Here is a 144179-nt window from a genome sequence, read left to right as displayed (position 1 = left end):
TTCAAGGCCAGCCTGAACTACATAGTGAGAACCTGTCTCAAAAGAAAAAAATAAACAAACTTACACTGCTTTATATTTGATGGACTACTATTGTTTTACAAACTTTTGGAATGTATTACTGGTGTGTAGGGGTTGGAAGTTCCTTAATATTCTAAATAAGAAATGAATTTGTTGAATTAAATAATGGTAGTGTGCAGAATTGATAGGGCTGTGAAAAAATAAACTCCACTGTTGAGGATATAAATTGGTACTAAAGTTCTCCAGTACTCCACTGTTGAGGATATAAATTGGTACTAAAGTTCTGGAGGGTAACTTGGTAGTAAGCATCAAGGTTTTAAAAATTTATGTAAGTTTTGACCTAATAGTTTCAATTTTAGAAATATATCATAGAAAAATAATTAAACTAATGGGTAAAATTTATGCTTATGATATCACTATTTCGGTGTTAAACTACATTGTGATGAGTCTAAATTTCATTAATTTTAGTTTGACATATACTCATAAGAGTACACTCTGTCGCTGTAGACTGATATTCATACCACAGAAAGATGTCCAAAATATACTATTAGAAAACCAAGCTGTCAAAAGTATTTATCAGGTAGTATATATAGACTAATCCCATTAAAATTATATACAGGTTATACTTTTCAATATTATCAATGAATATGGTATCAATGAATACATTATCAATGAATATCAATTTTTCAGTGAATATGGTGTCTATTTATAATCATAAAAATCAATAAAGCTATTTCCACTTTCAGAAAAAGATGCATTTGTTTGCAATGAGTGGCACTCTCCTCTGGTTTATCTGTGTTCATTGCTAGACAGGGTTCATGTTCCAAAACCTCTTAGGCTTCTCCACCATACCACACTGCATGGAAGGCAGTGATTTAAGAGATGCCAGAGTCAGGACCAAGGTCACCAGACAGAAGGGCACTTATGGCCAGTTCTGGTGTCTTTTGCCAGCTCCCCATTTGGGTTTTTAAGTAGAGAGTTTCTTTGTTGCTGTACAATTAAGCTTGTCTGACATCCCTTCTAGGAACTTTTAGGAGCTAAGTGAAGATCATTCCACTGAACTCATCAAACCGTCTTTCTCCCTAAGCCTTGTGGACGCTCCACATCCCTTGACATCACTTCTTGCTAAGCCAGTCCAGCCTCTCCCTGGGCTCTGGGAGAATTCTGCATATGCTTCCTTCACAGGGCCTTTAATAAGTGTCAGCCTGTCTCTACTGGGATAGGAGGAGCAACATGCTGACATCAGTTAGTCTTTCTTACCAACTCTGTTTCCCTCACAGTAAGTATCAGGCATACCAAAAGCATATACTTAAGGTGTTGGATTGCCTGGATAAAAGTTCATTTTACTTGACTACTCTAGGGCATTGTTACGATTTTGCTCTGAAAACTAAAGAGGATATAAATAAAAGGTAGCAGTACAGTTTGACATAAGCTGTATTACTGACAACCTTCTTTCCTCTTGGGGTGGTGGTGGTGGTAGAGAGTAGATCAAACTGAAATGCCACTGTTCCTAAACACCTTGGTACCTCCACATAATTTGGTTCAGTAAATGTCTGTTAAGCGTATATGAAGTTAACATTACACAAGGACTTAATGTGTGCACTGTATGTATTAGTTATACACCATAGTTGGATTGTGATATGCTGAAGGTCTGCAAGAAGGACTCTATTATAACAGGTTAAATCAAATTGATAAGAAGGCAGATAAAATTTCTATTTATTAAGATAAATTACATTCTACAGAAAACACTGCAGTTCCTAATTCTGTAGTTGAAAGCAGAATTTATAAGAGAAAAACTTTTAGTGATCAGAAGAAAAGAAAAATGTAGAAAAATTTCTTGTCTCATAATAACCAGGCCTGGGCATACTTCGTAAAGCTTCCACCAAAACGGCTACAAGGCTGAAAATTAATGCAACTGAGCCCTAGATTATGAAAATGAGGGAAAACCCAGTTTCCGCAGTGACCTATTATAAATAGTGCCTCTTGGTGGGATTCTCCACGTGTTCTGGGGCAGTTTGAAATTGGTACTGTCTCTTGGGCACTTCTAGTTTAACAACCCGGATGCCCAGTACCTTCCCAGAACTGCCTTCATGCGACCCACCCTTCATTCTTTTCTTGACGTCCCTCCTGGGTAACCTGGAAATCTCGGGATAGTGGAAAGCAAAGGGTTCCTTCTCATGCAGGGTTTAAGTGCATCTTATCCACAGCCAACTCCTAAGGAAATGAATTTCTTATGTGAGGAATCTCAGACACTTGAACAAGTTGCTCTGAGATATTTTGGTCAGGAATAACTTTAGGTGACCTTAAAATACCGCTGTGAGTACTGAGCCTGTGAGACAGGCTCCTTAGAGATTGGTCTTCCTTCCAGGCACTGCAGGGAAGCCAAGCACACGTTACCCCACCAGGCCCACCAAAGTGTGTGTACAGTCTTTCCCACCCCAACCTCACTCTGCACTGATGTAACTTGCTTGGCTTTGCCACACTGAGAAAATTTTTTATGTTTTCTCAAAATCCTTAGAAACTATGCTTGCCTTTCTGTTGGGGGAATGGGGAAAGAATGCTGATCTTAGGGAAGTGTTAACTGCTGTTCACAGAGATAGCTCAGTGGACCACTGTTTCTGGTAATGTAAGGCTGTCACTTTTTGTTTTGGAACACTGGCTCCCTCTTGTGGTTCATAGGAGATATGACATATAAAACAGAAAAAAAAATTTTCTTAAATTCTTTTATTGGTACATTTTAGGTATACAACACATTTACATTTCTCATTGGGAACTTGTACCTTTACATGATGCATCTTGGTTCTTATTTTTTCCTCATTCCTAGCCCACACTTCCCTATTTGCAAAGACTTTATTTCCATTTTTTCCATTTTTCAACATTTTTCCTTTCCCTTCTTTCCTTTCCCCTGCCCCTCCCACTACCCCTACCCCTTTGGACCTTTTCTTCCTATTTTGCATTATTGATTATTCATTCTAGTCATTGGTACATTTCAGGTATACAATATAATGACATTCATCATTGGAAATTTGCACCTTTACATAGTCTCTCTTGGTTCTTATTTTTCACCCTTGCCCAGCCCTCCCTTCAACCCCTCCATTCCTCCCTATTTACAAAGATTTTGTTCCTATTTTTCCATTTTCTCATATTAATTCCATTCCCTTCTTTCCTTTCCCCTACCCCTCCCACTTCCTTCCCCTTTGACCCTTTTCTTCCTATTTCACATTACCTATAGAGACACTCAGCCATCTCATCTTTGATAAAGGAGCCAAACACCCTCACTGGAGGAAAGATAGCCTCTTTAATAAATGGTGCTGGAAAAATTTGGTTTCTTGCCAAAGATTAAAACTAGACCTATATCTCTCTCCATGCACTAAACTAAAATCAAAATGGATTACAGATCTAAATATTAAAATAGAAACACTGAACCAGGTGGAACAGAGGTTAGGTAGAACTCTTGAAGACATCGGTGTAGGAAAAGATTTTATGAACAAAACCTCAGTTGCCCGTGAACTAGCACAATCAACAAGTGGGATCTCTTCTTATTAAAAAGCTTCTGCACAGCAAGAGAAACCACCAGTAGCGTGAAGAGACAACCCACAATGTGGGAAAAAATCTTCACCTGCTTTTCCTCAGACAAAGATCTACTATCTCGAATCTATAAAGAACTTAAAAACATCAGACCTCCCAAATTTAAAGACCCACTCCAAAAATGGGCATCTGAAATGAACAGACCTTTCTCAGACAAAGAAATAGAAATAGCAAATAAATACATGAAAAAATGTTCAACATTACTGGTCATTCGAGAGATGCAAATGAAAACAACACTGAGATTCCACCTCACTCCAGAAAGAATGGCTGCTATCATGAAATCAACCAATAACAAATGCTGGTGGGGCTATGGGGAAAGAGGAACCCTGCTTCACTGCTGGTGGGAGTGTAGACTGGTGCAACCACTGTGGAAATCAGTATGGAGATACCTCAAAGAACTAGGACTGGAAGTCCCATTTGACCCCACTATTCCACTGCTGGGGATCTTCCCCAAAGAATTAAAAGAATCATACCACAGTGATATATGTGCACCCATGTTCATAGCAGCACAGTTTGTAATAGCTAAAACTTGGAAACAGCCCAAATGCCCATCAACTGGAGACTGGATAAAGAAAATGTGATTTTTAAAAAATAAAATGGAGTACCACTCAGCCATAAAAAAGAGAAATTAGAGACATTTATAGCTAAATGGATGCACATTGAGGTGATACTCTTAAGTGAAATAAATAGGACACACGTGTGTAAATACTGAATAGTTTCTCTGGTGTGAGAAAATGAAAGTGTAAATAAGGACTAAAACAGAAAATTTTAACTGCATTTTTTGTTTTGTTTTGTTTTGGGTTTTTTTCCGGTACCGCGGATCGTACTCAGGACCTTGCGTTTGCGCGGCAGGCGCCGGAACCATTGAGCTAAATTCCCGGCCCCACTGCATTTTTGATTACTTAGTCATTGGTAGTAAAATGATTGTAGCTAAATGGATTGATAACTTTTTTTTTGTACCGGGAATCGAACTTGGGGCCTTGCGCTTGCGCAGCAGCGCGGCGAAACCACTGGGCTAAATCCCCGGCCCTGGATTGATAACTTTTAATAAAACACTTATAAAACCTAAGCTAACTTATCTAATCAAGAATTACACATGATGTAAGAGCAATGTGTAAGAAATTATAACACCTGAATTAAAAAAATACAGCTTATTTAGCATAATAACTCACATTGATTGAGTGCTTAATGTTTCAGGTAATGCTATGAACATTTTATATGAAGAATTATGTAATTTCTTGCAATTGAAAATTTAAATCTTAAGAACCTAAGAAAGCATAGAAGAGCCTCTGTATATATATCACTTGCTTTCAACCGTTATCAACATTTTAACACTGCCGTATTTGTTTTCTCTTTCTCCAATTTGTTTTATCTTTCCTCCTTGTCCCATCTTTTTATGGAGTATTTAAAGCCATGTCAGACATCCTATGATTCATCCATAAGTACCTTAAATATATCCTAAGAATTTAAAATACATTAGCTATTTTAATCCAGTAGGTAACTTTTAATCCCCGTTTCATATATGTATAAATTGAGGCAAATCGTGTTAGGTGACCCTCAGGGCTCAGGATTCAAATCCTGGAGTCTGACTGCAGAGCCTGTCTGGCAGCCGGCCTCCAAGATAGTCCCGTATCCCTGCCTTCTGGTGTGCCAAGGTTGGACTGTGAGGTCAACAGCACATGGAAGTATTGGTATGTCACCCCCCACCTTACCTGTACAGAGGATCGAATCCAGGGCCTTTTGCACACAGCTTGTGATCCTCCTGCCTCAGTCTCCCAGTGTGCTGTGATTACAGGCACATGTCACCACACTCAGCTATTTTGGCAATTCATTCTCCTCTCCTCCAACTCCTCCAACTCCTCCTCCTCCTCTTCTTCCTCTCTCTCTCTCTGTCTGTCTGTCTCTCTCTCTGTCTGTCTCTCTCTCTCTCTCTCTCTTTCTCTCTCTCTCTCCCCCCAGTGCAAGGAATCAAACCTAGGGCCTTTGCAATGACCTACATCTCCAGTCCTTCATTGCTTTTTATTTCAGACATGTTCTTGCTAAGTTGCAAAGCTGTCAAGGCTGGGCTCAACCCTTCTGCCTCAGGCTTCCAGAGTGCTGGGATTTCAAGCCTTCTCCATGAAACCTGGCTTCCTTTGGCAATTCTTTGGCAATTTTTTAATAAAAGGACTAATTAATTAAACCAACTACCTCAGTTTATATCACTTCCATATGATGGACTAATTTATCTTGTACTTTAAAAAATGACTTCAGAGCATTTTGTATTAGTCATCAAATCAGTACCCTATTAAATAGTAATTTCAGGTTATTCTTATGTTTATTATTATAAAGGATGCTTCACTGAACATGTTTATACATCCTATGTTAGTGAACTTTTGCAGTTATAGCTTTATGGAATATTTCTAGCAAGGAACTTGACAGACCAAGGGTATGTGTATTTTATACTGATAGTCACAGGCAAATTATTCACACGAATGCCTCATCCATTTGAATTATCATCGACCCTCTCCCTCTCCGTTGTGTGTCCCTGTCTTCCCACACTTTTGTTAACAGTCTATAGAATTAAACTTGTAAATTTTGCTAATTTAAAAGGTGAAAGCTATTTTCTATTGTTTGGATTTGCATCTCTTCATGTGGATGAAGTGAAGCTTCTCTTCAAACATTTTTTATTAGTACACATTTGCCATACATAGTGCTCACATTCATCCTAGGGAATTTGAACCTGCACATAATATATCTTTTTTTTTTTTTTGTACCGGGGATCAAACTCAGGACCTTGCGCTTGCAAGGCAGGCAGCGGAACCACTGAGCTAAATCCCTGGCCACATAATATATCTTAATTCTTATTTTTTTTCTATTTCTATCCCCTCCCCTTTAACCCTTCATCCCCTCCCCACTTACAGAGCTTTGTTTCCATTTTCCCCCTTCTATTCTTTGTTTTTTAAATCCCTTTCCCTTCTTTCCCTTCCCCTTCTCTCCTCCTTTATTCCTCTTCCCATTTGACCATGCTCTTCCTGTTTCCCAATATCTATCAACCATTTTGTTCCTTGTTTACCCTTAGGGTTTCTCACACAAGAGAAACAATGTGATATTTAAACGTGTGTCTTAATTATTTCACTTAAAATTATGATCTCAAGGTGCATCCATTTACCTTCTTGTCCATCTTTATGGCAGAGTAGTACCCCATTGTATATAAATACCAATTTTCTTTATCCATTCATCTTTTGATGGGCATAAGGGCTGTTTCCAAGATTTAGCTATCATAAATTGTGCTGCTATAAACATGGGTATGCATATATCACTATGGTATGATGCTTCTAACTCTTTTGGGAAGGTACCAAGAGGAGAATAGCTGGGTCAAATGGAACCTCTAGTATTAGTTTACTGAAGACTCTCCACAGATTTCCACAGTGGTTGCACCAGTCTGCACTCCCACCAACAATGGAGAAGGATTCCTCTTTCCCTTCACCCTCCAGCATTTGTTATTGTTTGATTTCTTGATGATAGCCATTCTTTCTGGAGTGAGGTGGAATCTCAGGGTTCTTTTAATTTGCATTTCTTGAATGACCAATGATGTTGAGTGTTTTTGAAACTTGCTGTTTGTACTTCTTTATCTGAGAAGTGTCTATTCATTTCAGATGCCCATTTTTGCACTGCGTCTTTGAATGTGGGGAAGTCTGATTTTTTTTTTAGTTCTTCATATATTCTAGATATTAGTTCTATGTCTGAGGAGTAGCTGGTAAAATTTTTTTCCCATTTTGTAGGTTGTCTCTTCACTCTGCTGGTGGTTTCTTTTGCTCTGCAAATACTTTTTATTTTGTTTTTATTTGGTACAGGGGATTGAACTCGGGTCCTTGTGCTTGCGCAGCAGGTGGTGAAACCACTGAGCTAAATCCCCGGCCCTGTGTAAATACTTTTTTTTTTCCCCATTAACTTTATTGGTACATTTTAGGTATAAAATACAGTTACATTCATCATTGGGATCTTGTACCATTACATGAGTCTCTTGGTTCTTATTTTTTTCCCCTTCCCTTGCCCTCCCTTCACCCCCTCCACCCTTCCCTATTTGCAAAGACCTTGTTTCTATTTTTTTCCTCTTCTCATATGTTTTCCTTTCCCTTTTTTCCCTTCCTCTACCCCTCCCAATTCCCCTGCTCTTTTAGACCTTTTCTTCCTGTTACACAGTATCAGTTATACATTTTTAAAATTACAATATTAAGATCTAGGAGACATTACCATAGATTTTACAGAATTTAAAAGGATATAGAAAGCATATTACAAAAATCTTTTTTGAAATAAATTTGACAATTTCTAAGAAGTAACTTGGAAGACAAATTAATGAAACTAACTCTGGAGGAAATATAAAATTTGAATAGCACCTATTAAAGAAAGTATATTCCTAGCTTGAAAACCTACCTATATGACAACAGCAGGCTCATAAACATTTTAACTGATAAATTATATCAAACAATTAAAGTAGAAAAAAGAAGGAACTCTTCTCCCCTCATTTTAGGAACTCAACATTGTGCTAATCCTAAAACTGGATAAAGATAAGAGAAGAAAAAAGTATGAACATAGATAGAAATTTCAAACAGTATTGTTTTCAATCTGCAAATCTAATTTTTGGCTTGACACAAGGTAGTTGTTTCCTCTTTTACTTGAATCTGCTTCTGCATCCTGTGTGGTGTAATATGTTGCCTTGGCTGAGATGCATAAAGAAAATCTGGCCTCACAGAGATAGTGCTTGGAGGCACAGAGGAGTCATTCGAAAGGAACAAATTCCAAGATGTGTGTGAAGGTGTGAGATTTGGCTTTGGGATGGCAGTCGCGGTAAGCTGATTCATTTTGGGTAGAATAGTGGCCATGAACTAAGTCATTTGAGGGACGGGATGTTGAAAGAATAGAATTGACTGGATATGGTGGTGCTCGCCTCTAAGCTCAGTTCTGGGAGGCTGAGGCAGGAAGATTTAAAGTTTAAACCCATTCATGGCTACTCCAAAGGATTTTTCAAAAGAGGTGGTTTCACCTGTTAGGACACTCAGCCCAGAGAATTTAGACCAACCACTCTGAATCATCCCCACGGCCTTCTTCGGATGATTTACCCACTTAATCCTGAAGCAGATGAGTATGCAGAGGCTGTGTCAGGTGTGTGCCACTGAGGCAGGAACCCATGGTATACCAGGTGCCAGTGGAGTGCAGTCCAGAGTCCCACTGGGGACAAGGAGATCACACCACACCAGGACTCCACAGATCAAATTTCCTTCCTGATTTGACCACTTTCTCCTGGTCCACGTTTGTCCTTTCTGGTTTCCATGTCTTCACCTGAAAGGAACATGTATGGGGTCCTGTGCTGGCCCCAGGCCATAGCAATGAGCAGAATCAGATGGGGCCTCTGTGTGCAAACAGTTCAATCCTTAGCTTTAAAGGATCAGGTTCCAGCTCAGCAGTCCACTGTTTTGCCCGATTGATGCATGAATGGTGAACCTGTGTCAAGATTCCATCAACCTAGAGAGCCAAGGGTGTCGTGAGGATAACCGTGTAGGGTCCCTTCCAGGCTAGAGTCAGTCCTTCACTCTAAAAGGCCTTGATGAAGACAGTATCCCTGGACTGGAATGGGTGGCATGGTGTAGAGCTGGGCAGCAGCTGAGTAGCTCATACTTGGGAGTGAACAGTTTTCTGTACCACCATGTTGCTTCCATTCAACAGTGGTGAATTGGGATGTCTGCATCATCATCTGACATCAGTGTAGCTGGATTGAGAACCTGTCCTCATGGATGAATAGATGAAAAGGCTTAGAGTAACATCAGGTAGTGCCAGAGCTGGAGTTGATACCAAAGCTCTTTTCATTGGAAAGCTTCTTCTTCATCTATTCCCCAGTCTAGGGACTGATTTCCTCCTGTTTCTTGGTAGTTGGTGTGGGTATCTGGAGGGTGGCCCTTTTCCTGGCCTGGGACAAAGCTCTTCTTCCGAGATTTCATGTCCCAGGTACAATACTTTAGGAGGACACAGTTGTACCTTCTTGGGTGATATGCAGTAGCCCAACTCCTCTAGTAGCTGAAGAAGCTCTCGTGTCCCCTGCAGGCATTCAAGTCTTTCTGGAAACCTCACTGAAAAGGGTGAGTGCATTTTTGAATCCTTGAGATAGCTGGGTCTAGGTGAGCTGGCAGGAGTCACTGGAAACTGGATCAGTCCACTCAAAAGCAAAGATAGATGGGTGGTTGAGGCAAGGGGCCTGTGTAAATACTTTTTAATTTGATGTGATTCCAGTTGTTGATTCTTTGTAGTATTTCCCGTGCAATTGAAGTTTTGTTCATAAAACCTTTGCCTACATGGGTGTCTTCACGAGTTTTACCTATTCTATCTTCCAGCAGATTTAATGTTTCTGTTTTAATATTTAGATCTTTTTTTTTTTTTTTTTTGGCACCTGGGATGGAACTGCCTTCCACTTTCAAGGCAGGCGGCGGAACCACTGAACTAAATCCCTGGCCCTAATATTTAGATCTTTGATGCATTTAGATTTTCATTTAGTGTGTGATGAGAGATGAGTCTAGGTTGAGTCTTCTGCACGTGGAAAGCCAGTTTTCCCAGCAGCATTTATTAAAGAGGCTATCCCCAGTGAGGGTGTTTGGCCTTTTTCTCAAAGATGAGGTAGCTGAGTATGTCTGGCATTGTTTCTGCATCTTGTAATCTGTTCCATTGATCCTTGGGTCTGTTCTTTTGCCAGTACCATGCCGGTTTTATTACAGTAGCTTTGTAGTATAACTTCAAATTGGGGATTGTGATGCTCCCTACCTTGCCCTTGTTGCCAAGAGTTGTTTTTGCTTTTCTGGGTCTCTTCTGGTTGTGTATGAATTTTAGGATTGTCTTTCTAGTTCTGTGAGGTATGCTATTGATATTTTGATTGGGATTGCGTTAAATCTGTGTGACAGTTTTGGAAGTGTGCTTGTTTTCACTATATTGGTTTTGCCTATTGAAGAACAGGGGATATTTTTCCATTTTCTGATATTCTCTTGGTCTCCTTTTTCAGAGTAGTAGTTTTCAATGTAAAGGTCTTTCACTTCTGTTGTTAGATTGATCCCTAAGTATTTGATTTTTCTTGGTGCTATTATGAAAGCTATTGTTTCCCTAATTTCTCTCTCAGTGAGTTTGTTATTCATGTACAAGAATGCTACTGATTTTTTGAATGTTGACTTTATATCCTGTTACAGTTCCAAATTTAGTTATTAATTTTAGTTGTCTTTTAGTGGCATTTTTGAGGTCTTCTATGTAGAGTATCATGTCATTAGCAAATAATGATACTTTAAGTTCTCCCTTTCCTATCCTTAATCGTTTAATTTCCTTCTCATGTCTAATTGCTCTGACTATGTTTCCAGAACTGTATTGAACAAGAGTGGTGATAGTGGGCATCCTTGCCTTGTTCCTGATTTTAGAGTGAAAGCTTTTAGTTTTTGACCACTTAGTATGATATTGGCTGTTGGTTTATCATAGATGGCTTTTATCAGATTGAGATAAAGAACTCCTATTTCAATTTTCTGTAGGGTTTTTTTTTTTAAATCATGAATGGATGCTGGATTTTGTCAAATACTTTTTCTGCATCTATTAGGTGATCATGTAGTTTTTGTCCTTGGTTCTGTTGATGTGTTGTATGACATTTATTGTTTTGCATATGTTGAACCATCCCTGCATCTCTGGGGTGAATCCTACTTGGTCATGGTGTATAATCTTCTTGATGCTTTGCTGCACTCTGTTTGCTAGTATTTTATTGAGCCCTTTTGCATCTATGCTTATTAGGGAAATTGGTGTGTAGCTCTCCTTTTTGGTTGCATCTTCTCTGGTTTTTGTTATCAGGGTAACGTTTGCTTCTAGAAATGAGTTTGTGAATATTGCTTCCCTTTCAATTTCATTAAAAATTTCAGGAGTAGTGACATTAAATCTTCTCTAAATTTCTTGTAGAATTCACCAGTGAATCTGTCAGTACCTAGGCTTTTCTGTGTTGGTAGATTTTTAATTATATCTTCAATTTCATTGACTGATATTGGGTTATTTAGATTCGTTTTAATATCTTCTTGGTTCAGCTGTGGTAATTCTTATGTGTCTAGGAATTTGTTCATTTCTTCTGAATTTTCTATCTTATTAGAGTGCAGGTTCTCAAAGTGGCTACTAATGATCTTCTGCTTTCTGCAGGGTCCATTGTGATTTCACCCTTTTCATTCCTAATTGCATGGATTTGGGTCTTTTTGTTCCTCCTTTTGATAAAATAGGGTAAGGGTTTGTCTATTTTGTTTAATCTTTCAAAGAACCAATTTTTTCAAATAACTTTATTATCAAACACACACATACAAAAAATTAAAACCATTCAAAGAAGAACAATGTAAGGGGGAAAAAACCTACAATAATATTCAAATACAGTAGAACTCAACCAAAACAAAACTGAAAAGTGCTTAAAAATTTTTCCACATAACTTAAAAAAGCATCTCAAGCACCAATAAGACACCAGAGGATGTAATTTGTTTCAGAAAGATCCCCAAAACCAACACTGAACAAATAATGATCTGGAAAAAAACTCCAGTTAGCAGACTCCACATAAGCCAAACCTTTCCCTAATTTAAATTTCAATACAGTCATATGACACTCGATGGAAACACAATCCGAGAAATATGTGATTAGGCCATTTCATCCGTGTGTATCCTTAATTACACTTTCAGTTTCTCACACTAGAGAAACTATTAGGTATTTACACATGTGTGTCCTATTTATTTCACTTAAGAGGATGGCCTCAGTATGCATCCATTTAGCTATAAATGTCTCTAGTTCTTTATGGCTGAGTAGTACTCCATTTTATAAAAAAACCCCACATCTTCTTTATCCAGTTTCCAGTTGATGGGCACTTGGGCTGTTTCCAAGCTTTTGGTATTATGAACTGTGCCGCTATAAACATGGGTGCACATATATCGCTGTGGTAAGATTCTTTTAATTCTTTTGAGAAGATCCCCAGCAGGGGGATAGCTGGGTCAAATGGGACTTCCAATCCTAGTTCTTTGAGGTATCTCCGTACTGACTTCCACAGTGGTTGCATCAGTCTGCACTCCCACCAGCAATGGAGAAGGGTTCCTTTCTCCCCACACCCCCGTCAGCATTTGTTACTAGATGATTTCTTAATAGCAGCGAAAGAACCAATTTTTTGATTCATTGATTCTTTGTATTGTTTTCTAATCTCAATTGCATTACTTTCTGCTCTGATCTTTAAAATTTCCTTTCCTATAGGAGTTTTGAATTTAACTTGCTCTTCTTTTTCTAGAAGCGTGAGGTTCAACATTAGGTTATTTGAGGTTGCTCTGTTTTTCTGATGTGAGAATTCACTGTTATAAGTTTCCCTCATCGGACTGTTTTTACTGCATCCCATAAGTTCTGGTACGTCATATTGGCATTATCATTTAATTGTAGAAACTGTCTAATTCTTAAACATTTGTTATTTACTTAAATAAATTTAGATATAGTTATTGTTTAGGGATATTTGACTGAGTTTTATTTTTAGTTTTTGATTTAGTTTTAAATTAATGATCCACTGACTTTGGTGCAAAAAAGTTGCTCTTGCTTTAAAGTAGTATTGATTCTGTGGTGCAATTAATGCTTTATAGCTCCCCATGGAATTAGGCTGAGGGTAGACTTTAGCTGAGACCACATCTCAGGTTAGCTCCCCTCAATCTCTCACTCCTCTCTCCCAAGAGCATTTATTCACTAAATCTCATGCTCCTGGAACCCTGTCTTCTAGGAAGCCAAATCCAAAACAATGCATAATTCTATGGACAAAACAAATATTTAGCAAACATTATGAACATGTGTAATGTGCACAGCACTTTCTATCATTGGTCATCTGGATAGACCATGGTCCCTGTCTTGTGGAGCTCACATTTTAGTGGGACATATAGACAGTAAATGAGTAAACAAAGAAATAATACATATGTGGATAGTGATAAGTAATTGGAAGAGAAACAAGAAAGCAGTATGTGATGGAGGAGGGGGCACTATTTTTGATAGAGGAAAGGAAAGTATATCTGTTCCTTTACTTTTGATACAAATAACAAGAAACCCAACTTAATACAGCTTAAGCAATAAAGGAAATTCATATCATATAAGAAAAAGTCCAGAGAGCTATGAAGTTTCATACTAAATATATCATTAAGAATAAGAGATGTTTTGCTTTGGTTTGTCAGTTTTAATCTCTAGAAGAAAAAGATTCTGGAGCAGAATAAGTGTTAAACTGCAAATAATAATTTGAAGACACATTTAGTGTAAAATCTGGAGGATTTGCTTGGTTATAGGTATATAAGAGGGAGCACAGGCTTCTGAAGGTTGTGTTTCCAACAAAAGGTAAGGGTGCTGCCAGGCGTGGTGATGTATGTTGGTAATCCCAGCACCTGGGAGGCTGAGGCAGGAGGATCGCTGCAAGTTCAAGGCCAGCCTGGGCTACAAAGTAAGTTCAAATGCAGCCGAACAGCCAGAGACTTAGCTCAGTGGCTCCATGCCTGCCTTGCAAGCACAAGGTCCTGAGTTCCATCCCTGGTACCAGGAAAAAAAAAAAAGGATAAATCCAGCCAAACTATATAGCAAGACTGTATCTCAAAAAATGGAAAACAAACAAACAAACAAAAACAAAAGTAAGGGTGGGTTCTATACAGGCAGAAATCACAAATTTTCTCAAAGAAAATCATTGTATAGTTTAAGCAACTTCTTGGATGGTCAGTTCAAAGTTGGCTGATTATAAAAGGACTTGACAGAGCAGATTGCTCTGTTCCACATGAATCTGTGTAGTGCAGACAACACAGTCACAAGTTCACCAGCAGGCAGCTTTCTTACGAATTCTGAGCAGTGCTGTGAAAAGCTGCTGCTCTGGTTCCATTTCTTGGGATTCTGGTTCCTTGCTACATAACAGGTTCAGGGGCATGCAGAGAGGAAGTCTGCATGGATATGAACTTAAAGTTCAGCAAAAATTTCCTTTATCCATCTCCTTATGGACACAAGATGGCTGTAGCAGTTCCAGATGTCAGATCTACACATACAATATTTACAGGCCATCTTGTGTTATGCTGTAGTACATCTCCAAAACTCCCTTTCAGTGATAAGCCTGGCTATCTAAAGTATAATGTGCAAGTTTCAAAATGTAATAGTTTTTCCATGGTAAAGAAGCATTGAAATTAGCCAGAAGGTGAGTCATGGTGACTCAGTTTTTAAAAGATCACATTCATCACACAGGGACAGAAGATTCTACGTAAGTTGCCCAAAGAAATAAAGAAATGCCCAATTTAGTTTGTATCAGATTATCTTATCTATAGTGAATAATTCCTTAACTCAAGAGTTGTTTACTAATTACTGAACATCTTAAAGAAATATACTTCCCTATACTGCTTCCCCTCCTGGATCAATGTCAAGTTATAACCACACTACTTGAGGAGGAAGCCAGGCTTTCAACAGGCATTGGTGGGAGTTAAAAAAAAAAAGTAAAAAATAATGGCCAACAATAATGACTTTCTTTTAGGGGAAAACCAGAGTTTGTTTAAACTTAGCTGTGGTACACTCTTTGTCTATAATCTAGAAGTATTGCCTTGAGGGTACCATGATACAAGAATTAGGGGCACCTTTGCTGATAACTTACCATCATTTTATTTTCTTGGTAATCTGGAAAAAGATGCGGCAGAGTTCCTAACAATCTGTTTGCATTTTGGCATGCACCACCACTCTCATGTTCTGTTTGAATTTTACAAGGTGATTGCTAACATAAAAAAAGAGTTGATGGACAGAGGAGGTGAGCTCCTCCCAGCGCATAAGAAGAGGCTTCTGGGCCACTGTACCGACCCCCGCCCCATGAGCACAGAGGAGGTGAGCCGCACGGGCGCCAGCAGCACCCCTCGCCCCCTGTTGAAATGAGAAGACACGTAAACAAGTTTCAAAACCGGACTTCCAGATCACCTATAGCAACCCCAAAGGGAAACAAGACGGAACAATTTCATACTAACCACCTGGACTCCCTGAACTGGCAACAAAAGAGGATCTGGAAAACATGAAATCAGAAATAATTTCTCAGGTGACAACAGAGATTGTGCCCATAGTGCAAGACATGATTAATAAATCTAGAGAGGGCACAGATAAAAAAAATAGAGGATCTGAGGAACATGATGGAATGGAATCCATAAAACAGATACAAACAGATTTCCAGGAGATTAAAAACTCCACTGAACGTCTACGCAGCAGAATGAGCCAATGTGAGGACAGAATTTCAGATATAGAAGATAAGATTGCAATTAGCGAGGAGGAAAAGAAAAATTGCTTTAAAATTGTAAGGGACCTCGAGAAATCAATCCAGCAGCTGCTAGATGATGCAAAGAAGAATAACATAAGACTGATTGGAGTCAGTGAAGAAACAGGAGAGAGTACAGATGATATAAAAAAACTGTTCACAGAAGTGATGACAGAAAACTTCCCAAGGAGGGGAAAAGAACTTGACATACAGATAAGTGAGGCATATAGGACTTCAAATAGCCTTGGTCAGAAAAAAAATCTACACATAGGCATATAATTGTTAAGATTCCAGAAACCCAACAGAAGAACAAAATTCTACAAGCAGTGAGAGAAAAGAAACAAATCACATACAAAGGAAAGCCCATCAGAATCACAGCAGACTTCTCAGTGCAAACCCTCAAGGCAAGAAGAGTTTGGAGTGATGTATTTCAAGGCCTAAAACAGCCTTCAACCCAGATTGATGTACCCTGCAAAATTATCTTTCAAAACTGATGGAGAAATAAGATACTTTCATGACAAAGAGAACCTTAGGAACTTCATGAATACCAAACCAGCACTCCAAAAATTTTTAGACAATATCCCAGGAAAAGACAATGAGGATCACAACCCCAGGAAGCCCAGCAGAATGAATCCATTGAGTGCGACAAGAAATTAAAAGCAAAGGGGGAGAATCCAACAAATAGAAAACGTCATGACAATGATAAATAAATATGTATGAGTTATAACTATCAATTTTAATGGTCTCAACTCACCAATGAAAAGAAATAGACTGGAAGAATGAGTCAAGAAGCAAGATCCAACAATATGCTGCATACAAGAAATACATTTAATTCAAAAAGAAATTCATAGTCTGAAAGTTAAAGGGTGGAAAACAATACTCCATGTGACTGGAACCCGCCCTCCCCCTCAAAAAGCAGGAGTAGCTATCCTCTTTGCAGATCAAGTAGATTTCAAACGAAAATCTGAAACACTCTGGGCCTAGGAATTTCAGATAAAGGATAGCCAACTTGTATGTACAAATCTATTGTGAACATGTGTTTTCATTCCTCTCAAGTAAAAACTTAAGACCAGGACTGTTGATTCTTAACAGTAATACAAGAAATTTCTTTATTGTTTTCCAGAATGGTTTTGTCATTTTACACTCACATTAGCAGTATTAGAAAGTTCTAACTGGTTCACACCTAAGCTGACATTTGTTCTTTTAAAACTTTTAACTTCATCTCCCTAATGAGTCTATAATTCAGTCTTATTATTGTACTGATTAGTATTTTTCTGATTCTAGTGTTGCACACCTTTCCTTGCGCTGTACTGGCTATTTATCATCTTCTTGGGTCTACTTTTTAATTGGGTTATCTATTAATGAGCTGTAAGAGTTCTTTATATATTCTGGCTATAGGTTATATGCACTATGAATATGGTCTGTTTAAGGACTACTTTTCATTTTAACAATGTCATTTAAAGTTCTAAATTTTGTTAGAATCTCATTTATCAATTTTTTTCTTTTATACATCATGTTTTTTATATCCTAGGAAATTCTTGCCTACCCTAAATTCATAAACGTTTTCCCTTATAATTTCTTCTTAAAGTTTTATACTTTTAGGCTTTCATATTTAGGTTCATAGATCCTTTCAAGTTATTTTTATGTATGGAAATAAAGGGTTGAGGTTAATTTTTTATATATGGATACCAGGTGTTCTAGTGCCATTTACTGAAAACACTATCTTTTCCTCTGCTCTTGAATTGAGTTTGTGTTCTATAAAATGTTACTGTTAAATAATCTTTCAAAACTCAGTGGACCATATATGTGTGGTTCTATTTCTAGATTCTCTGTTTTATTCCAATGATCTATATGTCTTTCCTTAACAGCAACACTGTCTTGATTACTGTAGCATTAGAAGAAGTCTTAAAATTAGGTACTAAATGTCTTCGAACACTGTTTTCTTTTTCTTTTTTACTTTTCTAGGTCCTTTGTACTCCTACATAACTTTTAAATTTCAACATCCAATTCTTCATTTATAGCAAGTATACATAGACCTGAATTTTTACATGTACCTTGGGTTTTCTAATCCTGCTAAATTCAAATACAGGTCCTAGGGACTCCTAGAGATTTCTTAGTATTTTTTCTGTAGATGATCATTTCATCTACATATAAAGATTTTACTTCTACCTTGCCAATCCTATCCTAATTGTGTCATTTTATTGCCAGACTATTTTGGTTTGGGCCTATGTTTCAAAGTCTAATGGGCAGATGAAGAGTAGGAATATTTGCCCTGGCTGGGGATTTAGCTCAGTGGTTCTGCTGTCTGCTTCGCAAGCACAAGGACCTGAGTTCAATCCCCGGTACCAAAAAAATAAATAAATAAAAGGTGAGGAATATCCGCCCTGGTTCCCCATCTTAGGGAGAAAGCATTGTATCTTCTCCATTCATATAAGGCATTTTTGTTGGAAGTATGGAGTACATGTCTTTGATCTGTTGAGAAGGTTCTGTTCTACTTCTAGTCTCCTGATAGCTTTTACCATAAATAGCTGTAGAATTTAGTCCAATACTTTTTCTGCAACTACTCACATGATCATATGGCTTTTTCCTTTCCTCTGTTAAAATGATGACTTTTGGGGGTGGATCTTCCAATGCTGACCCAACACTGCCATCCCTATAACAAAACCACTTTGTACATACTACCAGATCTGACTTCTAATAGTTTGTTTTCTTAAACAAATTTCTATCTATGTTCATACTTTTTTCTTCTATTATCTTTATCCAGTTTTAGGATTAGCACAATGTTGAGTTCCTAAAATGAGGGGAGAAGTGTTCCTTTTTTCTGTTTTAAATGTTTGATATAATTTATCAGTTAAAATGTATACAAGCCTGCTGTGCCATATAGGTAGGTTTTCAAGCTAGGAATATACTTTCTTTAATAGGTGCTATTCAAATTTTATATTTCCTCCAGAGTTAGTTTCATTAATTTGTCTTCCAAGTTACTTCTTAGAAGTTGCCAAATTTATTTCAAAAAAGATTTTTGTAATATGCTTTCTGTATCCTTTAAACTTCTGTAAAATCTGTGGTAATGTCTTCTAGATCATGATATTGTAATTTTAAAAATGTATAATTGATATTGTGTAATAGGAAGAAAAGGTCTAAAGGAGCAGGGGAAGTGGGAGGGGTAGGGGAAAGGAAAGAAGGGAAAAGAAAAAATATGAGAAAAGAAAAAAATGGAAACAAAATCTTTGCAAACAGGGAAGGGTGGAGGGGGTGAAGGGAGGGCAGGGGAAGGGAAAAAAAATAAGAACCAAGAGACTCATGTAAAGGTACAAGATCCCAATGATGAATGTAACTGTATCTTATACCTAAAATGTACCAATAAACTTAATGGAAAAAAAAGAAAAACAGTTGATGGAATGAGGAAGGTCTAGGGTTCCCACAGACAAATTAGTTTCACAATTTTACCTGGGGCTAGGTTGAAATGGTTCCCTTCAACCTATAAAGGCCAATCCACACCTTCTCTGCCCTAACCCAGCAATATCTGTCTATAAACTTCATTTTTTGTTCTCAAACTGGCTTGCAATAATTTAACTCTAATCCAATTCTTCTTCAACGCATCTGGCAGTGTGCCCTCTTGAAACAAACTGAATAATGCCGTAAATCTGTTTCATATCCAATATATCTTCCTGGTTTGGTTCATGGTTTTGAGGATCTTTTTAACATAGCAACAATATATTGTATCCCTTTAAAGAGATTTAGAAGCTTTCCTGTCCAGTTTGAATTCTGGTTTACTGTTTATGGAGCTGATATTGGCAGAGAAAGTATGAGGACTGGCATAACCTTCACTCATTCAAGAAATGTTTGGGTGTCAGATGTGTGCCAACAGGGGAGGGACAAGTAATCTAGCCCTCCTTTTAAGGTGTTTAGCAATTATTCTTTATTGGTACTGGAGCTGATAGGTGCTGCCTGACTCAGTAGAGTTTATTTTATGAGTATGTGGATATAAATCATGTATCTGGCCTATAACATAATAGGTCATTCCCACCAATATACAAATATTCTCATTTGAAACACATTTCATTTTAAATACAGAGGCTCATACTTACAAAGACAAAACCCTCTCTAGACACAAGAATACCCATCCACCTTCCCTAACCAGAGAGTTGTATTCTTGCTACTTCTGCTTTTCAGCTTCACATACTCTCTTCGACCTGTTTAGATCGGGCTTTCATTGCTCTTAATGGTCAGTCTTCATGCATATTAACATTTGGCATGGTTGATCATTCTTTTTTTTTTTTTTTGGTACTGGAGATCGAACTCAGGACCTTGTGCTTTCGAGGCAGGCGCTGGAACCACTGAGCTAAATCCTCGGCCCCATTCTTTCCTCTTTGAAATACTTTCTTCACTTCGTCTGCAGGAGACCACTCTCTGTGGTTTTCCTCCTGTGATTCTGGCTGGTGTGTCTGTCCCCTTCGCTGCTTCCTCTTCATTCACTTCATCTCTAAACATTGGAGGAACCCTGGGCTCAGATACTGATTCTTCTTTTTCTCTGTTTACCTCATGATCTCATCCAGCCCTATGGCTTTATCTTTTTTAGATTATATTTTTATCAAAGTAATACATATGCATTTTTTTTTTGGTACCAGGGATTGAACTTGGGTTCTTGCACTTGAGAGACAGGCAGCAGCACCACTGAGCAAAATCCCCAGCCCTACATATGCATTTTTAAAAGCCTAACAGTTGTGAAAAGGTTACAATAAAATACAGCATTTCTATTTCTTAGTTTCTCCTTACTTCATTCCTTCTCCCTGGAGGCAACTATTTTATTAATCTTTTAGTTATCTCTTCTGGTATTTACATTGCTAGCTATTTATAAATAATGTACAAACATTATTTTCAGAAATTATCTGTCAACTTCCTATTATGACAGACAAGAATCTATCTCTTTTACGCTGCCATTCTCTTTCCTACCATACTTAATGTTCTCAATATAGTTATTATATTACAACAGCTGGTCAAATCAATATTCAGTGTTTACATTATTATAAATATACAAATATAATTCCCAAAAGTGTTATAATGTTTTATGTTGTTTCAAAATATCTTTCAGTTTGTTATCTCCTAGGAAACCCATTCACTGATCTTAAATTTGGTTTATAGTATTGTTCTGTTGTCACATCCTAAGTGGTTCTTTTTAAAATAAGCTATGTTACTTTTTATAATTTCCAGTTTCTCGTGGAAATTTTTTGTCTTCTTTAACATAGTAAATGTAGTTTGTTTAGCTATTTGTATTTAATAATTTCAATATCTTGATCTCTTTGGGGTTGTATTGGAGATCAGTTATTTCTGTTGGTTCTTATTCATATTATCTTGATGCTTTATGTGACTAGCTATACTTGATTGTGTGCTATACAATGTATCACAAAAATTAGTTGTATAAATAATTAAGATTTAGGATGATGTTATCCTCTCTAGAGAAAAGCTGTACTTACTTCTGCCAGGCTCTTGGACCAGTGGCAATATAGGATTACTTTAATCTAAGTTCAAAACTTGAGATTTTGAGCCTACCAAATAACCAAAAGCTGGTGGCAATCTGTGTGAAGGTTGATTTACTATCAATTTACTTTTAATTCTAGGCTACAACTCTTTGTGATCCCTCTAAAGCAGGAGACTGCTTAGCAAGGTACTCCGTCCTCTGGCTCAGAATTCCAACTTTTAGCTTTTCACTTCTGGGAATCTTTCAAAAGTTCATCTTCTCTGTCACTCTTTCAGAGCAACAAATGCCTAGGAAAAAAGTGACCTGAATACTGAGCTTACCTTTTTAGATTCCCATCCTCTCCTGCATTCTTGTCTATCTTATTAACTCTCAGTTTTATTTCAATATCTTGTTTGTTTTTGGTGGTCTGGTTGCTCTGGCTTATCCAGTTCCATTATTACCAGAAGCTGAAATCCTTATTTAATTTCCTTTCTTAGCTTTTTGTTTTTCTTTAACAGGTTGCTTTTGAATCAATTAGTTTCATTCTTTGGGAAAATATTTCCTTGGTATGTTTTATTTTTCTATCTCTGGTGGTTACTCTCTGGACTTGGACAACCATATCCTAGGATTGTGTTTTGATATTAGTTTTATAATTCCCTTTTTACTCCACTGTGGGTTAGATTCCCTAGATCTTTAATTTGCCTTTTTTTCAGATTTATTCCTCCCTTTGTTGAATCATATTCTCTAGTAGTTTTATTAAATTAAAAACATGCTACAATGGCAGAAACATGGTGAGTAAAACAGTTGACACGACTGTTTCTCATGTGCTTTGCCCTGATCAAGACTGCTATTCAATTGTCATTTGGACCTAAGACTGCACCACCAGCATGGAGAGTCCCTTCTTTTTACTCTGTGTTGAATCTCCTGTTTTCTATATTCAATTTTTTCTTTTTCAGACTATTCCCTTATTTTAGTGGAGATGTTTGATTAGGTGGTATGGAAGATAGAATAATGACCCTTCAACTATGTTCACATTCTGATCTCTCAGACTTGTGAATATGTTTCCTTAAATGGTACAAAATTTGAAGAGGTGATTAAATTAAGGCTCTTGAAATGAGGAAGTTATGCTAGATTATCCAGGTGGGCCCCATGTAATTATAAAGTTTCTTATAAGAGTATGATGGAAGGTGTGTGCTTGTTTCTGTGTATGTGTGTGTGTGTGTGTGTGTGTGTGTGAGAGAGAGAGAGAGAGAGAGGAGGAAGATGAAGAGGAAGGAGTGGTGATGCTGGTTCTAAATACAGAGAAAAGGGACCATAAGCCAAGGAATTCAGGAAGCCTCTAGAAGCTACAAAAGACAAAAAACTGATTCTCTCTATAGCCTCTGAAAGGAATGTAGCCCGTCAAACACTGACTTGGGAATTTTGATCTCCAGAAGTGTAAGAGAATAAATTTGTTGTTTTAATGCACTTTGTAGTAATTTGTTATAGCAGAAAAAAAAAATCAATAAACATGAAAATGTTTTCCAGATCTTTAAAGCCTTACAGTACCTATATTCAATCTTTTCAGTGATTGGTAGCCTGATTATTGGATTCTAGGTTTGGAAGGCATTTTCTTTCAGCACATTTGAAGCTATCATTCCATTTTCTTCCTGCAAGTGTTGAAGAGAGTCAACAGACCAGTGTTAGTTTTATTATGATCCTCTTTTGTTCCTCTCTCTGGACACTCAGAGCATTGTCTGTTTGTCTCTAGTGTTCTAATATTTCACAATGTGTGTCTATAAGAGTAGGGAATTCTCTATGTTGGAAACCTGAAATTGAAAAGCAAACAACAAATTGGGAAAATACATGCAAGCAACATGAGGAATAAAGGGTTATTATCCTTAGAAAGGACTCTTAGAAATCAATGTGAAAAAATGAATTCTCCAAAAGGAAATTTAAAAATACCAATTTACAAGAGTAGAAAAAGGACTAAAAAAACACATGTGAAAGTTCATAGCCTTGCTCAAAATTTTAAAAATGCAAATTAAAACCATGAGAAACTACTTTTTATATTTTTAATTGATAAAAATAACTCTCCCCCCAAATAAAATAACTCACGTTGGTTAAGGTTTCAGCACTTTCATACGTTGATTGAAATGCAGTCATACCTCTTCTAGAGGAAGCACAATTTTGTAAGCCAGATCAAGAACTTTAAAAAATACTCATGTCCTTTGATTTAGCAAGTTCATTTCTTAGAATCTATTCCAATAAAATAATAATGAATGTGAATAAAGACAACTACTATGTTGTTTATAAGATTAAGAAAGTAGAAACAATTAAATACTAAATAATAGAAAATTAGTTAAAATTATTCTTCTGTCAATGAGATGTTTTGGCAGTGTTAAAGAAAATAAGAAGGAAACTATTAGGTTGACGTTGCCTCTGCACACCAGCTCTTACATAAGCAAGTTGAAACTTGGAGGCAATTCATGTAACTGACAAATAATTTGGATGCAAACCAACCAACCACCTCAGCTAATTATGAACAGCCTATTAGCTGATTGGTTATATAATTAGGCCCTCCCACCAGACTATTCCTGCATAAAGCAAACACTTAGGTACCGCCAATCAGGTACTGTAATTGCTTTGCTTCTGTGTTCAACCTATGAAAAGTCACTGCTCACACCATCAGATTTGAGCCTATAATCTCTTTTTGGCTTCGGTGCTTCCCAATTCATAAATCATTGTTTTGCTCAAATAAATTAACTTCATTTAAAGTTACTCAGTTTATAGCAGAATATAGTATTAAAGTCATGGTATAAAAAGTGGTCATAAATGGTAAAAGGCTGACTTATGGTAAACTGAAATGACATTTGGTGAGAAATAATTTTTCTTTTAATTCTCTGAACGCTATAATTTGTTAATAATAACAGTGCTTTCTTTCTAGGGATAAATGATTTTTACTTCCAGACACTGAGGAGAAATAAAAAGGCACTTCTAATAATGATAGATTAATAATAATAATAATAATAGTGATAGCAGCAGTAGCTGCTAACATTGAGCACTCACAGCAACCCTTTGGGGTAGGTAGTATTACTGTAAGTCCCCGATTTAAGAACATTCGAATTGTGGAACTTTCACAGATATGAATGGACTTCGCATTCGGGTTTTCAATGTTTTTCACTGTATATTTGTGTCAAAGGTAAAAGGTATGTAAAACTCACTTTGTTTGACTTAGAAATGAATCCAATTTACAAATGTTCTCCCAGAATGGAACTTGTTTGCAAGTTGGGGATTTACTGTACTTACTATCTTCAGATGTGAAGACTTGGAGGTACTGAATAAATAGTTCAGAGTTTAGAATTCAAACTCTGAATAAGAAAAAAACAATTCAAACTCTGACAGACCCACTGAACTGAACTACCTTAAATAAGTAAAGAAAGCAGGTTTTAAGATAACATGTGTGGTGGGCTGGGGATTTAGCTCAGTGATGCTGCACCTGTCTCACAAGTGCAAGGTCTTGAGTTCGATCCCCAGTACCAAAAGAAATTAAAGAAAAAAAAGATAACATGTGTGGTAATATCCCATTTTTGTATATAATAAGCTATTCAACAAGGTAGGATTTTACATTTTTATTAGTAGAGAAGTTACTACTGACAACTGTCTGCTGCATCCCTTTTAGAGAAGAATCCCTAATTGCCCTTTGTTCTGGAAGAAACACTGAGGGGTTATTTTTAATTAGGTAGATGTAAGACCAGCAGGGGAAAGGGCTTAACTGGACATTCGGGAGGAGGACAATACAGCTTTTTAAACATGTCTTTTGTTACAAGGAGTCTGAAGGTTGCTCAAAGAAAAATTTCTCAAAATCTAAAGAACTTTTTGGAAAGGAAGTTGAAATGCAACCACTTTGTTTAGGAAGGTCAGTGTTACCACAGCATCTCAGAGGGACTGAGGTGGCCAGAAGAAATTCACCTTGAAGGAGGGGGAGCCTACACTGCTTACTTGGGCCCAACATTAGTGGTTGGAAGAACAGGTTTCTAGTTCAGCTCCTACAAACTTTACTCTAGTATTATAATGGTGTCCCAGGAAAAAAGAGCCCTTTCTGTTAGTAAACTTTGGAACTACGGTCAGAGCACTTATGTTTGAATAGCTCCATCTCATGAAAGGTTGGCGGATTTTCTGTGCTTCAACAGTGACATCTTGTGGGGCAAAGGTAGTAGAGACTGCAGTCTGAGTAGTCTGCAGTTTTCCATCTTCTTTTAAAGCCAGTTATAAACAGGACTGATCCTTTGGACTCTCTGTCCATGCACGTACTATGGAGTGATACAAACATAGAGTATATGTGATATTCTATGTACACCTATTTAATTTGAATGTTAAAAACCAGTAAGTGCACCAAAAAACTCAAAATAGTAATATAAAACATAACTTAATTTTTTTTTCTTTTTTTTTTGGTACTGGGGATCAAACTCAGGACCTTGTGTTTGTGAGGCAGGTGGTGGAACCACTGAGCTAAATCCCCGGCCCTAATTTTCTTAATAAACAAGGAGCATTTAGAAATAAGAAAAAAAGATAATCCAACAAAATAAATGGCCAACGGGTAAAAATGGTTAAGAGAAAAGGAAATATAAATAACACTAAAAGTTTTGATTTCATTCATAATTCTTTTATTAGATATAAAAAGCTTACAAGCATAATGAGATATCACTTTTCAACTGATTCCGGCCAATCACAATATGTAAGTATTTAAAAGTAGAATAAAATTCAGCAATAGTGAGGGCATGAGGACACTATTAGAAATTGTTAGTGGAAATAAAAAATAGCACAACATTTTGGAAGGTGATTTAATGTAACATGTATCCAAATTCAAAAGTCACATATTCTATAATTCAATAATTCCACTGTTAGAAAATTAGCAGCATTTTCCACTGTTTGTTTATATATTGGTTAAGATGTATTCATTTGTAAATAGCAAAAAATCCAGTTAAAACAGGCTCAAACAATGACCATGGACCTAAATCCCCAAAACAGGATGGGCTTCAGGTATGCTTTAGTTCAGCATCTCTGAGTTATCATTGTTCACTCAGTTTCTTTCCAACTCTCTTGAGTTCTGGCAGTCAGTTTCATCATGTCTAATTCCCTATCAAGATTACAAGATAGTTGCCAACAACTCCCAAGATGTAGTGGCCATATGCATTCTTTATGGCCACAAGGCATCTTTGAAAACTTTTCCTGTATGGAGTTCTCCATCTTATGAGTCTTTACTTCCCCAATGTAAAATTCAGAAATTCCTTCCTAGCCTTCCTTGCAGCTTTGTGGAATCTAGTGACATGAAGATGCAAGAGCCATGTATAAGTCCTGGCAAGGTTGGCAATACTATTCCCAGAAGCAGCAGATGCAGAGGTTCAGGTGGAAGTCTTTAGTGTTCAGCTGCCTCTACTAGTGGGGCAGCAGTCTACAAAAGGATATTTTCTGGTGTGTAGGCTGAAGCCTGGTTTCTGAATTTTTCAGATTCTGTGAACTCTCTGATATCATTTAATAATATTTTCCCTGCTCAAACTATCCACAATTCATTTCTGTCACGCACAAGTAAGAACCTTGACATATAGAAATAGGTTTCCTCATTTACATCTAGGGAAAGAGGTCACTTTCAGAAATTCTCTCAAAATAGCGAAGAAGCTTCCTCCAATACTTTTGGCAATCTCTTTATATATCTCCAGAGCCAAAATTGGGTGGTGCTCTGCCTCCTCCTTCCTCTTCTTGTTCTTCCTCCTTGTCCCCCTTGCCCTTATCCTTGTTTTCTTTCCCAACACTCTTCTTCTTCTTCTTCCTTCTCCAGGTAAGTTTCACTAATGATTTAAGGCTGGAGGCACATCTTTGTCCCTAAGGTTTAAAACAAATAACAGAAAGGGAGAGGTGAAGACACCCAAGTGAAGATCAGGATACCTACTCAGAGAAGGGAGAGTAGGTGAAAGTTTATGGGAGGTAGGAGGATTTCAACATCTAGGCACAGCACCTCAGGTAAAACTCCTTAGTTGTACATCCATACTTGTTCTTTACCTGTGCATTTCTCTTTGGTGGCCTCATCTTTACATAAACCACCTATGCTGCTGCTGGTCACCACCTGAAACCTCGGCACAGAGTTGTTTCCAGGATAGTATGTAGCTCTGCAGAGATGTATGGGGACAGTCACATTCTTTGCTGTCTTGTTTCTGTATTGTTTTTTTTTGGTACCGGGGATCAAACTCGGGTCCTTGTGCTTGCGCAGCAGGCGGCAAAACCACTGAGCTAAATCCCTGGCCTTGTTTCTGTATTCTTTTAATGAAGACTGGGACAATGAAAATGATAATAACTTCCCCTTTAATATTCAAGAAATTCAACACTATTGCGTATTCCACTTCCTAATTTTTTTCCCTTATTCTTAGGCACTAATATCTTTGCAACAAAGCTTCCTTTTCACTGTTCAAAGCAAGGTTTTATTCATTCTTTGGGACAACTCACCCCTCAGAAAGGGATCCAGCTGTACTCTAGAAGTACATTTCTCAAAATCTGGAGCCTGTTTTGGGCAGTACACCTCTCAAGTAAATCTTCCCCTTGGAACCTGACATTTTGGGCTGGACAATTATCCCTTGTGGGAGTCTGTCCTATTCATTACAGGATGTTTAGTAGCACCCTAGACTCTACCCACTGGAGGCCAGTAGCATCCTTTCCCTGGTAAAGTTGTGACAAATAAAAATGTTTCTAGGTAGTGCTAAATGTCCCTTGGAGTGCAAAATACCTATTTGAGAACTACTAGGCTAGACTAACGCAGTGGGGGAGGGTGCACCAAATAAGGAGAGTGGAGTTCTTGCATACTAAAAGTTAGGAGTATCCAGGTTCTACCAAAAATTACAGGGTGGCTGAAGGAACTCATTTCTGTCAGTTGTAGATAAGCCTGGTGCTGCAGGTGACTGTTGAATCACTACCTCCCAATGTCAGGGAAAGGGCTAAAAATGACAGTTGGAGAAATGTAGGTGTTCACTGAAATGACCTTGGCTGCTGCCTTTCTGCAGAGAGGCTGATTACCTCCCGGAAAAGGAATGGAGATTCAGCTAATACCCCCGCCCCCCCAAATGACTGTTCTCAGGCTCTAGCCAAGGCTAGGAACGATCCCTTCCAGCCACACAGGGCTGCTGGCACCAAGTCACTTTTGTCTGAACACAGTACTTAAAAAATGAACCAACTGGATACAGTGCAATGTTTTCTTTCTCACCTGCAGAAGGCTCTGTTTCATGCGAGATCCTTTCCCAGAGAATTCTCTTTCATCTTTGGTGCTGTCCCCCACCTCGATGTGTGGTAATATATTTGACTATGCTCATATCTGTTGTATTTTTTTTTTTTTTGGTACCGGGGATTGAACTGGGGACCTTGCGCATGTGAGGCAAGTGACAGAACCACTAAGCTAAATCCCCGGCCCTCTGCTGTACTTTTATAATAAACTTACTTTCATCTTTTTAAAATCATTATGTGGCTCTTCTCTGTGTGGATCCAAACCTCAAACTTCTGTGGCCATATATATGTGTCTCCTTGCTGCCACACCAAAGGACAGGTATTTTCATAGAAAGTGCAGTTTAACCACAAAGTGGAAGATACACATTTTCTCATCACCCTTTTAGGCCACATCTCTAATGAAGTTAGTATTAACATTATTATTCAAAGCGTATTATTATTAATCTGCCTATCTTGCTTCCAAATGTATCTTTTGAATTATCCCTGAGGAATATAATTTTTAAAAAATTCCTTTAGCTATTCAGAGTTGTCCAAAGAGGTGAAGTAATTACTTAGAAACTTAATCCTGTAACTTCTAATGATGATGTTGCTGTATTATTTGGCACATAAATGTTTTAGATTATTTGATACACAGATATTCCAAACTTGAATCTTTTTTTTTTTTTTTTTTTGAGGCAAGGTCTTGCTTTGTAGTGTAGGCTGGTCTTGAACTCACTATGTAGCCCAGGCTGGCCTCAAACTTATGTTGATCTTCCTGCCTCAGGCTCCCAAGTGCTGCAATTATAGCTATGCGTCACCATGCCTGGTTCCAAACTCAAATCTTTTTTTTTTTTTTTTTTTTTGGTACCCGGGATTGAACTCAGGACCTTGTGCTTGCGAGGCAGGCGCCAGAACCACTGAGTTAAATCCCTGGCCCCCAAACTCAAATCTTTACTGTAGTTTTTAGCTACATTTTTCCTGGATAATTTTAGCCTTTAACATTATGAAATGCCATAAATCACATTTAAGTCTTTTCATCTCTAATTGTCTGATACAAAAAAACTACTCTTGCATTTTAATTGCAACCATTTACTTGATTTCTCAGTTCAGGGTGCTATAGAAAATTACCATAGATTGGGTGATTTACATAGAAAACATTTATTCTCAGTTTGGAGGCTGGGAAGTCTGAGATTAGGGGTCCAGAGAAATTGAAAATAATTTTCTTTCTTCAATAAAATGCTGGGTGTGGTGGTGCATGCGTGTAATCTGAGACAGGAGGATCGCCATGAGTTCGAGACCGGCCTGGGCTACATAGTGAGTTCAAGACCACCCTGAACTACACAGCGAGACCCTGTCTCAAAAAACAAACAGCAGCAACAAATAAATAAATAAAAATAAAAAACAAATTACCTTAGCTTACTATAATTTTTACTCAATGTACTTACATTTAAACATTTAAAATTTTTTTTCAGTTCTAGAGATTGAACCTAAAGCCTTCACACTAAGCTACAGCCCTAGCCCTTTATTTTTCATTTTGAGACAGTGTTGCCTAGATTGGGTTTGAACTTGCAATGCTTCTGCCTCAGCCTTCTACAGTGCTGGTATTACAGTTATGTACCACCATGCCTACTCGTTTTTTGACTCTTGTAGTAACTCTTACCTGAAAACACAAACATATTGCACAGCTGTATAAAACTTTTCTTTATATCCTTGTTCTATAAGCTCTATTTTAAGCATTTTTTATTTTCATTTTTTACTTTTTAAACTTTTTGATTAAAAACTAAGACACAAACACATATTAATGTAGGCATACACAGGGTCAGGATCATTAATATCACCATCTCCACCCTCAGGTCATATACTGAAGGTACCACTGGAAGGTTCTTTAGGAGCAACGCCACACATACAGGTGACATTTCCTATGAGAACATTCCCTTCTGGAATTCCTCCTAAAGGTCCTGCCTGAGGCTGTTTTACAGTTAACTTCCTTTTTTAAAAAAGGACTAGGATCTGAGATAATGATACATAATATAGGACATACATAAGCCAGTGTCATAATTATTATGTAGTGAGCATAACTGTATGACCATACTTTTTACATGACTGCAGTACAGAAGGTTTACACAAGCATCACCACAAGTGTGTGAACAATGTATTGTATTATGACAGTTGCTGGCCTAGGCCATAGAAGTTTTTCTGCTCCATTATAATCTTATGGGAACACCATGGTCCATCACTGACTGAAAAATCACTATACAACTTGTGCCTGTACAGTAAGTCCCCAACTTATGAACATGAGTTGCGAACTTTCACAGATACAAATGGATCTCGAATTACAAATGTTTGTAGATACAAACAAATTGCAGAAGCAGCTCACCTGGACCCTAACCTTATACCACTATTTTAAGGTAAGTGTAAAGAAAAATAGCTTATTTACAGTATTTTTGTGTTTGGTTTTTTTATGCTTTGCATTGCATATTTGTGTCAAAAGATATTTAAGACTCACTTTGTTAGACTTATTATACATGGATCTGATTTATAAACATTTTCTGGAACAGAACTTGTTTTTAAGTCAGAGATTTACTGTAATTAGCTTATGCATCAGTTTGGCATTTCTGGTCTAGCCTGACTCTGCTACTCTCTGATGGACTTGCTTAAGTGTCTAAGGTCAACTGTTGGGGGGCGCTATTGGTGGTGGTATAACTTAAAATAGCTTTATTCACATGTTTGACAACTAGCAGATTATTGGCTTGGGCTGGGAAAGTGAGTGGACCACATATCTTTTATAATCCTGCAGGTTATTCTACATATATGTATGTCACACGGTTTGAAGTTCAACAAGAGATGAAAGTGATGAATAAGTGGCTTCTTGCACCACAACTATTAATACCTCGCCAACCAATGTAGCTCACATCAACTTTCCAGATTTAAAAGGAAATAGATCCTCCCCCATTTTTCTGTTTTTTGAGACAAGGTCTCACGATATAGCCCAGGCAGGCTCAAGCTCTTGGCAATCCTCCTGCCTCAGCTTCTTAAGCACTGGGATCACAGGCATTTGCCACCACACTTGGCCTAGATTCCATTTCTTGATGGAAGAATCTGCAATGAATGTCACATTGTAAAGTCATGCTTGAAGGGAAGGGAATAATTTAGGGCCAGTTTGGGTTTTCCTTTGCAAGCTAATTCAAGTGTTTTTCTTTCAGTGGTTGATTTGAACCTAAGTACATTTATTATATTACTGCTATTGTTACCATATGTATGGAGCTCCTGGTCTCACAATATAGAGGAATGAAGTCTCGAACCAAAAGAGGTTAGGAGAGTTTTATTGGAAGTAATAATAAGAATAGCTCTTGGATTTCCAGGAGGGGTCTGGAGTGGATAGGCATCAAGGCTCTTTGTCATTTTATACAGCAAATCACAACTTGGGTAACTATGGGTCAAATTACAATCAATTTATAGGATTACAAGTATTGTTGCTTAGCTAATATTGATCCAGTAGGGAAGTGAGGGAGGTAGAATGGGTATATGTGGGGGCTGGGGATTTAGCTCAGTGGTTCTGCCCCCTGCCTCAAAAGCACAAGGTTGGAAGTTTGATCCCGGTACCAAAAACAAAAAAAAAAAAAAAAGAAAGAAAGAAAGAAAGGGTATTTGCAGAGCATCACTAAGTTTATCTATGACTTTTAAGTAGAAAGAACAAAGGCATTCCTGGAAAGGTCAGGGTGTTTTGGTTACCCACCTGTGTGCACTATCTAGGCTCAGTGGGCCATGTGTGCGAACTACAGTGTAATCTCAAGCTGCTGTTTGTCTCTAGGGAGGCCTGCATACCAAGCACTCTTTAAATTTGCCTGCAGCTACAATTTGGATGTCTTATCTTTTGCACTGATTTTCTTGAGGGCCTGATCCCTCTCTGATTGCCTATTAATTTCTGTCTAACTTAGCTATCTATAATACAATGTTTGTGTACTTTGTACCATGAAGCTTACAGGATTTGATTTTCATTAATACATAAATATTAAATAAGTGAACATAAATGAAATTACATAAATTACATATGTTGTGCATATGCATTATTTTCTTTTTCTTTTTTTCTTTTTTTGGTATCAGCGATCAAACTCGGGACCTTTTTTGCAAGGCAGGCGGTGGCACCACTGAGCTAAATCCCTGGTCCTGCATTATTTTCTTAATAAACTCGAGTGTTTTATATGATGAGACACTGATAAGCATTTACATACTGATCCTTGCTACTTACTAAACTAGAAACAGAGCTACTGTATGCCTGAGAGAAGTGACTAAAGGAACATTCTTATCTAGCTCCAAAAGTAAATTAATAACAAAAGTGAGGGTAAAAAGGTGAGAGTACTCCTTTTTCAACTTTAAATGCTGAAAACAAATATTGGATTTTAGTGAAAATAGGAGTTTGTAATGTATCCTTAATATCAAGATACTCAGGATAACTTTCAACTCTCCAGAATTTTTTCACTCTAGAATGCTATTCTTTTAAAAAATACTTAACATTTCTTCTTAGAAATTATCTTATTCAAGCAAAATGATTCTCATCCAGGAGACACTGGTGGCTCAGGGTAGTAGTTATTTAAATAGTTGTGAATGGTATTAGAGAACAGGCAAATGATGTAAATTTAGTCAGCAGTGTACAGGATGAGAATGTGTTTACATAGGGAGTAATTCTGAATAGGGTGTGTAGTTGCCTATTTTTTCTTTAAAAATTTTGCTGTATAGTGGGCAAAATTTACATATCCATATTTTTAAAATGTGTAGTTTTTTCATGACTTTTGAAAAAGTTAAATATGTAAATAAATCAAGGAGACTAAAATTTTTTGATTACATGTTCCAAAAAACCCAGTGTCCTTTCCTTACATCATTGCCTTGTTTCTCATCCCACACAGAATGAATGTGTCCTTCTCAGGTGATATATGAAGTTACCGTGTATTATTTCATTAGGTCTATTTGAGTGATCCTGCTCCATGTCTCCTTCCCTCCAGGCTCCCCTCCTGTAATCTAGATTTATCCTGAGAGAGAGGAGTAAGGAAACAAAGATCCAACTTTTACTTTCTGCCCTTTACTTTCTCATCTTAGAATCCCTCAGTACCAATCTCCCTCTTTACATTACAGGAATGTCCACCAAATCCTTATCCCACTTTTTTGTTTTTTTGAGACAGGGTCTCCCTATATCATTCAGGGTGGCCTTAACTCACTCTGTAGCCCAGGCAATCCTCCTGCCTCAACTTCCTGAGTGCTAGAATTATAGGCATACACCACCACACCTGGCTTTTTGAGTCTGACTTTTTGAAACCTCTTTTCTTGTCAACAAAGTTTTCTCTAAAAATCACAAGTAATTAAGGGTATTGTCTTAAGAAGGACTCCAAAAATTATTCTGAAATTGTTTTCAGCAGGATTCTGTCCTTCCAAAGAGGCAATTATTTCTAGTGGTTCAGTCAGTAGGGGTAATGGTGGGCCCACCAGAACTACGTATTATCAGGAAGGAAAATCTATTAATATCCCCCCAAGTATTACACTGAGAACGCACTCGAAGAGCATTTTATGGAATCTGGTTACAGAGAGAGAAAACTAAGCCATCATAAGCAAGTGGAAAACTCATCATAAGCAAGTTTTGAAGCAGTGAAATTCATTACTGGGAGCATTATTAATGGTCCTTAATATTTGGTTCCGTAGTCCTTTCAGGGCACACTGAAGGCCATCTTTCCCATTGCAGTTTGGTGGAGCCATGTGAAAAGTTCTAGCTAGTGAAATGTGAGAAGTTAGAGAGGGAAGCAGTAAAAACCTGCAGAGTAATGCTATATAGTTTCACTCTCCCCTTACAAAAGTGGTATCTCACGTTAAGAAGGCTGAGCTACAATACCAAAGCAGTGTGGATTGCTGACAATTGTTGGACAACAGTGCCAAGCCTATTCCATATTGAGACTTTGTGTGACCAAGGAACAAATGTTTACTATGTTAAGGTACTGAGATTTTGAAATTGTTTATTATCAGAACATGAACTAGCCTATTACCTAGTTAAGTGGGGGGTTTTTGTTGGACAAAGTGTTTTGAGAATAGAAGTTGATGTTTTAAAAAACAAGCAGTGAGGGGCTGGGGATTTGGCTTAGTGGGGCTGCTGCCTGCCTCGTAAGCGTAAGGTCCCAAATTCGATCCCCACAAGTACTGAAATTCACTTACTCTTTCAAAAATTTTTACTGCCTACTATATGCCAAGTGATGGGAATATACAATTGTTTCCTGATTTATAATGGTTTGTCTTACAATTTTTTTTTTTTTTTGGTACTGGGGATTGAACTCTGGACCTTGCGCTTGCGAGGCAGGCATCAGAACCACTGAGCTAAATCCCCGGCCCTGTCTTACAAATTTTTTGACCTCACCATGGTGCAAAGTCATACACATTCAACAGAAGCCACACTTAGAATTCTGATCTTTTCCTGGTCTAGTGCTATGGTCTGATATCTCTAGCAATGCAGGGCAGCAGCAGCCAGTCAGTTAGCTATGCAATTAATGAGGGTAAACAAATGATGGACAGTGTACTGTATTGCTAAACTGTGATGTTTGGTGTATGAAATGTATTTTGAGACAGGGTCTCGTGGTGGGTCTCTTAAAAGAGCACAGGATGGAGAAATAACATGTCATGCTACAAAGGGTAATATTTTACTGTGCTTAGGGACTTATTTTGTCTTCCCAGCCTCCTGTGACGCTAATGGTGGTCCCTAACTGTCTCACTTAGCTCCTTTTACTATTTGCTTCTATTTGGAATTTTTGTTCCCAGTGAATTAGTCTTGTCAACCGAAGTACAAGATACTCTAGTTAATCTTTTATCTTAAAAAAACACCTAATCAGGTATTATATTGCTTGATGGCTTCTGAACTATTTTGATGTATTCCTTCACAGTCCTGGGGGCTTAAAAATAATTTGTATGCTGGCTACCAAACAAGATCTCTTTGTGGAGCTCTAATCTCAGTGGAATGATATTCTTGTATATAGAATTATCAATTTAATGACTCTAATACTTAGATGTAAAAGCAAATAACCCTCATCAGTGGGTTATCCACTGGTCTTCCTTACATCAGTACATAATCTCACCAACCACCCAGATGTTTAGGTTCCCAAACCAGTTGCTACCACCTGTGATCACTCTTCTTTCTTTATTTTTCTATCCATTTAATTGGAAAATTTATCTGTTTTTAACTAAAAAATGTGCTTCCTTGCTTCCACTGTTGCCTTCCACTAACATTCTCTACACACCAGGCAGAGTGGTTACTTTGTTTACTTTAATAAAGAATAGTTTAAAGAAATTTTATAAATTGTGGTAAAATAAGCTTTTATTATAATGTAAGAAGTATATGCTATATGCTGCAAAAAATACACAAAGAGAAGCATAAGGAAAATACTGCGATGTTAACACCTTAAGAGTGCAACTTTTTCGTAGTACATAAATACACATACCTATTTTTTAAAAAAAGAAATGATATTGTAACATAATGCCATTTTGTGACTTACTTTTTCTCAGCTAATAATCTCTGCCTTTCTATGGCAATGGTTTCATTTTATCTAATAGTCTTTCTATACTCAAATTTCTTCAACTGAAAAATGCATGAAATAGGTAGTATGTATAGACCAGGATCAAGTTCAATTTAAGGTAATACCCCTTATATTTCTCTGCATAAAGCGGTTGCTTTTTTGACAGTAAAGTGTTGAAGAGATATGCCAGTTATCTTCAGAACTGTTTCACTTTCTAAGTTTTCCTAGTTATTTTTTCTGGTACTACTTGTTTGTTCATCTGTCTGCTGTATTTATTGTGTTAGATGCAAAAACTTGATAGATTTAAATTAAGTATTTTCACCTAGAATATAACATAGATACTGTATAGTTCATATTACATTCCATCAAGAGACAAAATATCAGATTGATCTATGCAGTGACCTTTTAAAAACTGTAAAATGTAAATTGCTTAAATGCTATTTATAGTTTTTTTTCTTATTGACAAAACAAATTCTTTAACTTGGCTCAGAAAGCTCTGAACTATTAAATGCCTGTTTACTCTTTCAACTATTTCATTCTCTTCTCTAGTTTTAAAAAAATTCTTTTGGTACTAGGGATTGTGCCAATGGCCTCAGGATGCTAGGCAAGCATTTTTTCATTTTTTTTTTGTTTTTTTCGGCATACACTATTTTGTTCTGAGACACGGTCTCACTACGTTCCCCAGGCTGGCCTTGAACTTTTCTCTCAGCTTCCCCATTAGCTGGAATTACAGGCATGTAATTAGCTTTTACTTGCATTTTAAACTACAAAATTTGTTTCTACTCCCTGGACATGGGAAGACTTTTGGGTCTGGGAGGCTCTCCCTTGCCTCTCAATCTCTCTCCATTCTCCTTGTAATGTCAAGCATTTTTTCTTAATTACCAGTGTCATTTTAAGTTCGCCTCAGAGAAAGCCTTATTTAATTAAGTTGTTTAAAATCTGGTTCTTTCAAGCGCTCCAAAAACTTAAATCCCAAGCACTGTTATTTCCTCCTCCTCATGGCACTTTTTTTTTTTTTTTAGTCTTACTGGGTTCTTTCCCAACTCTACACTGCACAGAGACGGCGCCAACTAGGCTCAGTGTACACAGACCCTGCACACTTTAGACCGTAGATAGTAGCTGACTGAATTATAAATCACAGTAACACTGGGACTGCAAGGTTGTGGGCAGGTGGAAGGACAGGAGTACTTCACAGGGAAGTTGTTTAAATGGAGGAATAGTTACTCTTACGTTAAAGTGCTCATTTCGCCCAAGCCGACAGTAAGGAAGAAAGTAGCAGTTGCAGAAGCAGAGAAAGTCAGAGGACTCTGAGGTGCGCGCAGGTGAGCGGCGCCGTCACGGCATCACGTGACCACATGCGGCACGCGCGCCCTTCTAAGTGCGCCTGCGCCGGCGCTCCCGGAAGTGGCCAGATCCGAAGCGCAGGCCAAGCGCACGTCCGTCAGCCCGTCGGTCCGCTGGTCCGCCTCCCGGTACCCCGAGCGCCTCGGCCGTCTTCGCTGTTCTGCCGTCTTTCTGGCCCAAACGGTGGCCGGGGTGCTGATCATGGCTACATTCATCTCGGTGCAGCTGAAAAAGACCTCGGAGGTGGACCTGGCTAAGCCACTGGTGAAGTTCATCCAGCAGACCTACCCGAGCGGCGGGGAGGAGCAGGCCCAGTACTGCCGCGCGGCCGAGGAGCTCAGCAAGCTGCGCCGCACCGCCCTGGGCCGCCCGCTGGACAAGCATGAGGGCGCCCTCGAGACGCTCCTGAGGTGGGCGCGGGCCCGGAGGGGGGAGGTCGTTCAGCTTGGCTCTCTAGCCGCCTCCTTTCCTGCTTCCCTTCCTCTAGCCGGTGCTCAGGCCGAGCCGCCCCGCCCCGCCCCGCCCCAGCGCGGCTAGGAGCGTAGGTGTGGTCTGGATTCTTTTCGAGTGAGCGGGGCTGACTCTGCTGGCTGGAAGTAATTCTGCCCTCTTGTCCTGCCAGCTGGTCCGCTCCTGCCGTGGGTGGCCAAGGCTCTGTAAATGGGAGGTGCAGTCAGCTTCGTACAGATCGCTCTTACTACCTAGTTTTCACTTTTGTTTTTTTTTTTGAGACTCTAAACTGAAGGCTTTTTTCTCCTCCCTTTTTTCTGTCACTGTCTTAGGACTTTCTGGGGCCAAACCCAAATTTCATAATAGTAGTTGCTTGGGGGGAAGTGGGAGAATTGGGACACTGGACCAGATATCTCTTTTATTACTTATTACATTGTAAACTTGAAATGGATCATCTTAAGTTCAAAATAATTAGACGACAGATGGAGAATTCTAAAAGGAGCTACATTTATTTGAAATAAAGCTTGAGTGACGTAACAACGTTCAATATAGGCTGATTAAAATTAGTTTACAACCAAGTTGTACGTAATGGAATAAATATTTTAGCAAATGCTTATCGACCTCATTCTGTATCTAATGAGGGTTATTTTAGTGGTGGTTAACAGTTAACGTTGACAACATTTTTGTAACGTTTTATGATCTCACTTCCTATGTGTAACACATTCTCCTTGTTCCATAGAGGGAAACACAATTGTATTAAAGTGCGGATATTAGGATTTTTAGTATATGTGCTGCCTAAGCTAACACAAGGTGCAAATGTTAGAGACCCAGGTTAAACTAGCTGAGGCTAAGATTTTTGTACCTGAAAAGTCTGAGGAGATTTCTTCTTCAGTGTTAGGCACCACTGGTGATCTTGCCTCCACGATGTTTTCTTAGGTTAGCTTTGTTCATATATTGAGATGTGGGCACTAGCAGCCCTTAGAGTAATTAAGGTCCACAACACTGTATACTTTCTCCCTAGCTCTGTTGAAAGTCCACTGAAGCCTCTAATTTGGTTGGTTTGCAAGCCATTTATAAGGTGGGGAATAAAATGTAATGATCTTTGCTTGGGTCATCCCTCTGGCTTAACTTCTCCATCTCCCATGGATCAAAGCAAGATTAATTTGGACAGGAGAAGGATTGGGTTCCCAAAGGAAGAGACATTGAATAGGTTGCTCAGAGATTATGACCTCACAGGGTTAGTTTTAGCGCTAAAATTAACCGTTGGGCTTTAAGGGCTATTAGTGTGATGCTTAACGTAAGCACTTTTTGAGTTAATCTAGGTATTCTTGACTTGTTTTTGGTTTTGGTTTCTTGGGACAAGGTTCCGTTGTATCCCAGGGTGACCTTGAACTTGCCATGTAACTCATGTTGGCCTTAAACTTGAGATCCTCCTGCCTCACTCAGCCTCCTGAGTGCTGGGATTGTAGACATGCACCTTTATACCCAGTCCACTTGTCCATTCCTTAGCATTAACATGTTAAAAAAATCTTCAAAGCGAGTTTTATGTAGACTGAGTAGCATTCAGTGAGGATTTTCATTTAGAAATTTTAAGAACACAGCCAAGCACTGTGGTGCATGCCTGTAATCCCAGCTACTTGGGAGGCTGAGGCAGGAAGATCACAGGTTTGAGGCCAACATGGACAATTGTAAGATCCTGTCTCAACAAATAAAAAGCTGGGGAGGTAGCTCAGTTGCAGAACATCCCAGGGTTCAATCCCCGAGTATATATTTAAAAAAAGCATATTTGGTGTAATGAACCTTATAATAAATATCTTGTTTGGTTCCAGTGCTGAAGGAGCTTAGGGAGTTGCCTCATGATTTTAAAATAATGACAAAGAAAGAATGATATTGAATAATTGAATAATTCAGAAAGCATTCTGCTGGGAGCTTTAGAAGGTCATACATTTGTTCATTCTTTTTTTTTTTTTTTACTATACATGAATGTGGAAATTTAGGTGGTAGAGCTGTTGTAGAGATAGTCTTGCAATTATATTTCTGTAGGCACTTGTACATATATAATCCTCTCCTAGCACAATCATTCAGCAAATATTAAGGTTTTTTTTTCTTACTGCTCTTTTAGTGGGGTTAGTGTAAGTGAATAAACTTACAGACTACTAAATTTTATGATGAAATTCTGTGCATTAATTCCTTGGGTATCCCTCTGTATACTCTCAAATCAGGTATTTCTTGGTTATACTTAAGATAGTTGTCACATAGTTGTGAGATACTCAAATCAAGCAGAGTTTTTTTTTTTTTGGTACCAGGGATCGAACTTGGGTCCTTGCACTTGTGAGGCAGGCGGCAGAACCACTGAGCTAAATCCTTGGCCCAAGCAGACTATTTTTGATAATTATATTTGATAAATATGTAAAATGAACATTAATTTATATTTTTTAGCCTAATGAACTTTTAAAGTAATGAACTTTGAAAAAAGACTTAAGCTGATTCCTAAAAAAAAAATAAACACTACTATGGTATGTCTTGGTATACTCTGCATACAGCTCTGATGATAGATTTACCTTTTTATTTGTAACTTTCAACTCTATTAAATTTCCTAAAATACACATTTATGTGTATGATACTAATGGGAATGGTTACTTAAAAACTCATTCATATAACACTTCATCTTTGTAAAATGGCTGTACTAAAAACTGGTTAGAAGAGCCTTGGTGATCAGGTGGGAATACTATTGGCTTTTTATTTTTGTTTTTGTAAGTTCCACTAACAGTCTCTCTTTTTTTTTTTTTTTAATTTCCCACTAAGTTTATTGGTACATTTTAGTTACACAATACAGTTACATTCATCATTGGGATCTTGTACCTTTACATGATGTATCTTGGTTCCTGTTTTTGCCTCATTCCCCTGCCCTCCCTTCACCCACCTCCTCCCTTCCCTATTTACAAAGTCTTTGTTTCCATTTTTTTCCTTTTCTCATATTTTTTCGTTTCCCTTCTTTCCTTTCTCCTGCCCCTCCCACTTTCCCTACTCCTTTAGACCTTTTCTTCCTGTTTCACAGTATCAGTTATACATTTTGATCCTAATTCCACTAACAGATTTCTGAGAGTGAAGCTCTTGTCAGGTAGAGGATCTGGGAACCTGAAGGTTATTTTCCGCGATTTTTGACCACACCTTGACATTTCAATCATAGCCTGAAAATCCTGCCCTTTATGGTACCTCATGCTTAATTCAGATTCTTGTTTGGCTTCTTTGATATGATCTGACTTGTTTGTTGGCTTCCTTCCTTCTTAGGCAGTTTAGATTTAAGCTTATGGTGTCATTCACTTTTTCCCTTTTTGAAGATTTTGTTGGAATCTCTTATGTGCTTGTGGCCTTTCGAATTCTCTTTATATTTGTACATTGTACTTTTTTGGGGAGGGTGCTGGGCCTTGCAGATACTAAGCTATCTATACCCCCTTTTATTTTTGTTTTTGTTTTTTTTGAGACCTGATCTCACAGCATGTAGTTCAGGTTGGCTTGGAACTCAGATCCTTCTGCTTCAGCCTCCCCAGTGCTGGGATTGCAGACATATTGTACCACCACATGCAGCTCCTTTTACATTTAAAATTTTTTTAAAGTGTGGTTTTGAGAGGGAGCAGAGAATAATCTTTACTTAGATCTCTTTTTAATAGGAAGAGGAGGCTATCAGCTCTCCAACAGTGGTTGTATCAATTTATGTTCCTATATTAGGTATATATGCTTTTTTTTTTAATTCCACCTCCTACTTCTTGCTACTCATTATTAATAAGTTAAATTGCTACCAGGTGTGGTGGCTCCTACTTGTAATCCCAGCTGCTCAGAGGTGGAGGCAGGAAGATTGCAAACTAGGAGCCAGCTTGGGCAATTTAGTCAGATCCTGTCTCAAAATAAAAATAGAGCTGAGATATAATTTAAGGGTAGAATGCTTACCTAGCCCTGGGTTCAATCCTGGTAGTAGGGTGGGAGAGGGGGAGAAACGGAATTCAAATTCAGGGTTGTCAGAAGTGAAAGCTTGAGTTCTGCCCACTGTAATTTTGTACCTTTTAAGTATTTTACATTTTAAATAAATGAATAGAAAGAAATTCACTTATTTCTACATTTTTCTCCAACTATCAGCTTAGTATACTTGCTTTCCATTTTTCTACCTGTGGAAAACTTGCAGCCTAGTACTACTTCATAAGAGATATATTCCAGGGCACAGTATGCTGATACAGTAAAGCCTAGTTGCATGATAAAAATAGGGGTGTGGTAGATTGTCTTATATTTGTGAGTTCTCTTTCTAGAGAACTTTGATACCTGAGATGACAGATGATGATAGGTCGTGGAGTTATATTGAAGGAATATTTGGTTCTCTGGGAACAGTATTTGCCTGTGGTAACTGCAGTTAGCAATGGTTGCTTTGTTTTGTAAAGTGTTGGGTGATCTCTTTTGTTGGAGTTTATTTCTTACTGCTTAGCCATTGTTGCTTTCCAATGACTGCCCTTCCCTTGTACTTCTATTTCATCTTCCATAAGCTGTCCTAAGACAGTGATTCTACTTTGAGGATTCTACCTCATAGCTTCTAATCTTTTTTTGTTTTTGGTACCCAGGACCAAACTCGGGTCCTTGTACTTGTGAGGCAGGCAGTGGAACCACTGAGCTAAATTCCCGGCCCTAATCTTTTATATATGTAATATAAATACACTGTCTTCTCATACAACTCGAGTTTTCTAAGTTGACCTCAAAGCTTTGGACTGAAGACAATAGGTATAAAATTTTTAGAACATTTGACTGTTCTTTTCTTGAACCATTTGCAGAGCAAGTAACTTTCTTTCTACTTCCCTCCTTGCTTACTTTCAGATAACAGAGGTCAGCAAATAAGATCTTCCCAGCTGCTTTTTTTGTTTTGCTTTTTGCAGTACTGGATATTGAAACCAGGGTCTTCACATTGAACTATATCCCTAGTCCTTTTAACATTTTTAATTTTGAGAGAGAATCTTGATAAGTTACCCAGGCTGTGCTTGAACCTGGGATTACTCCTGTCTCCCCTTCCCAGAGTTCTGGAATTATCTATTTTTGTATGGCCTGTGGATACCACTCCAATGGTTTAGCACTGCGAGCCTTGGAGATACAGTTGCAGTGTTTGCTGTGCATCATCCTACCTGTTGCTTCAGTGCTTTCCTCCCCAGCCAGTGGCCATATTTAACTGCTACCCGGGCTTCCTCTGGTGCCATCTTCACATTGGATACTCTGTTCAGCCATAACTTGACATCAAATAGTGTAATGCCACTCTGGGAATTGACAGCTGAACACATTACTTTGCCTCCAGTCAGCTGTTCCACATGACTAAATTGAAGTGTCTGGGCTTTGTTGGAAGAGAGATTCCTTGCAGGAATTTGGATGTTGTGACAGTGAGTGAAACTGAACATTTTGGCCACTCCTCCCCTCATTCAGAGAATGTCTCCGGCTGATGGTAGTTGGACATCTATGTACCCAGTGTGCTTATTGCTAGGACAGCCCCCAGCCAAAAGGGTACAGAGCAGGACAGGAGGTTCTCTGTTATATAAGTACTTATGTACTGTCTTTGATTTTGCCTTTAACCCAGACGAGCCTAGAATAACACTTTCTGGCAACAGCTTGCCAATCCTTGTTCTATAGCCATATTGGCCTCTTTGTTGCACCCACATACCTTCAGGCATTCTTGATGCTTTAGGCCTTTGGTACTTGTTTCTTCCTTGTGGAGTCCTTGGGAAGTTCCTGTTCATTATCAAAACAGAATCTTAGGCTTTACTTGTCAGAGACAGGAAAAAAGATTGCTTTTTGAAAGCTGCGTTTTCTGTGTCCATCTTTGCAAGCCAGCAACAAACCTAAGCAAACAGACCCAGTATCTGTTCTCTTAGAGCTTAGAATGAGACAAGAGACATTAATAATGACCCCACAAATAATACATTATGATCAGGGATAAATTCTGTGAAAGAAATTTCAGGGGCTTAAGAAATTACAAATGGAGGTGGAACTAATTTTAAAAAGGGATTATATTGACTGACATATCACTTTTGCTGCCACCATGGACCATGTTGGTCTGTGTTCATTTCTTGACTGCAAGTAGCTTCCTGATATCTCTACTTTTGCCCTTGCATACCTGTAGTTGCTTGTATAGCAGCCATGGTGACTGAAAATAAATTAGATCATGTTACTCTTTTGTTCAACTCATTTGCCCATATAATAAAACCCCAAAGTTTTATAGTTGTACTCAAGGTATTACTTTCCCTCCCTCCCTCCCTCCCTCCCTCCCTCCCTCCCTCCCTCCCTTCCTTCCTTCCCTTTTTTGTTTCTCTTTCTTTTTCCCTCCCTCCCTCCCTTCTGGGAACTGAAGATTGAACCCAGGGACTTCACTTTGAGTTACATCCCCATTCCTTTATTTTTCAAGAGAATCTTGTTAAGTCCCCTAGGCTGAGCTCAAACTTTCAATCTTGTCTGCTTCAGCCTTCCAGAGTGCTGGGATTATATAGGAAGGCACCGCCATGCCTGACTATTATTATTTCTTTGATTTTGTCTCCTGTTTTTTTTCCATACTCACTTAATGGCAGTATTGGCTTCCTTGCCATTCCAGATACATTCCCAATCAGATACATTCCCAGGCACACTTTCATTCAAGGATCGTGGAACTGGTTTTTCCTTAGACTTTTCTCTCAGCAGTTTGGCTCACTCCATCATTTCCTTCAGGATTTCTCCATTCATGATGTTTTAAAATTAAAAACAAAGTGGGGCTGGGGATTTAGCTCAGCGGTTTCGCTGCCTCCTGCACAAGCGCAAGGACCTGAGTTTGATCCCCGGTACCAAAAAAAAAATAAAAAATAAAAACAAAGTGTAGTTAAATGACCATCTTACTCAAAACGGCAACCTCTTCACCTCAGTGTATATATACTTTATTCTTACCTGTTTTTCTCTATAGCACCTAGCACTGTACTGTATTTTTTCCTTCCCTCTAAAAACTTCACAAAGATACACGTTTTAAAATGTTTACTGCTGAATTCCTATGTCCTAGAATTGTGTTTGATTCATCGTAACCACAGTCGATCTCAGGGCCTTTGCACTGGGAATTATCTCCAGGTTCCCCCTCTTGCTCCCTTTTAAAAAACATTTTTTATTTGAGGGCTGGGGATTTAGCTCAGTGGTTCCAGCGCCTGCCTTGCAAGCTCAAGGTCCCAAGTTTAATCCCTGGTACCAAAAAAAAGCTCTTTTATTTGAGACAAGGTTTCACTAAGTTGCCCACGCTGGTCTCTAACTTGTGATTTTCCTGTCTCAGCCTGCTGGAATGCTAGATTATAGATAGGGGTGTCCTGCCATTCCCGGCAGAAAGTCTTCTTTGAAGGCATGCCAGCTTAGAAAAAAGTGGGAAATAGGGGGAAAGGATTCAAATACAGAAGAAAAAAAATTGATGAAGGCCCTGAAATAGAAGACCATATAATTTAGTGAGTTGAATACACAGTGAATATCCTGAGATAAAGCCAGAGAGTTAGATGATGGCTGGGTAATTCAAGACCTTATCAAGATCAAGCATAATGGGAATTCTTCAAAGGGTTTCAATACTTAATACTTTGAAGTTTATTTCCTAAATACAAGTGTACCTCTTACATAACTCTTATGGTGGTACTGGGGATTGAACCTTTGCTCTGAGATACATCTGTAGGCCCAGCCCCCCCCCCCCCCCCCCCCCCCCCCCACCTTTTGAGGCAGGTTCTCATTAAGTTGCTAAATTGCCTAGGCTGGGCCTGAACTTGGGATCATCCTGCCTCTGTGCTGGGATTATAGGTGTGTACCCAGCTATAACATAATCCTCCTATAACTTTTATAATAAGGGAATTGGCATTGATTCTGTATTACAGTTTAATCCATAAATTCATTCAAATTTTATTGATATTCTGAATAATGTTTATAGGTCCAAGGGATCTTGCATTGCATTTAATATTTGTCTCTTTAGTCTCTTTCAATCTGGAATAGTTCTTAGTTTTCTTTCCTAACCCTTGACATTTTTGAAGAGCATAAGCTACTTTGTAAAATGTTCCTCAGTAAGGTTTTGTTTCATATTTCCTTTTGATTTATGCATTATTTGCATTGGTGTACTAGTGAATTGTTGCTGAATTCTTTTTAGTGCATACTAGGAAAAACATGATGTTGATGTGTCCTATTAGTGGTCATATTAATTTTTGTCATTTGGTTAAGATAGTGTGTTCACCAGGTTTCTTGACTTTATAGTTGATGAGTATGGTTTATTTATTATTTTGTACCTAGTTGATGAGTCTGTGTGACATCTTATTTCTCATCAAACTTTCATTATTTTTAGTATCCATTGATGAATCTTATAAGAATCAGATATTACACTACTTTAAATGGTGCCAAATAATGATTTTTCTACCGATCATTTCTTCCAGGTTTATTCGTTGGCCTGGTCTTGTACAATGGTATAGCACTTCCTCTGTTTATTTCTGTTTACTTCAGTGTAGTGTTTGTATTTTTTTCAACAAATTAAATTTGTTAATGTTACTTATTTTATTTATTCTATTATGAGGTTCATAAAGCTAGTTTTAGGTTTTTTTAAAAAACGTGTCCTTATCTGTTTTTTTGACTACTTCACTTTTTTTTTTTTTGAGACAAGGTCCTGCTATGTAATTCAAGATGGCCTTGATCTTGCTATGTAGCCCAGGCTGGCCTTCAATTCATGGTGTTCTTTCTGTCTCAGCCTTCTGAATGCTAGGATTACAGGTGTAATCCTGGCCTGACTTCATCAGTTTTTGGCATAGCAAGATATTTTAGGTTTGAGTCTTGAATCTTGTCAGTCTCAGCCATGGAGTTAACCTTTTCTGTAAGGTTATTTTTTATTTTTTATTTTTTTGGTACCGGGGATTGAACTCTGGTCCTTGCGCTTGCAAGACCAGAGGCAGAACCACTGAGCTAAATCCCTGGCCCTCTGTAAGGTTATTTACAAGAGCTCCTTTTAATGCAGGACAAAATTTACCTGGGCACTAGATATGCTTATTGGTACTGTGAAGTATAACCACCTCTAGTCTCTCTCTGCATATACATTTAGGAATTACATACATATTTATATCTGTTTTTATTTCTCTCCACTGCAATAACAGATGAATTCACATTGATACTTTCAGCCTAGTCCCAAATCAGTTTATTCTAGTCTTGTGCCTTCCCATATTTACAGTTCTTTTCTCTGACAGTGAGAAACTTATTTCCCATTATCTTTTATATACTTTGTTGCTCAGTTCTTCCTGTTTGTAACCCAACTCATGGCCATGCCAGCCAAAAGCTTGGTCTCAGATATTGCTTGCTTACTCCCACTCAACCCTGCAAACTTTCCCCTAGAAATACCCATTGAAAAGATAGGCTTGAGGAAGGTCAGGGAAGGTAGAATGGAATTAGGGAAGATTAGGAAAGGGTAGAAAGAGAGGAAAGATTAGAGGCCATTTACAAAGCTAGGCCCTGACCCTCTTCCTCTTCCTTTCTTATCAGACTTGCTGGCTAAATGCTCCCTTTGATGAGTGAGGAAACTGCTTCATGTTTAGTGATCATTCTGACGTGTGGAGAGTATATTGGAAAGGAGAAAGGAGACAGGAAGATTGGCTAGGAAACCTGGATTAGTCTACCTGAAAGAGTTGAGTTATGTGAGCTTTTGAATTTTTTTTTTTTTTGAAACAGGGTCTTGCTGTGTAGTTCAGACTGGCCTTGAACTCACTATGTAGCCTAGGCTGGCCTCGAACTCACAGCAGTCCTTCTGCCTCAGCCTCCCGAATATTAGGATTACAGGTGTGTACCACCAGGCCCAGCTTGAGCAATGTGAGCTTTGATGAGCTGTGTGGCAGTGGTGGACAAACCTAAAGAAGTGGACCTACTCCAGGCACATTTTTGAAGTTGATTAATTTATTTTAATCAGCAATTTACTAGAGATATTGAGTTTTTTTTTTTTTTTTTGTACCAGGGATCGAACTCGGGTCCTTGCACTTGCGAGGCAAGCGACGGAATCACTGAGCTAAATCCCCGGCCCATAAAAATATTACCTTAATAAGAAAGTATTTTAAGAAATACATGGTTTCTGGATCACATGTTAGTTTACTTTTAGCCAGTAAGAGTTGATACGTATTTTTCTGTGATGGTGGGTATGAGTTATTTATTCAGTTTTTTTAGTGTATCCATTTTAGCTCTTGTCTTAACACCTTAAAAGACTCTTCATTTACCTTAAAATAACTTCTTAAATTGGTTTTATGGGCCCACTCCATTAAGCCACTCTAATAATAAACTAGTTGTATTTACATGAACATGTGTTATACTTAGTTCAGCTAATTATTGATTTTGCTTTACTTTTTAGATATTATGATCAGATTTGTGCCATTGAACCCAAATTCCCATTTTCTGAAAATCAGGTAAGTTATTAATTTTGTTTTAAAGTCATATGATAATGGGGTAAGGATTTAGCTCAGTGGAACTGTGCCTGCCTCATAAGTGTAAGGTCCTGAGTTCGATCCCTGGTACCACACAAAAAAAAGTCATATAATTACAAATCACCCATTTCTTTCTATCCATGGTATCATTTTATTGAGATCAGTGATTCTTCTTTTACTACCTTTAAGCTTTCATAAGATGGTTTTATAGAAATTAGAAGTTTTTAGGTCTGCCTGAGAGGAATCTTTTTATGGAGAATCTCCTGGAATTCTATGCATGTAATTCTTACTAGTCTCTTCTGGGGCTCACATAGAGCATAGGACTATTTTATATCTGTAGAGGATCTAGAGATTAATATGACCTGCTATGTCCTTCCTCTTGACTTTCACAGAATTAAGAAGGAAACTATATAGTTTAGGAATTACTGCAAATTACATATGCATATAAAAGTTGCAAATGCTGTTACGATTGATGTTATGTTACAATAATGTCAACTTTGTGTCCTTCTAAAGTCTAGTTATTGAAAATGCAGATTATTTCTTACAGATTAATTTGATATTTGGAAGACTTGATAAAACTTGGTAAAAGGTACATTAAGACTTTCCCACTGAGCTATATCTCCAGCCCCACCTTTTAAAAAAAAAATTATTTATTTTGATGGGCCCGGGATTTAGCTCAGTGGTTTGACCGCCTGCTGCACAAGTGCAAGGACCCGAGTTCAATCCCCAGTACCAAAAAAAAAAATTATTTATTTTGAGACAGGATCTCACCAAGTCTGGGATCAAACTTGTGATCTTCTTCCCTCAGTCTCCCAGAATGCTGGGTTTATAGGCCTATGCCACTGTGCTTTGTTCTGATAAGTTTTTATAGTATGTGGTACTTCTAAATTTCAAAACAGTCTAAGAAAAGTACTTTAAACATTTTTATACTAAAATTTTTGTAGGTGAATTAGTTTTGTATTGAGATTTGCTTTAAAATGCACCAGGAAGAAAGGTGTATGTGGATGGGTGATGGAGTGGAGGGGAGCTGGGGAGTACAGGAATCAAGAGGAGCAAAAGACTAAAGCTACTGATAGTATGTAGGAGTTTATTGTGTTAATGTTTGTATTTTTGTGTATGTTTAAAATTTTTCCTATTCTAGAGTTAGAATATCTTTTTGTGTTTGGATATAATAATTTAAATGAGGTGAAGTTATTTTATGTAAGTATGTATGTATTTTTGTGGAACTGACTGGGTATAGAATTCAGAGCCTTGAGCATGCTAAGCAAGTACTCTATCACTGAGCTACATCCCTGAGTTGTGAAATTCTTTTAACTTTAATATATAATATACTTATTTTAGGACCAGAGAGAGAGGTAGTTTTTTAATTAAAATTTTATTCATTTATAATATACTACCATTCAGAAAAGAGAACAAATAGTGTATAGTTTGAATCTTCACAAAGTGAATATACTTGTATAAATGCCACTCAGATCAAGAAATAAAATATCCCATTTCCTCAAAGAAACCATTCTCTATTTTTGTAATGGCTATTTTTATCTCCTAGTGAATCTATAGTACTTTATTTATTTTTGATACCAGGGATCAAACTTGGGTCCTTGCACTTGCGAGTCAGGTGGTGCAACCACTGAGCTAAATCCCCGGCCCTGTAGTACTTTATTTTATTTATTTATTTATTTTTGGTACTGGGGATCGAACTTAGGACCTTGAGCTTGTGAGGGAGGTGCTGGAACCACTGAGCTAAGTCCCCAGCCCCTATGATTGCTTTTCTGCTTAGAACTACCTGTAGTACTTTATTGGCTTTATTTTTTTCTCTTACTTGGCAAGTATTAAGAGCTTGTTCTGTTGAAGCCATGGTACATTTGTAAAGGTGAATAAGATAGTATTTATGATTACTGAACAGTGACCATTTGAAGTATCCTAGTGTCAGTATTTTACTTTAAAAAATTTGTGATGCAGAAGAAGGAAAAAGTTGATTGGCCAGAGAAGGTGTTTTAGACTGGTTGAACTTTTGTCCTTTTCTCCTTGTGGATTTTCCTCTAGAAGAGACTTAGCATTTAATGAGCTTCAAGATGATAAAATAATTTTGTTTTCTCCCATTCTTTTCAGATATGCTTGACATTTACCTGGAAGGATGCTTTTGATAAAGGTTCACTTTTTGGAGGATCTGTAAAATTGGGTATGTATTTTTAATAGAAATGATAGGAAACATGGTCAAAGTACTTTGTATTGCTTTAGGTTTTTAAAATTGTTCTTTTAGTGATTCTGAGTACTAAAATTTTTTACATTTCATTTTCTTCAACTTTTAATGCAATTTCAAAATATTTTATAGAGAGCCTATGCCTTGCCAGGCACTGTCCTAGTTGTAAAAATGAGTAACACTGTTGTGTTCAGTGTGTTCAGGAAGATAGTTGATCATTGTAAAGTCCAGTATGTACTGTGTAATTTTGATATCTGCTGTATGCTTTGTTCTGTGACACACTGTGTATATGATGGTGGTCCCTGTAGATTATACTGTCTAGTCATCTTATTTTGTGTGTGATATGATGTTCACATGTATTCTGGCTTTGTTTTATTTTGAGCTAAGTCTCACTGTGTAGTTTAGGCTAGTCTTGGCCTCATCATATAGCCCAGGCTGGCCTTAAACTTGTGATCCTTCTGCCTCAGCTTCCCAACTGCTGGAATTATAGGCATGTGCTTCTATGCCCAGCTCACGTGTATTCTATGATATTTGCAAAATGATGCTATCACCTATTGATTTGATTCTCAGAATGTGTTCTGTCATTAAGTGAGGCATGACTTTGTATCGGTCTTTGAACAAACTTTTGGAAGCTTGAATGAGGATGAAATGAATTCTTCCTGTTGAAAGCAAGTAGTGTTTGGATCAGGTCTTGAAAGATGAATTTCATTTTTCCAGGCAGGAAATAATATCACAGGTATAACATAACCAAAGGTCAGAATGGTGAAGGGCTTTTGGTCTATCAGCTCAGGCAAGGCATTTCCTATGTGCCTTAATTTCCTTTTGTGGGACTCTTGTATGGATTAAAAGATTGAAAACCTGTAAAGTCCTTTAGAATAGTGCTAGGTATTAGTACAGTGAATGGTAATCAATAATAGTATTTTGTAAAATTTATTTATATACAAATACTTGGTATACATGCATGAGTGTCCAACTGTCTGGCTTGCTTGGGCTGTATTGCATGAAGAGGAATTGTCTTGGGCCACGTATAAAATATATAATGTAGTTAATGTATATAAATAACAAAACTTTTAAAATATTTTAACTTACTAAATTATTTTATGAAGTAATACAAGCCCAAGTTTAAAAAAAATGTGCCTAATTACTGTGTCTTTACAGGCACGCTTGGCTCTGTGTAGGTAGGCTGAAACACTGTTACTGGTAATGCTGTGTTTTACTCTCAAGTCACACAAGTGCGTGTGATGTTGGATACATGCAGGTCTCCATTCGACTATGGGGTTAGCCACAGGAGGAAAAGTTAGCATCATACTGCACCCTCCCCTACACAGTGTTGTGTTATTTCATACACAGACTGCTCAAACACCGTGTAATTGAGTCTTAAAAAATACTGCTAAAAATCACATGATAATGTTAAAAGTTTACAATCTTGTGATGCCACATTACTAGGGCAGCATGTGGCGTGGGTAAAGTGTATATACTTTACGTCTCACAAAATTTATGTATACCTTATATAGTATATATACATTGTATAAGTAATAGTATGTACTAGATACCTTGTGAAATATAAATAATATGCACATGTCATATATGTACATATATACTTTATGTATCTACATTAGGTACAAGGTGTATATAAGGCATATACTTATATTTAGGTGAGGAAATGGAAATGTGCAGTTATATAGTGTACATTATGTATAACACATTAATGTAGAATAATTATTGTTATACCCTGAAACTATGGGTTGATTTGGGGATTATAGAGCTTGATGATATTGGAAAGTAGAAGGGTTGCAAATAGTTTATTCTTGAATTTGTATTTTCCACTGATATATTAATGGCTAGTGTTTATTGAACACATCCTCTACCCAGGCACTGTGGAAGGGACGTTATATATATTTTACTGAATCCTCAAGTAATCCAGTGAGGAAAGGCAGTGTTTTTGCCAATTGAGCAAACTAACTTAAAGATTAAGTAACTTGCTAAGGTAATGTTACTAGAAGTTCATGAAGGAGCTATGAATCCAGAAAGCCTAACTCCAGGGACTGGCAAAAAACAAACCAGTCTCTGGTGAGACATGATGAGGTCATACCAGGTAGGAGATAGATATGGTTTAGAGTAGAAGATACAGGCCTAGGAGGCATTTCAGAGGTGAGATTGATTGGATTTGCTGACAGAGGGAAGAGGAGGAGAAGCTAAGTGTTGACCCAGAGATTTGGTCAAACTTGGCTTGTCTATTTTGATTTTTATTCCTTTTAGTAGGTTGGATTTGACTTTTCTGTTTTATGTTGGGGTGGAAAAATTTTCCTAGTGTTAGGAAATAATGGATTTAAAGCTTAGAAGAGGTAGAGATGTAGATTTGGGAACCATTATCATTGGATGATAATATCCCCTCTATCAGTTAATAGAGATGTATGAAAGTCCGAGTTAATATAATCAGAGGAAGTAGAGGAAGAGATTCTAGAAATGAGGGTGAGAAAAAGCTTTCAGATTTTAAAGGAACCAGGAAATTAGAGACGTGGCAGTGAATGCCAGAAGTTTCAGTGGTGATAAAGTCCAGTAGTTCCCAAGCCTGACTGCATGTAGAATTACCTGGTGAAAATATTAAATATACAAAGTGTTCCTACAAGATGTGATGGGAAATTTTGGTTGGGGCACTGGAATTAGTATCTGAGAATATCTCCAAGTGGCTCTACTGATCGTACAGGTTGAGACATTGATAGAGTCATTGTGGCAAAGGTCATTGTCTTAGTTACTTTCCTTGTTGCTGGGACAAAACTACACATATAACTTAAAGGAGGAGAGGCTTACTTGGCTCATGGCTACAGATTATGATCAGCTGGATCCAAGGCAGAACAGCATGGCACAGGACCATAGGGAGGAAGAGCTGCTCACATCAGGAAATAGAGAAGCAAGGAGCAAGGGAGGGAGATACACTCTTCCAGGTCACACCCCCACTGACCTGCAAATCAGGTATAGTGCAAATCAGTGTAATTCAGTCGCCATTTTTGAGCCCTGCCTCAACGCATGAGGCTCTTGCGGAGACATTTAGATGTAAACCGTAAGAGCAAATGAGGTTGAAAAGTCCTTGGATTTGGTAGAGAGTTTACTAGGAGCATGCTGAAGAAGTCAAGTTGCATCAAGTTAGGAGTAGACATGAGGTTAGGATATGTAAATGGCAAGTGTGAGTTGCTCATTTTAGAACATTTGCAGTAAAGATTAAGGGACAAAGGAAGCATTATACTGAGAGGGAAGCAGAGTAAAGTATTTTTAGTGCTGTTGTGATGTGAGCAAATTAGTGGGTTGAGAATAAGGAATAGATGACAGGAAACTAGGAAATACTAGAGTGGGAGAGATAAGTGATGAGCCAAGTTCCTAGAAGAGGGAAGCAAAAAGTTAAGAGCATAAATAGAACAGGAAGTGGTTCATGAAGGCTTTGTTAGCAGTACAAATTAGAAATTAAATATCCTTCAGTAATATCTTATTACCCACTTATAATACTGTTCACTTTTAGGAGACTAAGTGATAATGCAAATATGTATTTGTTGACATGTAGAGCTATGTCCATAGAATATTGAATAAAAACCCTTTTATAGGTCAGAGTTTGCTGTATTATATACCTTGGGGTTCCTTGAGTTGGTCCCCTTGGGACACTCTTCATTAAAACCCAGTGTGATTTCTCCTCCCTGGAGTTATGCATTCCAGGCAACCTGAGTATGGTGTAGTATCCATTTTGTCAAAAGTTATGTATGAGCACATGGGAGTTTTTTTGTGAAAATACCAAAAAATTAACAGTGGTTAACTCTAGGAGGTGGAATATTGATTGATGTTAAATTTATTTTCTTTTGTGTTCTTTTTAAAATAATTATTTGAATTTTAGAAAATGATTTTTACTTTTAAATATGTGATTTACTTCGAAAAACTTAATGAAAAAGAAGAAATCATGCCAGGTGTGGTGGCGTACAGCTGTAATCCCAGCACTCAGGAGGCTGAGGTAGGATCACCACTAGTTTGAGGGCTGCTTGGGCTACAAAGTGAGTTCAAGGCCAGCCTGAACTATAGAGCGAGACTCTGCCTCACAAAAACAACAAAAAAGAAGAAATCCCGAAAAACAAGAATAGAGTTGAATAATAAGAAAACGCTCTTTAAAGAAGGAAGTTGAACATAAAAAAACCCCTTGGTTTTAGATGTGCTAGAAGAAATCTTAAAAAAAAGAAAAAACCTGTAAGATTTGATTACAAGAACAGAAAACTTTCTCATAAAATCTCTCAGACATGAGAAATTATTGAAACAGAACGCTGTGCTATAGCTTTTTTCCTGGATTGTCATTGTTTCCTCTATCTTAAAACCATTATTTTCTGGATAGTGTATCTTCTCTTTGCTGGAATATCTTTAGTAACTTTCTAAATGAAGGTCAACTTTCTGAAACTTTTCTTTTCAAAAATGTCTGTACATATGAATTTGATGTGAAATTATGGCAACTAGATGATTAGGTAATAATGAGTCATCCTTGACTCTGTTTCATTTCATTATCTACATCCAGTTAATTCATCAGCAAACTCAGATTTTCCTTTAAAGTATGCTCAAAATCCAGTTACTTCTGAAATGGAATCCATAGGAGAAAATGGAAAAATGGAAACAAAGTCTTTGTAAATAGGGAGGGATGGAGGGGTTGAAGGGAGGGCAGGGGAATGGAGAACAAATAAAAACCAAGAGAGATTATGTTAAAGGTGCACATTTCCAATATAAAAATATACAGTGATAAAAAAAAATCCAGAGTACCATCACCTCTCAGCATTTTACTGTAGCAGCTACCTGTTGTGTTGCACCAGTCTCCTGCTTTCCTATGGTTTGTTTTCTATAGTTGGGCTGATTAATACACTGTTGAAAAACTGTGTATTTCTCACCTCACTCAGAATAAGAGTCTATAGCATAAGTTGGCTCTCATCTATTTAATTATGTTTTTTCTTATTATTTTGTCCCTTTTCCTGGCCCCCATATATGTCTGTAATTAAAAGTTGTATTTATTTAGAATTTGAAGACATTGTTCCCTTGCCTTTTAGTATCTAGTGTTACTGATGAAAGGTCTCTTCTTTTGTAGTTGACCTGTTCCTTTTTTCTTGGGAGGGGTTTTACAATCTTCTTTTTGTTTTCTATGTTTGGCAATTTGAAAAGATCTAGGATCTCATTTTATTCTTTGTGTCTCGTAATTATTGTTGGCCGTTAGTGGGAGCACTTACACCTCTCTTCAGCCCTGGGGAATTCTTATTTTTCTTTGATAATTTCCCCTTCCCTTTCTCTCTCCCTTCTTCCCCTCTCCCTTTTCTCTTTGGAATACTTGTCCTCTATTAGTAGGGTGGTGATTATTCTGAATTTTTTCTCATAATTTTTACATTTTAAAATTCTTTGGCTTTATATTCATTTGAGAGGCTGCTTATATATTACTTTCTATTTTTAATTTCGAGGTTATTTTTCTTACTGATTTGTAAAAATAACTTGTTCTTACTTTATGGATGTACCAACTTTGGATCTCTTAAGGATGCTAATTATGACTTTGAAATGTTATCTTCTGTTCCTGGAGTTGTCTTTGTTTGCTCTGAGTCAGTTTTTGAATTACTTCTATTTTCCTGAAAGCTGTCCTCACATCTGGTTTGTGCTAGATTTTTCATGTATTTAAGAAAATAGGTTAGAGTAACTGGTGGGTATGTCTGCTAAATTTTAGAATTAGGAGGCTAGAATTGGTTTGCAAGCAAGTTGAAAACCAGTCATTATTAAAAAAGAAGCTACCAAGGTGCTGTAACAAGAAGGGCTTTACTTTGTGCGTAAACACACACAATTGTGTTGTTCTGGTTCTGCTAGATGGTTTGTCCAGTGTTTTTTATAAGATGCTTTCAGGTTATTTTGCCTGGTGGTCCATGCTTGGTACATTATATGAGACCTTGAAATACACTGTAATTGCATTTTACAAATACTGTAATAGGGAGCCATTATAGATTCTGTTTTTTTGGGGGGTTGGGGTGGGTTGGGTGGGTGGTCCTGGGGATTGAATCCAGGATCTTGTGCATGCTAGGCACTCTACCACTGAGCTACATCCTCAGTCTAGTTTTTTTTCTAAAAAATTATTTTTAGTTGTGATAAAATACACATAATATACCACTTTAACCGTTTATAAATGTGTCACTCAGTAGTATTTAGTACATTCTTATTATTGTTCAGCCGTCACTACCATCTATTTCTAGGACTCTTTTTATCTTATAAAACTGAAATCCTATACCCATTAAACAGTAACTTTCCATTCTTCCTTCTCCACCAGTCCCTGGCAGCTACCATTATACTTTCTGTCTCTGAATTTGACTACTCTAGATAACTCATGTAAGTAGGATCATACCATGTTTGTCTTAAAAAAAAAATTGTGAGAAACATATAACATGATAAGGAAATAAAACGTATGACTTGAAATTTAGCATCTTAACTATTTTTAAGGGTTCAGTTCAGTAGTTAGGTATATTCACATTGTTGTGAAACAGACCTCCAGAAGGTTTGAATCTTGGACATCTGAAATGCTGTACGTACTCAAATGCCACCACCCTTTTTTCCCTGGTATGTTTTTATGAAGTTGGGAACTGAGTACTTCATGTAAGTGGATTCATACAGTGTTTGTCTTTTTGTGATTATTTCACTTAGTATAATATCCTTAAGATTATATTGTAGCAGGTGATTTTCTTCCTTTTAAAAGTTGAATAGTATTTTAGTGTATGTATATATCACTTTGTTTATCCATGTATCAGTGATGGACTGAGTTGCTTTTCACCTTTTAGCTGTTGTGAATAATGTTACTGTGAACACGGGTATACACATATGTCTTTGAGACCTTGCTTTCAGGTTTTTTGGGTATATACCCAGAAGTGAAATATTTGGATCATATTGTAATTCAATTTTTAATTTTTTGAGAACCCACCATATTGTTTTCCACAGAAGCTGTAGCATTTTATATTTCCATCAACAGTGTACAAAAGGTTTCAATTTCTCTACAAATTTCTCTTCACACTTGTTATTTCTTTTTGTTTTTTTTAATAGTAGCTATGCTAGTGGATATAAGGTTATAAATTCTTATGCACAGTTACATTTTAGCTAAACTAATCTGCTAGCCCTCTGAGAGATAGATGTATTGGCATGAGGGAATGAGGTATGGAAGGGCAGCTGGGAGCTGCTTGCCTTCACTCAGGTTTGTAGTGATGAAAGACTGACTTATGGGAAGATATAATTTTGAGACATGATGGGAAAGTAGAAAGAACTTGTTTGAATGTAAGAAATTAAGTGAGAAATGACATGAGATTGATTTTTACATTTTTGAATTCAACTCTAAGTTTGTAGAAATAAAAGGAAGAAGACAAAAGAAATTATTAATCTTTTGAGGGTTTTTTCCCCCGGTGGTGCTGGGGATTGAACCTAGGGCCTCAGGCATGTTAGACAAGCACTGTACAACTTGAGCCATACCCCCAGCCTCTGATCTTCTTTGAGTTTTTGATGATGGGAATATTGTTGTGGAAGTAAATGGCTGGACAGCTCTAAGTAGGTGAGAAAACAGCTCTGGAAACTTTTTTTGAGAAGTAGTGGGATAGAGATCATATAGCATTTCTCTTTGAAACATTTATTTTCCTTAGAAAAAATAATCTGATAAACTTTTCCTTCTTAATTTTTTACAGCTCTTGCAAGCTTAGGATATGAAAAGAGCTGTGTGTTGTTCAATTGTGCAGCCTTAGCTAGCCAGATTGCAGCAGAACAGAACCTGGATAATGATGAAGGATTGAAAATCGCTGCTAAACATTACCAGGTATGCAGAAAAGCAGTTACTACATAATGATCAACATAAGTTGCATTAAAATGAAAATAATTTACCTTTAGGTTTATAGATGCTTCTTTGTACAACAGATGTGTTCTTGAAAAGTAAGTCACTTTTTAAATGAATTGATTCTTATTGCTAAACCCTTTAGATTAACTACTTATAGACCAAGTCTGTTTTTCCTCCCCATTGTACACCGAGCACCTAGCACAGTGCCTGGCTCATAAGAGAGGCTCAGTGAATGTTGATTGAATAAATGTATGAGACAAAATTATAAACATTTATGGTAAATCCCATTTAAGTAAATGACCTAATTTAAAGCATTTATATATTATTTTTTTATGTTTCATAGAGTGAGACACCAGAAATTTCACTGGTGTCACAAAAATTAAGAACTTTGGCAAGAAAATAAAAGTTGGATTCTGAGACTTATGGAGAGGTCATATTTAAATTTGGTCAGGCATACAATGATCCTAAGATGGCTAACTCTATTTTAGTTATTAATCATTCGCTAATTTAAGTTGTTATTTTGTGGTAGTTGTTTATCATTTAACTTTTTGTTCCAGTTTAATATAATTGTTTCCGTATTTTATATAAGTTTACAATTTATTTTGTTTGGGATTTTTTTTTTTTTTTTGCTACTGGGGATTGAACTCAGGACCTTGTGCTTGCGAGGCAAGTGGCAAGGCCACTGAGCTAAATCCCGGGCCCTAGTTTACAATTTATGATACATGTTACATTATGGCATTCCCATTTCACAGATGAGACTAAGCTCAGAAATGAGTTTCATTTTCGTTTTAGGCATTCTTATTTCAAATATCACAGAATTCCAGGTATTCCTTCCTGTGTGTCCCTGTGGAATTTGCTTGTCTCAGAGGTGCTCTGAGTTTGATTTTTACCATTGTTTAAGTTCGGGGGAGAGGAGAGGAATGTTGTTTGTGAAAGTGAAAGGAAATTATAATTTAAGCAAACAATATACACCAAAGTTATGACTTGCTGTACAATTTCAATGGGCATAAATGGCAAGTATAACACACATACTATTTCTTTTTGAGGCTGTAAATGGCAAATATTTTAAAATATGAAAATGAGATGCAATTTTATTTAGCTTTTTGTTAACCGTAACAATTAATTGGCATGAGAGATCCAAGAAGTCATTTTGAATTATTTAGGAAATATTCTGTTCTGTCAGTCTTCACAGACACGTCGTATGAAGGATAGAAAAGTAGTGGTGTTAGACTTTGCACCTTGTCTAGGCCATTTGCCACCCAGAAGCCATTATGTGCTAATGGGCAAGTTCTTTAGTACCTCTCGACCTCTAGTTCCTTCACTGTGTATAAGGCTTGACCTCTCATTGTCTGATCTGTATTTCTGTTAGTCACTAACCAAGACCAACTGAATAATCCTTACAGATAGTAGTTTCATAGGACTTTATAAATGAATAAAGCTTGATACTCTCTTTTGTACAGTTAACTTTGAATTATCTCTGTGTAAACTGCATATCCAGCCTACCTTTTGATTCCAGAACTTTCTTCCTCTTAGTGTATATTTTTTTTCCCCACAAAAACAAAGCTATTTTAATAGTATCATTAACAAAATATCAGTGGGATGATCAGTTTAATGGAGAACATTTCAGTAGGGAGCTCTTAACAGCCCAACAAAAATGATGAGCAGTGGATAGTGACGCTCTTGTTCAGAGGATTAAGGGTACATCTTCATACCATGCTTATTTGAACAATGAATTTGTTTGGGAGCAAAGCAAGAGCATCAAAAAAAAATTTCATTAGTGTTTTATGCTTTCCTGTATTCTTAGGTAAAATTTGAAGTGTATCTAAAAATAAATAAGCCTAATGATTTTTTGCCATTAATTTATTTACTTTTTTTTTTTCTTTTACTAGTGATTGAACCCAGAGCCTTTGCATTGGGCTACATCCTCAATCCCTTTTTTATGCTTTGTTTTGAGACAGGGTCTAAGTAAGTTGTCCAAGCTGGTCTTGAACTTGTGATTCTCCTGCTTCATCCCCTAGAGTGTCAGCATTATGGGCATGTGCCACCATGCCCAGCTTTCCGTAATTTACTTTTAATCTTTGTTAAACCTTTTGTTATTTTATAGAGTTTTTGTTGTTGTTGTTGTTGTTGTTGTTAAACAAGGTCTTCTCATGTAAATCAGGCTGGCCTTGAACTCATTATATGACCCAGGCTGGTCTCAAACTCCTGGCGATCCTCCTGCCTCAGCCTTCCTCTATAGAGTTTTTGAAAGATAAGCTTATCATCTGTAAGTCAGTTATTTTAGACTGGTTTTGTATCATAAGAAAATTTATAATAACTGCACAAAGAATTTACATTTCAAATGATTTTTGTTTGTTATAGTAGAAAATAAAGTCTTACTGAGCTCTTAGAGATTTTAAAAAATGTTTTTTCCCCTCTTTAGTTTGCTAGTGGTGCCTTTTTACATATTAAGGAGACGGTTTTATCTGCCTTAAATCGAGAGCCTACTGTGGACATATCTCCAGACACTGTTGGGACCCTCAGTCTTATCATGCTGGCACAGGCCCAAGAAGTATTTTTTTTAAAAGCTGCAAGAGGTAACTCCAACTTTTGCATGTTAAAAGAAGTAATAAGCTTTTAAACTAAAAAAGTGATTAGAATATATGTTCTATGTAGACCTTCCTTTTTGAACATGATACAGAGATTATTAAAAAATTACAGCTTTCGTTTTTTGAACTTGTATTACAAGATTGTGGGCAGTGTTTGAAGGCTTATGTTGTGAAAGCTCAGTTACCTCTTCTTAGACACTAGATTTTGAAATAGTATTTATATATGTTTGCAGTATTATAAAGCATTCATTTAGCAAATATTTACTGGGTGCTTACTGTATTGTAAGCATTGTTCTAGTCTCTAGTTAAAGAGTTAATAGACAAGCAAGACTTCTGTTTCTAGGAAGCTTTAATTTTAGTGTAGGGGAGATGATAATGAAATTAATGACAAGATGATTTCTGAGTGAGATTGTTGCAGTGAGGAAAGTGTGAGTGAATTATGTGATAGTGACTGGTTGTGGTATAGAGATTTAGGGGAGTCATGTTAATTTTAGGTTCATTAGTCAAGACTGGCCTCTTAAATGAAAGGAAGGAGCCATCCAGGCAGAGTCCTTGGTGAATGGGGGAATGAGATCAATTCTTTTAAGACATGTAAATTATTATGAAACAATAGAATATAGGCTGAAAATTCACTCATGCCAGGTAATTAAAAATAAGAGCACAGTCATCATATGGAAAATGTATGAAGTAGAATAATTTTTTCTTTTAAAAAAAAGTGTATATTGGAGTAGAATTCATATACACCAAAATTCACCCTTTCAAAGTTTATAATTCAGTGGTTTTTAGTGGAGTAAAGAGGTTTTCAACAATTAGCACCATCTTATTTTAGAATATTATCATCCCAAAAAATAACTGAACATGCATTAATAATTACTCCTTATTTCCTTTTTCCCCATGGTCAGCAACCATTAGTCTATTTTTTAATCTCTTTGGATTTGCCTATGAAATAAATAATTTTATGCAGAAGACAATTTCATCAATTAGGATTTTTACAAATTCTAAACTTTTGATCTCAATGACTGTATTTACTGAGTCATGTATTAGTTTATCTCATTAAGTTTTAATTATATCATCATTTTTAATTATAATTGTCAATTTTATACTTTATTCCAGATAAAATGAAAGATGCCATCATAGCTAAGTTGGCTAATCAGGCTGCAGATTACTTTGGTGATGCTTTCAAACAGTGTCAATACAAAGACACTCTCCCCAAGGTCAGTCACTGTTTAATAAACGTGGTTATTTTGCATGTGAAAATATTGTGTACAAGAAGCAAGTTGAAAACTATGCATCTTAAGAATATTTGAAATTTTGGGTGGGGATTTACCTCAGTGGTTTCGCTGCCTGCTGTGCAAGCACAAGGACCCAAGTTCGATCCCCAGTACCCCAGTACCAAAAAAAAAAAAAAAAAAAGAATATTTGAAATTTCAATAGAAACATTTGAAGAATATATTGGTAGAAATAGTTTTTGAATTTAAGATGCATGAACGGTTCTTTTATATTTAGGGGATGCCTTTGCCTTTACTTTTTATTATACTTGTTTTTCCAAACTAAAACTCTTTCTAGAAAACTTTCATTATCTGTTTTCAGTAATTTAATCAAATCAAGGCATTGTGTCATTCTGAATCATTGGTGATTAGGTACAAGCATGAATACTTCAGCATGTTGATTACTCATTTTTAATTACTGTCCTGTTTTCTTAAAGATGAGTCATAAAGTGCAAAAACAGACAGAAAAGGAAAAGAAACTTAAATTCATCCGATACTTTGATTAGAATTAAATTTTGCCAACAGGGTAGCAAATTGGGCTTCTAAAGGACAGTGAAGGAAAAGCAGCCATCTTAAACCATATGTCACAGGAAGTGTCATGTTTAAATGTAAACTTTTCTCAAGTGGCATTTGAAAAGAGTGATCAAGGATAATCATTTGTAAATGACAAAACATGATTAGACTAAAAAGTTACATTGGAATGGTTAAAAAAGAAAAAAATTGAGTGAAATACATCTTTTAGTTATTGTCTTTCAGAGATGTTCAAGGAATTAGTTTTTTCTTATGGTAGCAGATAATATTTGTTACATAGGTAACATGTTAATAGGGAAATGGATGAATTTATAAGTCACCTTCAGAAATATTTGTAAATTATGAAATTGCAGAGAGCTTTAGGGGTAAAGATGCACATAAGTATATGAAAAGTACACTTTAATGAGAAAATGAACAGTAAGGAATTATGTGAAGATTCCTGGGAATTTACACCAAGAGCCTGGTAGAAATTTGCCCAGGACTCTTGGGTCTTAGTAGCATTACTTTTAAAAAGAGACTTGGGATCTCTTCTCACCTTTTTTTCATCTAAAAGACCTCATGTTCAGCCGCACAGTGTACCGTTACATCCTGTTGGGCCATTAGTTCAGTCCTGTTACGGAACGAAGAATGTCTCCTACAAAGACTTGGAAACTACCTCTGCAGCACTCCTGGTATTCTTTGAAAATCTCCTGTTTAAGTACCAAGTTACTCCAGTCTTACCTTGAGTACTGGCATGAATGCAATTTGAGATTCAGATGTCGTTATTTCCTTTTTACTGATAAAGCTCATAAGGTATTTTCAAATTCTAGTTATAAAACTGGAATATCTGCAAGTAGTGATCCAGGAAGCTAGGAAATTATTCACTGGGAGACAGAAAAACACTGAAGGTAGTAATTCAGTTTTTGATTTCTCATATTTTTGTCTAGACAGTGATTGTCTAGTATATTTCTTGGATTTTTTTTTTTTTTTAACGTACTTCCTGAAGACAATGAGGTTATAGGCTAGGATTTGGCATTTTGGAAGAGCTTCTATCAAATATAATGGCTGTTCTGGTTCATATGTTTGGATTTTTAAAAATTTTGACTGGAATTGTTTTGAAAATAAATTTAGAGCTAAATAACATTTTATCATATCATTAGCAGTTAACTTACTAATGCATTTGTATGTCTGTGATGTGTTTTTGAGTACATATTCCTCAAATATTAGTGTTTATATGATGAATCATTTTTGTATGGCTAAAAATCTTGATTAAGAAATCTCTTAGCACATGAATTTAAGTGAGAACTTATTTTGCTGTCTTTTGTCTTTTAAACATGATGAAACAGTCAGCTATAGAGCAATTTCATTAGTATATGTGAGTAATGGTGGTTTAGTTAACTCTGAGGGCTGGGTAAGGACTCATGAGAAAGCTTCTAAAGCCCCGTGCTTGGTATTCCTCTGAATGTCCATTCTACTTCTCTTTCTAATGCATGCTTTCCTTTCTTCCTTGTAAACAAATCGCTTACTTCATGGATTAATTGAAGTGAATTTGAAAAACCTAAATTGGCTTCAGTTAACAGTTTAAAAAAAACCCCTTAATTTTAATTGAAAGAAAAAAATAAATTCATAGAATTCAGTTCTTGCAAAATCATGTGGTCTTCTCTGTTTACATCTAATGACTAACCTATCTCTAAACCATTAATGGGGTGATTCTAATTTCTGTCTCCTTTTCCTTTTTCTTCCTGCGTCCCATGTTGTCTGTGATGGTTTGTTTGGTTGGACTCTCCCCTGGTCAGTATTTTTATTTCCAGGAGGTGTTCCCCGTCTTGGCTGCAAAACACTGTATCATGCAGGCCAATGCTGAGTACCACCAGTCTATCCTGGCAAAACAGCAGAAGAAATTTGGGGAAGAGATTGCAAGGTTACAGGTGAGTTTCTTGGTAATAGTTAGGTAATTTGGTTCTCTAACTTGGTTCTCTACCTGGTTTCTCTAATCTCTAATAGTTAGGTAACTTGGGAATCCTAGGTTTATTTATCACAACTTTTTCCCATTTATTACTCCTGTCATCAGAGATGAGCGAGTGTTTTCATCTTAAGGCTTTGTGTACTCTTTTTTAAATTTATTTTTATTTTTTTGAAGCCTTATATTTTATCTAAAAGTGAACACAAAATTTTGTCTTCAATTCTCTCATCTATGTTTATTTTAACGTAAAAATATTGTAAAGTAATTACCATGCTCCGTGAAGATGTGCAGTGCTTAACTTGTGCCTGTCCTTTGTGGTACGTATACTTCTGCAGCCTGAGAAGGACAGTGATTTACCTCCCACCCCCAGCAGAATACCTTCTATGTAGTTACAGCCATAGTGTTGGCATTGGGGTTGTCAGAAACTTCCTGTGATATCTGGGTCAACTTTGCAAGAGGGACAAGAGTTTAAATGAATTATGTTTTGAATATTGGTGCAGTAAAGGATAGGAAAAGTACTGTTAGGGAAATTCAAATATGGATTGGAAATTAGAAGATATTATAGAACTGTTTAGAAAGTTTAGTCTTTTGTAAGAAAACCCATATTGACAAAACTAGAGGAAGATTTTTTTAATAAAACCTAGGTTTTCAAATGTGTCTGATTTTTCTAGAAATTCAGTGTTGTTATATAAGCTACCTTTGTATATAAAAATGCTTCTGAGCTAGGAATTGCTGTGGGAGAGAATTTTTTTAAGGCCAGCATATTTAAATTATTAGAAATTTATTTTTTTTATTTTCTGGGAATTCTGGGACTGTTAGATTTAAGGGACTTATTTAATTTCTGTAAACCAGTCAGAAGATGACTCCTTTAATGTTAATCTAAGTATTAAATACTCTATAGAAAAAGGAAACTATTTCAGATTCACACAGTGAGAAGGTACTTTCTCAGTTATAGATCAAAAATTAACACAACATCAGAGGGCAGTTCCTCTTTCCAATAGGCATGAAATATTTTTAAATATTGATTTCAGATCACAGATCAACAGACCAAAAAAAAAACAAAAAAAAAGATTACCAACAAATCTTATTCTGTGTAGCTTTTTAATATAGTACCCCATGATCCTGATAGAGATCATTAGGTAGTCATACCATCAAACCAAGTTTCTACCCATTGCTACTAGCAAAGCAAACTATTTGGTTGCATACAAACCAGAAACAAGAAAATCCTACTCAGGGAAATGAAAACAATAGATAAAATGGCAGCAAAGGTAAAATTGCTGCCTAGGTCACTTCTGGAGCCAAGAACAATTGTACCTGGACTTAATGCATCTTACAAGTTGTACTTCTTAAATAATGGAGTTTATTTGGCTGCAGAATATAGATCTTATTGCTCATGGTGGAATTTCTGCAGCTGCAAAAGTAGTTTTCAGAAAGTTTTTAAAACATACAGACCATACAGATAAGATATGGCTGGGCAAGGTGGCACATGCCTATAATCCCAGCACTTAAGAGGCTGAGGCAAGAGGATCACTATGAGTCTGAGGGAAGCTTGGAGTACATAGTGAGTTCAAGGCCAGCCTGAACTACAGTGATAACCTATTTTAAAAAAAACCAAACCAAACCAACCAACCGACTGACCGACCAACCAAACAAAATAACCAAACAAAACCACAAAAACTAACAAAAACATAGATCTGAAGATACAAAAACAAGATTGAGAGTGATTATGTCACATTTATTTAACTCATTATTGAAGGCCTTTTCAAGGTGTTAAATTTAATTTCATGAATGTATTATTTGTTTTATTAGTTAGGATAGTAGGTTATAGGTATTAAGGAAGTTGACTTTATTAAACAATATGTGCTGAGGTATTTCGGGTTGTTGGGTCATAACATCTGAACTTTAGTTTCTAATGGTTCTGCATAAAAAAAGGTACATGTATGTGTATATGTATTGGAAAGTTAGAGATAAAGCAAATACAGCAAAATGATAACAGTTGTTGAACCTAAGTAGAGGGCATATTGTTACTTATTCTATTCTTTCAGTTTTTTTTAATTGGCTTGAAATTTTTCAAAATAAAAATTGGGAAAAATATATAGGTGTATGTTTTAACCCTGTCCCTCTTGTCTGTTCCCTCCATTCTTTTTCCCTATGGGTAATTTCAGATGGATAATTTCCTTTAGTTTCTTGTTTAATCTTTTCAGCATTTTTTCCCTTGAAAATAGAAGCAAATACATATCTATACACAAAGATAGCATAAATTCTTAGCTCTTCTCATTATCCTAGATATATCTCACTTTTCTCCTGTAACAGTGTATCTTGAAGGTCTCTATTTCACTATAGCAGTAGAACTCATTTTTCTTTGACTCTGTGTTGAACTTCATATAAATTAAGTGATAAAGTTTATTGCCTTCTTCTGCTGCTGTTGTGTGATGTCTTAGTTTGGACTGCCATAATATACCGTACACAAGGTAACCTGAAAAATAGAAATTTATTTGCTCAGTTCTGGAGACTGGAAGTCCAAGGTCAAGGAACCAGCATGGTCTAGTTCTGGTGAAGTTTGCAAATGTCTTTTTTTTCCCACATGGTAAAGAAAGAGAGCAAGATCTCTGATGTCTCTACTTGTACGGGCACTGGTTCCATGCGAATGCCCACCCTGGTGAGCTCATTTAATTATCTCCCAGAGGCCCCAGCTCCAAATACTATCACATTCAAGGTTGAGACTTCAACATATGGATTTTGGGGAGCAGTTAAGTCTATTACAACACATATATTTTAAAATAGGTCTCTAGAAATGGGATTACTGATATTAAAATATAAATACATCTATAATTTATTTTGTTGTATTTGGATTGTTGATCCACTTGGGCTTTATTCTGATGGGTGATGTGAGGTATGGATTCAACTTTTATCTTTTTCCATATGACTACCCATTTTTCCCCTAAGCCATTTACTGTGACTTTCTTTTGTTCACAGATGCGAGATTCTGACTTTATCATATATTAGAATTAAAAGTTGTTCATACTTTAGACTATTTTAATGCTTGATAGGTGTTCTCATCTCTCATTTTCTGAATTTTTAACTGTTCATGCTTATTTCTTGATTTTTAAAATTTTCCTATTCTTGCTGGTTTATATTTCTTTGTAAGAATTTTACTTAACTCTTTTGGAAAATTTCAGACATTAAATATGAATCACAACTGTCCATTACCTAGCTTCACTGACTTATCAGTGTTTGCTATTTTGTTTCATTGATTTCCTCTTCTCAGTTTTTGGTGTATTCTACAGTTTATCTTATATGTGACTTAATCCTTAAGTACTTTAGGATGTATCTTTAGTAGATAAATATTAAAAAAATTCAATCCACATTACAGTGCCATTATCCTGTCTAGCTAACTTAATAATGTTGTGGTTTAGATCTAAAATGTCTCCCCAAAGTTTCATATGTTTGGAAGATGATTGGATTATGGGGGCTGCTATACTCATCAGTGGATTCATCTGTTGATGATTTCGGTAGCTAAATGTGCTGTTAGGAGGTGGAGCCTGGTTAGAAGTGGGTCCCTGGGAGTATGACCTGGGAAGTTGTATTCTTGTTCCCAGCTCCTCTCTTTGGTTTTGGCTTCGTGGCTACCAAGGGGTGAGCAGTGTTCCTCAGCATTTTCCTTCCACCATGCCATTCTGCCTTGGAGCCACCCAAATATGGGTTAAATCCTCTAAAAATTGTGAGCCATAATAAACTTCTCCTCTATAAATGATGAGTGTTGGGTATTTTGTCCTAGCAATGGGAAAGTAACATAAATGTAAATTAATAATATTCATAACTCAGTATTATCCAAATATAGCTTAGTTTTTCCAAGGTGTCTTGGTTTGTTCAAACCAGGATAGATAGATACAAAGTCCTCACATTGCACTTGTTTAATATGTCTTTGACGTTTTTTAACTTTTAGCAGCCTCTTCTCAACTGCCATGTTGACTTTTCTTGTTCTTCACGGTTTTTTTTTTTTTTTTTGGTACTGGAGATTGAACTCAGGAGGACCTTGCGCTTTTGAGGCAAGGAGGCGATACCACTGAGCTAAATCCTGGCCCATTCATGTTTTTTAATATGAGTTTTGCGATGTCTTTTGCTCCTTTTGAAAATGTTTTAGTCTTTCTAAAATGAATTTGTATTTCTCTTCACTTTCTTTGATGAGTTGTTGTTTCCCATTTCCCATTCCCTGCTTTCTAGCTGTCACCCACTGATGTCTGGGCCATCCAGTTCTCTGTTCATACTTTGTGTTGTTGGCACTGTGATTGCATTCATAGATTTTTTATTTGATTTTTGTTTTCTAGCATGGTGTTTGTGGCAGTACTTCTTTTGTTAGTTTTCATTATTTATTAAAAAGTTATGCAGGGCCGGGGATTTAGCTCAGTGGTTCTGGCGCCTGTCGTGCAAGTGCAAGGTCCCGAGTTCGATCCCTGGTACCAAAAAAAAAAGTTACACAGTACTGCTCATTTTCCTCATTTTCCTTACAGTTTGTGTTGAGGCCAATGAGATACCTTTTCAGTTACTTGTGTTTGAATGAGATTGATTTTCCTGGAGAGACTCCTGTCTTGGGAAGTAAGCCTGGGTGGCTTTCTAGGCATCATTATATAAGGGCTTCTTCCTCTTATATAATTCCTCAAAATCTAGGTTGGTTTAGGAAGGCTTCCTCCTCTGTATTGTATCTGTGCTTCCCATTGCTTTTCAGATTGAAGCATCTAGTTTTAGAGTTTGTCTATTTTCTGAGTGTGTTCTTCTCCTTCAACCCTCATTTTCAGTTCTTACTGTTTCCCCCAAAAACCTCACTCTTTTATTTAATCTCCCACCTGCTCTTAGAAGCTCATTTTGGGATGAGGCCACTCAGTATCCAGTATTTCCTGTGACCTCTTTAGTGGCTTTACCAGTAGGCTTTGCCTTTGTGATTGGCAAAGCCTGGCTGGGAGGTGTTTTCTTTCTTTTTCATGGGTTTTAGATTTGATTCCAGCATTTCCCACTCAGAGTTGCACCCTCAGCACTTCCCTTTAATGCCTGTGTATTCAGTATACATTAGGTTGTAGTACCAGTTTTGTTTGAAAAAGTGTTTGACAAATTTGTAAATCAAATTTGATTTACAAATTTAAAAAGTTACATTTTTCCATTTCCTAGTTCACACTAAAGATGTAGCTTTTGTTTTATTTTGGTTATTTTTGTTTATTTATTGCTACATGTTGATCTGGTCTTTCTAAATTTATTATTGTATATTTTGTCTTGATGTTGCTACTAACAGTGGATTTACTTCCTTTGTTAACTCTTTAAATTGATGTTGTTTATATGTATTTAGTAGTTTGATTTTGTATCTAAGCTACTTCCTCATTATTTAGAATAGTTCAGCAACTCTTAGCTTTTCCTGACATACAGATGCATGACTTGCAAATAATAATTTTTTTTTTTATCTTGTTCTACATGTCTGTGGTCAAAGTGATGCTGGTGATCTTCAGTTTTTACTCTGATGTTGTGTTTTATTTAGTATATCTTTGGGGTTGATTTTTTATTATATTAAGGAATTCTTCTATTTTACTAAGATTTAGAAAAAATCAAGGATGTTGTACTGTAACAAGTACCTGAGATAATCAGCTTATGAAGAGGTTTATTTTGATTCATAGTTTGGGAGGTGTCAGTCCGAGGTCGGTGGCCTCATTGCTTTTGGACCTGTGGTAAGACTGCACACTACAGCAGCATTGTGTAGCAAAATCTTTGATTTCGTGGCCAGGATATGAAAGAATGGAAGGGGTGGGGTAGGGGTTCCAGTATCCTCTTCAAATGCATGTCCCCAGTGACCAGAAAACCTCACACTAGGACTGATTTCTTAATAATTCCACCAACTTTCCATGCAGCTTAGCTGGGGACCAGCCTTTAACACATGGGGCTTTGGGAGACACTTAGCTAAACCATAGCAAATACTGAATTTTTTAAAATGCTTTTCCAACATTCTATGGAGATACTTGATTTTATTTATTTTTTATTTTTTGGTACCGGGAATTGAACTCAGGTCCTTGTGCTTGCAAGGCAAGCACCGGAACCAGTGAGCTAAATTCCCAGCCCTGAGATACTTGATTTTAGTATATGTGCTGCTGAAGTGAGCACGAGATACTTGATTTTAACAAAATTTTTATTTTACACTTGATCTTAGCCAAAAGGCTGAGAAGTGATAAAATTTTTATTTTAGAGAAATGCATAAGTAGATATTCTAGTTTTAAGCCAATTTTGTTTTGTGTGTGGTATTTAGGCTTGCTTCCTGTTTTAATCTGGTGATACTGTATAGCTGTTCTCAGTATGCATTAGGATATTGTGTATTCTATAATCGTGGAACCCAGGGTTCTTCATGTCTGGTAAATCAAACTCATTAATTGTGTTGTTCAAATCTTCTATAGCCTCTCGTTTTAAAAATTTTTTGAGATGGGGATTAAACACAGGGCCTCATGTCAGTAGACAAGTGCTTTACCACTAAACTATGTCCTCATTTCCCAAATCTATAATCTTAGAGTCTTTTTGCTTAAGAGTGTTAAAAATCACCCGAGTTCAATCCCCAGTACCCCCCCCAAAAAAAAAAAAAAAAAAAAGTGTTAAAAATCTTCCATTCTGATATGGGTAGATTTATCAGTTTTTTACTATAATTACTTATATAGCTAGGGACTGTTAAATGCAAAATTTAAGAGGCTTTTTTATGTTCTGGTAAATTGGCAAATGTTAAAAAATTATGTACTGAATTTATCCCTAATAATGCTTTTGGGTTGTCTATTTTATCTGATGCTACTATTCCTTCTATTTTATTACCTAAGTAATAAAATTTTAGCTTTAAATTTGTGAATAAATTTAGATATGTATATATATAAAGAGAGAGTATAGCCCTTTGAGGTTCTTGTCTTCATGTAAAGGGGTGAAAAATGTACATTTCAGTTCTGTGACCTCTGTTGTTTTAAGACCCTTGTCTTAGGTCTCCATGGGGACCTACGACACATTTTAGCAATTAATTCTTTGGTTTATAGAAATAATTTAACAGCCAGCTTCCTCAGTGTCAATAGATGCTGATTGGTCCATGAATTTCTTTTACTACCCTGGCAGTTCACCCATGTGTTGAAATGGATGTCTACCATGTCTAGTCCCTTTATTTTAGGAGTATTCTGTGATGGGAGAATTTCCAGATAATCCTGTCAGACACAGTGCTGGAAATGCAAGTCACCACATTAAGTTTCTAAAAAAATTTATTAGTATTTTTGAAACCAGTGCTTGATGGAGAGAAATAAAATGTTCATTTAAAAAATTTTAACGTTTTCCTTCTTAGCATGCAGCAGAATTGATTAAGACAGTGGTATCGCGCTATGATGAATATGTCAATGTGAAGGATTTTTCTGACAAAATCAGCCGTGCCCTTACTGCAGCAAAGAAGGATAATGACTTCATTTATCATGATCGAGTTCCAGACCTTAAAGATCTAGATCCTATTGGCAAAGCCTCACTTGTGAAGTCTACCCCAGTCAATGTACCCATCAGCCAGAAGTTCAATGGTATGTCTATTTTTCGGATGCACTTTATTGATTATTAGTACTCATTTTTCTCCAGTTTAATCTTTTTTTTTTTAGATAGACTCATACAGTTGTTCCTGTATACTTTAGCTACACTCTGCATTCATGTAGTTTAAAATGAATGTGACAGTAAAACTTATCTTTATTGAAACATTAAGATGGAAAATCAATGAAATATAAAGTATATGCAGTCAGAAAACTTGAAATTGTACTGATGAGACTGTAGACAGCCAGTTACTATTTTGTTAACATTATATTTAAGATGTTGTCTTAAACATCTTAAAATTTAAATATAAAATAAACATAAATGTACTTGTAAACATGTAGACTTCTAGAGTCATTTGTATTAGATAAATTTTAGTATGTCCATAAATATTATAGATGTATGTCATATATGCAATATTTAATAGCCTCTTGAGATCCCAAGGATAATATTCTAAGTTACAGGAAAGAGCGATTATTTTACTTAGGTTTGTTTGGCAAACACAAAATATTTAGGATGTGCTAGGGACTCTTAACCACTTTGTACATAATTCGTTTATAAAGTGGTCATAACAGTCTCATATATTATCCCCATTTTACTGATAAGGATACTACATACAGAGTGGTTATTTGACCAGGGTCACATAAATAGCAAGTAATGGAGTTGGAAATTGAATTCTAGCAATGTGGCGCACTCAGTTTAATCAACAAATGAGCAGTGTTACCAACGATCTTTCACACTCAATAATAAACACATCTTAAAAAACATGGAAATTAAAGTTCAGAAAAGAAAGCTTTTTGTTATTACCCATGACCGTGAATATGATGATCTGAAAATGCTCATCATCATTGAATTTTTAATAATTATTTGATCTTTAAATATTTATAGACTATGTGAATATTAGAAAGGCAATATGAAATCACTTCTATAGCCTGATTTTTATCTTAAATTTTTAAAAATTTAAATATATATATTTATTGGTACATTTTAGGTATAAAAATACATTTACATTTATCATTGGGTATTTGTGGCAGAACATGATGCATCTTAGTTTTTATTTTTTCTCCCATTACCTGTGCACCCTTCACCCCCTCTACCCTTCCCTATCTACACAGTTTGATTCCATTTTTTTTTTCTCATAATTTTTTTCTTTCCCTTCTTCCATTTCCCCTTTCCCTTCCACCATCCCCAAACCCTTGGACCTTTTCTTATTTCAAATTATCAATTATTCATTTTAATCATTTTCATCCTTATTTACACTTTCAATTTCTCACACTAGAGAAACTATTTGGTATTTACACGTGTCCTATTTATTTCGCTTAAGGGTATGGTCTCAGTGTGCATCCACTTAGCTATAAATGTCTCTAGTTTCTCATTCTTTATGGTTGAGTAGTACTCCATTTTATAAAAAACCCACATCTTCTTTATCCAGTTTCCAGTCGATGGGCACTCGGGCTGTTTCCAAGTTTTAGCTATTACAAATTGTGCCGCTATAAACATTGGTGCACATATATCGCTGTGGTATGATTCTTTTAATTCTTTGGGGAAGATTCCCAGTAGGGGAATAGCTGAGTGAAATGGGACCTCTAGCCCTAGTTCTTTGAGGTATCTCCATACTGATTTTCACAGTAGTTGCACCAATCTACATTCCCACCAACAATGGAGAAGGGTTCCTTTCTCTTCACACCCCCGCCAGCATTTGTTATTGGTTGATTTCTTGATAGCAGCCATTCTTTGTGGGGTGAGGTGGAATCTCAGTGTTGTTTTCATCAGCATCTCTCGAATGACCAGTGATGTTGAACATATTTTTCATATATTTACTTGCTGTTTTTACTTCTTTGAGAAATGTCTGTTCATTTCAGATGCCCATTTTTGAATTGGGTCTTTGAATTTGGGGGGGTCTAATTTTTTTCAGTTCTTTATATATTCTTGATAGTAGACCTTTGTCTGAGCTACAGCTGCTAAATATTTCTTTCCACATTGTAGGTTGTCTCTTAGCTCTGTTGGTAGTTTCTCTTGCAGTGCAGAAGCTTTTTAATACGATGAGATCCCAGTTGTTGATTCTTTGTGCTAGCTCCCGTGGTACTGAAGATTTGTTCATAAAGTCTTTTCCTATGCCAATGTCATCAAGAGTTCTACGTAACTTATTTTCCAGCAAGTTTAGTGTTTCTGACTTAATATTTAGATCTTTAATCCACTGTGATCTTAGTTTAGTGCGCAGTGATAAGTATGGGTCTAGTTTTAATTTCTGACAGGTTGAAATCCAGTTTTTCCAACACCATTTATTAAATAGGCTATCTTTCCTCCAGTGAGGGTGGTTGGCTCTTTTGTCAAAGATTAGGTGACTGAGTACGTCTGGAGTTGTTTCTGCATCTTCTAATCTCTTCCACTGATCTTCGGGTCTGTTTCTTTACCAGTACCATGCTATTTTTATCACAGTAGCTTTGTAGTATAGTTTAAAGTTGGGGATTGTGATGCCCCCAGCCATGTCTCTGTTGCCTAGAATTGCTTTTGCTATTCTAGGTTTCTTCTGTTTCCAGATGAATTTTTGGATTGTGTTCTCTAGTTCTGTGAAGTATATTGTTTGAATTTCAATTGGCATTGCATTGAATTTATATAGTAGTTTTGGAAGTATGGGCATTTTCACTATATTGGTTCTTCCTATCCAGGAACAAGGGATATCTTTCCATTTTCTTATATCCTCTTCAATCTCCTTCTTCAGAGTGTTGTACTTTTCAGTGTAGAGGTCTTTTGCTTCCTTTGTTAGGTTGATTCCTGGATATTTCAGTTTTTTAGATGCTATTGTAAAAGGAATTATTTCCCAAATTTCTCTCTCAATGGGTCTGCTATTTGCGTATAAAAAGGCTATTGTTTTTTGAGTGTTAACCTTGTATCCAGCTACTCTACTGAATCTGTCAATTAGGTCTAGAAGACTTTTGACTGAGTTTTTTGTGTCTTCTATGTAAAGTATCATATCATCAGCAAATAATGACAGTTAAACTTCTTCCTTTCCTGTCTTTATTCCTTTTATTTCTTTCTCTTGTCTAATTGCTATGGCTAATGTTTCCAGAACAATATTGAACAGGAGTGGTGATAGTGGGCATCCTTGTCTTGTTCCTGATTTTAGCGTGAAAGTTTTCAGTTTTTGACCATTTAGTATGATGTTGGCTATTGGTTTTTCATAGATAGTCTTAATCAGGTTGCGATAAAGACCTTCTATTCCAATTTTCTGTAGCATTTTTATCATGAATGGGTGCTGGATTTTGTCAAATGCCTTTTCTGCATCTATTGATATGATCATACGGTTTTTGTCCTTGACTCGGTTAATACAGTGTATTAAATTTATTGATTTACGAATGTTGAACCATCTTTGCATCCCTGGGATAAATCCGACTTGGTCAGGGTGTATGATCTTCTTGATGACACTCTGTATTCTGTTTGCCAGTATCTTGTTGAGGATTTTTGCATCTATGTTCGTTAGAGAGATTAACCTGTAGTTCTCTTTTTGGGTTGGGTCTTTCCCTGGTTTTGGAATCAAAGTAACACTTGCTTCCAGGAATGAATTTGGAAGCCTTGCTTCCCTTTCAGTTTCCTTGTTTATCTTAAAATTTTGTTTAAATTCCCTTCCTAAATTTAGATCTGTTTGAGAAGATGGTTCCTGTGTCAGTGCAACAATCTTTGGCTGCCTTTAATCAGAGGAAAGCTGATTTGGTCAACAGATCAATTGCTCAAATGAGAGAAGCTACCACTTTGGCAAATGGGTAGGTAACCTTAACTTTCATAAATTTGTTTCTAAAATTCTAAAGTTTTGTTTGGTTGTTCTTTGACCATATAGTTTATGAACATTTTAGTTTCCTGAGCTTGAAATTTAACGTCAAGGAAATACATAGTATAACAGTAGATACACATACGCTTGTATTTCTAGGGATACTGTATTAAGCTGTAGCAAATAAATTATAGTTGGAAGAAATTTACTAACAGAAACTAGGTGAGAATGTTTCACTATTAGTTTGTACTTTAAGAGATATTTATTTGAGTGAAAGAAGTGTAAATGAACTTTCTAAGTTAAAGTATAGTACATGGTGTCTTAAGTATTCTAAACCGGATTTTTGTTTTTTGGTGGTTTGAAGACTTAACAGTGTAATTCACTGGTCTTAAGAAATTTAGGTATAATTTGCCCACAGTAAGTACACCCGTTTTAAGTGTACAGGTCAGTTAGTTTTGATAAATTTGTGTACTTAAATAACTACCACCACGACCAAGATAAGATTGAAGATATTTCTGTTACGTAATCATGCCTTTCTCCCTTCAGTTCCTTCTCCCCTGGCCCCTGGCCATTACTTATCTGTTCCCTATCACAATAGGTTAGTTTTGTTCTTTATGCACTTTAATACAAATGCAATCATTATATCAAGTACAGTATGAACATTACAGTATTGCTATAGTATATTGAGTATGCAATACTTAAGAGTATGTATAGTATATACTCAAAGTGTCTTTTTTCACTTAGCATAGTATTTTTGAGTTTCATTTCTCCTCTTGAGTATTGGTTTAACCTGTTTTGTGATGAGTGGTATTCTACTTTTTTTTTGTTGCCACTGGGGATCGAACTTGGGACCCTGCGCTTGTGAGGCAGGCAGAAGAATCACTGAGCTAAATCCCTGGCCCGAGTGGTATTCTATTTTATGGTCACACAGCAGTTTGTTAATTCTTTTCCGTGTTGATACATTTCAGTTACTGTGAATGTTTATATACAAATTTTTGTGTGGATGTGTTTTAGTTTTCTTAGATAAACACATGGTAGTGGAATTTTTGAGTTGTGTGTATTTAACTTTATGCAAGACTGGCAGATTATTTTCCCAAATGAGTGTTTCATTTTGTATTCCTAGCTACATTGTTTGAGAAATATAGTTGCTCTGCATCCTCACCAGCACTGTCTCTAATTTTAGCCTTTCTAGTGTGTGAAGCAGTATCTCATTGTATTTTACTTTGCATACCCATAATCACCAATGATATTAACCAGCTTTTTATATGCTTAGTAGCCATTGATGTATCTTTTGTGAAGTGTTCGTTGAAATCTCTGTGTGTGTGTGTGTGTGTGTGTGTGTGTGTGTGTGTGTGTGTGTGTATTAAATGTAGGATTACTTTATATATGCTGGGCAAAGGCTCTGCCATTGAGTTATAGTTCCAGCCATTTTACTTCTTTTTCTCCTCCCCTTCCCTTTCTTTATTATAGTTTAGGCTGTCCTTGAACTTGCTATGTAGCTCAAGCTGGCCTATTTGGTCCTTCTATGTCAGACTCCTGAGTATAAACCACTTTTAAAAAACATTTCTTGAAATGTGCACTCTTTTTTTGGTGTGTGGGGGGGTTACTGGGTACTCTACCACAGAGCTGCATCCTCAGTTCTTTTTCATTTTTCATTTATCTTTACATTTACCTATTTTGAAGACAAGTCCTTTGACACATATATGTGATTGAAGATATTTTCTCCTAGTCTGACTTTTGCATGTTTTTAACTTTGATAAGTGTATGGATTTTGATAACTATTTTTCTTTAGTGAGAAGGCGACTGAGTTTATTGTTACAAGCGTTTAAGAGGCAGTCTGAGTTTATACAAACTTACTAAGAAGCTCATTGTATTACATTATTTTACGTGCTTTTTTGTCTTTATAAATAACAGGGATAAGTTTTCCCTATCTCATCTTGTAGATGAAATAACTGAAGAATCATTATCGTATTACAAAACTGAGAACAGATGAAGACTCTAATTAATGCTTACATCATCTGTGTTCTATTGGCATTTTGCTTAGATGATATAAGATTGTAACTGTTTTGTATGTTTCTGATTTGTTAGTGACAGTATAACCATAAAAATGATAAGACTGCTTTTTTAAGATAGAATTTTGACTTTTAATTACTTAGACTGAAAAAAGTTAAATTTGAGCTGTTATTTAATATATTTTAATACGGTCATAGCTTTTCTTTTTAAAATTCTGACCTGTGATCTTAATAACTTAATTTTTTTTCCCATTAAGTTTATTGGTACATTTTAGGTATACAATACAGTTATATTCATCATTGGGATCTTGTACCTTTACATGATGTATCTTAGTTCTTATTTTTTCCCATTCCCCTGACCTCTCTTCACCCCCTCCACCCTACTCTATTTGCAAAGACTTTGTTGTCATTTTTTGCCTTTTCTCATATTTTTTTCTTTTCCCTTCTTTCCTTTCCCCTACCCCTCCCACTTCCCCTACTCCTTTTGACCTTTTCTTCCCATTTCACAGTATCAATTATACATTGTGATCCTTATTTACACTTTTAGTTTTTCACACCGGAGAAACTACTCAGTATTTATACATGTATGTCCTATTTATTTCACTTAAGGGTATGGCCTCAATGTGCATCCACTTAGCTATAAATGTCTCTAGTTTCTCATTCTTTATGGCTGAGTTGTACTCCATTTTATTAAAAAAACCACATCTTCTTTATCCAGTCTCCAGTTGATGGGCAGTTGGGCTGTTTCTAAATTTTAGCTATTACACACTGTGCCGCTACAAATGTGGGTGAGCATATATCGCTGTGGTATGATTCTTTTAATTCTTTTGAGAAGATACCCAGCAGGGGAATAGCTGGGTCAGTTGGACCTCTAATCCTAATTTTTTTAGGTATCTTCATATTGATTTCCACAGTGGTTGCACCAGTCTGCATTCCCACCAACAATGAAGAGTTCCTTTCTCCCCACACCCCCACCAGCAATTGTTATTGGTTGATTTCTTTCAGAAAGCCATTCTTTCTGGGGTCAGGTGGAATCTCAGCATTGTTTTCATTTGCATCTCTCAAATGACCAGTGATGTTGAACATTTTTCATATGTTTATTTGCTGCTTTTACTTCTTTGTCTGAGAAATGTCTGTTCATTTCAGATGCCCATTTTTGAATTGGGTCTTTATATTTGGGGGATCTGACTCTTTTGAGTTCTTTATGTATTCTAGATAATAGACCTTTGTCTGAGGAACAGCTGGTAAAAATTTTTTCCCACATTGTAGGTTGTTTTCTTAGCTCTGTTGGTGGTTTCTCTTGCAATACAGAAGCTTTTTAATGAGATCCCAATTGTTGATTCTTTGTGCTAGTTCCCGTGCCACTGAGGATTTGTTCATAAAGTCTTTTCCTATGCCAATGTCTTCGAGAGTTCTACCTAACTTATCTTCCAGCAAGTTTAGTGTTTCTGTTTTAATATTTAGATCTTTAATTCCCTTCGATTTTAGTTTAGTACATGGTGAAAGATATCTAGTTTTAATCTTCGGCAAGTTGAAATCCAGTTTTTCCAGCACCATTTATTAAAGAGGCTATCTTTCCTCCATTGAGGATGGTTGGCTCCTTTATTTTTTATTTTATTTTTTTTGGTACCGGGGATCGAACTTGGGTCCTTGCGCTTGCGAGGCAGGCGGCGGAACCACTGAGCTAAATCCCTGGCCTGATTGGCTCCTTCATTAAAGATGAGGTAGCTTGAGTATGTCTGGAATAACTTAATTCTTTAATGATTTCATTTTAATTTTAATCAATCATTGATTTTGTTTTCCCTTTTTATTTTTTTATTAATAGATTTATCTATTTTTTTTCAGGTGCTGAATCCATCGCTATTGAGCCAGACATAAGGGGTTAATATTTTGAATGTTGTTCAGATTTTTATATAACATAATATCTAATTTTTTTCCAGGGTATTAGCTTCCCTTAATCTTCCAGCAGCAATTGAAGATGTGTCTGGAGATACTGTACCTCAGTCTATATTGACCAAGTCTACATCTGTGATTGAACAGGGAGGTATCCAGACTGTTGATCAGTTGATCAAAGAACTACCTGAACTACTACAAAGAAATAGAGAAATTCTAGATGAGGTATGTTTTAAAAGATTTTTGTTTTTCAGGTAAAAACTGATCCCTGGTGTTCAGAAGGGATTAGGACTGGAGGTTTTCACGGGGTAGTATTTATCATCTTGGTGAATTTACTGTGGCTTATTCTTCAGTCTTGAGGAATTCTGTTACATGAGAATGAGTTCATTCTTAAGGCAATTGAGTGCATATAGATGAAACTCATATGACCATTGTATTATACTAGTATGAGAAATTACTGTCATACAGACTGTTGAAAGGCTTCATAATTAATGATTCTTTTGTATATAGGCAGATTAGGTTTCTTGATGAACGTGGACTCAGACATGACATTTTTTTTACAAGGCTGTTGGATTTATTTACCAGTAGAGATAACTCTTTTGTTAGTAGGAATGAAGCGCTCTTTAAAGTTTCTTTGGTTAAAGCCAACTATTTACCACTGTAATCCTGTTTTTATGGTGCCTTCACTCCTTTTCCTTAATTGGTACAGTTCATTTTAAGCTGTAGATGCATTCAAACATTATATGAGCTGTTGCCTGTTCACAACTCACATATTTTCTTTTGGGTGTTTTTTGTTATCAATACTTAGTAATATACTTTATATTCATAGAATATTTTACAGTTTTTTAAAACCTGTTGTAAGTCAAAGAAGTTTGATCTGGTTGTGCGTTTGGAAGGATGTTAGAAAGAGTTCCTCCCACCTCTGCCTCCTGAGTGCTTCTTGTTTATCTTAATATGAAATACTTTTACCTTATTTGATATTCCTAGTAGTCTTATGAGTTAGGGTTATTATTATTCTGTCAGTTGTACTTGGAGTCTCATTTTAATTAAGTTGTAAGTTGTGAAGTATATTATAAATCGGATACTCGATTTTGAATTGCCCTCCCCCCTCCCTTATTTTTGTTTTTTTGAGACCGCATCTTGTTATTGTGAGTTCAGGCTGGCCTTGAACTCATTATATAGCCCATGCTGGCCTGGAACCCATGGCAAGCCTCCTGCCTCAGCCTCCTGAGTGCTGGGACTACAGGTGTGTGCCACCACACCCAGCTCCATCTCTTTTTTACCTTTTGGACATCTTGTTTTAGTCCAATTTTTAGGAATTTGAAGTGTGTACAGTTTTTTTAAAATAATAAATTTCTCATGGTTGGAACCTCTGGGGCACTTTAAATCTTAACATCCTTGCCCATGGATTCTATCTCTTTCCTTAGTTGTTCCTTTTTCTGCATTTTCTTCATTATCCTCTTATGAATTCCTGTTAGATTGGTAGTGGTGCTTCTCGATCAGTTCTTCATATCACTTAACATATCTTTCATTTATTCTCTTTGTGTTCTTGTACTTCTTTCAGGCTAGCCTTCTAGCTTATTAATTGGCTCTTCATCTGGGCTCTTGGTTCTTCAGCCACCCCCTCCCCCCCAAAATATGCTTGATCTTTTTCATTTCCAAGATACTCAATTGATTCTTTAAAAATATCTCATATTTATCATACAACCATATTTTTTGAGGTAAAATTGACATAGCATAAGTTTCACCATTAGTCTCTAAAGTATACAAGTGAGTGCCCTTAGTACATTCACAATATTGTATATGCATAACAGCATAACATTATTTAATTGTAGATCATTTTCATCTCCTGAAAGAAACCATGTACCCATTAACAGTCACTCCTCAGTCTCCCTTGCCCTCTGCCCTTGGCAACCACTAATCTAATTTCTGTCTCTATGGATTTGTCTGTTATATTTTATATAAATGGAATCCTACAATATGTGGCCTTTTGAGTTTGACTCTTAGCATAATGTTTTCAGGGTTCATACTGTAGCATGAGTCAATACTTCATTTCTTTTTTATGGCTAAATAATATTGCATTCTGTGGATATACTATATTTTGTTTATCCATTCCTAGTTGAATGAGTTTTTCCCATTTATTGGCTGTGCTGAATAATGCTGGTATCTGTAAGTTTTTGTTTGGAATCCTGTTTTAGTTTTCTTGGTTATGTACCTAGAAGCAGAGTTGCTTGGTCATTTGGTAAGTATAATTTTTGAGGAACTGCTAAACTGTTTTGCAGAGTAGGTATACCTGTTTATATTTTTACTTGCATTATGTAAGGGTTCTAATTTCTCCACACTCAATCCTTACAATTGCCTTTTTAAAAAATATTTATAGCGTGATTCCACCGCCGGCCTTGCAAGCGCAAGGTCCCGAGTTTGATCCCCGGTACCAAAAAAAAAATATATATATATTTATAGCTGACCTAAGTACGTGTGAAGTGGTGTCTCACTGTGTGTTTGGGTTTTCCTAGCATCTGTTCATTTGCTTATTGTCATTTGTGTATCTTCTTTGGAGAAATGTCTGTTCAAGGCTTTGGCCTTTAAAAGTTGGGTTGTGGGCTGGGGATTTAGCTCAGTGGTTTCGCCGCCTGCTGCACAAGCGCAAGGACCCGAGTTCGATCCCCAGTACCAAAAAAAAAAAAGTTGGGTTGCCTTTTTGTTGTTGAATTGTAAGTTCTTTCTTTAATTTTGGATGCTAGGTCTTATTAGATAGAAGATTTACAAATACCTTCTCCTGATTTTCTTTTCATTCTCTTGATAGTGTCTTTTGCTGTAGAAAAGTTTTTAATTTTGATAAAGTATAATTTATCTTTGTTTCTCTGTTCCTTGTGCTTTTGGTATCACATTTAGGATTCTGTTGTCAAAAATCTAAAGTTGGGAAGATTTACCCCTTATGTGTTGTTTTAAGAGTTTTATAGTTTCAGCGCTTCTGTGTAGGTGTTTGATCCATTTTGAACTAAATCTTGAATATGATGTGATTTAAACATCCAACTTCATTTTTTTTGCATGTAGCATTGTTGGTTGAAGAGAATGATCTAGCCTCTTTTGTGGAAAATCACTTGATTGGTATGTCCAAGTTTATGCCATTACCACTTGTTGTTATTACTGTGGCTTTATAGTAAGTTTTGAAAGGGGGAAATGAAAATTCTAAACTTTGTACATCTTCAAGATTATTTTCTTTGCTTAGGGTCCTTTGCAATTCTATAGAGATTTTAGGATCAGTTTACCTATTTCTACAAAAAAACTAGAAGTTCTATAAGTTTTGCACTAAATCTTTAAGTCAATTTGTTGAATATTGCCGTTCTTAACAATATTAACTCTTCCAACACATGAACTTAGGACATCTTTCCATTTTGTTTTTAGGTCTTTAATTTCTTTCAACAGTGTTTTGTAGTTTTCAGTGTATAAGTCTTATGCCTTATAAGGCATAAGACTTCAGTTAATTCTTTTTGATGTTATGGTTAATAGAATTGTTTTTTAAATTTACTTTCTAATTGTTCATTTCTAGGATATAGGAATACAAATAATTTTTGTAAGTGGATTTTGCCTTCTGCAATTTTTTTGAATTCATGTATTGTCTCTAATGGTTATTTTGTGTATTCTTCAGATTTTTCTACATATAAGGTCAGTTCAGGTATGGATAGAGAGTTTTACTTCTTCCCTATCAGTTTGCATACCTTTTATTTTTCTTGCCCTGGTTGTTACAGTATAGAAATGGTGAGAGTAGACATCCTTTTCTTGTTCCTGATCTTACGAGGAAAACTTTCAGTGATTTACCGTATGCAGTCATATATCCTTTAACATAAAGGATGTGTTCTGAGAAACACTCACTAGGTGATTTTTGTTATTGTGCAAACAAAGTGTATACTTACACAAATTTAAAATGGTTACAATATCAGTAGTTATGGGACAGCTGGTATTTTGACCAAAATATGGTTTTGTGCCACATGACTGGATGATGTTAGATGTGAATTTTTTGTATAATGGCCTTTATCAAGTGGAGGAAGATCCTTTGTATTCCTAGTTTGTTCAGTATTTTTTTTATCATGAACGAGTATTGGGTTTTGTCAGATTTTTTTTCTCTGCATCTCTTGAGATGATCATAAAGTTTTTGCCTTTACTAATTTGGTGTAATTGACTTTCAGATGTGAACCACCCTTGCATTCGTGGGATGTCCTACTTGGTCATGGTGTATAAACTTTTTAATGTGCTGCTGGATTTGGTTTTTGTAATTATTTTGTTGAAGATTTTGCATCTATATTCACAAGAGATGTTGATTTAATAGTTTTCTTTAGTATCTTTGTCTGGCTTTAAACTTGTATGTTCTTAACATGGATTGAGTATCCCTTATCTGAAGTGCTTGGATTTTTTTGAAGTTTGGAATATTTACATGTACATAATGAAATATTTGGGGGATGAGACCCAAGTCTAAACATGAAAGTCATGTATGTTTCATATATACACATATCCTGAAGGCAATTTTATTCAGTATTCTTAATGATGCCTGTGTTTCGATTTTTACCTGTAGCATGAATCTTGTGTGGAATTTTCCCTTTGTGGTGTCCTATTGGTGCTCAGAAAATTTTGGATTTTGAAGCATTTCAGATTTTGGAGTTTTGGAGTAGGGATGCTCAACCTGTAGATGTATGTTTCATAAATAGTACATAGCAATTTTTAAAAAAATTTAGTTTTGACAGTCTTTGACTTTATTTGGAAGGTTAAATCCATTTATATTAACTGTTCATATTCATGTATTCAGAACCATATATTTTATATTTGTCTTGCTTTTTTGGTTTCTGTAGTTTTCTTTGTTTTTGCTCTGTCCCTATTCCTATTCCTTACCCCTACTTTTTCCTAGCTTTATTAAATTATCATTCCACTCCTTTTTTGTAGTTCAGTGAATATTTCTTTAGCATAAATTGAGTAGTAGGCACTGTGGAAAATGCCTCAGTGCCACTTGATGGTACAAGAAAATAGAAAAGAAAATAAGCAACAAATAGAAAAAAAAATAAACTTGGACAAGTGTTATAAAGAGGAAGAATGGGGTTCTTTTTTTTTCTGGTACTAGGGATTAAATTCGGGTCCTTGAGCTTGTGCAGCAGGCGGCGAAACTACTGAACTAAATCCCCGGCCTGGTTCTTATGATTTAAATATACTACATAGAAATTTTTATTCCATTTCTTTTTTTAAAAAATACAGCATTGCAGTTACACATTTCTCTACTTTAAAAGTTCATGAAAATGTGTTTGAGTATGGCTTTCCTTTTCTTTAAGTTTCATTGGACTAACAGAGGAATTATATCTTTCATCTATCCTGGAAAATGGAAATTGTTTAGTTTTCATTTTCTTCAGTATTGCTTTTCTCTACTTTCATTATTGTACCCCTTACTGGATCTCTGATTATATGTATGTTGAATCTTTTTGTTTTATTTTCCATGTCTCAACCTCTCATTTTGTATTGCTTTGTGGTCCATTGTGGGTAACTTCCTCTGGCCTATCTTCCAGTTTACTCATTCTTTTAAGTTATATCATAAGAGCTCTTCCATTGACTTCCTAACTACTTATGTTCATTTCTAAAAATTCTATTTTCTTTTTTTCCACTTTTTCCCATTGTCTTTGTTATGTCATACGTTAATCTCTTATTTCTTAAAATATATTTAATATAGTCTTTATCTTACAATTCTAGTATTTTTAGTCCTTGTGAGTTTGTGATTTTGTTTTATACTGGCTTGTTTTCTCTTGTATTCAGGGGTTTTTTTGGGGTTTTTTTGCTTTTGCTTTTTAATTTAAAAATTTTTATTTTGGAATAGTTTTAGACTTATAGAAACATTACAGATTTAGTATAGAGGGTTCTTAACTGTTCTTCTTCACCCAGGTTCTTGTAAAGTTAAAATCTTACGTACATTTGTTGAAACTAAGAAATTAAATATTGGCACAGTATTATTACTAAGATTTTACCAGTTATTCCACCAGTGTCCTTGAGTTTCCAAGATTCAGTACAGAATATTACATTGCTTCTAGCATTAAATGATTTTTTATTGAATTTACATTTCCTGGAACTTTGAGGGAATTCTTTGAGGTCTGTCTGTGTTTAAAGTGAATTCTTTTAGATAGAATTTGCATTTGCTTCTGCCTAGAAAGACATTTTATACCTGGTGTCTCTTTAAACCCGTGTGTGTGTGTGTAGTGAATCTTTTAATTAGAAGTTTACCTAAGAACTTCATGTCAAAGAGATAGTGTTATTTCTAGTCCCAAGTTCAGACTTTTGATTAGGAATCTTAGGTGCTACTTCTTCCTATTTAAAATCAAAGTCCAGAAGGCAAAGTTTCCTTCTATAGGATACTTTTCCTTTTTGAAAATTCATTCACGTAGCATCACCTATTTTGAAGTCCCAATATGACTGGGGGCCAGTGGCTTCTTTGATCTGACCTTTCACTCTTGTTGATTCTACTTATGTTTCTGGTCTTCTCATGTGTTAAATTCACACTCTAAGCTGTGGATGAGCTGCATAGCTGGCAAAGTATGGACTGTAGTCCATTTCTGGCTCTTGGCTTAAGTTTGTGTACTTTGCTACCCAAGGATGATCTTTGCTGTTTTTAGAGGTTTATGAAAAAAGTTGAATATGTTAAAGATTATATGTGGCCTACAAAGCCCAAAATACTCTTGTGTGTGACAGAAAAGTTTGCTATTCTTTGCCCTAATATCAGGGATTGTCTCCTAATAGATTAGCACTTTATACTCTGGTTTCTCTTTAGATTGTATAACCCTTGTGACTTTTATTAATAGATTAACACTTTTTTTTCAGTATGCATTAAAAAAACTTTTTGTTTTGGCTTTTGTTTTTGTTTTTCCCTCTGGTACTGGCGATTGAATCCATGGCCTTCACTCTGAGCTACCTCTCCAGTCTTTTTAAAATTTTATTTTGAGATAAGGGCTTGCTAAGTTGTCAGGAACCCCAGGCTAGCCTTGAACTTGCCATCTCTTGCTTCAGCTTCCCAGAGTGCTGAGATTAGTGGTGTGCAGTACCTTGCTTTTGCATTTTTTATACACTGGCATGTTGTTAAACTGAAATGAAAGTCTATAAAGTCTTTTATTGCATAAGGACCCTCCACCCCAGTACCCGGGACTGAACTCTGTATTTAGTCAGTTTTTTCCTTTATTTATAGTGTCTAAGGTTGAAGGGTTTTGTGTATAGCTTTTGTTTATTTTAATTTTAAAACTTTATTAAATTTTTTTGACATATGGGTGTAGTTTTTAAAAATTTTACTGAGAAAGATAATGGATACCTTAATCTTAAATTTTATATGGCTTTTGTTAAATATAACATATTTCTCTAACCAAAAAAAAGTCCTAATTTATATTCTAATCAGTAATATAGAAGTATTTCCATCTCACTAAACTGTCATTTTGGGTATCGTCATTTAAAAAGATGCCTTAAATATTATATACCAAAAGTGATATCTCAATGTCGTCTGGTTCCTTTTCTTAAGTCACTAAGATTGTTGGATGAAGAAGAAGCAACTGATAATGATTTAAGAGCAAAATTCAAGGAACGCTGGCAAAGGACATCGTCCAGTGACCTCTATAAGCCTTTAAGAGCAGGTAAAAATGTGTATAAAAGAACTTCACTTGAATAGATTCCCAAGTTGAATCCAGGTTTTTCACTGATTAGACTGTTGTAAATTTGTTTTTACTGAACTGTGTGCTGTTATGAAAACCCAGGTGTTTTCCTCAGACTAGTATAGAGATTTAAAAGAACAATTGTAGAAAGTTCAGATTCTTAAGAAGGATATGAAGTGAAAATTAAAACAGTTCTTTCTCATTTCCTTTTCCAAGCTATGCATGTATTTTAAAAACATATGAGATAGTATTATCTGTATTATTTTGTCATTTATTTTTCTTTTCCTGTTCCTTAGTAATGAATCCTGGGTGGTTAAAAAGTGACTTTCACAGTTACTTTGGAGCCAGAATTATGCTTTACAGATTGATTATTAAGATTTCATACTGGGCTGAGGATTTAGCTCAGTGGTTCCGTCGCTTGCTTTGCAAGCTCAAGGACGCGAGTTCAATCCCTGGTACCAAAAAAAAAAACACACACACAAAAAGATTTCATACTTAAGATAAATGATATCTTTGTTGTGACTAGAGACTTATTTAATCTCTGTAAATGGGATAAATACTGTTTAGATTTTTTTTTTTTTTGTACTGGGGATTGAACTCTGGTCCTTGTGCCTGCGAGGCAGGCGGTGGAACCTCTGAGCTAAATCCTCGACCCCTGTTTAGATTTTTCGTAAGATATGTTTCCTCTTCTTCTAAGATGATCTTTTTCTGAGAAGAATACTTTTTAAATAAGGTGTATTAGTTTTTGGAATGAATGGTTTCTTTCTATATATATGAGTCACAGGAATAGATTAGACTGATGGCAGTTTGCTTTCATTTGGCAGGCACTGATCATGAAATGTATTTTAAGGTATAACTATACGCTTGATTTTATAAGTAATTTTGTCATTTTTCCAGAAACAAAATACAAAGATTGACAGGAGCCGAGTCGTCATTATCTAGTGAATTGAGGCTTATAGAAGGGACAGATAAGTGAAATTGAGGACCAGAACTCAAAAAGTACAAACAACCCATAAACATTGCTGGTAGAATCACTGCTGTACTCTTAAACTTTTTCCCCCACAGAGGGAACCAACTTCAGAACAGTTTTAGATAAAGCTGTGCAAGCAGATGGACTAGTAAAAGAACGTTACCAGTCTCATCGTGACACCATTGCACTTCTCTGTAAGCCGGAGCCTGAGCTGAATGCTGCCATCCCCTCTGCTAACCCAGCAAAGACCATGCAGGGCAGCGAGGTTAGTGGGTGGCTTTGGATGTGGTTGGTCATTTGCTTATGAAAACTATGTTCAAATCATTATGTATAATGAACTGTCAATGTTTTATTGTCATCTTTAAAAATTACAGAAGTTGGCAGGGAGTATAGTTGATATAATACTTGTGTAGCATGCACAAGGCTCTGGGTTTGATGCCTAGCCTCACACATATACACATCCACACCCACATATGTGTATGTGTGTAAATATATACAGAAGTAAATTTGAGCAGTTTTTTTTTAATTTTTTGTTACCGGGGATCGAACTCAAGTCCTTCCACTTGTGGGGCAGGCGGCAGAATCACTGAGCTAAATCCCCGGCCCCTGAGCTATTATATTTAAAGTAGCACTATATACTCTGGGTAATAGGTAATTATACTTTTATTAATATCCTTAAGTAATATTTTTTATTTATGAATGTCTTATGAGCTAGATGCTACATTCTAGGTATATCATATATTTACAATATTTTACTAAGGTTTTATATCAAGGAGAGGCTTGGAAGTAAAGAAACTTTTCTGAACTAAAGAGGACTATATTTGTTTAGATAGTCTTTGGAACACAAATTCTTTGTTTCTTACAATTCTGTATGTACTGCCTTCCACTATATTCTACTGGGACTATATTTAAGAGAATATTGACAAGGTATGCCTGTTAATGAATGGACAGTGTCATCATGGTATTTCTCATGATAACAAGAAAGAGAAAAATCACTAGCAAAGTATATGATTTGAAAGTCCTAAGGAGAGGAGAAAGTGCAAATATAGGGCTGGGGATTTAGCTAAGTGGGGCCGCTGCCTGCCTCACAAGCACAAGGTCCTGAGTTCGATCTCCAGTACCAAAAAACCCGTGCGAATATAATTTAATGGCTGGTAACTGTAAGGTAGGGAATAAGAGGCTCCAGAGAGCACAGGAAAATAAGCCAGAATGCAAGAAATACTGCTGAAGAGTTCTTGAAAAAGATGAATTTCCTGGGATAATAGGTTTTGAAAGTTATCAATATTGCTTATTTGTTTTTTCTGTAGAATAATTTCATATGTATATTCAAGCAGGACTTCCTGTGTAAGGCATTGGACTAGATATTTTGAAAAATTAACAAATGAATCATACAGTATTTTCCCTCAACTTATGGTCCATCGAGGAAGATTACTCATGTTCAAAAATAACTACAGTAAGGGGTAGGAGTTTAAAGATTCAACAGGGAAAGTGTAGAACGTACACTATAAGATTCAAAAACTTTACTTTCAGCAGTTTGAAGCATTTCTCTTAGCAGACTTCTCAAGTTAGCACATTATGAAAATAGAATGGAGGTAGAGAAAAAAGTGAACATATGTAGGATCCATGAAGAGCTGAGTTGCATCCTGAGAAGCTACTAGGTATAGTAGGACACAGTACAGTAAGAAACCTGAATCTAATCCAGGAACCTAATAGACAAAAGAATATCAATTAGATGCTTGGATTACAGTCACGAGAAAAGGGAGTTGGTCAGATTAATTTGTGAAGAACAAATATACAATAAAAGAAATTACAGACCCAGGGAACCATTTCTGGTACCATTTTTATTGCAGAAAAAGATCTCCATGTAGTATTCCTTCCCTATTCTTTTTGGTGTCTTGTATGACTCAGAATTTATATTGCTCTGATGATTAGGGTGGTTGGCTTTGGGATCTGCCCTGGGAATTGGTAGAGCACATTTCTCGATGTGTCCAGGTGGATTTGGAGGCATGGCCTGAGTGAAGGTCTATGTTTGGTCCCTTTCCCCTTCCTGAATGGTGCAGTTCCCCTTCTCTTATTTTCTGTCTTCCATGACCTAAACAGTTTTTCTCTGCCTTTCCCTTCTGTCATGATCCTGCCTTGGGACCAGCTTACCGTGGACTGAATACCCTTAAAACATGAGCCAAATTAAATTAAACCTTTCCTCCTTTAAGTTTGGGTATTGAGTATCGGGTGTTGTGTCCTGGAGAGGGAAAGCTGCCCAATAAAATGGCCTTTGTCTTTTGACCTTCTTGCATTCAGTAGAAAAGCAAAAATGTTCATGCTAAGCAAAATCAGAATTAGTGTGCACTGATTTGTTGATACTTTATTCAGTTATAATGATAGATGCTTTTGTTAATCCTCAGTGGTATTATATGGCAAGAAAAACTTTTATACTCAATATGAAGTTGTTTTTTTGATGCTAGATTTTCCTAACAGAGGTAACAAGAAAAATTTCAGTGTTCTCTTTTATGTTCATGCATCATAACCCTTTATCAGTATAGACAAACACTGCATATTTATAAAAGCTACTGCACTGTTGTCATAGTAGCTGAATGTTTATGATAAAATTCAGTCATTTGACTTGATTATTAATAAAGTAAGACAGCACACATTTTATGAAGAAATCTAAGCTGATAATTTTTTTATTGTGAAGAAGCATATTGTCTATTTTCAGTTTCTTTGGGCATCTAATTTTAGATCCTGAGATACTCTGAAATATTTGTAGAGTATTGGTAAATTGTATATTAAATACTTTGTACTCCTGCTTGTGATTATGCACCTCTGACCTACTGAAGTCTGAAACCTTCTTTAGTTGTCCTCCCCGGCCTTGGCCTTACTATACAGCTAAGTCCCACCAGAAGAAGGGGGATCTTTTATTTTTCTGCATAAAGATATTGCCCATTTATACACACAGTGTTGCCTCTACCTGGGGCAATGAAGGGATGCCTTTGGAAAGAACCTTTCCCTCCTGAGAGGCAGTGAATAAAGAGCATCTTTCTCTTACTTGCACAGAGGCATCTTATATGCTCGTAGAGGATCTGCAGACACAGCTTTTAGTCTTGGGTTTTTATAACTGCAATCTCGTAGACAAGTGGTGAGAAGGGCTGGAATCTGTTAATTTCTTAACCAAACATTTGTTTAAGGCCTAATATATGCCAGCAGCAGTGCTAAAGTACAGTGGTCCCTAACTAGTGGGATGAAGAACCTCTCTAGGTTAACTTTAGTTAAAGGTAAATGCATCAGGTTCTTGATTTTCTGTTGTTGTAGAGATATCTTGTTTGTCTTTTCTGAAAATAAAATGGCAGATCAGAAAAGTAAAATTGAAAATTTCCTTGAGAGCAGTTTTTATTGTACCTAATTGCATTTGGTGCTCTTAAAAGCCTCTCAGAACTTTCTAATCTTAATACTAGGGTCAGTGAATTGTAGGCTATGGGACAGATCCAAGCCACCTTTTGCTTTTGTATAGCTAATGAGGTAAGAATAGCTTTTACATTTTTATTTTTTATTTTATTTTATTATTTTTTTGTTGTTGTGGCACTAAGGATTGAACTCAGGACCTTGTGCTTGCAGGGCAGGTGCGGTACCACTGAGCTAAATCCCCAGCACTTTTACATTTTTAAATGGTTGGAAAGTCAAAGGAAAAATGTTTCATAATGAATGGACATTATATGAAATTTAGATTTCAGTGTTCATAAATAAATTTTCATTGGAACTTATCCATGCTTCTTAATTTACATACTGTCTTTGGCTATTTACTACTAAGGCACAGTTTAATAGTTTAAGGGACAGACTCTATTTTTGTTAATAGTTGTCTTTGTAACATCTTGAAAAGTACTTAACATATATGACTCAAAAAGTACATGTTAATTGAATGATAACTACTGACAGCCAAACTCAATAAAGTGATGCAGTTAATTGTAGTTGAAAGCTAATTGGAGTTATTTAGAAAACATAGAAACACTACAGGTTTCTAGCTTTGACAACATGTTAAGCCTCTAACTTGAATTGGTAAGAAAATTTAGGTAATGTTTTTCTCATTACCCTGTTCTTTATTTGTGGGAGTGGGAGCAGCGTAATCTATTTTCTACATCATTCACTCTGTTAAAATTAGTCCATTATCATGCAATCTGAATAATAGTTAAACTGTAATTATAAACAGTTTAACTATAAAAAAGAGAATCTTGCAATACGAGGAATCTTACCTTTTTGTGACAGTCCAGAAGTTCATTCATAAATTAGTCGTTTGTCACGGCACTGTTTTTCAGACTTAGAATCACAACATTTTGAAATAGCACCTGGTTTGCTAAATAACAGTTTGGTTCTCCCTTATTACTCTGATTAGAAATCTTTGTACCGTGAAAGTCCAGTTAGCTTTTCTTTGTAAGTAGAGCTAGTGTTGGAACTCAAGATTCTTAAAATCCTTAGGGGTTCTCTTCCTGCATTTCTATGGAAGTAGTGCCTATGTGAACCATTCTATCTTCTCATATCACTTACTAAGTAACTTTGGGTCATTATCATTACAACTTTGGCCCATTATTTGGTGAGAGGATCTAAGTTTCTAAACTACGTAAGAGTTATTTAGTTAGTCTCTTTCAGGATAGTAGTATTTCAGTCTTAGCTTTGTTGTCTAGACTATTAACCATCTGCATATTTCTTTTTCTCCTCGTTATTTTAATTAGCTAACATGTTTTTCTTTTTAACTTTTGTTAGACAGAACTTATGGAGAGATATGATATTACTTTCCTTCTTCTCTCCTTTCCCTTCTTCTTTCCTTTTTTAACATTTTTTATTTTTCCCTTAGCCAAACAGCCTTCACATAGGTCTTAAGTAAAAGTTATGGTTGAGTTATTAGTCGATTACCAGTTTAGATATGCCAACAGATAATACTATTACAACATTTAAAATTTATCCTATTGCCTAATAAAAACATATCACATAATTACAGCAATAATTGAGTAAAATAAAGGATTTTTATAATTCTTAATTTGCTTATTGTACTTTTTTCCCTATCTGAATGCTTTAGATGTCTAAGCCTCTTTAATCCATAATATACCCAAAATAGAGGTATACATAGAGAGTTCAGTAAAACTCATCTACCACATAATAATGGCAAATATGACTGAACACTTGCTCTGGTTTAGCACTGCTCAGGACTTTTTATGGATTATCTCAGTCTTCAAGTAGCCCTGAAATGGGTATTCTCATTTTGCAAGTGAGAAAATTGAGTTTTTCAGGAAGAAACCTGTCTTTGGTTAAGTAGTAACTAAGTCCATTCTCCCTATTAAGCATAGTCAGAGGTGAATTCTTTTTCCTATGTAATTATGTTTCAGTTTAATAGGTGGGCTCATTTGTTTTTGTATTCATGGGGTAGGGGATATAGCTCAGTGGCACCACGCCTGCCTTGCAAGTGCAAGGTCCTGAGTTCAATCCCTGGTACCAAAAAAAAAAAAGACAAATGCTATGTTTCTGTATTCAAATTTTGATCTTACTTTGTTTTGAATATCTAAAAAATGTTCATGATTCAAAAAGTGTATGCAGAGGAGTCTCATTTCTTTTTCTTCTACTTGGTTCCCATATAGTCACCAGAGGTGTACTCACTTGTTAGTATCTGGTTTCTCCTTACTGCTTTTCTTTTTGCAAAAAATGTTTATGCATGCATATGTACAGTATATACTTTATGTATTTCCCTTCTCTCTCACTCAAAATGTAGTTTATTATGTATGTCTGCTTTTTGTACCTTTTTTCGTCTCCTCCTCTTCCCTCTCCAACTGGGAATTGAATTTTACTGAGATTAGGACACTTAAGAGATCTGAGTATAAAGAGAGGCCCAAAATGAAATTCACCTAAATTTGGAAGAAACAACCTTAGTTTTTTCTCAGGTCTCTGTTCTTAGTGAAGCTGTGTTATTCTGGACATTGCTGTCAAAGAGTTAATTAAGTAGGACTATGGAAAGAAGAGTAGGACAGCAATTCTCAGAAAGAGGGTGGTTGGTGGGAAGATCCACTAGAGTTGGAATTGCTGCTGGTGAGAAGAAATGTGGGTGGGCTTCATTGCATCTTCCTTTGTTCCCTAGCTTTCTTTCTGTGAGCATCATTGGGGCAAGCAGATTGGGGGCTTGGGTTGGTATTTTCCTTTCTTATCCCAAGCAAGATGGGAAGAGTGACAGGGGCAGCTTGAAAATGGCATTAGAAGACACTTGAACACTAAGGAGTATTTATCAGTCATATGAATGTAAGTCAGGGATTACTTGTATACAAGAGGCAAGACTTAATGATATGAAGATAGGTAAAATAACCATCTTTCCATCTTTCAGCATATAAATACATTGTATATAGTAGCCCTTTCTTGTTCCCTACTCCAATTTCCCCATCTAGCATGCTCTTTCCAAATCTATTTGTGTCTTCATGTTTCTCTCTAGAAATCTCTCTTAACTGTATGCAAAATAGGATATCGTTTTACTTGCCAAAATGATAACTTTATCCACCTCAGTGCCATTGAAAGGTGCCAGAATAATGTAGAGTGATTAAGAGATTGGTTTAGGCATACTTAGGTATCAAATTTCCCCTCTATCCATTAGTAGATATTACTTAATTTTTCTTAGACTCAGTATTTCCATCTATAAAATAGAGTAATAAATATACCTTGTAGGATATTGTAAGGAATACTTTATATTTGTAAACTCTTCAGCACAATGCTTAGTACATAGTATTCAGTAAATTTTAGCTGTTTATAGTGTTATTAATGTTGCTGTAATAATCTGAGTCAACTAAAGGTATAATATTTATAAGTAAACCTGTTCTGTAGTTTTATGCATGGCTCTCTGAGGAATCATCCCTGACCTTGAATTAAGTTTCATATATCATTTTCTTTTTGAAATTAACTTGTTTTGGTCAATTAATTTTTTTTTTTATTATTTAGGTTGTAAATGTCTTAAAATCCTTGTTGACAAATCTTGATGAAGTAAAGAAGGAAAGAGAGAATCTCGAGAATGACCTTAAGTCAGTGAATTTTGATATGACAAGCAAGTTTTTGACAGCTTTGGCTCAGGATGGTGTGATTAATGAAGAAGCTCTTTCTGTCACTGAACTGGATCGAATCTATGGAGGTCTTACAACTAAAGTCCAAGAATCTCTAAAGAAACAGGAGGGACTTCTAAAAAATATTCAGGTAAAACTTATATATTTAATATGATATGTTAAAAATTACAAAAAGGATAAACCTGCATGAAATTTATGTCCATTTAGTAAAATGAAATTAGTGTATCTATAGTTTACAGTGGAATAATAATGTATTTCTATTTTACAAAATTTAATTTGGCACACATTGGTTTAAAAAAATGTATGAAACAAAGCCACTCTTCTGTGACTAAAATGTTGCATGCTACTTCAAAGTGCTTAATGCTTCAAATATTTTGGGCTTTTACAAATTTTTAAAAGGTGTATTTTTTGGCAGTATTTAGGAACCAGTGAGAATTAGTTGGAACTTTTGATTCTTGAAATCATATGGCTTAGTACATAACAGTCTTTAATCAAGTTATATACAAAACTAAGTATGTTTAGATGTTTGAAGTTTGTATTACAAATTAGTGTTTACTAACTAGATGTGACAATTTGCCCATTTAGTAGTTAATGTGTAAAATCAAGCATTGTGTTTTCTACTATTCAGTAGCTATGTGTGATATAAAATATGCTAAAGAGTAAAAGAATTTTCATTGTACGTTCTTTGTGCTATGTATTAACAGAAAACTAGTTATTGGTTTTTTTGATAACTATTGGATTTGTGATATTTTTACTTAAGATATAAAGCACTGTACAACTTCAAGAGATATTAGGTATTTCTAGTAATTCTGCATGTATATTAAACATATTAATCATATAAATATTATAAGCTGTATTTTATAAGTGAATATAAATTACATATATTTATCTTTTAACAAGGTCTCACACCAGGAATTTTCAAAAATGAAACAATCTAACAATGAGGCTAACTTAAGAGAAGAAGTTTTGAAGAATTTAGCTACTGCATATGACAACTTTGTTGAACTTGTAGCTAATTTGAAGGAGGGCACAAAGGTATGACATATAAACAAAAGAAACAAGCTCAAACAAATATAGTTTGGGAAGTTAATTGGTATTTCCAGTTAGACCAAATTATTTTTTGTCTTGAATTTGTTAGCTATAATGCCTTTTTCGCCTGTGTGATTTGTTGTAGAGGGAGTAAGCCAAATCAATATAGCAACATTTCTTTGGAACTTTCAGTAGTGAATTATATATTTTACCTGGCAGAAAAGGGATACAAGTATTCCTGGTAGTGAGTATCAGCACAAAGATGTCAAAAGCTATTGACACCTCTTTAAGGGTTAGGAAGTTGACCAGTTTGAGTGAATGATGAGGGAAAAGTAGTAGTAAAGGCTGATCTGTGGTAGGAAGAGGAAAGATGTGGTCTTTATGTTCTGTGTTGGTAGTTTGGGGAAGATAGACTTGTGATCTGCTTGAGTATCAGAGTGCTAATAAATATATTTTAAGTACTTTTCTTGGCTTGTCCTTTAAAATGTTTAGAAAAATGCTTATTTTTGTTTTTACCATTGGCTTTTGAGGGAAGTGAATTTTAAGCTTTTCAGATGCACAATTCCTTTAGGCACTTAACTCCATAATGATCACTGAGTAAAGTGATATCATATAGTAGGTATAATGTAAAACCTTCTGAAGAGAAGATAAAAACACTACAAAGCCTTCCAAATAGAGAGGATAGTGAGTAGTAAAATGCTACTTAGGTTTGGATTATATGCTTTGTTCTAATAGATGGGCTAAGAAAATTCCAAAAAGCCTTTGAAAATTCTTTTAAGTCTGTCTGAAATGATGCCAGTATTTTTGTAATAAATGTGCAAATATAATTCTTCATCTTTGATCTAGTGACATTTAATAGTAAATTGACTTCTCTGTAGGAATTGGAAACATGCTCAAGATCATGAAATTTATCATTTAACTTTTGGTGGTGGTTCTGTAAAAATGATATATTTATTTTCTTTATGAAGCCTAGGTGATATTTAATACTAAGTTGTTGGATTTATTTTGTAGTGTGAGTTTCATGCAGAAGATGTCTGTTTTTCAGCTTTAATCATCACAGACAAATTAGCTTTAGATGGTATTGCTCCCTACGTTAAAAAATTGTTATTTGCATTTGTTCTTTGCTTACAGTTCTATAATGAGCTGACTGAAATCCTGGTCAGGTTCCAGAACAAATGCAGTGATATAGTGTTTGCACGGAAGACAGAAAGAGATGAACTCTTAAAGTAAGTTTGTTTTGTGTACAAATTGTACTTAGAGACTTTTGGGTACCCTTACCCTTGTTAGTGTGAGATGCTAGTTTTCCTTCTTTTCACCTGAGTATTTTACAAAGTAATAAACAGCTACAGGATCTGGGAATAAAAGGGTGAAAAGGAGCAGAAACTAGATGTAATGAAGTCATAGAAGAAAACAGTTTTCCGTTGCAGAACTCAGGAAGGGCCAACAAGTAGAAGCAGTTTACTTTGAAGTGGCAAGTAGGCATCTTATATAAAACAAGAAGTATAGAATATGGAAAAGATAGGTTGATCAGCTCAGAAAATGTCAGCAAAATTCCTTTCTGAAGGAGCCTACTGAGAAAGTGGGGCCAGTAATGTAGAACTTATTTCATGCTGAGTAATCACTTATAAAGGTGAAAAAAATTAACAGTTTAACAAAACCTAGTAGGTGAAGAATAGTGAGCAAAATAATATTGTCACAGAACATATGAAAATTCTAATTTTAGTATATGTGTTGCCAAAGCGAGCACAAAACATAGGAAAATTCTGAGCAGATTTTTCACCATGAATTAAAACAACAACTCTGCAACATGATAACCAGAGACAAGATACAACAAACCAGGCAAACAATATTTGAAACTTACTGATGGCAAAAGGCTAATTTACTTTTTAAAAAAAGCACTCATAGAAATTATTGGGAAGAGGGCCTGGGATTTAGCTCAATGGTTCCGCCGCCTGCTTTGTAAGCGCAGGGTCCTGAGTTTGATCCCTGGTACCAAAAAAAAGAAATTGGGAAAGTTGGGCGTGGTGGTACATGCCTGTAATCCCAGCACTGTGAGAGGTTGAGGCAGGAGAATTGCACATTGGAGCCCAGCATCAGTAACTTAGTGACTTAGCGAGGCCCTGGCTCAAAAAAATTAAGGGCTGTGGGGCAGGGGATTTAGCTTAGTGGTGCCACCGCCTGACTCAAAAGCGCAAGGTCCCGAGTTCCATCCCCTGTACCAAAAAAAAAAAAAAAAATTAAGGGCTGTGGATGTAGCTCAGGGTAAAGGCAAACAAACCCAGTGGAAAACTGGGAAAGAAAGGGATGTGAGATAAGTTTTGCAGACAGGTATTTCTTAAACATATTTTAAGAACCCCATTCCCTATCAAAACACAAATTACTATGAAATAACATTTTTCAGATTGGTAAAAGTCTGGAAGTTTGATAATGTGATTTGTTGGCATGTGTTGTAGAAAGAGATCTTACATGTTGCCATGAGATACAGAATGGTGCAACCCTTGCTTAGGGCAGTTTAGCTGTAAAGGACGGGAATACAGATTTAAACATCCTTTAATGTAGCTGTTCTGTTTTTGGGAATCTGGTCTGAGGATATAGTAGCATGTGCTAGGAATGTCATATTTATGAACATTATTTCTGCATTGCTTATTAAAATAGAAACCATGTATGTTCAAGGGGTAGTAAAATAAGCTATTGTTGTACAAGGAAAAACTATGTAATACACTGTTTTATAAAAGGGGACATTTTCATTTTACTGATACGGAATGATCTTTAAGGTCAGTAGGGCAAAAAAGATAAAGAATAGGGTATGTTTTTTGTTTAAAACAGGAGAAAATAAAAATATTTAAATTGGCTTGTTTATGCACAAGGAAGCTCTGTATGTTCTTATGAGGAAATATTTTAATATTCTTATTTTCAAATATCTCATTTCAAACTAGTTTGCAAAGTGGGTTTAATATCTGCACATATATTTCTGAATTTAGACAGTAAACAAAATCAATTCTGAGACATAAGCTTGTCAGTGTTTTCAGCTCAGTGACTGAAAAGTGAATGAATGATAAAAAAGCAGGCCCATGTACTGATACTAGCTTTAAAAAATCTGATGGTTTATTCTGTTAAAATCATCACTAGTACTCCCAACCTAAATTCTTTTAAAACATTTTTATTGAATATGGTGTACATTACAACGGTATACATAAGCATACATCTTGTTGACTTTTCACAAACTGACTACACCTGGGCAGTCAGCACTTAGATTAATACACAGGGAGTTCTTAGCACCCCAGAAACACCACTCCTACATCTACCGAGTCATTACCTTGTTCCCCCATGAGAGCACCAACATTCTAACTTGGGAGAACATAGATTACCCTCTTTTTTTTGCCTGGTATATAAATAGAACCATGTATTATGTACTTTTTAGTGATTGAATTCCACTCAACATTATACTTGATTCATCATTTAAGTTGTGTGTTTATAGATCTTTTATTCTCATTTGTATGTATATTTTATTATGTGGGTATATGGTAAGTCACTCTGTTGTTATTAGTTACTAGTTTCGGGTTATTATAAATAGTGCTGGCATAAATGTAAAATGTAGTTGTCCAAGATTACTGGTAGTATTAAAAGAATAGAAATAAATATCCAAAGCTAGTTAAAGAAGCAAAGCTATGTCTGTATGGTGATACACTAGGCAGTGACAATGCAAATGAAAGTGTAAAATTTCCTAGTAGACATAGTAAAAAGTTAAAAGAAGGGGCCGGGGATTTAGCTCAGTGGTGCCGCTGCCTGCTTCGCAAGCACAAGGTCCCAAGTTCGATCCCTGGTACCAAAAAAAAAAAAATTAAAAAAATCAGGTGAAACTAATTTCAGTAATTTAAGTATATCTAAAATACTATCATTTGAACATATAATCTGAAAAATTATGAAAGATATTTAATTTTTTCCCAGTAAGCAAAATTCAGTGTATATTTTATGCTTATATCACATCTTCAGTTCATATTAGCCACATTTCATGTATTTCACAGCCACATGTGCTTAGGAGTGGAATTATTGAGTCATAAGATATGTTCTTTAGTTGAATGCTAGTTTTCTAAAGAGGTTGTAGTAATTTATATACCTGCTAACCATAGATGAGAATTCTGATTGCTCTACATTTTTGCTATTATTCTGGTGGGTACTGATATGTCCTTTTGATATACCTATCAGCTAGAAGCTTTGATTTTTAATTTGTTTTCATGAAATCTTTCACCACAAGTTTAGAGTATAAAAAGAGTGTTTTAGGGCCAGGGATTTAGCTCAGGGGTTCAGCTCAGGGGTTCCTCCGCCTGCCTTGCAAGTGCAAGGACCCGAGTTCAATCCCTGGTACTAAAATAAATAAATAAATAAATAAATAAATAAATAAATAAATAGAATGTTTTATGCTGAGATTCCATCTCACTCCAGAAAGAATGGCTGCTATCATGAAATCAACCAATAACAAATGCTGGTGGGGCTGTGAGGAAAGAGGAACCCCTGCTCCACTGCTAGTGGGAGTGTAGACTGGTGCAACCACTGTGTAAATCAGTATGGAGATATCTCAAAAACCTAGGACTGGAAGTCCCATTTGACCCCACTATTCCCCTGCTGGGGATCTTCCCCAAAGAATTAAAAGAATCATACCACAGTGATATATGTGCACCCATGTTCATAGCAGCACAATTTGTAATAGCTAAAACGTGGAAGTAGCCCAAATGCCCATCAGCTAGAGACTGGATAAAGAAAATGTGGTTTTTTAATAGAATGGAGTAGTACTTAGCCATAAAAAATGAGAAATTAGAGACATTTATAGCTACATGGATGCACATTGTAGTGATACTCTTAAGTGAAATAAATAGGGCACACGTACATGTAAATACCAAATAGTTTCTCTAGTGTGAGAAACTGAAAGTGTAAATAAGGACTAAAAGGTATAATAGATAATGTGAAATGAGAAGAAAAGGGGCAGAGGGCTAGGGGAAAGGAAAGAAGGGAATGGAATTAATATGAGAAAATGAAAAAATGGAAAGAAAGTCTTTGTAAATAGGGAGGGATGGAGGGGTTGAAGGGAGGGCAGGGAAGAAATAAGAACCAAGAGAGATTATGTAAAGCTGCAAATTTCCAATGATGAATGTCATTGTATTGTATACCTAAAATGTACCAATAAAATAATATTTTAAAAAAATGTTTTACTGTGAGCTTTGTTTTCACAAATTACTTAAATACGTCAGTAATCATGGTTGTTGGGCATTTATTTATTTGCTTTAATAGCTTTGATTTATATCATGTGTAAGTGGCTAGGAAATTCTCATTTTTCCTATAAATGTTGTACTGACTACAACCATCCTTAGAGTTTGTCAAAGAAAAAGAAAGGTCTTGTGTTAAGGCTTTATAGTATATATGTATTTGTTACATATTTCAAAATCTGACCTTTAGAGTTTTAATATTGAGTAAAAACTTCTTGTTTATCTTGTAAGCAGTTACTTACATTAGTTGTGTTTTTTAAAAAATGAATGTTTTCTTCGTGTCTACGGTGGTTAGGGCCTTTTTGAGAGTGCAAGTGTGGGTGGTAGTTTTGACTGTTAATTGTTAAATCAGGGCAACAAGTACTGTTGCAGACTTTTTGGGACATATATTTACTTTCTGTTTATGTTAAGGTCATGAGAAGTTGTTCAACACCCTGTATTACCAGAGTGTATTTTGCCTTAGATATTATTGAATGAGATTTTTGAGATAATTCCAATTTACTGTTAGAGAAGACTTTAAAATTTTCGCCTAATACTTAATGTTAAGTTTTAATAATTTTTTCAACAGTATATCTTTTTTGAGTTTAACTTTAGCAATAGATTATTTGTTATCTTTAAACATAAAATATCTCAGGGTCAATTTTTTAAACCAGGTATGATGGTGCACATCTATAATCCAAGCACTCTGGGTGGCTGAGGATCACAAATTTGAGCCCAGCCCAGGCATTTTAGAGAGACTGTATCTCAAAAAAGGGATGGGATATAGCTCAGTGCAAAAATTCTGGTTTTAATCCCCAATACTACGCAAAAGTAGTGTACCATATCAAGTGCCACATTTCTTTGAATATCTTCATATACTATTTATCTGAAAGGTTACAAAAATAGCTGCAGGTTACTTGTTTTATTTTCTGTAATATTGATATCATATACTATTTAAAATATTTGCTACATGACTATGAATAGTTGTAGTTTTCTGATAATTTCTGGATAGGTTAGTTTTTTAAAAAATTCCTTGACTAGGTCTTATTAGAGTATGCACTCTTTTAGAACTACTTGCCTAGTTTAACGTGTTCCTTCCTCAAGCTATGTCTGTGATCTCTGAAAAAGTTTACTTTCTTTCCTAGTTAACAGAAAGAGAGTAAGATATAACTTCATTTTATTAAAAAGTAGGAAGAGCCGGGGATTTAGCTCAGTGGTTCCGCCACTGAGCAAGCACAAAGTCCTGAGCTCAATCCCTAGTACCAAAAAAATAAAAAGTAGGAAGAAATATTTATGTTCTAGTCAAGAATAAAAGTGTCATGTATTCTAAAATACTCTTTGTTTGGGGACCATTTTTTCTTTTGTATATAAAGAAAAGAAAAATAAGAATAAGACATTTTACATGTATTTTTAATTTTTTCCATTTTGTAAATTCTGACACTATGTCTTTAAAAAGGGACTTGCAGCAAAGCATTGCCAGAGAACCTAGTGCTCCTTCAATTCCTACACCTGCATATCAGTCCTCTCCAGCAGGGGGACATGCACCGTCTCCTCCAACTCCAGCTCCAAGAACCATGCCGGTTAGTAAGCCAAATACACTTTTAAATAATGAAAGTTTTGCATTCATTATTGATAGCTTGCCTGTTCTAAAGCATAGAACAGACTACACTGGAAGGATCTAGTGGTTAGCACCTGCATCAGGTAGCCAACCTTCTCATGGTTTGTAATATGTAGAACACAGCATCACTTACGAATTCCTGGCCAAAAATGTTTAAGCCTAGTCTAATCGAACCTTTGGAATAATTTTCTGTTTATGACAAATACAGAGATGTTTAAATAAGGTATACGGTGCCACAAAGAAATAGTTGGACATATCTAAAAAATGGGACATTATATGGGACACCGAGGCTAGTCTTTTCTAAAATAGAAAAAAAAAGGAGAGGAAAGCATATTCTCAATTAAAAGAACTGAAAGATTCATTATAATCAACTGTGGTCCATAAACCATGATTTTGGTTCATAAAAACAGCTGTTAGAACTTCTTGGTGATAAACATGGAAATTTGAATCCAGACTGGATATTTGATAATATTGAGGAATAGTCATTAATTTTCTCAGGGTGGAAATACTATTGTGATTATATAGGAGATATTTTATCTTTGAAGGTTGAGGTCTGTAAGACTAGCGCCTTGAAGTTTTCAACACTTTGAAAAGGCCTCTAAATCTATAGTATGCAGATACAGCTATAGTGAAGCAGTAATGGTACAGGGTTAGTTATTGAATTTCATGGTGGATGTGTGATTATTTTATTATACTTTTTAAAAGGTTTTGGGTGTTTAAAAATTTTTGTAGAGTTTGGCGACTAGGAAGAAATTATAGTCAAAAATTGTGTTTTTACTCCAAAATTTAACCATTGGTGGAAGCAGTAAATTATAAAATTACATGTTAGGCATCAGGAAAAAGAGCAGTGACAGGAATTTTCACAAATTGAGGAATTCTTCCACTGTGATACATTTCTAGAATAATTAATTTTTAGTGATACCGGAGTTTCTCATGTTCTCATTTATTCATTTTAATTAAAAGCAACTTGAGAGAACCATGAAACATTAAAATCAGTGTATACTTTTTTTTAACAGCCTTCTAAGCCCCAACCTCCAGCCCGGCCTCCACCTCCTGTGCTTCCAGCAAATCGAGCTCCTTCTACTAGTGCTCCAGCTCCATTGGGAACTGGGAGTGTGACACCAGCTCCTTCACAAACCCCTGGCTCAGCTCCCCTTCCACAGGCCCAGGGACCACCCTACCCTACCTATCCAGGATATCCTGGGTAAGGATGCAACTTTGTATATCCTAAAAATAGGCTCATGTTGTTTCTAGCTCTGGCTAACAAAGACAGGCGCACCTCTTCTCTAAGTGGAGGTGTCATGAATATTCATGTGTCACTGTTAGCTTATATAGAAATTAAAATGTTACAGTTATTAAATAATTTTCTAGGCTATTTAAAATTTGTTTTTGTTATTATTAGAGCATGTTACTAATCAAGAATTCTGAGGTTTGTTTTGGGAAATTGGTACATTCATTTAATATGTCTTAATGATTGTCAATCTCATTACCTCCTTCTTCCTTTATTCCCTCTTCTCCCAGCCCCCCATTTCTCCAGAAGTCTACCTTCTAGTTTCCTGCTATTTCTCCTTTAATTACCATGCAATATTTTTCTTGAGTTTGGCTTATTTCACTTAACATGATGGTCTCCAGTTGCATCCATTTTTCAGCAAATGACATGATTTCATTCTTATTTATGGCTGAATGTTTTATTGTATATATATACCGTATTTTCTTTATCCATTCATCTTTTGATGAATGGATAAAGGCATCTAGGCTGTTTCCACAACTTAGTGATTGTGAATTGCACTGCTATAAACACAGATATGCAGGTATCACTATAGTATGCTGTCTTTAATTCTTTCAGGATTATACCCAGGAAAGGGATAGGTAGATCAGGTGGTATTTCTATTTTTAGTTTTTGAGGAATCTCCATACTGATTTCGATAGTAGTTATGCTAATTTACATTCCCACAATATAGGAGGATTCCTCTTCCTTTCACTCCACTGCATACATGCCAGCATTCTTTTTTTTATTTTTTATTTTTTTTGTATTATTGATAATATCCATTCTGGCTGGGGTTAGAGGAAATCTCAAATTAGTTTTAAATTGTATTTCCCTAACGATTAAAAATGTTGTACATTTTTTCATATACTTAATGACTATTTGTAGTTTTTCTTTTGAAAAGTGTGTATTTGCCAATTTTTTTGATTTGGTTATGATTTTTAGGGGGTTAATATTTTTTGAGTTCTTTATATATTCTAGAGATTAATCCTCTATCAGAAGAGTAGCTAGCAAAAAATTTCTCCCATTTTGTAGGCTGTCTCTTCACTGTTTCCTTTGCTGTGCAGAAGCTTTTAAATTTATTGTCCCATTTCTTGGTATTTCCTGTGCTGTTGGAGTTCTGTTAAGGAAGTCTTTGCTTATGCTAGACTATTTAAATTTATATTTTTATTTTTTTCTCATTGCATTTATATTAAACCATATCTCTTCTGTGGAATTCAGTATGTTTCCTTGGGGCCGTCTTTATTTAGGTGATAAACAGATAGGTACCTTTTCTGAGCTTAGGGTACCAAGACCAATATGGCCTTGTTTACTCTCTGAAGTCTTGACATTTAATAAATGATTGAATAGAAATTTACTTAGCTATGGAATGTGCCTCTTTAAAAGTTAGCCTTGTGCCAGTTTCTTCTTCTTTTTCTTTTCCCTTGGTGTTGCCAGTGCCTTTGAAATGCTAGGCAAATGCTTTACCCTGAACTACACGCATAGCAAGCCCTCCTGTGGTAATTTCTTAGTCTTAAAAATCCAGACCATTAACTCTCTAAAAGACGTGCTCTAAATTTTATTTAATAAGTATACTCTCATCTTCCAAATACTAGAACTTTATAAAGTGTAAATACATATGCACTGTGGTGAGTACTGTGTCTTGTGGAACAAGAATGTATTTAGGTTATTAGTTTTGCCACATTAAAATGGAGGGTCTCTTTTTATTCCTTCTTTAATAGTTGACTATTTAATCTTATTTCCTTCAACAGTATTTTCTGGCTAGTAGTAACCATCATGTTCTTTAATTTTAATTATAACTTTGAAACTATTTTTCTTTTTAATAGATTGAAAATTAGAGAAAAATGGCTTTCTTTAAAAAATTGGCTTTGGAATAATTGTTGTGTGTTTCATTTTCTCGTATTTGGTTTATCAATCCCATGATTTATGTTTGTTTTCTTCTCCCCATCAGGTATTGTCAAATGCCCATGCCCATGGGCTATAATCCTTATGCCTACGGCCAGTATAATATGCCATATCCACCAGTGTATCACCAGAGCCCTGGACAAGCTCCATACCCAGGACCCCAGCAGCCTTCATACCCCTTCCCTCAGCCCCCACAGCAGTCATACTATCCACAGCAGTAATATGTCTGCTCAGAAGCTCGGCTGGTTCAGTTCAGAGGGAAAGAAATACCAACTCTGCAATAAGTGTACTAAACTCTGCGCTCTGGTTAATATAATGTACTTTACTATACTGAATGCAGTATGTAATTTCCGTCTGTGGCTAAAAGCTATGCCCCAGTTCCACATTTGATTGAACACGTGGGATTTGCTGCTGTTGCAGTATAAACACTAGATATAATAGGATTTGAAATAAATTACAGTTCATAAAAGTTGAAAATGAGAAATTAAACCTGCAAGTGAAATGTTTGAAATGAGCATATTTTATACATAAGATGCAGTTGGGACCTCAGATCCTTATAAAGATGGTCTAAGTTTTCTTTATCTTTTGGTTTATTGATTTGGTTTAATTTCCATTATGGTATTTTACATAATCAAGACATTGTAAATCTTATAATTTAAAAATAAATTACTTAAGAACAGTTGTCATTGTTACGTTTTGTCATTGATTCTCATTATTGTCTAATTCCTTTCTGGTTTTAGTCTCATTTTGTATGTTCACAAGTTAGATACTGTGTTTAAGTGCACAAACAGTGCAAGTTAATAGGTTCAAGGACATTTTATAGGAAAACCAAAAGAATAGTACCATAATTTATCTTTCATATACTGATTAATTTGACATTTATTTTAAAAGTCCAACAATGTGGAAGAAATACACAATTGTTACCAAAGATTCTTCAAGTCAGTATACAAATATATGTATATTTAATGTTTTATTGTTAGCTTTTTCAAGAAATTGATGCAAATTCTGGTAATAATTCTTCAGTGTTTTATAACCTGGTTCCATAAATACATGTCATTGACAGTACTATCTAATGTAATGGAATTGTTTAGAGAAAATTGACTGTACCCTTCTGTTTTTTTCCACTTTACTTTCTTAACCCAGTAACATTTAATGCACAGTGTATATGAATAAATCTAAGCCCCTACCCCTTTTGTGCCTAAAAGATTGGGTTGCTTTATAATTTAGGGATCACGCAAAACAGTTGTTGGAACCACATACAATTTCTGGAACAGGCTATGTGTTATTTAACATTAGTTTCTGCTATTAGGATACTTAGTTGCTGTATAAACCTCAGTAAAAATCATTAAGGCACATCATGGGATGAGGAAATGAGAAAGGCATGGGTTGGCCAATGTCACAGTGCGGACTGTTTTATATGAGGTTCATTTCTGAACACATTAGGCATATGAGTTGATTTTCAGTGAATCTACGTTATTTTCTGAGTTTTAATGCTGACTTTTTCTTGCATTATTGTTTCATTTAAATTATATTGTCATTTGGTCCACTGTTTTCATTTATAATTTAGATTCGTATTTTAAATGTTAGAATAAAAGTATTGTAAAAGGGAGTAAATTGGTTTAAAATATATGCATATTTTAAAGAATCATTTTGTTGTATGTAGAAAACAGACATATTAATTCAATATAAATGACGTGATGACGTGAAATATTGAAATTGATTTAAAGTCCAATAGTTAAACCATGGCAAAAATAGCTTTTTACATATCATTGCTAAGTTTTAATACTTTCGATTCATTGAAGTGTGAGATGGATTTGACACCTCTGTAAATGGCATTTAAGTTCTACATTCTCACCACTTGAGGTGTCTTGTACTTAAGATAACACCCAGTAAGAGTTAGGGATATCCCAAATTGCTAGTTTTTAAATCTTACTAATGCAGAAACAAGGGAAAAAGCAAAATTGGCCTGAATATTCTCTTGGGGAAAAAGGGCACTAAAGGAAAGGGTAAGTGCATCAGATGTCCAAAGAGAGGTATAAGACCAGTTAGCCAAGCTGCATCTTGCAGAGAGGTGAGGGGAAAATGGTTTAGAAACCCCAGAAAAAGAGCCTTCACAGCTTGCTCAACTGTTAGCAAAACCTTTTTTTATGTAGGACCCAGACCCGTTCTCTTGTCAGTTTTGTAGATTGTTAAAGATGCTTTCTTTTGGTCATCCTTGTTCAGGTACACATGACCATGTCTATAGCCCTTCATTTGCTGGATTTGTCTTCGTAGGTCTGTCTAGCATTGATAAGGTGACATGCAGAGAAGCCCTTTTCTTACCCAGTTTTACAGTCTAGCAAACAAGGAAGCCCTCTTTGGGACTGTGTTTGTCACCAAACTTTTAAATCCTTTACTTAGCTTCCCGTGTTCCACAAAATAACTTAGACATTTTGGATAATGCTGTTTATTTGGAGGTAGGAGGATTCCATTCTGTGGCTGAGGTATGTTGTTCCCATATAGGCTTTTTTATATCTACCTAAACTGAGGGAACCATCCCGATATATTTTGGGCTTTGCAATACTGTTTTAAAATAGATTAATAATGAAGCTCTGCATAGAGGGACTTGTCAGAATTGGGATGGGAGCAGGGAGCTGCCTAACTTTTATTTCTTGTTCCTAGTTAGGGACATGACCTGACTCTTCAGTCTGGTATAAAGCATTGGTCTAAAGAGAGCTGTTCTTATATTCCTTGGTCTTGATTATCAGTTAAAAAAATCAGTCATGTCTCTACAGATGAATCTTTGTGAGATATCTTTGTATCCATATCCCAACCTCTTTGTAGTTTATAATGACCCTTTAAGTAATTAAAGGAAACAAAACAAGTGGATTTTACAGAGCCTTTGTGTCCCACTCTTTTATCCCAGTCCGCAGCCTTTCTGTCAAAGCAGATTTTTAAAAATGTTTTCCATTAGAGCTTTACACTTTGCAAAAGTGTTTTATATACATTTTCTAATTTCATAAACAATAAAATTAATTTAGGTTTTATTTTGCTAATGGGGAGTTTTTTTCCTTATGATTAGTATATCTTGAAGAATCTTGCTATAACCCAGTGGTATTTCATGTTTTAAAGACTTCTGTGAAATTATTAGTTGACTCACAATACAAGATATGATACAGAGTAGGAAAAAACCCTGCTATAGTCATAATTGCTGGCTTAAAAATAGACTTTAGAACTAAATGGTTGATTATAAGATTTACATGGAAGAGCAAAGAAGGAAAATTATATTTTTAAAGAAAGAGAATATTCAGGCTTTATTTCTGGTATGAAATTTATATTTTTAAAAAAGATCCTATATTATCACACCAGAGATTTTAGATTCTTTTCTGGTTACAAACATTGCTGGTAGTTGGATTATATTTTTATTGTATTCATTTCTCTTAGGGGGAAAATTGTAAAGAAACAAAAAAGGTTCCAGATGAATGTATCCTAGAAATAAAAGCTGAAAGATTCTTAATTCCTTGGAGTATGAATTCTTATTTAAAGTGTTTATCCTACATCTTTATAGTTTCCATAATTTCTCTGAAAAATGGTGGATTGGGAAATAAAACCCACTTTGATGAAATATAAAAGACTGCAAAAGGAAGACAATGTTTAATTTTTTTAAGCAGTTGTCAACTCTATTATAGATGGCACTTGGCGGTAGCGTTCACTGTATTTTGAGCATAACTCACAAAGACACGAGAACTTCCAGAACTATTTCAGAAAGTAGTGAGAATGATGGGATAAGTATGTTGAAAGAGATGGGAAATATTTTGAGGGGGATTAATGGCAACGTGTCTTCTACTATAATAAATTTTTAAAAATTTAAATATTAACGTGATTTGACTGTATAGTCATTTCATGTTTCTGGAGACTGCATATTCATTTCATTTCTAAGAGCATGGTGCTGGCATCTGGTGAGGGCTGTTTTGTTGCATCATAACATGGTGAAGGGCATCATATGGGAAGATAGAAAGTGTGCTAGCTCAGGACTCTTATTTCTATAAAGCCAATAATGCCATCCTGAGAGCTCTACCCTCATGCTCCCATCTTGTCCTACTGATCTCCCCAAGGCTTTTTTCACTTTGAAATATCATTAACAGATTTGGGGATCAACATGAACTTTTGAGGGACACATTTAAGCCAGTTCAGCTATTTTGCCATGGTGGAAATGAACACACTACAAGCTGTGGATGTTTTGGGGGGAATGAAATTCCCACTTGGCCCCTTCAGAAAAGCATTTGAGTCTTGTTGCGGCTTATTCCTGGAATGCAGCAGATGGGTGGCCAAGAGACTGCAGAGCGGAGTGACAGCCCATGGGTGAGGACCTCAGGGGTCCAGAGATCTCAGAGTAGAAAAATTTTCCTTGGGTGAAGTCAACTCCTGCAGCATCCAGCAATTTTCAGGGCGCTGCAACCCTCAGAGCTCAGGTTGCTGACAGGTGTGACTTACTCCACAAGGAGAGAGGATGTAGGGAGCTCTGCAGTCAGAGAGTTCTGGACTCTGGGCATCTAGAACAGGTGACGACACAGCTGGGTGGCATGCCCTCTCCCAAGCTCTGATAGGCTCTCACCCTTTTGTCTTCCCCGACCATGGGTGCTGTAAAAGCTGGGCACTAGTGGGTGAGAGAATCAGGCTGGTTTGGGTGGCTCCAGCCCAGACCTTGATGGTCAGGCCAAAAAATGTCATATCTCAACCCAAGTGAAGGACTCTCCTGAGCTCCTGGGAAGTGGGTTGTAGAGCTTGGATTCCAAGAGTAAGAGGTCTCCCTCAATTGCCCTTGGTGAGTGGTCTGCTCAGAAGAGGAAGCGAGAGGAGCCAGGTGTATCCTGCCTCAGATGGGATACTCTTGAGGCCACTGTGAATGTGTAGGGGAGACACAGGACACTTCACAGGGTTTTCAGTAGTAAGGAGAATTTGCAATTAGTCATACTGGCTGAGGACGGCTTGGGTGGGGTGGAGATCAGGAATCCAGGTAGAATACCAGCGCTCCTTCCTAGGAGCTCCTGGCTAGGTGGATGAGGGAACCCGCCCCCATACTTGTGCATGTGTGTGCCTGTGTGTGTGTGCCTGTGTACAGTGGGGAAGGCTCAGACAAAGAGCAGTGTTTGGGGTATTCCAGAGGTGAGAAAAGGGCCTCAGGTAGGAGACCTCAGTTGGCAATAAAAAGCCCTAGCAAGGTTGTAAGCAGGGGAGTGATGTGCTTGGGTGAAGTGGAGCTATCTCAGGAGAGAGAGGGGACATATTTGGGCTTGCTGTGGATTGTGAGATGAGCTCTGGGGCCACGCACTCCAGCTGAACGCCCTTGATTGCCATGCTGTGTGGGTTGCTGCCATGGCTGTGGGGTCCTCAGTGACCCCTTCAGTCTGGCTCACATGCACCCTCTCCCAGAGCCACTGAAAGGACAGAGGTTTGCCAAGCTGCCCATCGACTTGTCATTCCAAGTGCTTGGTATCAGTGGTGTCTTCTGGAGGGTGGGGATTCCTTGCCCTGATGTGGTGCTGAGCTAAAGGCTTGGTTGTAGAACCAGCCTGAGCTGAACTCCAATCCTGGCCTCTCCACCAAGCAGCTGTACAACTCTGAGCACAGGTTTTCTGCTGTAAGCCTCCATGTTCCTTGGTGATAGGAGGGCAGTGATCCACCGTCTCTGAAGGACTGGGTCCTGTCAGGTGGTCTGATTTTCTTCTCACCTGAGCCCCAGGTGGGTGCACCAGCCCACCTCTGACTTCAGGCTTCTCTGTGCTTTATCTTGCTAAAATTTGCTTCCCCTTGAGTCATGTCCCCCCTGGAGAGGACAGAAAATAACTCTCTTTATTTTTAGACCAAGTTAGTCACATAAAATATATTAGGTTGGTTATTTAATTCAGATTCCTCAGTTCCCACATACCTGGGAGAAAATAATGGAAATTTCTCCCTTAAAATACAGAAATTGGTTATGTCCTTTCCTTACAAGGAGAATCTGCTCGATACATAGATTAAACTAGATTATAACTGCCAGTTTCCACCAACCTCAAGGGTCCAAGGGTAGAATTCAGGAGATCGATTGTAAAAGATTAGAGTTTAATTTCTAACTGACACTTAGAATTCCCTTCAATTATAAATGGCAACAAACTGATCTTTGTAGCATTGCCACAAACCACGATGTCAGTGCTCCTAGAAATCCCAGCTATTTGTGTGTCACCTTCTGTTCCCACTAATTTTTCAACATGCCATTTGTGCTCATCACTACTTTGAATTTATGATAACTAGAGCTGCCACTAGTTCTTTTTATTTACTATGTTAAGAAAACACATTCTATATGTGTACAGCCCCTACCTATTTAATAATTGGTTATATAAATGGAAATATGATTGGCTTCATTTATAGTTATATGTATTTTACCTTATGAACTTGGGAAGAGGTCCATAGGCTTTACATGATTGCCAATATGATTCTTGACCCAAAAAAGTTCATTAACCTCTACACATCAGAAAGCTGCCTAGATGAGAGCGGCAATTCCAAATGTAACCACAGGAGGGAACTATTTTACAACTTATGTTTTAAAAGATCACAGCAGGGATTTTTCATATTGCCTCTCAGCTCTTGCTCTAAAATTGGTTCGTTTACTTTACTGTTAACAGTGTAATTGGGGCCCTATGATGATGAGACTCTGAAACTGATACCTTGCCAGGAGTTGGAGCATCTTTGTCTTGTGAATCCAGGTGGGTGTGAGATGAAAAAGTGAGTCTCCCAGGCAATAGATGAAAACAAGAGGTTTAGTGCCCATAGTTTGTTTGCTGACAGTGCCCTCCTCCATCAAGATCTTGTAGGAAAGAGAAGTTTCTTACTTTGTTATTCTAGTAAGAACAGACCCTCTATCAGGGTAAAAATGCAGCAGAAGATTTTTCATTAATACAATGTTAGTAGAAATTGTATTTTGTGTGTGTCGAGGTGGGAGGGGCCAGAGGCAGCGTTGGTGTAGGAAAAGGGGAAATCAAAACTTTCTGGGTGGAGAGAGGCTGTGATCCTGTAATAAAAACCTGAGGACCTAGCTGGGCCTTCCTCTTGGTTATGCAATAGTTGCCCCTAGGGCTGATTTTAATGGGAACAGTTTCAGACGTTCCATTGTCCTTTGGCCACATCAGCACTTAGGTCACTGTATATATTTCAGGGCATGGAATAGGGGTCTCAGAGTGTCTAATTGCAAAGGGCAGCAGCCACTTTTTCAAGTCAGCATCATTTGTTGAAAGGAACAGCTCTGGAAACCCTCCCTTGCCTGGAAGTAGGTCAGGCTAGAGGAAAGCACAGCAAATGTCTATGTGGGCACAGTCACTCCCCAGAGCACAGTTATGTACTCAGACCTACCAGATGCTAAAGTTAACATTTGTTACACTGCTTCTCTGACTTTTAAAGTGTGAAGCCTGTTTTTTTTCCCCCCCAAGTTTTCATTATGGGCCACATTGCTTCATTCATTCATTCATTCAATCACTGAATAGGTTGCTATTGAAAGCTGTCCTTTACAGGCTCCATCATGGATACTGGGGTTCTAGGAGAGAACCAGCTTCGGATGTTGTGGATCTATAGTGCCTCTGAGAATGCACAAGATGTACTGGTAAAGATGATTACTCCAAACAGGGTCATTTTGGTATAACTCCCAGAAAGTTGTTAATCTTCTCTGGGTCTATTTCCTCCTATGTAAATTGGAATAATATTACCTACCTCGTGAAATTATTTTGAGATTTTAGAAAACAGTACCCAGTTAGCACTGTGCTTGGCCACTGGCATGAGGAACATAACTTTGTTCCTTTGAGCATGTAGTGCTCATGGGCCAGGCAGTTATTAGTAGCCAAAGATACGAGTTGCTGCTGCATCCTGCTTCATTTCATGACACTGCTATCCCCATAGCTCTGTAGACCTATTAGATGCTTTTCATTAAGGTACCCATGATTGATTTTGTGAAGTGACAGTATGACAAATTGATTATGAGCTCCAGAGCTGGATAGCTTGGGCTAAGTCTCAGATAGGACAATTATTGGCTCCAAGACTTTGAATAAATTACTTAGGTTCTCTGTACTTCAATTTCCAACCTTTAAAATAACATAATACAGAACTTTATGCATAAAATTGTCATGAGTCAGTAAAGGAAAAGCACTTTAGAATAGTCCCTAGTATATAGTAATGACTCAAAATTACAAACTGCTATTATTCTTGTTATTGTCCTGCTGTATTCTCTGAGGATAAATTTAAAGGGTTTTGTGACTTTACTGGACAGGGTAGACCAGTGGTCTCGTGTTCCAGAATCCTACTTTCTCAACATGCTAAGATAATGGGTTAAGGGTGGGATGGGTGGATGAGCAATGCTGGTGTAGTGGTGGGGTGGTGAGGATGGTTATGGGTGGTACCAGGGTAAAGGTGGTGATGGTGATGTGGTAGTGGTGGGATGTTGTGATGATGGTGGGGTGGTGGAAATGGGGTAGTTCTTAGTGTGGTGTGGTAGTTGTTTTTGGTGATGGCAGGGTTAGAATGATGCGGGTGGTGGTGGTGGGGCGTTGGTGTTGATGGGGTGATGAAAGGTGAGGTGGCTCCTGTTCATGGTGGTGCCAGAGAGATGGTCGATGGTATTGATGTGGTTGACAGGATGATAGTAGGGTGCTGTTGGCAGGGAGAAGATGCAGTAGAGGTGCTGGTGGGGGAGTGATAATGGAATGGTAGTTGGTGGTAGTGATGGACCTTTTGGGGCAGTATGGGGCGAGGTAGGAGGACAAGTCTTTTTTTCTACTCCTTGGAGGCAGATCTTGCCTGGCCACCACAGTAGGACAACTTTAGGTCCTCTGTGTGTCCCTGATTCCAGCACTGCAGGACTCCTGGCTCTTCTCTGAGAGGGCCCTGATGCTTCCTCAGTCAGGGAAGTGGGTGTGATGGAATTCTGAACAACAAGATCAGTTTCTGCCTGTGTTCCCATTATTTGCTCATTAAGAACTTCATTCATTTATGGACATGCCCATACTTTATTTCACACTCTCATCGCATACTCCATTTTTTTCCCTCTGAGAAACCACAGGCATTTTGAAGATATTGTATAAATATTTCTTATAACATCCCTTTGATGTTGTAGTCAGGTAAAAGAATCTCACTTTAGAGGTGACAAAATTGAGGTGATTCACCGGGTCACACATTTCTTAAACCATTGAGAAGTGGTATCTGGTTTACAACCCTTTCTGTGGCTGGCAGAATTAACTTTTGATGGGGAAAAAAGGGCTATTTTTGTTATAGTTAACCCTCCCCCCACTGTAGAGAGATGACAAGAAAAGCTGTTTCTTTTCTCCTTTCAGAGAGCCAGGTTGGGTGCCTTCTCCCTGTGTCTTTGTCTGTGACCCTGTTTTCTTGCTGACGGGATGAGGTACCAGAGCGGGTGAGGTCAGGATCCTAGTGTGAAGTTTTCCTGTGAAGCTTTGGCGAGTGAGTGGTGTTTGTACTGACTGCCCTTGTCACCCCCAGGAACTATTTTGGAGAGGGAAAAAAGTAAACCAAAAAACTTCTGTCAGTTTTTGCCACTCAAAAAATATTTGCTCCACATTTGATAAAGCTGAGAAATCTCACATCTTCCATGGTGAAAGCAGCTGCGGTTGCTTCCAGAATGCCTTTGTGGGTGGGTGGGGTGCCACAGCCACGGCAGCTCCTGTGGAGATGGTGCATTGTTGGTGCCTGAGCCAGCATAAACGCAGCCTGCCTTTGAGGCAATGTGCTTAAACTGAAGAATGAGAAAAGGGTACACTTCAGGACACGCTGATCTCCGAAAGGCTATTTTCTAAAAAATGCTAATTGTGCATGCTAAACAGAAACCATAGGCTTCCGGTAGCCTCACTTGAGTCCTGTTTGCAGATGTTTTATGGAGTATTTAAACCTTAGGCCTCTTCCTTTCTTCCCTCTAGTGAAGGATCTTGGTGTTATCAACTCATTAACTGTGTCCTCATTATTTGCCTGCAGTTGCAGTCCTCTGCTTTCAATAAAAGGGCAGAGCACTGTCAGGGGATGAGGAAGTCACAGAGGTGGCCTCGGTGGTTGATCAATGGTGATGGCAACTTTGCAAATTTAAGAACAGCACATAAAGCAAAAATGAGAGGCCATATGAAGTGCTGATGAAAAGCAACTTTCTAATAGTTCTATCCTGTGGTTCCATTTGAGATGTAGGCTGCGAAGGAGGAAAAGTTATGATCCATTTGGTGCTTGGTGTTGAGGTTCTCTGAGTCCAGTCCATGCAGCTCTGTGGTGTGGGTCCTGGAGTATTATTTATTTAACAAGGCATCCCATGGACAGGTGCTAGAGATACAGCAACAAGGAAGACATAACCCTGTCATCAGGGAGTGAACAGTCTTAGGGGAGGGAGGTGAGATACATGCATCACAAACAGTGCAATGTAGAGTGAGAAGCGTTGCAGCAGAGCATTGTTCCTAAAAGGATTCAAGGAAGCTGGCAGTATGCACAAGTACCCTTGAGATATGTGAGAGGCAAGTTCTTCCTCTGCTGAGTTGGACAAGGAAGAGATTGTCAATGGCCACTCACCAAAGGCCACCAGGAATAATGTTGGGCATCAGGGTTGGGTTTATCATTTGTTGTGCCAAAGGAGAACATCCCCTGTCCGCCACAAGACACCATGGAAGAGCTGCTTAAGAGGAAATTGGGAGGAGCTTACTGAGGATTTGGACATGGTTTTGGTGATTTGGAGGGAAAGTATATAAAATGAGGCTCTGTTCTGGACCAGTGCTTCAGAAAGTAGGACAATTTGGTGGGTGGCCATCTTATACTAATCCTAATACTTGATTTAACACTGTAGATCCAGGAAGTGAGGGGAAGATGTGGGGTTAAAGATATCTTTGGGAGAGAAGCATTAGTGACTCATGCTAGCTTATTGAAGGGGATGTTTGGTCATTATTGTGGTTGCAGTGTTTTTGTTTTTATCTCTGTTCAGATGTTATGGTGTCTCCTTGTTTTTGTCTTATTGAAGTTCTCAACTGATTTTGATAGTCTGTGAAATTGTTTATGTTCATCAGGGGAACGTCACACTCTAGCAGTCTAGCAAGGACCAACTAGTCTGGTTATCAGCTGCAAGGGCTTGGTGATACTTTTTTCCTCCATCTCAAAATGCTTGTTATGGATACTAAGGGATGGGTAGGGTTTCCCAGATCAAAAAAGGAAGACATTTGAGTCAGGAAGTATATAGAAAGATGCATTGAGTTTCCCAGGAGGCAGCAGACTCTGAATGGCTTAGGATGGCAGAAGTGAGAGTTTATGGTGGAGTGGGCAGGAGGTGCCACGCCCAGGAGTCAGACAGAGCCAGATGGTGGAGGGCTTGTGAGTCTAAGAAGCTTAGATTGAATCCCTTGGCTATCTTCATCTCAGTGCTGAACTCAAAGCAGCTGATCAACAGATATTTTCTGATTTGGAATATTGATTATTGAATTAGACCTCATTTTCTTTGAACTGGACCTTGTTTTCCTTGTATAGTCCTTTTTGTCACACCCTCTTATTGCTCCCAAAGCCAAAAATAAAAGCAGTGATGTCCTTCTGGAGTCCAGATATCCTTTCCTTAATGTAACTCTTGGAATACTGTGGTCCCAGAGCTGGAAGGGCTCCTGTGGCACATTGATTTGTCTCCCTCCTTTTATGAAGAGGGACTTGAAGCATCAAATACCTACTTAATGCTCCACAGCAGGTCATGAAACAATGAGCATTCGAACTGACAAGTCCTACTTCCTTGTGTGTATTACAGCAACCCTTGTACCCATCATTCAGAATGGCCCCAAACAAATTCTTATATAGCCCTAGTGAGTCTTGAGACTCTGTGAGGCTCAGGCTCTTCATAACCAAGAATAAAATCCAGCAGCAAGAAGTATTTGAGGAGAATTTTATTTGTTATGTGTGATTACTGGACTTTAAGAGGCTATGATTCATGACCCATAGGAATTTTTCAAAGGTCCTTTCCTCCATTCTACTCTTAGCTCCTCCAGATGTTCTCTTGTGCCAAAGTCCAAACTGCTTCTCTAACCACAGTCTGGAGCTGAATTTTCTCGTCTTTCTTCTTTTCCAGTTTTTCACTAAATAGATGGACCTGGGCTCTGCCCAGACCCATTTCCCTCCTTATATCGATCAGTGTAGTGTCTGATGGCAAGTAACAGAAACCTCACTATGGTGTTTAACACAAGTAAGAAGTTTATCTGTCCATAGAAGAAGTCCATAGGAAGATGATCCATGTTTGGCCCTGCCTGGTTTTCTGCTCTTTCCGTGATGGTGGATAGCCTTCTTATTACTATAGATGACTGCTGCCCTGCCCTTCAAGAATCTTGTATTTACACACACACACACACACACACACACACACACACACACAATCCAGGCTTGGTAGTGCATGACTGTAATCCCAGCACTCCTCCTGAGGCAGGAGAATTGTTGTAAGTTTGAGGTGAGCCTGATAGTAAGAGCCTATCTCAAAAAACAAAAACAAAATAAAACAATCATTTATTCACTCTAGGCCAAAAGAAGGGCAATGACCAAATGGAAGATGTATGCGCCTGCTGAATGACCTCTTTATATTAGGATAACAGTTGCTTTCCTGGAAGCCATATCTAGTAGATTTCCACTTTCACTTCATTGGCCAGAAATGGTCATAGAGCCTTTGCTAGCTGCAAGGAAACAAGGGAGGTAAGTACTATAACTCATCACCTTGAACCGCCCCCCAAAAATCATGGTCTTGTTAATGGAGAAGGGAAGAAGATATATTGGGTAAGAAGCTATCAGTGATATTCATATTCATCTGCTAGATTTTCCATCACAAAAATATTGCTGATGACATGATACTCTACATAGAAGACCCCAAAAACTTCATCAAAAGACTTCTAGATTTAATAACTAAATTCACTAATATAGCTGGATACAAAGTGAACACTCAACAATCAATAGCATTCCTATACACAAATAACAGACTCACTGAGAGAGAAATTAGGCAAACAACACCTTTCACAATAGCATCCAAAAAAATGAAATACTTAGGAATCAATCTAACAAAGGAAGCAAAAGAACTTTACATTGAAAGTTACAGTTTCAATCTCTGAAAAAGGAGATCGAAGTGGATATCAGAAAATGGAAAGATGTCCCTTGCTCTGGGGTAGGAAGAATTAACATAGTGAAAATAGCCATACTCCCAAAATTATAATACAGATTTAATGCAATCCCAATAAAAATTCCTTTAGCATTCTTCACAGAGCTAGAGAAAACATGCCTAAAATTCATTTGGAACCAGAAAAGACCTAGAATAGCAAAAACAACTCTGGGTAACAAAGCCAAGGGAAGGGGCATCACAATCCCTGACTTGAAATTATACTACAAAGCTACTGTGATAAAAACAGCAGGGTACTGGCAAAAAAACAGACCCAAGGATCAGTGGAACAAATTAGAAGATGTAGAAACAATTCCAAACACACTTCCACTTTATCTTTGGCAAAGGGGCCAAACACATTCACTGGAAGAAAGATAGCCTCTTTAATAAATGGTGCTGGAAAATTGTCTTTCTACATGCCAAAGACTAAAACTAGATATCTCTCACCATGCACTAAACTAAAATCAAAATGGATCAAAGATCTACATATTAACACAGAAACACTAAATCTGCTAGAAGAGAGAAAAGATAAAACTCTTGAAGACATAGGTGTAGGCAAAGACTTCATGAACAAAACCCCAGTTGCATCAGAAATACTACAAAGAATCAACAATAGAGACCTCATCTTATAAAAAGGCTTTTGCACAGCAAAAGAAATCAACAAAGTGAAAAGACAGCCCACAGAGTGGGAAAAAATTTTAGCCAGTTGCTCCTCAGATAAAGGACTAATATTAGAACATATAAAGAATTGAAAAAAATTCAATTCAACCCAACCCCCAAATTTAAAGAACCAATCCAAAAACAAACATCTGACATAATTCACATTTCTCAGATGAAGAAGTACAAACAAAGTAAATACATGAAAAAATGTTCACCATCACTGATCATTTGAGAGATTCAAATTAAAACAGTGCTGAGGTTACATCTCACTCCAGAAAGAATGGCTGCTAGCAAGAAATCAACCGATAACAGGGCCGGGGATTTAGTTCAGTGGTTTTGCTGTCTGCTGCGCAAGCAGACTCGAGTTCGATCCCTGGTACCAAAAAAAAAAAACAACAAAAAAAGAAATCAACCAATAACAAATGCTGGCAGGGTTGTGGGGAAAAAGAAACCCTTCTCCACTATTGGTGGGAGTGTAGACTGGTACAATCACTGTGGAAATCAGTGTGGAGATTTCTCAAAAGAGTAGGATTAGGGCTGGAGATTTAGCTCAGTGGTTCAGCTGCCTTCCTCGAAAGTGAAAGGTCCTGTGATCCCCAGTACCAAAAAAGAAAAAAGAAAAAAAAAGACTAGGATTAGAGGTCTCATTTGACCCAGCTATTCCAGTTCTGGGTATCTTCCCAAAAGAATTAAGAGCATTACACCACAGTGATACATGTGCACCCATGTTTATAGCAGCACAGTTTTTACAGCTAAATCTTGGAAACAGCCCAAATGCCCATCAACTGAGGAATGGATAAAGAAAATGTGGGTTTAAAATATATATATATAATGGAGTACTATTTAGCCATAAAGAAGGATAAACTTGAGACATTTCTAGGTAAATAAATGCACTTAACCACTGAGCTAAATCCCCAGCCCCAGAAGCTTTTTAATAAGATGAGATCCCAATTGTTGATTCTTTGTGCTAGTTCCCGTGCTACTGAGGATTTGTTCATGAAATTTTTTCCTATGCCAGTATCTTCGAGAGACTTCTACCTAACTTATCTTCCAGCAAGTTTAGTGTTTCTGTTTTAATATTTAGGTCTTTAATCCACTTCGATTTTAGTTTAGTGCATGGTGAAAGGTAGCGGTCTAGCTTCCCCCCCCCCCCATTAACTTTATTGGTACATTTTAGGTATACAATACAGTTACATTCATCATTGGGAACAGTTTTGTTTAATCAGCTTCTCTCTTTCAAGAGCCCTTTTGCCAGATCTGCCCCAATTTTTTTTATTTTAATGTAATACAAGTAGACATTAACAAAGAAAATATGAAAACACTTCTATGAAAAAATAAAATTCCATTACAAATTAAGTAGACGGTAACAATGGTAAATACACTGAGTACCATGGTCTTAATATATTTTCAGTTGCTAATCTATCTCTCAGCTCATCTTCTAAGAAAACTACACCTTTTTTGCATAAAACATTTTTTTTTTGGTACTGGGGATCGAAATCGGGTCCTCGCGCTTGCGCAGCAGGCAGCGAAACCACTGAGCTAAAACATTTAGCTCATAAAACATTTTAATTATTAACAAAGTATTTAACACTTGGTATTATTTTGAACAGTTTCTTCCTATTCCACAATATCTATTATAATGTTAGTCCTTATTTACATTTTCAGTTTCTCACACCAGAGAGACAATGCGATATTTACACGTGTGTTTGATTTATTTCACTTAACCAATTGGGATCTTGTACCATTACATGAGTCTCTTGGTTCTTATTTTTTTTCCCCTTCCCTTGCCCTCCCTTCACCCCCTCCACCCTTCCCTATTTGCAAAGACTTTGTTTCCATTTCTTTCCTCTTCTCATACTTTTTCCTTTCCCTTTATTCCCTTCCCCTACCCCTCCCAATTCCCCTGTTCTTTTAGATCTTTTCTTCCTGTTATACAATATCAATTATACATTTCTAAAATTACAATATTAAGATCTAAGAGACATTACCACAGATTTTACAGAATTTAAAAGGCTATAGAAAGCATATTACAAAAATCTTTTTTGAAATAAATTTGACAACTTCTAAGAAGTAACTTAGAAGACAAATTAATGAAACTAACTCTGGAGGAAATATAAAATATGAATAGCACCTATTAAAGAAAGTATATTCCTAGCTTGAAAACCTACCTATATGACAACAGTAGGCTCATAAACATTTTAACTGATAAATTATATCAAACAATTAAAGCAGAACAAAGAAGGAACACTTCTCCCCTCATTTTAGGAACTCAACATTGTGCTAATCCTAAAACTGGATAAAGATAATAGAAGAAAAAAGTATGAACATAGATAGAAATTTGTTTAAGAAAACAAACTATTAGAAGTCAGATCTGGCAGTATGTAGAAAGTGGTTTTGTTATAGGGATGGCAGTGTTGGTTCAGTATTGGAAGATCCACCCCCAAAAGTCATCATTTTAACAGAGGAAAGGAAAAAGCCATATGATCCTGTCACTAGTTGGAGGAAAAGTATTGGACCAAATTCTACAGCTGTTCATGGTAAAAGCTATCGGAGACTAGAAGTAGAACAGAAATTCTCAACAAATTAAAGACATGTACTCCATACTTCCAGCGAGAATGCCTTATATGAATGGAGAAGATACAATGCTTTCTCCTTAAGGTGGGGAACAAGGGCAGATATGCTTACTCTTTATCTGTCCATTAAACTTTGAAACCTAGTCCCCACCAAAATAATCTGGCAATAAAATGACACAACTAGGATAGGATTGGCACGGCAGAAGCAAAATCTTTATATGTAGATGAAATGATGATCTACAGAGAAAATACTAAGAAATCTGTAGGAGCCCCTAGAACTTGTACTTGAATTTAGCAGGATTAGAAGACACAAGTTATATATAAAAATTCAGGCCTGTGTATACTTGCTATAAATGAAGAATTGGATATTGAAATTTAAAAGTTATGTAGGAGTACAAAGGACCTAGAAAAGCCAAAAACAAAAACAAAAACAGTGTTGGAAGACGTTTAGCACCCAATTTTAAGACTTCTTCTAAAGCTACAGTAATCAAGGCAGTGTTGGTGTAAGGAAAGACATATAGATCATTTGAATAAAACAGAGAATCTAGAAGTAGAACCACACATATATGGTCCACTGAGTTTTGAAAGATTATTTAACATTAGCATTTTATAGAACATAAACTCGATTCAAGAGCCAAGGAAGAGATAGTGTCTTCAACAAACGGCACTAGAACATCTGGTATCCATATATAAAAAATTAACCTCAACCCTTTTTTTCCATATGTGAAAATAACTTGAAGGGATCTATGAACCTAAATAAGAAAGCCTAAAAGTATAAAACTTTAAGAAGACATTATAAGGGAAAATATTTATGAATTCAGGGTAGGCAAGAACTACCTAGGATACAAAAAACATGATGTATAAAAGAAAAAATTTGATAAATGGGATTCCATCAAAATTTAGAACTTTAAATGACATCATTAAAATGAAAAGTAGTCCTTAAACAGAGTATATTTACAATGCATATAACCTATGAGCAGAATATATACAGAATCCTTAGAGCTCATTAATAGACAACCCAATTAAAATGTAGATGTAAGAAGATGATAAATAGCCAGTATAGCACAAGGAATGGTGTGCAACTCTAGGATCAGAAAAATACTAATCAGTACAATAACAAGATTGAATTATACACTCATTAGGGAGATGAAGTTAAAAGTTTTAAAAGCCTTGTCATGACTTTTTCTTTTTGTTGGACTCTTCCCCCTTTGCGTTTAATTTGTCACGCCCAATGGATTCATTCTGCTGGGTTTCCTGGGGTTGTGATCTTCATTGTCTTTTCGTAGGGTATTGTCTAAAATTTTTTGGAGTGCCTGTTTGGTATTCATGAAGTTCCTGAGGTTCTCTTTGTCATGAAAGTATCTTATTTCTCCATCAATTTTGAAAGATAGTTTTGCAGGGTACATCAATCTGGGTTGGAGGCTGTTTTCCTTTAGGGCTTGAAATACATCACTCCAAGCTCTTCTTGCCTTGAGGGTTTGCATTGAGAAGTCTGCTGTGATTCTGACGGGCTTTCCTTTGTATGTGATTTGTTTCTATTCTCTCATTGCTTGTAGAATTTTATTCTTCTGTTGGATTTCTGGAATCCTAACTATTATATGCCTATGTGTAGATTTTTCTTTTTGATTAAGGCTAGCTGGAGTCCTATATGCCTCACTTATCTGTATGTCAAGTTCTTTTCCCCTCCTTGAGACGTTTTCTGCCATCACTTCTGTGAAGAGTTTTTTTTTATGTCATCAGCACTCTCTCCTCTTTCTTCATTGACTCCAATCAGTCTTATGTTATTCTTTGCATCACCTAGCAGCTGCTAGATTGATTTCTTGTGTTCCCTTACAATTTTAAAGCAATTTTTCTTTTCCTCCTCACTAATTGCAATCTTATCTTCTATATCTGAAATTCTATCCTCACGTTGGTTCATTCTGCTGTGCAGACTTTCGATGGAGTTTTTAATCTCTTGGAAATCTGTTTGTATCTGTTTTATGGATTCCATTTGTTTCCTATGTTGGGATTCCATCATATTCCTCAGATCCTCTATTTTTTTATCTGTGTCCTCTCTAGATTTATTAATCATGTCTTGCACCATGAGCAAAATCTTTGCTGTTATCTGAGTAATTATTTCTGATTTCATTTTTCCCAGATCCTCTTTTGTTGCCAGTTCAGAGAGTCCAGGTGGTTGAGTATCAGAGTGTTCCATCTCATTTCCCTTTGGGGTTGCTGTAGGTGATCCAGAAGTCTGTTTTTGAGGCTTGTTTATGTGTCTTCTGATTTCCACGGGGCGGGGTGTGTGTGCTTTTGATGCCCACGCAGCTCACCTTCTCTGCCCTAGGAGCTTGGGATGGTGGTGGGGGAGCTTCCTTCTGAGTGCTGGGACTGGCTCAGCTTCTCTGCCCTAGGAGCATTGGATGGAGGTGGGGAGCTTCCTTCCAGGTGCTGGGACCTGCTCTAGGGGTCTAGTTTTAATCTTTGGCAAGTTGAAATCCAGTTTTTCCAACACTATTTATTAAAGAGGCTATCTATCCTCCAGTGAGGATGGTTGGCTCCTTTGTCAAAGATGAGGTAGGTCAGTATGTCTGGAGCTGTTTCTGTATCTTCTATTCTATTCCACTGGTCCTTGGGACTGTTTCTTTGCCAGTACTATGCTGTTTTTATCACAGTGGCTTTGTAGTATAGTTTCAAGTTGGGGATTGTGATATCCCCTGCCATGTCTCTGTTGCCTAGAATTGCTTTTGCTGTTCTAGGTCTCTTCTGGTTCCAAATGAATTTCTGGATTGTTTTCTCTAGCTCTGTGAAATATACTGTTGGGATTTCAATTGGGATTGCATTGAATCTGTATAGCACTTTTGGAAGTATGGCCATTTTCACTATATGCTTTTTTCCTACCCAAGAACAAGGGATGTCTTTCCATTTTCTTATATCCTTTTTGATCTCTTTTTTCAGAGTGTTGTAGTTCTCAATGTAGAGGTGTTTTGCTTCCTTTGTTAAACTGATTCCTAGATATGTATTTCATTTTTTTGGATGGTATTGTGAAAGGAATTGTTTCCCTAATTTCTCTCTCTCAGTGAGTCTGTTTTTGTGTACAAGAAGGCTATTGATTTTTGAGTGCTTACCTTGTATCCAGCTACTCTACTGTATCTGTCATTTAAGTCTAGAAGTCTTTTTGCAGAGTTTTTTGGGTCTTCAATATACATTATAATAATATCAGCAAATAATGACAGTGTAACTTCTTCCTTTCCTATCTTTATTCCTTTTATTTCTTTCTCTTGTCTAATTTCTGTGGCTAATGTTTACAAAACTATATTGAACAGGAGTGGTGATAGAGGACATCCTTGTTTTGGTCCTGATTTTAGCATGAAGGTTTTCAGCTTTTGACCATTTAGTATGATGTTGGCTGTTGGTTTTTCATAGATAGCCTTTATCAAATTGTGTCTGGTTTCTTTTGCTCATGATGTTTATGTAATTCATTCCTGTTGTTTTATGTATTAGTAGTTTGACATTTTTATTCCCACATGATTTAATTATGAGTCCACAATGCTGACATGCTAGTGACCCTAGTTTTGTAAATAGCCAATGAATATTGGCTGAATGAGTGAATGAATGAATGAATGAATGAAAGAAATCTTTCTATGTATCTCTTCTTAAAAAAACTTTTATCAATGAGTTTTTTTGCTGTGGAAGCAGAATTTATATCCTTTTGATTTTTACTTATATTTATTTATTTTTAAAATTTTAGTTTGTTAGTACGCATGTAGTACATAATGTTTACATTCCTTGTGGGAAGTTGGTACATGACATAGCACATCTTAATTCCTTTTTCATTCCCTTTTCCTCCCTCCCTCCACCCATCTCTTGATCCCCTTCCTTTTTTTTGGTACATGTTTGCAGTAAATAATGTTTACATTCCTTGTATGGAGTTGGTACTTTATCCATATTTATGATTGATTTTTTTCCCCTAATTTTTTCATGCCACGCTACTTGCAGGGACAAAATTTATGGAGATGCCACTGTCTAGGGCTGTACCTGGCTCATCCAGGAGCCCAGAGTTTTTTTTGTTTTGTTTTTTTGTGTGTGTTTTTTTTGGTACCAGGGATTGAACTCAGGTCTTTGTGCTTGTGAGGCAGGCAGCAGAACCACTGAGCTAAATCCCCAGCCCAGCCCTGAGTTTTTCCGATCACCTAGTAACTTCTGGAACAACCTGATTAGTGCCCTGAATCCCAGGTCTCTGGCTCCTCTGGAGTCATCACCAGCAAGTTCTGGTGATCCACCTCTCCTTCATAAGCCCTGTGCCTCACACTTGGAGGACACATTGGACCTACAGAAAAAGTGCTCTCTTCAAAGCCTGGCTGGCTCCTCTTACTTCTCGCTCCCTGCAACTGGCCAGAGAGCTCTTCAATTCCTCATTAGCCAAGTTAGATCTGTGAAAAAAGAGGCTGCCAATCACATACATTTGCGTACACATGTGCCTGGGTGGCAGTTCACAGATGCCAGGAAGATGTTTGGGGCCTCAAGAGTATGGCCCTTGCTGACCCTGCTGTCTGAAATCACCACATTCCTCACCTTTGTGTGACAGTGTCAATGGCCCATGCCAGAGTGCAGACATGCCATGAAAATGATGGCAGTGAGCTCCATCCTAAATCCCTCATGTTTGCTTTTGTCTTTGTGCAAGGAGGGTTACTATGTGGGAACCGTCTGACCTTTTCTGTCTTTCCAGCCTCAGCTTGAGTCTCAGTTTATTTGTCTCTGAATTCTCTTACACAGGGCCTTTACATATGCTGTATCTTGTTAAATGCTCCTAATGGTATCCCTTCCCATCTACCCCAACCTTTGCCAGGTGCTACTGCTTCCTGTGCTGCCATCAGATATATTTCATTGCTGACTCTTCAGGGAGGAAGTCCTCCACAGGCCCCCACTATTAGGGTAGTCTGGAGTGCTTCTCCTGAAGTATAGGACAAAACCTTTACTGTGAACTTTGTTGTATCTATTGCAGAGCATAATTAAGTTTTAACTTAATTCAAATCTGGCTCCTCCACCAGTGTATAAATTCCCGAAGAAAAAAGAGGGACCATATCTGTTTTGCTCACTGCTGTGAACCCACTACCTAGTGTAGTACTTGACATGGGGTGGGTGCTGAGTAACTTCTGACAAATGAATGAATGACAAGTTCCCATTTTGTGTATGTTTTTAAAAAGAAAACAGAACGTGTCTCTGCCTTTTCCTGTCTAGCCCATTCTTTCCTCCTATACAAAGCAGTTCTGACTGAGACAGTTAATAGGACAGGCCAACCTCCTAGAGTCTGTATGGACATGAGGAACTTTGAATTAATGGCTGAGGAGAGCCCTTGGAGTATTTTCAGGCAGCTCTGGGTAAAGTGGCACAAAGCTGTTAGTGGCTCCTGGCTTCGAGGTCATTAGCACAGGGGACAGGGCCTGCTTGGAGAGACTTGGCCAATTACTATGTGAGCAGGTGACAGGAAGGGGCGCCCAGGTTCACACAAGTCCTAGCCTGCTGACATGTTATCTAACACAGCAGGCTCAGCGTGACCCCCTTCTTTTTGGAGGAGAGATGCTATTTAACATTTTTTGATTCAGGCAGGAGCAGCAAGCTGGGATGAGAAATCTTTTCTTGCCAATTTATTAAGGATTGGGTGAGAACCTCAGGAAGCCTGTGAACACAGGACACTTAGCAGAAAAGGCCTGAAGGCATCTCATCCTGCTTCTTTTTGGCTTTTGTCTTGTCCTCTTGGGTAGGATTACAGAGAAGCTGGAGGAAAGGGCTGGAGTGCGCTAGAAGGGAGAAGTCCAGGGCAGAGAGTCTGCTCCCTGAAGTCTCAGTGTCTCCCCACTTTTCATAGGACCACACAAGTCTGAGGAACTGTATACTCTGCAGCTGTAGCATCAATATGAATCAAGACTATTATTTTGCTAAATTAGTTCAGCATTACATTTATGAGTTCTGCTGTGTTCCATGCCCTGTGCTAGGCTTTGGGGGCTCAGGGGTGTTCAGGACACTCACGGAGATCAGATGTCTGAGTAGTTACCCTCAGTGTGAAGAGGCATGTGCAATGATAGAGGCATTAGGGGCATATCTTTGATAGGCGGGACTGGGGCAGCGTGGTTGGCTGATGTGAGTACCAGAGAATCTTCTAGGAAAGAGACTGTGAGGAGACTTCCCGACACAAGTGGATGCTTGGGAGGTGGACAGGGCATCTCAGACAGAAAAGCCACAAGGGTGCCAGATAACATGGGGTATTTCAGCAGCTACCACACTGCCACAATACTCCTGGCTAAAACGTTTATAGCTCATTTACCAGGTGCCAGGGAAAGTCCGGTTTTATGTGCTTTGACTCAAGTTCTTACAACAGGAATGAGAGCTAAGAACCATTATTAGCCCATTTTACAGTTCAGGAACTGGGGCACGGGGATGTTGAGTGACTTACCTAAGATTCACAAAAGATAGCTAATAAGGAGGGGGTCAGGCTTGTTGGACTTTGGGGTTCATAGTAATGATAATGATAATATCAGCAATAATCTAATAATAGTTAGCACTATCTACTTACTAAGTGCCAAACACTGTGGTAAATATCATTTCAGTGAATTCTTAAGACATTTAAGTTTGTATTCTTTTACCCTCAATTCAGAAATGAAGAAGCCAGGGATTGGTTCAGTGACTTGCCTGGGGAGATGAGCTAAGAGCTGGTTAAGATTTGCTTCCAAGAAGCCTTACAATGGAACTCTTGGTCATGGCCAGCGTCTTCCCTTGAGGACACTGGCAGCAGGAGGGAGGGCAGAATGAGAGAGGGTAAATCTGGAGAAGTAGACAGAATGGTCCCAGACATTGCTTAAAATTTTTTTTATTAATACATGTTTGTAGTACACAATGGTTACATTCATCATGGGGAGACCGTAAATGTACATAACATATCTTAGCTCTTTTTTTACCTGCTGCCCATTCCTGTCCCCTCCCTCCACCTCTTGGTCCCCTGAAGGGCTTTTTGTGTCACAAAAAAGACCATGGAGTATGAAGATCAATCCTCCCCTGAGTAAAAAATGCAATCAGACTGCCTTTGGACTCTATCTGCACTGTCAGCTCACCTGGGTTTTGAGCCCACACTGCAGATGGGGACTTTCAGCTTCCACAATCATTGTGGATCAGTTCCGTGTGATGAATTGGTTCTGCTCCTCTGGAGAGCTCTGATTAATACAACTGTCCTCCAGTTTGCTCAAGCGGCAACTGCAGAGTAGTAATTGACCCTCCTTTTTGCCAACACTGAGGGCAGACAATGAAGAGATGCCTGGATAGTATGAGGCAGGAAGATAGGCAGGACTGGGTCATGCAAGACCTTATCCACTAGGTTGAGTAGTTTGGTAGAGAGTTTATCATGACTTTGACTTTGAACATGCTGATTTTGAGGTAATTTTGAGATATTCAAAGATTGGTCCTACATAAGCAGTTGGATACACAGGTCTAGAGTTCAGAAGGGAAATCTAAGCTAAAAATGCTATATGAGTTGGTGACCACTAAAGCCACAGTCATAGATAAGATCCTGTGAGAGGTGGCTTTGTAGTTTTCGGTGCCTTGGACCCCATTGGCAGTCTAGGGATGGCAGTGTTCTCAAATGTGTGAAATAAAATGCATAAGATAGCAGTAAATCAATTGCATTAAAATATACTTTTCTTTTTTTTTTTCTTAAATTCTTTTATTGGTACATTGTAGGTATACAACACAATTACATTTCTCATTGGGAACTTGTACCTTTACATGATGCATCTTGGTTCTTATTTTTTTCCCCATTCCTAGCCCTCCCTTCACCCCCTCCACCGTTCTCTATTTACAAAGACTTTATTTCCATTTTTTCCATTTCTCATCATTTTTCCTTTCCCTTCTTTCCTTTCCCCTGCCCCTCCCACTACCCCTACCCCTTTGTACCTTTTTTTCCTATTTTGCATTATCGATTATTCATTTTAATCATTGGTACATTTTAGGTATACAATATAATGACATTCATCATTGGAAATTTGCACCTTTACATAATCTCTCTTGGTTCTTATTTTTCACCCTTGCCCAGCCTCCCCTACAACCCCTCCATTCCTCCCTATTTACAAAGATTTTGTTCCTATTTTTCCATTTTCTCATATTAATCGCATTCCCTTCTTTCCTTTCCCCTAGCCCTCCACTTCCTTCCCCTTTGCCCCTTTTCTTCCTATTTCACATTACCTATTATACATTTTAGGCCTTATTTACACTTTCAGTTTCTCACACCAGAGAAACTATTTGGTATTTATACATGTATGTCCTATTTATTTCACTTAAGAGTATCACCTCAATGTGCATCCACTTAGCTATAAATGTCTCTAATTTCTCATTTTTTATGGCTGAGTAGTACTCCATTTTATTAAAAAACCCCACATTTTCTTTATCCAGTCTCCAGTTGATGGGCATTTGGGCTGTTTCCAAGTTTTAGCTATCACAAACTGTGCTGCTATGAACATGGATGCACATATATCACTGTGATATGATTCTTTTAAATCTTTGGGGAAGATCCCCAGCAGTGGAATAGTGGGGTCAAATGGGACTTCCAGTCCTAGTTCTTTGAGGTATCTCCATACTGATTTCCACAGTGGTTGCACCAGTCTACACTCCCACCAGCAGTAGGGCAGGGTTCCTCTTTCCCCACAGCCCCGCCAGCATTTGTTATTGGTTGATTTCATGATAGCAGCCATTCTTTCTGGAGTGAGGTGAAATCTCAGCATTGTTTTCATTTGCATCTCTTGAATGACCAGTGATGTTGAACATTTTTTCATGTATTTATTTGCTATTTCTACTTCTTTGTGTGAGAAATGTCTGTTCATTTCAGATGCCCATTTTCGGAGTGGGTCTTTAAATTTGGGAGGTCTGATCTTTTTAAGTTCTTTATAGATTCGAGATAGTAGACCTTTGTCTGAGGAAAAGCAGGTGAAGATTTTTTCCCACATTGTGGGTTGTCTCTTCCCACTGCTGGTGGTTTTTCTTGCTGTGCAGAAGCTTTTTAATAAGAAGAGATCCCACTTGTTGATTGTTTGTGCTAGTTCACAGCTTCAGGCAACTGAAGTTTTGTTCATAAAATCTTTTCCTACACTGATGTCTTCAAGAGTTCTACCTAACCTCTGTTCCAACTGGTTCAGCATTTCCATTTTAATATTTAGATCTTTAATCCATTTCAATTTTAGTTTAGTTCATGGAGAGAGATATAGGTCTAGTTTTCCTCTTTGGCAAGTTGAAAGCCAATTTTTCCAGCATCATTTATTAAAGAGGCTGTCTTTCCTCCAGTGAGGGTGTTTGGCTCCTTTATCAAAGATGAGATGGCTGAGTGTGTCTGGCATTGTTTCTGCATCTTCTAATCTGTTCCACTGGTCCTCAGGTCTGTTTCTTTGCCAGAACCATGCTGTTTTTATCACAGTAGCTTTGTAGTATAGTTGTAGGTTGGGGATTGTGATATCCCATGCCATGTCTCTGTTACCTAGAATTGCTTTTGCTATTCTGGGTCTCTTCTTGTTCCAAATGAATTTTTTGGATTGTTTTCTCAAGGTCCGTGAAGTATGCTGCTGGGATCTCAACTGGAATTGCATTGAATCTATATAGCAGTTTTGGAAGTATGACCATTTTCACTATATTAATCCTTCCTACCCAGGAGCAGGGGATGTCTGTCTATTTTCTGATATCATCTTCAATCTCTCTTTTCAGAGTGCTATAGTTTTCAGAGAAGAAGTCTTTGATTTCTTTCATTAGGTTGATTCCTAGGTATTTCAGCTTTTTGGATGCTATTGTGAAAGGAATTTAAAATATACTTTTCAAGTGTTAAAAATTTTCTGATATGAATATGTCTATACTTCTTTCTTAATCCATTAAATAGCAATACTCAGTGGTGGTTTTAATAATTACTCTACTTTCAAAGTAGTGCAGCATAGTGAATTTATTTTGAGACCTCTGTAATAATTATTGTGTGGGATGAAGATAATCTGGGATTTTTATTGTGCACAAAGTCATATTTCCTGCTAATACTTCTGTGGTTTGTTGAAGAAATTGCTAAATTTTAGTAAGGGGTGAATGAAAATACAGATGTAAAAATTTTCACATCTATATTCAGTGAGGTCACTCCCCCCCAACAACCCTGGGAATTCCAGGTTAAAGCCCCTGGCCTAGAGCAAGGGGAAGAAAGCATTTAGGATTCGAGGATGGAGTCTTGGTCCAGAGGCTGCAACAGGGTGGAAGAGAGGTCCGAAAGGTAGGAGAAGAATGAGGAGAGTTTTTTCTGTGGAAGCCATGGAATCTGATCCAAGAATAGGGTAGTCAATTGTGTCAAATGCTAAAATGCTCCATAACATGAAGACTGATAAGTGTTCTTTGCAGGGCACATATTGTCTTGTTTAATGATAAATTCCTGGTGCACTTCACTGATAGACATCCAGTGTCTCTTGAAGGAAGGACAAGTTGCTGTCTTCTTCATCAGGTCCAGCAGAGATTCTCTGCCTAGTAGAATGGGTGATGGAGCCTGTGGGCATTTTCTCAAATTGATTTCTTAACTGAGAGTTTTGGAGGCTATAGAGAATTTGTAGGGATAAATGAACCTTGAAGGGTCTCATACGTGTCTTTAGGCTGAAAGATAAGATGACCTCTCCTAAGCTAGGCCTGGTGGTACATGCTGTGGTCCCAGCACTGTGGGAGGCTGAGGCAGAAGGATCATAAATTCAAGCCCAGCCTGGACAACTTAGTGAGACCCTATCTCAAAATTTAAAAAAATAATAAAAAAGGGCTGGGGATGTAGCTCACTGTGAAGACCCTGGGTTGAATTCTCAGTACTGGGGGCAAAAAAGGCCTTTTCTCATCTAGGAGCAATGGGTCTGAAGCCTTGAGTCTAGAGATTATATGCACCCTGCCATGCCCATGGCTGCTGGAGTTAACATACTCAGAGCTTAATGTCTCCAGGGGATGGGGATTTCCTCTGAGGATTCACCTCTGCCTTTGCAATCCCTTCTAGTTACTGGCAGCAGATGGACAGAGTGAGGACCCATATGTCTGAGAAGTGCTCTGCCATGTGCTGGGAGATCTGGATTATCACTTCCTCAGTGCTGTGCTGGGTGATCTAGAGCCATTTGTTTAATCTCCACATCTTATCGTATCTACCTGTGAAGAGGGGTTACCTCTGCTGCTTATCTCTTAGCTGTGGGGTGGGGGAACTGAGTATTGTGTGGTTACTCAAATTAAGTGACCATTGAGTTATGGCCTTGAAGATTTCTCTAGTATAGGTTCACAACTATTTAGAACAGCAGACTATCCTAAGAAGGTGTTAGGATTGATGGAGGCAAGGACTTGGGAGTGAGAATAACAAAGCTTAAGATTTGGTGAGGATTTAAAATTCATTCAATTCAAGAAGTTTCCATTGGTGTTCTAGGGACCACTCAGAGTTCCATGGGACACCCTGGGAGGTCAAAATTCAAAGAAGGGAGGACAACGGGAGGGTCTTGGATCCCATAGGATCTGCTGGAGTGTATCACTTATTTATTGGAGCATCTTCTCTGCAATATCATTTAAAGAAGGTATTCTGATGGTCAAACTTCTGAAAATCACTGATTTATTTCAAAAGTCTTATTTTATACAAAAGGCATCCAGGCTCAAAGAGATAGAAAGCTGTGCCCAAGGTCAGGCAGATAGCTGCCCTGCTGGGACTACAACTCAGGTCATACAGAAGGCCTTTTTTACAGTTTAAGTTAATAGTTACAAAGTTATGCATATTATTGTCTCATATATGTGTAAAAGACCATGCCTACACATGGGTCATGGGTAGTTTCTTCTAATTGCAGCCCCATGGTGAGTATTATTTGCTCTGAAAGGCATTTGGGAGAGAGTGCTTGGGATTCTTATGATTTGGAAACTCTGGTTTACTTTTCTGGCTTGAGAAATGCAAGGCAAATTTAATAGGCATAAGAAGATGTCCAGAATTTTTTGTATATAGAGAATTGAACCCCAAAAGAAAATGCCTAATGGGGTTAATAAAGGTCAGCATTCCTCAGGGAACTGGGAAATTAATCTGACGATTTGAACTTCTGAGGGGTTAATGGAACTTGTAAAGCAACAGCTCTGCATATTGAAAAGTCTATAAATAGCTCACAGTCCTGAACTGCCTCTCAAAGGTGTGATATCCTCCATATTAACTTCAGCAGCTCTGTGCCAGCCTGGAGTACAACTTGAATTTATTCCAGCTGTTTCCAGAAGACCCCTGAAATATCTTTCAGCCATGACCAAAGCGGGTCAGGGTAGGGAGACAGATGAAAACCTAACTGGTTATGAATAATGTGCCAAGTCTCCTTAGAGTGAGTGGTGAGGGCTGTGTGTGTGTGTGTGTGTGTGGTGTGTGTGTATGTATGTATGATGGATGTATGGTATCTCAATTTGACTATGGCCTGTGGACCTCCTGAAGGTTAGAAATGTTTTTTTTGGTAACAGGATTTTGGTAGACTCACCTACAAGCCTTAGAGATTGTCTATTTCCATCTTCTCATTTTTCATGTGAGGGGCACTCTGAGACCCCGAGAGGCAAGGTCACTGGCCCAGGCTTGTGCCTCTGGCTCTCTCAACTGAGGACATATCCCCTGCAGAGATGGCTACTCTTCCTCTGTGTTTCTGAAGCTCCTGACCCACTTCACTGTGGTCTGTCTTACCTGGGATGCAGTGAGAGAAAAGTATGATGAATGTTTAACTTATTACAGTAAAAGACATTTTTCCATTAATTCCCCTCAAATTATTTCCTCTTACCTGGACCGAACTTATTGCATTATTCTTGCCACTTTCTGAAGCAGTTCTGGAAATCCTCTCTCATGAATGTCTTGATATCCTTGATGCTTTGAAACATTTACTTTTCAGGGCTGGGGATTTAGTCCAGTGGTTTCGCCACCTGCTGTGCAAGCGCAAGGACCCAAGTTCAATCCCCGGTACCAAAGACAAACAAACAAACAACCCCCCCCCCAAAAAAACCCCATTTACTTTTCAAAAGGTGATTTTGACTTTGGGAAAGAGCCACAAGTGGCAAAGTGCCATTTCCAGTAAAGAAGCTGGATGTAGACACACTAATCTTCATATAAACCCATCTTTCCATTGGCTGGCACTCAGCAGAGGATTCACTATGTTTCTAATCACACTTTGTAAAGACACACATGAAAGAGAACTTCCAGAACTGCTTCAGAAAGTGCCAAAGATGGTGGGGTAAAGTGTGTTTAAAGTGAGGGGGATTGATGGCATTGTGTCTTTTATTTTTTTAAAATGTAAACATTCCCTACGTAATTTGATCACACCTTATATTTGTCTGTCACTTTTGTTAACTTGTGACCTCCTAGATAACAGGAACCTTTCTACTTGATTTTGAGGTCTAGAACCTGGCAGAGGGTCTTGAGACACTGCGGGCACTCAGAAAAGTTTTATTAATAGATTGGCAGAATGAACGAATGAGCTTTTTTTAGGGGAAATTGTCTGAGAGTCAAATTTTTCCTTTAGGGAGAGACAGGAAGTCCTGAGAAAAACTTGTAATAAGAAGCAAAAGGACTACACTTCTCTAAACTAAGAAATGATAATGCCGCTTTCCGCGAGTGCTTTAAGCGTGTGCGTCCCCGTGGGGGTGTGTGGCAGGGGTGTAGTTACCCCGTCAGCAGCACCCCGTCCTCTTCCACCTGGGGTTCCTCTTAGGGTCTCTAGAATCTTGAAGAAGAGTTCGGGAACTCAGAGCGAACCTAGTCAGCGGAGGCCCGAGCTGTGAGACCAGAAAGATGGCGGCGGCATCGGAGTCTGTGGCTTCTGATTCTCAGTTCTCGAATATTTTAGCTGAACCATCAAAGTCTAATGGAAATATGGTTCATCGTTCTTCATCTCCATATGTATTAGATCCACCTGATAAACCTTTCCTAATAGTGAACTAAGACGCTCCTCAAATAAGCCTACACTTGCCTACCCAGAAAACAATAGCAGAGCCGTATTTTCTGCTCTGAAGAATCTTCAAGATAAGATTCGGTGCTTGGAACTTGAGAGGATTCAGGCAGAAGAAAGTGTGAAAACTTTGTCCAGAGAAACAGTTGAATATAAAAAAGTACTAGATGAACAGATACAAGAAAAGGAGAATTCAAAGAATGAGGAATCAAAGCACAATCAAGAACTGACATCTCAGTTGCTAGCTGCAGATAAGAAATGTAATCTTTTAGAAAAACAATTGGAATACATGCAGAATATGATAAAGCATACAGAAATGGAGAGAACATCTGTCTTAGAGAAACAGGTGACCCTAGAAAGAGAACGACAACATGATCAAACACATGTTCAGAGCCAACTTGTAAAACTGGATCTTCTGAAACAAGAATATAACAAACTTACCACAATGCAAGCCCTTGCAGAGAAAAAAAAATGCAAGAATTGGAAGCAAAATTCTATGAAGAAGAACAGGAAAGGAAGCATATGCAAGCTAAGGCAGCTGAGTTGCAGACTGATCTAGAAACAAAGAGACTTAACCTTTGAAGATAAAACAACCTCATATGCTCCCACTGCAAGGGGAAAAAAAAAAAAGTAACTCAAAACCACTAGAAAAGAAAGGACCTAGGAATTATTTTGATGGACAACCTCATTATAGTTTATGCTTATGTGATATGCCATTTGTGGCTGGAAAGTCCACTAGTCCTAGCCATGCTGTGGTAGCTAATGTTCAGCATGTCTTGAACCTAATGAAACAACACAGTAAAGTTTTGTGCAGTGATCGAGTGGTGAACATTTCTTTGGCAAAACAAGTACCTTCATGAGGTAGTAGAAGAAGTCAGCAACACTGCCCTCTTCCAGCAGCATCAATGAAGAATTATCAGAAGTCTTACAGACTTTACAGGATGAATTTGGCCAGATGAGCTTTGATCACCAGCAGCTTGCAAAACTTAATACAGGAGTCACCAAACACTGAACTGAAAGCTTAGAGTGTGAACTGGCGGCATTAGTGGGAAAGATGGAAGCAAAGGCCAACCAAATAACTAAAGTTCGAAAATGCCAAGCACAGCAAGAGAAACAGAAGCTAGAGAAGCAGTAAAAGGAAGTTGGAGCTAACAAAAAGATTCTTGATGAAGAAGGAAACAGCAGTAGCCATTCTTCTGGACTCATGGGGACCATAAGTAAGAAGGATTTTGCCAAACTGAGACCTGGAGAAAAAAGCAGGAAAAATCTTCAGTTATTGAAGGACATGTAAACAATAAAAAATTTATTACAAAGCAGTAATGTGTGTTGGAATTACTGACTGCTCACACAAGGTCATAAATTTTGTTCAGATAATCTGTACCCCATTGATCAGATATTGACAATTTATTTTCCAGGTTTCATACTCCCTAATGTTGGAATTAATTAATAGAAGGTGTTCAGGACTTAGGCTTCATTACACGGGTTTCTTGTGTTATGTCAAACAACTGAATATTAAACCATATACCTAAAAGGAAACCAAGGAAGTTTTAAAACTTGAGAAGCCACATTCTTTAAGATGAATACACTGTACCGGTATAGTGCACTTTGTAAACAAGTTACCAATTTTTTACTTGTGGTGTAATTTAAAAAAAAATTCTTAATGTATATATATATATATATGTATGTATAAATTAGGTTTAAATTTTCAAAATACAAGGCTGACCCACAGGCAGCATTTGCTTGAAGAGTCTCATTTTTAAATCTTCCCTGGCATCAAGTGCCTACTTCACTTTTCTCATACAACTATTAAATATACTTTGACTATTGATGGATATTTTCTATATTTAAGTATTTATATATTTAAGAGGATTTTTTGTTTGCTTTCTTGGTATTTTAATCAATGATTAGTATTAAATGCATTTCTATTGTTCTTTTAATACAGTTTAAATTTTTTTAAAGATCTGAGTAATCGTTTAAATCAAATTACTTACCTATAAAATTATAAATGCATTTTAAAGAGTGTAGATTGTTAATGAAACAAGATTTTGGAAAAAGGTAAGAGAGATAGAAGGGAGCTATTATGAAGCAAGCACGTTTGCAGTTTTTCGATACCTGTTTGTAATCATGTTATTCAGTCAAGGCATTGTGGTTTGAATTTTGAAACTTAGAGAACCCCTTGAATATTTGTCTTCGATGTAGAACATGACTTAAATAAGAACTGTATGGGGGCTGGGGATTTAGCTCAGTGGTTCCAGTGCCTGCCCCGCAAGTTCAAGGTCCCAAGTTTGATCCCTGGTACAAAAAAAAAAAAAAGAACTGTACACATATAATTATATCAATGTAAATCTGAGTAGAGCAAGACATGTTAACTTTTTATAAATTTGCCACTGGAGTCAATAAAGCAGCTTTTTAAAATAAAAATAATATAAAATAAATGATAATACCTTTCATTTCTATAAAATTTATTGCTATGAAAATATTCATTTTTCTCTTCTTTTTACTGTGTAAGAAAGACTGGGGAAAGGTTTATTATCCCTACTCTATAGATGAGGAAACTGAGGCCCTAAGAGACTCTGTAGTAGGTCAAGGCCACATAGCTGCTAAGAAGTCCGAACTCTCATTTTCTCTTCTTTTTTTTTGAGACAGGGTCTCACATGGCCTTGAACTCACTATGTAGCCCAAGCTGGTCTTGGACTCACAGAGATCCTCCTGCATCAGCCTCCTGCATGCTGGGATCACAGGTGTGCACTACCACACCTAGCTACTACTCTCATTTTCTGATGTTCAATAGGAGATCTCTTCTGCACCTTGGGGCAGATGTCCTGTGGGACAGCTTTAGAAAAACTTGCAGGGTATTTGTGAGTGAGAGACATCACAGCCGGGAATTTGGAGAAAGAGAATCTGTTTAGTGCTTTCCAGATCCTTTGATATGGTTTCTCTTAAATCATCTCATTGGTCCCCATGGCAGCCTGTGATGCTCTCATCACTCACACTACATAGATGTGACTTGCTCCTGTCACCTGATAAATGATGGCACTGGGGCTGGGCTCAGGTCTTCAGCCCCAGCTCCCACTACTGACCCACAGAGAATGATGAGATAGCTCTGAAAGCAGAGAGGAAGCCCCAATAATCTAAGGAAATGGTCCTGTGTATAACATAATGGGCATTCTTGGGCCAAAGCCTGTGCTCAAGATGGAGCTGCTGGTGCAACTCTAAGGGGTAGGTCAGAGGGAGCAAAAGGCAAGCTTAGGAAAAATACGCAGAAGATCAGGAAGTTAACAAAAGCAGAGCTGAGGAAAAAAATCAGTGATTTTATCAACAGGATGTGGAAGGAAAAGAATAATGTAAGCCAAGCAATATGTGGAGAAACAGAACATATAGCTCTCCCTGGGAAGTGCCTTTAAGCTGCAAAGTGTAAAGAGATGTTATTTTTGTATTTGTGACATTTTAGGTTTCAGCTACTTGGATTTAAAATGAAAAAAGAAAATCCCAAATCAACCTAACTTATTCCTTATTGAGTTAAGGAAAATGAAAGAGGAAGGGCACATCACTTAGATGCTAATTGCTGTTCTTTGACAGCCCACAAAGACTATCTTCATCTTATTCAAAATAAGCATTTGTTTTTGTCAGTGACATCACTGCTGAAGGAAAGGTGGTGAGATATGACCAGGAACACATCCAAAAGCAGGAATCAGAGCAAGTTTCATCAGTGAGAGAAGGCCTGGGGCCTTAGAGGGCAGCCCTGGGACCCTTCTGAGTGTCGGGACCCCCTGGCAAAGCCCCTTGTCCTTTGACTCTCCTCTGTCCCGTGTCTTCCTCCCAGAGCTGTGGCCGTGCTCTCTCGTGCCTCAGCCCTGCGATCTGGCTCTTTGTGTGAAGTTTTGATTGATCTCAGATTTAATTTTGTCTTCTAAGCTTTCCTGATAAATCTCCAAGCAGGAAACAGTATTATTTTTCTTTTCTCCTCAGTGAAAAGAGGGCAGGACCTTACAATAATTTTCCTTTGTGAAAGGGGATGAATCTAGATGTTTGCAGGGGAGGAAGGAATAAAAAAGGATTGTAAATAAAAGGAGCTTGGTAGGAACTGAAGAATGAATTTCAAACTATAACGAGTAGCTGCTACAGTCAAAGTAATACATCCCCCAAGACCCAGCCGAACATTTTAGCTGCATCAGTATTGTCCTCTCCCTCCTCTGAAAACAAACTTTCCAGTGAAAGGACTCCAGCCCCACACTGGAAACTGTATGCTGACTATATGACTGGATTTATCAAAATTGGTTAAAAAGTTAAAAAAAATCATTTTCATTGAATATAGGATGAACATGTGCCAAAGATTTTTGAAACTCCTCAAGTAATGAGAGTCAGCAGACAGTGAAGCTGTTTCCGAGAAGGGTGATGGCCTTGAGGCCAGGCTCCTCCTCCAGGGCTCTGCCAGGCCTCACTGTGCAGCCATTGCTTCTTCTGTTGCTGTCTGGGCCCTGAGGAGAGGCCAGCTAGATGGAGTGGCACCTACAGCTTGCAGGATGTGAGCAGCTGCTGCAGATACAGCTTTTCTGTTGTTGGATTTTTTTTTTTTTTTTTTTGGTACCAGGGATCGAACTCAGGACCTTGTGCTTTCGAGGCAGGCCCTCTGTTGTTAGATTTTAAAGGCACACTCTCCTCCCCTCGTAGCTCTGTGTTGTCCTATAATAGACTCCTGCAAGGGGTGAATGAGACCTCTCTCTTTTGATACTGAGTTGATTAGGATTGATTTTTAAGTGACAGCTTTTTCTCAGACAGGTTTAAAATAAAAAGAGTCACAAGATGAGATTGTGGGTAGGAGTTCTGACATCAGGCCTCAGTGTCCCTTGCAAAGACTGAAGTCCTGTGTGTTCCTTGCTCTGTTGATTCACTCTGACAGAGTCTGGCACATAGTAAGTGCTCAGAAAATGTCTGTTGAACGAATTCCAGAAATTTCTGGGACAGCCAGGACCGCCCCCCGCCCCAGGAGGGAGTGCATTGAAGGACTGGTAGGAGGTGAGGAGGCTGTCCTATCCTGCTGAGTGATCTGCACCGTGGAAAGCATCTCTTGCTCTTTCATCCGAGGTTTGTATTCCAACTCCTTTCTATAAAGGAGAGATGAATTTGAGTGTTTCCTCTTTCTCTCTCATTTTTTTCTTTGAAAGTGATGATATCACTGTTGTAAGCCTCACGGCTGGCTTTTGTCAGTGACTCACCACTCTGCTCTGCTATTTTGGTGGTTGTACATTTCAGTAGATAATTGTCTCCCCGTCTTTCCTGAGCATGACACCTGCTCACATCTGGAGACTTCCAATGCAATGAAGCCTTGCCAGGTAACGGCTCCTTGTGTCTAATAGTGAGGTGAGAGCTACTAAGAGTAAGTGGAGCTGTGGGTGGAATTCAGGCCTGCCCCACTAGGCATGAGTTGTTAGTTCTATAAGTCACCTTGAGGCTTACCATTTCTTAGATAACAAGGACAAGGGGGAAATCTGGGAAACAAAGACCACCATCCTTGAAACACCAGTCATAGCATTGATTTCAAGTGGGTTGAAATTCACAGAGTGCTTTATCAACAGACTCCTGAGGGGCAGCATTTTTAAGGGGGAACCTTCATGCATGGTATTCTGAAATGTAGTGATGTTCTCAGTGGGTCAGAGAGATTCCTTCTGTCTCTGGAAAATTCCTGTTTCTTCTGAGAGGCGCCCAGGCCTCTCTATGGGCAGTATTCAAGTTGGCTTAGTAACCTGAGACTCTGGCTCAAACTGACTGCCTCTCTGACCTGTCCTGCTTTAAAATGACTCTAAGTGACCTTTGCTGCCCTTGACTCCCTTGGTAATTATCTTCTTTACATGCTAATGTTATACTTTTCATGGTTTTTCTTTTCCATTGTAAAATTATTATTGAATGTGTAATACACTGAACTGTTGGGTATCTTTCTTTCTCCTTTTTGATAGCTTGACTGATACACTAGTCCTGTCATTTCTGTGAGACTGCTTCATGTACATAGTAAGAGGATTTTGTCATTTTGTGACAAAATGTAGGGAATTATGAATACCATTAAACAGCATCCTAGACCATAAGGGTTTTGTCTTAGACCAAGAAATCCTGGTAGGTCATAAAAGACTAAATCCTTTGTTATTATTTAGCTTTCTTGACCTTTGTGACAAATAAGACCATGTGCATTTTGGAATAGTGACTATGCATTTTTGTTCTTTGAATTCCTCATAACATTTAGCATATCCAATAGTGAGCACTTCATGACTACTTGATATTATTTGAGGGGTTAGGCTTGATAACAGACCTGGGCTCACTCATGAATTCATTCAATCTACGCAAATTTATTGAACATCTACTGTGTGCTGGGCACTGTTATAGGCACTCAGGAGTTAATAGTCATTGCCCTCATGGAGCTCTCATGCAGGTAAGGGGAGAGAGATAATAAACATGACAAACCAGTAAAATATGCAGTAATATATTAGGAAGTGCTAACACAAAAAACTAAAGGAGGAAAGGTACACACATGTGAGGTGCTGGTGGGTGGTCAGGGACAGCCTCACTGAGAATGAGACTTCTGGGTGAGGACAAAGAAAATGAAGGAGAGAGCCTTAGGGGTTTCGGAGGGAAGAGCTTTTGGACCAGAGCACATGGCAGGTACGAAGACCTGAGGCAGAGGTGTTTGGCATGTTCTACAATCCCTACTTGGGCCCACCAGGCCGGGAGTGATCTGGCTCCTGGCCTCGATGACCTCACTTCCTCCCACTGCCCACTCCAAGCTCTCCACACACTGTCCCCCATTTGTGGGGAAGAGTGTACCTCTATGACTTGTGTCCTTTCCCTCTCTCCAGAGGGCTGCACCATGGACAGCAGGTTCTTCTGACCTGGCCCTTCATTGTCTGGAGCTTCATTTTCTGCTTGTCCGTCAAGCCAGTTTTGGAAAGACAAGTGGGAGCACCTTCTAGTGCAGCGTCTTCAGAAGGCTGACAGTGGTGGCGGGGTGGAAGAAGGTGTCAGCTGGAACACAGGGCGGAAGGCAGGGGAAGCTCTGGGACACTCAGAAGCTTGTCAGCAGGAGGTATCCTCACAAACCAGGTAAA

General features: G+C 37.2%; 1 protein-coding gene and 1 pseudogene across 2 annotated transcripts; both read left to right on the top strand.

Annotated features, from left to right (window-relative positions):
• Nucleotides 1-37518: 37518 nt before the first annotated feature.
• On the top strand, nucleotides 37519-110249 carry Pdcd6ip (programmed cell death 6 interacting protein). Of its 2 annotated transcripts, none has more exons than XM_087182145.1 (18): nucleotides 37519-37884; nucleotides 48300-48354; nucleotides 50482-50551; nucleotides 58279-58406; nucleotides 60847-61000; nucleotides 62126-62226; nucleotides 64587-64718; nucleotides 72093-72315; nucleotides 75954-76077; nucleotides 80035-80212; nucleotides 87522-87633; nucleotides 88717-88886; nucleotides 95579-95827; nucleotides 96598-96732; nucleotides 97858-97952; nucleotides 103423-103546; nucleotides 104601-104788; nucleotides 106800-110249. In XM_087182145.1, the coding sequence occupies exons 1-18, from the start codon at nucleotides 37676-37678 to the stop codon at nucleotides 106972-106974; spliced, it is 2622 nt and encodes an 873-aa protein (XP_087038271.1). In that variant the 5' UTR covers nucleotides 37519-37675; the 3' UTR covers nucleotides 106975-110249. The 2 variants fall into 2 exon arrangements, with proteins under 2 accessions (XP_087038271.1, XP_087038272.1); XM_087182146.1 differs by having other exon boundaries at nucleotides 37525-37884; nucleotides 64602-64718.
• Nucleotides 110250-136773: 26524 nt separating this feature from the next.
• Nucleotides 136774-138424, top strand: LOC101721293 (centrosomal protein of 57 kDa pseudogene; annotated as a pseudogene).
• The last annotated feature ends 5755 nt before the right edge of the window (nucleotides 138425-144179 follow it).

Source organism: Heterocephalus glaber, unplaced genomic scaffold, assembly GCF_053883595.1.
Source record: "Heterocephalus glaber isolate CG9 unplaced genomic scaffold, H.glaber_assembly_v1.0 deba00001472, whole genome shotgun sequence".
NCBI classification, from domain to species: Eukaryota; Metazoa; Chordata; class Mammalia; order Rodentia; family Bathyergidae; genus Heterocephalus; species Heterocephalus glaber.
Note: the sequence above shows the minus strand (reverse complement) of the source record. Positions and strands in the feature narration are given on the sequence as shown.

What these genes read in the sequence shown, in the direction of transcription:
- Pdcd6ip (XM_087182145.1), top strand. Translation starts at nt 37,676, where the DNA reads ATGGCTACATTCATCTCGGTGCAGCTGAAAAAGACCTCGGAGGTGGAC. An exon ending in GCCCTCGAGACGCTCCTGAG is followed by an intron (nt 37,885 to 48,299) that starts GTGGGCGCGGGC and finishes TTTACTTTTTAG; the next exon opens with ATATTATGATCAGATTTGTG. An exon ending in ACCTATCCAGGATATCCTGG is followed by an intron (nt 104,789 to 106,799) that starts GTAAGGATGCAA and finishes TCTCCCCATCAG; the next exon opens with GTATTGTCAAATGCCCATGC.